Source organism: Myodes glareolus, chromosome 21 (assembly GCF_982192425.1).
Source record: "Myodes glareolus chromosome 21, mMyoGla1.1, whole genome shotgun sequence".
Classification (NCBI taxonomy): domain Eukaryota; kingdom Metazoa; phylum Chordata; class Mammalia; order Rodentia; family Cricetidae; genus Myodes; species Myodes glareolus.
Genome location: NC_142046.1, coordinates 60073412 through 60196213, shown reverse-complemented (window position 1 = coordinate 60196213; position 122802 = coordinate 60073412). Strand labels below are relative to the sequence as shown.

The 122802-nt window shown below is 40.7% G+C and overlaps 1 protein-coding gene and 2 long non-coding RNA genes across 3 annotated transcripts; 1 reads left to right on the top strand and 2 right to left on the bottom strand.

Annotated features, from left to right (window-relative positions):
- Nucleotides 1–15020: 15020 nt before the first annotated feature.
- Itprid2 (ITPR interacting domain containing 2) lies at nucleotides 15021–50649 on the bottom strand. Its single transcript, XM_085680919.2, has 18 exons — nucleotides 50299–50649; nucleotides 49986–50031; nucleotides 46671–46720; nucleotides 45795–45851; nucleotides 43945–43984; nucleotides 43758–43856; nucleotides 42347–42555; nucleotides 40675–41375; nucleotides 35238–35310; nucleotides 31576–31664; nucleotides 28937–30118; nucleotides 27045–27122; nucleotides 26838–26965; nucleotides 26098–26248; nucleotides 24954–25019; nucleotides 23874–24329; nucleotides 17012–17128; nucleotides 15021–16156 (listed from the first exon to the last, which is right to left on the bottom strand). The coding sequence occupies exons 1-17, from the start codon at nucleotides 50507–50509 to the stop codon at nucleotides 17024–17026; spliced, it is 3741 nt and encodes a 1246-aa protein (XP_085537045.2). The 5' UTR covers nucleotides 50510–50649; the 3' UTR covers nucleotides 15021–16156; nucleotides 17012–17023.
- A 515-nt stretch (nucleotides 50650–51164) lies between these two features.
- LOC146890374 (uncharacterized) lies at nucleotides 51165–90105 on the bottom strand. Its single transcript, XR_014998776.2, has 3 exons — nucleotides 89971–90105; nucleotides 56463–56552; nucleotides 51165–51296 (listed from the first exon to the last, which is right to left on the bottom strand). It is a non-coding gene; the product is annotated as an uncharacterized LOC146890374 (long non-coding RNA).
- On the top strand, nucleotides 51278–87134 carry LOC125395024 (uncharacterized). The gene is made up of 3 exons (XR_015735877.1): nucleotides 51278–55050; nucleotides 78356–78511; nucleotides 86770–87134. It is a non-coding gene; the product is annotated as an uncharacterized LOC125395024 (long non-coding RNA).
- Nucleotides 90106–122802: the final 32697 nt, after the last annotated feature.

The following is a 122802-nucleotide window of genomic DNA, read 5'->3' as shown; positions in this document are numbered from 1 at the left end:
GGACTTTCCCACGAAGTTCTTTGTCTCTCCTCTAATTTGGCTTCGGCTCTGCAGCAGTCTGAAGCTGTACATTGCCACATTGGTTAGAAACCCTCTAGCACCCTCGGTAAGGCCCAGAAGACTAACCAATCACCGATCATAAGTGATATAAACAAAACCCTTCTGCTCCTCTAAATGCATCCTGCTCAGAGCTCCCTGTGTGAGGAAGAGTTCCACGGGAAATCAGTCCCGCAAGGCAAAGTTCTCTACTTATGTAACTTTTTGCAGACTCATTTAAACCATTATTTCCTCTACCTGGCATCTTTGTTTACCCTTCTAAGTCTGACTGTCTCACATCAGTATGTATAAACTCTATTTTTTTGGTGTGATTTGGATGAAAGAGAAATCTATTTTATTGTGTTGTTTGATTTTTATTTTTAGTGTTTGTTTATTTGTTTTGCCATGGGTATCTCATGCTGCCCAGACTAGCCTCCAGCTCAGTGTATAACACTGCTGCTATGCCTGTTTTTAGCTGGAGCTAGAGATGAAGCAAGGGGCTTAGTGCACGCTAGGTAAACACGGTCAACCGAAGGACATCTGCAGCCCATGTTCATATTGCTATCGTCAAGGTCGTCGGCAGTGAGTGAGGAAAACAAAGGAGGCCTACTTTACGGAGGACAACGTGGGGGATTGGCGACAACTGGGAGTCTCCTACAGGTGGGGGGGGCTGCAGCCAAATGACGTCATGCCATCGCTGAGTCACAAAATGGCGGCAAGTGCTGCCCAGCTCAAAGCCGGGATCATGATGTCCTCGTGTTATTCTTGTCGCTGATTCACCAGGACAGTCTCTGACCTTTTCCACAGTGACTGTACCGGGGCGTCCCAAGGCCCTCTTGCTGATCTCCAAACTTGGAGAAATGGAAGCGACAGACCTTCCTAACTATGCCAGGAGGCAACAGAGGAGATTAACTAGGGCGGCCAGCATCAGAGCAGGAGTTAGGGTTCAGCCACAGTGATGTCTGACACTCTAGAGTGACACAAGATCTCTTTTCTAAAGAGCTATTATTTTGAGTGAGTATTGAATGCCAGGCCTGCCCCAGGCTTAGGGGATGGGGAAGGGCTCTGTGGAAGAGGAGTCAGGAAGAGGTGACTCACTCCCCACCCCCACTCCCATCCCCACCCCCACTCCCATCCCCACCCCCATCATGACACACCGAGGTAGGCGGGTTTGGTTGCCAAGAACAACAGGAGACTTTGGGGGACTTTGGAATCAGAAATGTGGAAACAATTCACTTTCTTTGCTGCCCTCAATTTGGTCTTTTCAAAACGCGGCTCATGTTCTCTGAGCCCTAATGTTCTGATTTCAACACCGTATGAAGTTCACTTCAAAGTCAGCTGAAGAGCTGCAGCAACAGAAATAGACCTAGGAGTATAAACACTATGTTATCCAGCAAAAAAACAAAGATGACAGATTACGTATTTTAAAATAAGCTCACTCCCTGTGGTTTTTAATTCTCAATTATAACCTTGAACTTTATGAGTATTGATTTCCTAGGATAAGAAAACCTATAAGTGCTTTCCTAACTATCTTTCTATTCATTTTAAATAAGGTCATTAAAACCTCTCTCCTTCTCCTTATCCCTCATCTCCCTCTATATATATCCTTTTCACTTCCCATATCTTTCTCTGTCTCTCTCCATATATAGAGAGATAGATAGATAAAGATAGATAGATAGAGATAGAGATAAATATCTCAGTTTAAATATCCTTTTGCTCTCATCAAAGGGACTTTTCTTTGTCCAACTAAATAACTAAATTTTGGATACACAAAAAATTAAGCACAATGTGTTCTGAGTATTTAAAAAAAAAGATAGCTTGCTTTCCCTAAAGTGAACAAAAAGTTTGTGAAGTACTTCAAACACTGAAGCTGAGTTTTCCTGACACCATAAGACAGGGACAGGGACAGGAACATAGTGTTTCTTATTTGCTTAAGGTCATATTGTAACTGAGTCCAAGGCTAGAGGTTCAACTCAGGGTGTTTTTGAGCAAGCAATGCATTAGATCAGGCCACCCAACTCAGAAATCAACAGAGGTAAAAGGAAGGAAAGGAATTTAAGCAACGGGGAAACACTGGGAAGAGAGACAAAATCAAGCATCTGAGCAGATCTTCAGGACCCTGTCCTGAGCCTTGGCTTTCAACAGGGGAAGAAGTAGGCAGAACATCCTGGATGCACAGAAGTACAAAGCAGCTCTCAGACTCTGGCCAGGTTGGTCATCACTCAGTCCACATCCAAGGTGACTCTGGAGAAATCCCTATGGCCTCAAGGAACAGTGGGAATCCCGTGAGCTGACTGCTTATGCCTTAATATCTGTCTCCATTTCTGTGCTGGGGTAATCGCTTCCATGTAATGGGCCAGTCTCTTCCTGAGGTGATCTGCTGAGACCAATTGCTGGAATCTAAGGTGACTGCAGTTTTATAAAAAAAAAAAAAAAAAAAAAAAAAAACAGCGGGAGACTTTCAGAAGATCTGGAACACAGCATGGTAAAAGCTGTCAGTAAAATACTTCCCTGACTTTACCTCTGTGCCGTCTGCTGTAAAGGGAGACGAGATAAATTAGGCTTGCCTTGAACAGTAAGTATGCCTACATACAGAGTTCAGCAGGAATCTGAGCCATATTAGGACAAAGCAGCCAGGCTAGATGAGGGGAGAAATGCCAACCATAGGCACTTTTGGCTCAGGATTTTTTTTTTTGTCAGTTTGGTTAATTTGGTTCATTTTTCGTTTTAATAATAAAATGTATACTTCGGTAATTTTGTGAATGTATGTAATGTATTCTGATTGTTCTCACTGCTGCCCTATCTTACCCCCTTCCACATGTCAGTATGCCCTGTTTTGGTTTTGGAGACAAGCTTTCACTGTGTTCAGGCTGGTGTTGACTCCTAGTGTCCATCTTTACGTCAGTCTCCCAGGTGCTGGGATTACTGGTGGTCGCCACCATGACCAAGAGGTCTAGTGCTTTCAAGCAAAAGAAATTCCTAAACTGAAGTCATATATTTATAATTTGTCTTCAGCTATCCTTTCCTGCAGGACTGTATTTCCCCACTCTGCAGACAAGGAAATTGACATTTGGAATCCTGTGTTCTAACAACAGCAGCGGATTTGAAACTAGCTCTAACTAGTTTCTCAAAAGCTCTTCTAAGTTTCCTTTTACGTGGGTGGGATTCTAGCAGATACTCATGACTTTCCACAATGCATAGAGAGGATCTCACCATCTTTCCTCAGAGAGCAGGCAGTCATCGTAAAGAAGGATGAAGACAAGAGCAATGCTTCATCCTTAATTTGCCCTTGCATTTCCCCGTGGACCACATTCCATCCCTTCCCAGACTTTACTTGACATATAAATGAGACTACCACCATTCCTGCCCTGGACACTCTGCTGAGACCAGGCTGTGCCTGCTCAGAGTCACTCCACACCCTTTAAAACAGCAGGCCTTTGGGTTGTGCCTTTCCCTAAGGGACTCCATTTTATAAGCAACATTTGAATCATTGTAAGTACAAATACAGAGGCAGGATGACTCCGTGTCTTTTTGTGGATCTAAACATTACCCCTTGTTCAGCAACATGCATTAGGCATAGACCAATAAATAAATTATTCGTAAAACTGCAAAAGTATACCGCCCTATCAACTTGCGGTGATTGGGACCATATAAACACAGGAGCACATTAAAATCCTATCAGGACAAGCAGGCCCAAGAGCTTGTCAGCTAACAACACCAAGGGAAATGTGAAACCCACCTCACTTGGAACCCGTCAGGAAGAGGACACCTAACAGACACGGTGACGGAGAGAGACTGATGATGTGTTGCCTGACCATCTGGTGTGGTGCGTGTCAAGGGACTCATCGGCAGAAAATTTAGGACTGTCTCGGCCCGACTCAAGCTTGCTTCAGCTCTGCTCCATCTGCACTGCTGATGCTGGCTACTCAAATTACTGTGAGCAACCCATTCATCTGTCTGGACCTGGTCCTGCCCTTCAACTTTATGACCTCCACAGTCTCCTGCCTGGTTTTTGTTTCAGCAGCTCAGCCCAGGGATGCTGAAGCTCAAGTCTGTGGCCCTTGGCATCTCGAGTGACTCTCTAGTAGGGTTTGTTATCTAACCCCAGATGAGTCTTTTGGCATTTCTATCAGTCCTTCTGAACACCACAGATGTGTCTGTCTGCATGTCTGACACAGTGAGCTCATAACATCCTCTCAGCCCCAGGTTCCTGGTTCAGTCACTTCTCTCTCGACATTTTCTTTCTCTCTTCTCTGGTTAATGAGCACCTACACATCCTAAAAGTCCATTTTTTATGCTACCTCCATTTCATGAAAACTATTTGTGTACCTACATCCGATAAAAGATTTCCTACTTCAGATTCTCATGTTCTTTGTAGGCTGCCAGGGTAGAGGGCAGGGTGCCGAGCAGGCGTGTTTCAGACATGTTTCCTGTCCTTGTTCTTCTGATGCTTGCTAATGAGAGCCTGGAAACCACCCTCTACGAGGCTCAGGTTCTTCAATTACAGGGTAGAGAATAGCGTATCTACTAATACCTGCCTTGCAGAACTGCTAAAAGGGACTGTGTAATTCCTTGGCCATTGTTGACACACAGCAATGATGTATTCTTTCTAACCCTTGAAATGCTGAACACTTTTATGGATCCATGACCGTTTTAGTCTCTGGTAATGTTCTGGCATGAGCCTCCTGGTCTATTTTAAATAGGTCTAAAGCTAGAGTCTAGCTCCATAAAGAAAACAGCATCCAGGCTCATAGGTGGGGTCAAGGTTTTCTTGCTCTCTGTCTGGAGGAGCAAAACAGAGTGAAGAAAAGCCATGGCTGGTTAGTTCAACAGTATCTCACACTGCCTCCTTCTGTACCAAAGAGACCACAGTCCAGGCCTCTGCAGTGTGCTGCATCACCAGTAATGGTGCCTCACTTCTCCAGAGCTGCGGACACATTTCTGACTCTGTTGACTTTTGTCTGTTTGGGAGCGTCTCTCTGGAAGAGCAAGACAGTTCACCTGCTTTTGCTCAGGTGTTCCTAGGTTCCCTCCATTCTAAGCCTCTGGAAATCCACTGTTGCTTCATATACCATAACTCCCTTTTGAAAGAAATTTATTCTTTTAAGATCATGCCAGATAAACTCATTTATAGAGGAGCATGGAGTGGTAGAGTCGTATTTTGCAACCAGGAACCTATGTAAGCAAACGGAAAGCCCGTTCCAGCAGTTTCTCTCTGCATCCTTTGATTCTAGATTTCTCAGACTGAAGTATGACTGGCATTCCCCTAGCACCTACAACACAGTCATAAAAATCTCATCAGAGTCCTGGCTTGGACTGGGGGTATAGCAAGGTGAAGAAACGTCCAAGCAGATGTCTAGATCTCATACAGACAATTCTCTGTAGTGTGCAGCTTTGCCCCGTTACTCAAAGCTAGGCTACATGGGCACATCAACAGAGGCATTTTCTTGTCTTTTAGCAAATCACACATTGCACAGGTAGTCTAGCTGTCTTCTGAGGCATTGCGTTGGGAAGATGATTTTTCCTTAGACAATGCTATATTGTTCCTTGTTGTTGGGATTTATTTTTAAAACCTACTAACTGAGCCGGGCAGTGGTGGCACTCACCTTTAAAACCAGCACTTGGGAGACAGAGGCAGGTGAACATCTGTGAGTTGGGGGCCAGTCTGATCTACAGAGTGAGTTTCAGGACAGGCTCCAAAGATACACGGAATCCCTGTCTTAAAACCCTCCACCTCCACAAAAACAAAACAAAACCCTACTAACTGATAATGCACCCCACGAGCATCTAAACTATGAATATAAAAGTCATCAAGGACCAAGGTATCTTTTCCTTGCCTTTCCTCTTCTGGGGTCAAATTCTAACCTCACTCTTTTTCTCTCCTCTCCACTTCCAGTTGATTTTGTTAGCTTTTCTCTCCCATGCCTCTTCATTTTTCTACGCACACACGACAAATGTGACTACTGATAGCAGAAAGAGACTGATTAAATCCCAGTTATACACAGAGATCTGCGTTGCTCTCAATTTTTGTCCCAGACGGGTCTTCCTGCCATGGGTTAATGCAGACTTCCTAACTGGTCAAAACACTGTGTATCACCGTGAGCCCTGGGCTGCCGATGAATCATCTATATCAAGTTTGGTCATCTAAGGCTGAGAGGACAGCACAGAAGAGGAGGCAGAAAGAATGTAAGAGCTAGCAAACAGAGAAAGAGCAGAGCTATGAAATTCCGACTTCTGATTATAGCTTGGCTGTTATGCACATTAGCTCAATAGCAGCTTTTGTTACCTTCTTGAGACCTACACAAGCCAGTCAGAATTCCAGCTTGGGCAGGGGAGGGGCCCCTGAGGCCCCCTCCTATGGGGAAGGGGCTCTGGGCAGTTGATGTATGAAGAGGGAGGGTCACTCCCCTGTGAGGACGTGGCTCCTGGTAAGTTGCCCACACCCACAGTGGGTGGTCCCACTACATGTGGGGACAGCACCAACTATACTCATGGGGGGTGTTCCCACGTTCCCACGGCATGTTGGGACACCTTCAGTTATACTCATGGGGAAATTATCAACTTCAACACTGCCATTTTTTTTTGTCCTTGGTTTAGAGCTCCTAACTTCCCGGTACCTAATCGTAAGCAGTTGCTTTAGATCACTTCCTTTTGTCTGTTCATTTTGTTTTGAGATAGAGTCTTGCTAGGCAGTCCAGACTGACTTTGAATTTGCCATCGTTTTATTCCGAGCCTATGAGTGCTGGATTACAGACATACACCCTGTGTCTTTAATCTCAGATAGACGTTTAAGTCACAGAAATCACAAAAGTCGTTCCTCCATCTCAGTGAGGATTACCTAGGCTGAGGTGGTCTTTTACCTACCTGAGATTATTCTTCGTAGTCCCAATTCTATGACAGTATCTTGCATGATTGAGGCAGCAGAATCCCACCTGAGAAGCCTCGTCAGCAGCACACCCACCTCCCCAGAAGCCCTGCGGTTTACAGATGGCTGCTGTCATGTGGGCGTCATTAGCTTCTCACACAGCCTTCAAAAAGTAAGGTTGGAATCGAGTCCTGTGGCATTCAGAGAGCAGAAAAACAACCATCGTTTCCTAAATTGCTCCAACCATTAGCCCAACAACATAAGCCTGAGCTACAGAAATGTCAGCCAGGGCTCTTGTCTTCCTACTGGAGTGAAGAAATGATAAGGAATTCAACATAAAATAATATAAAACCATTATCCTCCGTGGGCCATTAGGACTAAATGTCTGACTGACACTCTCTTGGTTTCACCAGCAAAACAAGAACAAGTGAAATAACGGGAAGATTCCACCCCGATGCAACGTGAGGTCTTGAGAGAATGACAGGGGTAAATACAGTGTGCTTCTTAGGACAAAATCATTTCAGACCCAGAAGAAATGACTGCTTATCGAAGCAGTGGAAAGCCACCTGCACAGAACTTGCACAGAGAAGCCGGCCCACAGCCACGATCCCCATACATGTCCTTCTGAGGCTTGGGGAACACAAACAAGGACGGCTCGTTCGTTTATAGGTTTACATAAACAAGGCTGACAGAGAAAAAGATGAGCTGCTGATATTTTTCCACTTCGTCTTGTGAACACGTCACTCTGGAAATTATCACCCAGGCTCAGGTCTTTGGGATTGCCATAACAAGATTGTTTTACAAGGAATGCAGCTCAGCTGGTACGGGGTGAGATTCTTTAGCCACCACAAAGGCACCCTGCACTAGGAAAGGAATTCTTTACCCAGAGCCTGACACACTCCCAAATATGTAGCGGCAGCAGCAACTTCCACCCCCACCAGCCAACGTATAGGGAGGGAGTTTAGATGTAGTTAGACTACAATACAGCCTTCTCACAGTGAACACCAGTACAATGACTATCGGAAATCACACTGGATCATACTCTATCCCCATTCAGATATGGTGGTTCTGCCAAAACTTAGTTTGGCTTAGTCACATTTGATAAAATATTCACTTCCTACTTTCCCCATCCATGAACTGTTTCTCCTGAGACACAACACTACCATTTCCCTGTTCTGAGACTTATGGCTGAAGGTGCAGTGTTTCAAGAATTCCATGTTTTGTACGACAATCTAATCACCATGTTCCCTGTCGAGGGTGGGGAAGAGTCGGTCATAAGTGATCATCTTAATTCCACAACCCCAGCTATCCAGTGGCTTGTCCTTTCTTTGCTTGATATGACTTCGCTTGTCTTTTCGCTCAAGGACAGAAGTTCTTTAAAAAGTCTTTGTGATTTTTCCTGTATCATTTGATAATCAACACCATTAGACAAAAGTTGGATCCCCAAAGCAGCCCTTCGCTCTGAGGTTTTCCCCATCGCTATGTGGATCTTAGAGAATCCATTATTTCACAGAAACACTGTGGGTGGGGGCTTTCAATGTCCTTACAGAAACCTGGCTGTTTGAAATGGTTTATGAAACACTCGTTTTAACTCTTCTGAGACATTAACAAAAGATCCTCAAGCGTCAACCCGGGTCTTATCTTTTCAGAGCTACTTGTTTCTTTTAATAACTTTAATGAGAATATATGACTCAGTTTCATTTTAAAGGGGGCTTCTAGTCTTATTTAAAGTGTCTTGTCAGTTTGTTTCTTGCTCTTTATATTTCACTGAGAAAAAACAAAAAGGAAAACTGGTCCATTTCTCCTCTTTCTAAAAAATTACTTTGAGATTATAATTACACTGTTTTCCTCTTTGTTTCTTCCCTTTCAACCTGGCCATATAGCACCCCATGCTCTCTTTCAAATCAATGATCTCACTTTCATTAAACGTTGTTACATGCATGTATGCATATATATGCAAGTATATCTAAATACAACCCCTCTGGTCTGTGTAATGTTACTTTCATGGTTTGCTTGAAGGACTGGCAGTTTGGTATTGGATAACCAATTGATGTACTCCTCCATGGGAGGTACTATTTCTCCCATGTTCGGCATTTCTTAGTTGCCTGTATTTCTTTGTGCAGGCTTGAGGGCTTGTGGTCTTTCCTTGTCCACTTTGGCATGCCTACTGCTGTCGTATTTATTCAGGGCCTCAATGTGGTAAGATTTCATTGGTGTAGCTTCTGACACTATTAGGAGACAGTCTCACAGCAAACTCCCTGAGCTTCTGGCCCTTACTAGCTTTCTGCCTCTTTGGAGATGTCCCCTGACGTTTAGATGCGGGATACTTGTAGATGTATCCACTGGCATTGGGCTCCACAGCTCTGTATTCTGATTGGTGTGGTGTGGTATTCTGTAGCAGCCTCCATCTGCTTCAGAGAAGTTTCTGTGGTGAGGGGTGAGAACTGTGTTTATGCCTGAAGATTTGGAGGTAGTAGTCTCTGATGAGAGAGGTACTGGATGTCTGTCTTTCTGAATCTAGCTTTCCCCACGGCCTATCTTTTCTAGATCTCATGTTTTGTACCTCACCTGGAAATCTTAATCAGATTGCTGACTTTAACAGACAGATTTCCTTTTCGCTGTATTGTCTCCAGCACCTATGAGGGCAGACTCCATGTTGTCACCAAATGAGCCATTCCTTTCATCTGCTTTACAGTAATGTCTTCTTCCCTTTCCTGTGAGCCTTTATGGAGGCCCCCTTGAAACCGTTTACATTTCCACCAACTCTATATGAGAACTTCGTGGCTTCCAATAATGTCTTCCCAAAGCCAATGCCAGTGGTTTTGGTTGTGGCAGCATCTCATCAGTTACAAAATTGTAGCTGGTACCAACAGACACATAAACTATCTCCAAAGTTAGTGACCGAAACAACAGTCACTCATACACCTACATTTTGTCAAGGGTTAGCAGTAACCGGCCTCATAGCCATGTGGGCCACCTTCAGATGGGACTCCACTGGAAGCTGGAAAGTATACTCAGGATATCAGACTCCCAGGATTAGCCATTCGGTGTTGTCTATTACACGGGAGTTTATTTAGAGCCAGAAGCCAGAGGCTTCTGTTCTCCATGGCTCATTTTTCCTAGGTTTGTCTTTTTTCCAGGACAGTAGGTGAGATGCAGGCCAAGCATCTAATGAGAATCACATGCAAGTGCATGGCATTAACCTGCCATAGTCTAGATGGCACCATGCTCTCATGTCCACTCTCTCCTCTTATAGATACACAAACAGTCACAGGTGGAAGAGATAGAAACCCCAGTTCCTTTTTTTTTGGGGGGGTGCCAACAAATGCAGAAGAGGACGTCAGTCACCTGGAAATGAAGGTATAAGCAGTTGTAAGCCATCTAGTGTGGGCTCTGGAAACTGAAGCTGGTCTCCTGGAGATGGAGCACGTGTTCTCAAGCACTGAGCAACCTCTCTAGCCCTAAACTCCAGCTCTTAATGAAAGATTAGCTAAGATTCAGAAGAGTAATCGGAACAGGGGTTAACTGTTGGTCTCATCTTCAGGAAATAGTCTGCTACAGAAAGGGGAAAAAAAGACTGTATAAGGACATTGATTTTGTCACACACACACACACACACACACACACATATCATATATATCAAGGAGTACCATGTAATATTTCAATGTAATAATGCTTATATTATACAATGTTTAAGTCAGATTAGATAAATATCCCCCACCATTTGCTTATGTCAAAATATTTAAAATTAAACTTTTTTCTTGCTTATATTTTAATATATTGTACATCACCCCAGCTCTATGGTTCTCAACCTTCCTAATGCTTGGACCCTTTAGTACAGCTCCTCATGTCATGGTGACCCCCAACCATAAAGTTATTTTTGCTGCCACATTTTAACTGTAATGTTGGTACTGTTCAGTGTTTTCTGATGGTCTTTTGTGATCACGACGTACAGGGTGAGGGCCATTGCTCTAGTGTGTCTCAGCTTTCTCATGCTAGTGTGATTGTCACTTGGGGCTCACGTATGGCTGCTCCTTATCCCTGCCTCTTGCCTTTTTTCAGTACCCGAGATGCAGAGCCTTGCGCACGCCAGGTAAGTGCTCAGACATCCCACCCACTTCTGCCTCTCTCCTTTCCCGGTCTCTAGTAGTCACCAGTCTCAATGCTATGAGATCAATGTATTTTCTTTGTAGATTCCAAATGAGTGAGGTCAAGACATATTTATGTAAAAGCTTCTGATAGTCCTTCTCACAGACTAAGAAAATCAACCAGAAATCACTTAGCTTTCACAGCAGTAAGTATACGATTGCAGATAAGCAATGGACGAGCTGTGAGAAGCACTGACTGCGTGTGTGTGTTGGGGGTTACCTAGCATTGTATCACAATGTTTTGGAGATGCTCAAATGATGCTAAAATAAGAAACCAGGAAGTTGGCAGTGGCTACTCCCTCTGAAATGTGCCTCCTCTTTCCACGGTTTGTAAGCGATTTCAAGGTCATGAAATATGGCTGTCCACACTTCCTGATTCTGTCTCTTAGGTAGACACGTTACGGTTAAAATCACTCTGTTAGCAACCTTCTGGCTGGAACTGCACATTTCCTCCTTCCAGAGATACTGCCTAGTCTAAAGGATCGTTTTCATAAACTGTGGTCTGAATTGTTTACAATACCTAGCAGGAGAATATTTATTCCATTAAGACTTGACGTTTTTCAGAACTATATCAAGTTGAAAATCAGTTGGCTACACCAACTAGAATCTAATGTTCTGAACCTCTCAAAAAGCAATTACAATGTACTCTGAATTAAGTATCTTTTGCTTGCATTATCCATGTTGACAGTAAATCAACTCATTTAATTTGGAGTTCACGGTAATAGTAAGAATAAACTGGGGTTGGAAAGATGACTCAGTTGGTAAAGCATTTGCCACCCAAGTATGGAGACCTAAGTTTGATTCCTCACATTCATGTAGAAGCTAGGTGAACTGCTTATGTATGTAATCCCAGAACTCAGAAGACTGGTGGGTCCCTGGCCTTCACTATCCAGCCAGGTTAGCTGAGACTACAAGCTCCAGGTTCAGTGGGAGGCACTATCTCAAAAACCAAGGTGGACAGTGATTGAAGATATTCAGTGTTGACTGCTGACCTCCAATACACATTGCATATACACATAACCACCACATATACATGCACATACACGCACATGTACACACACATACACACCGTCTTAATTCGTTTCATTTTTCAAGTTTTTAAAAACACATATTCCACTTCAATTTTCGCAAGAATTTTATTTAGACACCAAGTCTTGTGCTGTAGACCAGGCTGGCCTGGACCTCATGTCACAGGTTCACCTTGATCTTGTGACATACCTCCTGCCTTAGCTTTTCAAGTGATAAAATTACAGGCACAAGCCACCTCACTCAATCAAGACTTTGAAAGCTGTTTTCTGTAGTTTATATTTCATAAGAGTATTCTTGTATTATAAAATTATGAAATAAGTACCAGTGATGCCTATGTATACCTTCTTCCAGCCTCCATGGGCACCTACTGTATGCTGCATCCTTACATGTACACACTCACATACAGAGACAATAAAAAGATTTAAAGAAAATTTTACTAGTAGGTCTTTTTATTCAATTTTTTACTGGCTGTGGAAGAATGGTTGAATAACTTTAATAAAAGATGAGATTTTAGAATAGAAAGTAGTAAAAAGTACATTGAATGTTCATCATTTATATAATTTTATGATCTTGAAAAATAGGAAACCAGAGCTAGGTGGTTGGCTTATGTCTTAAATCCCAGCACTCAGAAGGCCGAAGCAGGGGATCTCATGAGCTCAAAGCCAGCTTGATCTACAAAAGAACCGCCAGAGCAGTCACACAGAGGAGGAGGAAATCAATCTGTGCCTAACATTGCGTCCATTCTGAGATTCAGCCAAGGAGGATCTGAATTAGTTGATGAGAACAAGGACATGCGGCAGAGGACAAAAGTGACACCTGCGTGGCTGCCTTCCACCCACTACTAACCACACCCAGGGACATGGAGCTGAGAGCAGAAACGGTCCAGTTTCACCAGGGACTCAGGAGAGAAAGCTGAGCTCTGAGTGATGCTGCTTTGCCACCAAGGTACACACTGATAGCACAGTAAAAGAAGGCTCTCCTCTTCATACATCATACCATAATGTCATGCAGTTGACCATGGAAATGTACCGTTTGTCTTCTCATGGAAAGATATGAGGCTTCTTGTTATTAACACCATCTCAACTTACCCTCACATGTAGAGGGCTGAATAAACATTATTTCTATTTGGATGCCCATATTTTTGTATATATTAATAGATAATAATGGTGTAATTTCTGACCAAATATAAATCTAGGAATTCACAACTGAAGTTTAAGTAATGGCCCTAATTATTCTAATGGTGCCCACACACATTGTAATATATGTTTGTGTAACCAGAGACTGTGCGTTGATTTCCCAGCTTCCCAGACCCGAATAATCACACAGAAACTATATTAATTATAACACTGCTTGGCCTATTAGCTCAGGCTTCTTGTTAAGTAACTCTTGTATTTTAAATTAACCCATTTCTATTAATCTATGTATTACCTCAAGGATATGACCTACCAGTAAGTTTCTGGCATCTGTCTCCTTTGGCAGTTACATGGTGTCTCTCTGACTCTCTCTAAATATCTCTCCCAGCCTGGCTATATTCTGTCCTACCATAGGCCAAAGCAGCTTTATTCATTAACCAATAAGAGCAACACATATACAGAAGGACTTCCCACATCATGTTTATGAATCTAATTTAGAATCTTCTTTATAATACTTAAAGGTGTTTTTTGTTTTTTTTTTTAAATAAAGTCTTTGGACTACAGAAATGATAGAAGGAACCATAAATCATCTATATATGGATTTACTAAACAATGAATTCAAGAACACGAGTAACAAACTATAGTGCTTACCATAGATGGCCTTGCTTTTAACTACCAACCCCTTCCTAAAAAGGAACAGTACAGCATCTGCTCTGATCTGTGGCACTGCCTATTGTTGGTGTATCATTCAGTGGCTACAAACTTCAAGAATCTTCTCAGGCAGTCTTCTGTGCCTTCCTTTGTGAGGGCTCTTGGCACAGTATACTGAGCTATGAACAGTGTGCATCTTCAGAAACACTGCTTCCCCAGGCACATGGTCACTTAAACTCGATGCTGGTGTGCTAGATAAACTCTCACTAATGGTCCTCTTGAACAATGAACACTCTCTATTTCTCTGTCTTTAGTCTTGAAACTTCACTCAAACCAGAACACATTTGCAGACTTTTCTTATCACTTTAAGTTATACTCTCTCAAATTCTTTCTTGAAACACTGCTAGGCATACTTTATATTTAAAGATGTATCTGTTTTCAGTCCCCTCCCCCCATCATCCTACATAGCTCAGCACTTTGAACATGTGCTGATTTCCCAAGAAACACAGGAGGAAAAGTATAACAGAGAATGCATGCCAAGTGATCTGTCCGTTGGCACAGTCTGCTGTTTCAACTGTTAGACCACCAATATTAATCATCAAGACATGAGAGTCTTATTCTGTTAGAAACGGACTGAAATTGTCTAGACCTCCACATAGTTGCATTTCTGACTGTTCCTGTGGGATGTCTGATTTACATGTTTGCCATCACTGTCACATCACCTGGTTAAATTCCTGGAAAATTTGACTAAAAATAATATTTTATATGTTATTTTTCATTTATTTTTTGAGGCACAGTGACATGTAGTCCATCCAGGCTGGCTTCGAACTCCTGATGTTTCTGCATCACTTCTACAATACTGAGATTATAGGCATGTATGTCATAACTGGCTTTTTATCTGTTCTTCATAGTTTAACTGTCCATTTTAAAGACAAGGTCAACCTGGCCTTAGATGGGATCATAGCCCTGGGCCTTTATGAGCTGGAGAGTGCTTTGTTACTGCGCCTACTCTTGGTAGTGGAGACTGAACTCCCTGAGCATTGCAGGAGTCTCACCAGCAGAAGGGAGGCTTGGTAAGAAATTCAGACTTATTGGTTGTCATGAAATGTAATCCAGATTCTTCAGGTTGCAGGTCAATAAATAAATGAGAAATTAACATTTTAAGCAAAATAAATACTTTATTGTTTTAACGGGCTTTTTTGTTTCTTAGAGATCAGCCTTTATGTGATATTTCAAATATTTATAAACCTTTTAGATAGTCTTTCAAAGAATGCTAATATTTCAAGCACTTTGACTAAAATTTCTCACATAAAGTAACATATAGGAATTGAAGATTACAAATACTAAAATACTAATTTCTAATAACATTTGGTTGTTACTTTATACATTTATTTGAAACATAAAATACCGGATAGGACACTTTTTTTTTTTTAAAGAAAATCTAAGACTTTCCTGGTTAAAACTGAATTAAAATCATTTAGGCATGAGGAAAACAAATCTAAATCTCATTTTGGAAAAAAAACAAAAACCAGCTTATTCATTTCTATTCTATCCATTCAAGTCATAGATCCCATTATCTTGACAATACTATTTAGTCTAAAAGACAGAGAAGATGTCTTCAAGTAAGACATCTGGACAATGCAGGAATACATAGTGTTCACCATAAGGCACATAGCTATACTAAAATTACATGTGTTTGGGCAAAGCAACAAGGCTTACAGTGTAAGAACATGAAGTATCCGTAGGTAACCTCATGAGATCTACCCTCTTGCTTCTCAGTAGACTCCTCAAGAATTGACAGCAATTTTAACAACAGAACTGTCTGCCTTCTTGGAAGCAACTCAATAAAGAGCAGTGGAGGGAAAAGTCATTGGTTGCTTCAAGCTCTCAGAAGATGAATCTGTTATTGCACAGTAAATACCTCATAGAGGTCAGTGTTGTCGAAGCTAGTCTGAAGAATATGTTACTTATAAGCTGATTATGTCTGGAACTCTTCAAGTTTTACAATTAATTCTATGTAGGACATCAACTGGAAAAATATTGACAAACAAATAAATACTAGACTTTCAAATGGACAGTCTGATAGTTTAGAAATGAGCCAGAAAAGTGCCTAAGTTTCTATGTAGGTTTTTAAATTTTTATGCATAGAAGAACACTGCATACAGAAATGCGTACTGTCCATTGCGTACAGTAGCCCCGTTCAGTAGAAAGTATCTTCCAAGGACGAACAACACCTTCACCAGCAGAAATCACTGATAACACCAGTATTACAGCTAATGGGATCCATCCCAACCCTAAGAAGAAGGAAATGTGAACATTAAACATTCTTCAAATACTATTTTGAAAGTTTTTTAAAAAATATAAGGTTTATTCAAATAAATCCATATATATATACATGCACATATATACGTGTATTTGACTGTCTAACGCTCATCTATCTATCTGCACATACATGCACACACATATGAATACTTGCACACAATCCTCTGGCTGCTGTATATTTTTTGAGAGTTAACTGTTTGATCTTTGGCTTTTGAAAAGAAATCCTCTGAGCTGGTTATGACATAACTTATTAAAATATTCTGTTGTTTCCCACAGCTGGCAGGGACAGAGAACACCCCAGCTGCGGCAGTGCCGTGCAGCGGCTCTTGCTGCCCTGCTCTCCAGCACTGCTCCGCTAGTGATGCAGTTTAGAAGAGCTATCGTGATTCATCTCAGTAAGGAAACCACATAAGATTATTTCATAAATTGTGATTAGAGATGGATCTATGGAATGTTTGTATAAAAGATAAAAATAACAAGGAAAGGTATTACAAGTTTTTGACTAATTTTCAAACTCTTGCCCATAAACTGCATATTTGAGATATAATTTAATTAATATTAAAGTAAGAATTGGGACTAAAGCCCAATTTCAGGATTTATTCACTATAATGAAATTCCAGAGTACACACACATTGTAAGCAGTTCTGTTCTTAAATTGAGCTGTCTATACTTTACATGAGGTTACACGTGGTTTTCATACGGTAGGACAACTAAGAGACATATTATGAAAAGAAAAATTTAACTAGAGACAACAAACTGCACTAAAACAAAGAATTAAATAGGTACCAATTCATATCTAGTTACATGAGGAAATTAATAAACATTACCTAATAACCCACTCAGTGGCCGTCCTGCTTAGAGTTCGACGCTTTACTTGAAGACACCGCCGCCAAAAGGCCACTTACAATTTCTCGCCTAATCTCCCCGACAATAGACTCTTTAATCTATAATGAAAAAAGAAAAGAATACACAACTTAATAACAGCACTAAGATTTTTTTTCTTAGTTTTCAGAAAAAAATACATCCCACTTAATTGCTATAGTTAGTTAACCATAGAGAAGGCAAACACACAGGCACTCGCAGTGCAAGTCCACCCTCAGCTCACACCAGACTCTGCGGGCTGCTGCAGCACAACCCGGCCAAGGATAGTATGAAAAAGATCACAGTTCTTATAGGGCAAGCAAGATAAAAACGTCTCGGAAGTTACTTTACAACGACCTGCAGGACTGAATGTGAGCTCGCACTGTGAAATCAACAGGATTCACGCTTCTAATGCTAAGATAACCTGGAAGTGCAAAGGGAGAGGCAGAAATATTCTGTCCATTTCCACCAACTAAAAACTAAATATCTAGAGAAGTTATATATTGTTTTAATCTAACATACATTTTAAGTGGACAGAAAAAAACTTTCATTTAAAAATAATTATGTTTTAAATATTATAAACACACTCAAAATAACAATCCACTCTAAAATTAATATTATTCTTTAGTTTTATAGTGTGCTTGTCACCTGTCTAGCTTAGGTAAGAACTTTCATCTTGAGTTGGGGAAAGGCCAGTCAGTAAAGTGCTTACCACATAGGCAAGAGGATCTGACTCTGATCCCAGAACCCATGCAAAAAAAAAGTCAGTTGTGGTGATGCATACTTGTAATTCGGGCACCAGGGAGGTAGAGACAGGTGGGTCCCTGGAGATCCCCTGTCTGCCCATCAGTCCAGCCTAATGCATGAACTCAGACTCAGTGAGAGATCTGTCTCACAAAACATGGTAGAAACGTCTTGAACATGACACTTGAGGTTGTCCTCTGGCTTCCACAGGCACATCCACATCCACAATAGACACACACACACACACACACACAGAGAGAGAGAGAGAGAGAGAGAGAGAGAGAGAGACAGAGAGACAGAGAGACAGAGACAGAGAGACAGAGACAGAGAGAGAGACAGAGAGAGAGAGACAGAGAGAGAGAGAGAGACTCATTTTGCTTTTGAGGAGAGCAAACAGACCTGAGGCAATGATCATTCGAATTAGGATTTTCTTGTCTAGATGTCTAAATACAACATAAGACTACTTTTCTTTCCAATGATATAGCCTCACCTCCAAATAGTTCTTTGTAAAGGCTTCAAATGTGCATTTCCTAAAGTAAACTGATAATGCATTCCCAAATTAGTATTACGCTGCTTTCAACTAGCTCTTAAAAAGTCTACATTTCCACAGTTTCCTGTCAGCCTGATCTATTTCCTAACACGTTCCTAAATACATCCTGAAAACATCTCAATTGAAGTCTTTCTAAAAATGGCTCTGCCATGCACAACGGGGACATAATACCGACTTCTATAGACTCTTCATAGGAGCAAAACAGGGCTGGAGTGACGGCTCGGTGCTAAAAGCTAGGCTCGCACCAAAAAGACAACAGAAACAAAAGCTCCTTCACTACCAACCACTCAGTGGCCTGCTACACATGTTAATAAATATAAGTATTTAAATTTATCTTTTACTACCATTTTTAGAATAATAAATAACAAAGTTTTTAAAATTCATAGCATTATAGGTTCATTTTTTTAATAAGTATGAAACATGAGCACCAGATGGTCATAGCCACACTCTATCAGGCAAATACAGTAGGTAAGAAAAGGCCAGTGCAAATCTGTATTTCACAAGATGACAGGCAATTCTTTCTAAGGCAACTGTAGTAAGACAATTTGACTACATCTCCTTCCTGCTCATCATTCAAACACAAACTCGCTAACTAGTTAGCACACGATATACCAATTAAAAAAAATGCTAAGCATTTGGGGTAACACGGATATTACTGGTATAAAGAATGAAAGAATACCTAAGACCCTAGCAGGGTGAAATGCATCTGTAGTCCCAGTCATTCGGGGGCTGGGACAGGAGGATCACCTAAATTCAGGAGCATGAGTATATCTTGAGCAAAATCCATCTCAATAAAAAAGAAAATAAACAAACAAACATGACTGTCTACTGTCAGGCATGTTTTACTATAGATGGGCACACGCAATGATATTGTCTCAAAAACAATAAAAGGAGGTTAAGTGTGGTGGTGCATGCCTTTAATTCCGATGCTTGACAGCTGAGGAAGTTCTAGGACAGCCTGGTCTACAGAGAGAGTTCCAGGACAGCCAGTGCTACATAGTGAAACCCCTGTCTGGAAACAAACAAACAAACAGAAAAGACAGAAAAGTAGCTACATCTAAACTAGCACTGAAAATAACACAATGCCTATAATGTCTATTTCACAACTAATCATGGAGAAATCTAAAAGTTCTAAAGTTCTCCGTCGATCCAGAGACAGGAGGGTTCAGGAAAGACAATTCTAGAGATGGCGGTAAAAGTACCTTTGTGAGCTCAGTCAAAACAGGCTATGCAGACTTTAGATGGACTCCTGACATTTCAAAAGGACTGCTGATCTCAACACAAGTGACTTGCTGGTGTGACACGGGAGGCTGCATCTACACAGTGCCTCAAGCCCCAAAGTCATGACCCTTAAACAGTCTCTAAAAGATTCCCAAGAAATACATGAGAAGCTGTGTTTTTACCAAAACACATTTCAACATGTCAGATGAACTGACAGTTGTAAACCAAGCCTAGAAGCTTAAACAAACACAGAAAGCCTTTACTAAAAGCATGGCAATCTATGTTTATTCTTCAACATTCAATGTTGAATTTGCCTCTGTGAAAATGGCACGTTCACATATCCAAGATATCGTCCTTTTATTCCTACATACATGTAAATTTTCTAAAACGTCTGTAAATAGCTTCAGGCCCCAATCACACATACTATATCACAACGACTCGGGCAAATTTGAAGGCAGTACTGTTTTCCCAACTGTGCCATGCAGACAATCTGAGCAAGGGAGTATCCTCAGTCTGACAAAAGTGTAAGTGCAGACTGTGTATTAAACACTTGTCTGAAAGGGCTTTGTGTTGGCTTTCTCCTTCCACAGTGGGGCTCCCCTGAATTAGCGCACTGTAGTAATGAAGTGCTCAAGACCTCACATGGTGCTATGACGGGAACAAAGGCCTGAGAGTCACCATTGTTTCTGTGCAGGGATTCAGGAAGAAGCCTCCTTGACTGTGCCTGCCAAGTGTGTTTAATCCTCACCTGCAGAACTCTTCTATCCAAGACAAAGCTTGCCATCCTGAATGGAGGTTTTGTTAATGGGGCATAGGGACCACAAGTTTATAAGGAAGATTGAACCTAATTTAATTTTCTTGATAGTAGATATAAGAAAGTAAGAACTTGAAAATTAGTACCATGGACATTTAAATTTAAAAGGTTACCAGTCAGAAATAAATGGAGTATAGACTACTCAGTATTTTAAATATTTTGTAAACAAACTTTTAACATAAAACTACCTAGCTGAGCTATGATAACAACAGAAATTGGTTTTGAATTTTAATGAGCAATGGCCAATGTTATCTATGCATGCATGTTCTCAAAGTATTCCAGAGAGTTTGATTTGCTAAGTATATCAATATTGTTGTGCCTTGTTTATACAGGGTAAGCCCTTTTTGTGGCCAGCAAGGGTAAGTGTTAAGGCAGATTTTCTTCAAATGGTGCCATTCTGAGCTGAATGGCTTCTCCTGAAGGGTTTAGTAACACATTCTGAAAAGTTCATCAAACATTTGCCCAGCATGCCAATTTAAATGTTGACAAAGTATAATATCTTACATATTTAATGGGAGATTCCTATAAATGATTAAGTAATTCTCTAGGACCAAGGTGACATAATGGAAACAAATGACTTCGTCTATGGTCTGTGCTACCGGCCAAAGAAGCAGTGTTCTGGTCTAAAGTGAGCGGTCTCTTCCTAGGAATTACCTGCAACAAGGATCAGTGTTCTGGTCTAAAGTGAGCAGTCTCTTCCTAGGAATTACCTGCAACATGGATCAGGCCAATACACTTTTTAAAATGAGAGCTCGAGCATGCATTAAGGAGCAACCATGCCAAACGAGCAATACGAAGTCATGTTTTCAGACCTTCCTGACCAAATCAGGCTAAGAGGAACAAAAGTATCAAAATTTAGTAAAAGAAAACCAGAGTTAGCAAACGTGCCATGAGCAAATGCATACAGAGTACGTCCTTAATCCCAAGGACCTAGGAACAGATCCCTCCACACAGGCACACCTGACTGTGGAGGCTTAATGTACACTTTGCTAAATGTTAGCCAACTTACAAAACTAACTCCTTTGTAGAACAAATAAACGAGCCGAATTAAAAGCTTCCACTAGTCCATAGTCAAGTCTGGAGAATACACAAGAACCATGCAGCCTGCAGCTACACTGATTTTGAAAATGGGCGTTTGTTCCAACATGTCAAAAATCCTAGGTAACAACATACATGTAACACAAATGTCATGTCTGTTTATTTGCATTTCATCCTCAAGATGTATGAGTGGCCACAGAAAGTAGCTTTCAGCTGAACCCAGGAACTCAGAACACAAAATGCCAACTTACCCATCTACCAACAAGGTCAGCCCTGTGCATAGCCATTCCTACTCACACCTGGCAGTGTAGCTTTGCCGGATTTCAGACCATCTTCTCACCCCACAAGAGGAACCCACCTGTGCAAACCTCAGTTCCACAAGCACAAGTCAAATGTTTCCAAGGCCCAAGGAGCACTTTTACTGTTGTGTGGTCTGCTTTCAGGCTGTGTAGCTATGCATAGTGTTCTGCCTTTTGCCCTTTCTAGTGTCGCTGATGAAGTCTGGAATGTCATCTTTCCAACACTATTCTACCCAGACAAGTCCTGTGGTTTTACTGCACATTTCCACAGCACATACAATTTCAGGATGACATCATCTGTGTGTTCACAGAACTCTGTTTTCTTTAATGAACTTTTTAAGCTACTTGATGTGCAATAAATGATAGTATCATATATGTAGACATTAATCTTTGGCCCTAGGGGCTCAATGGCCCATTTGAGGGAAGATTCTATGCTACAAACTGATTCTAAACGTGCATTTACATTTACATTAGAAATAGTCTGAAAATAGGGAACCGTAGTTTCTCTGGCTTATTTTGCTCCTAAGTTGTTAGTTCTTAGATAACTGAAAGATTAGGAAATCAGCATTCATGAGACAAGAAATGTTGTATAGTGTGTGTGTGTGTGTGTGTGTGTGTGTGTGTAATGTTTTCATATGCTTTAAGATCCCAAAATTCATAAAATAAAAAGGCCTAAAATCATGAAAACTTCTTAGGGATCACTGTAAGTTTTCCATTTTCCTTAGAGTTTGCCTTCATTAGTCCCTGTAGTTTATGTTACTGATTTTGTGGCTTACAGGTACTTTCTACTACCCTAGGTACTTTGTAAACTGTATTGCTGGTTTCTTTTTGTTTTTCCTTTTGAGTAGTCCTGGGGTGAGGAGGGGGGTCATACTCGGAACCACACACATGCCGAAGGCTACCTTTGCTGGGGTCACACTTCAGCCTAAAACTTTTGCTACTAAGCTACAGGTGAAACCACAAAGTGACTTTTAAAATATATAATGTATTCTTTTTAGCTAATGGCAAAAAATAAAAGGTGCTTATATCAGGAATGCTTGGACTGGACGGAAGGAAAAGTACAACTGTTTTTACTCCCTCTTCATGGTCATTCTTAGGAAAACTGAACAGAAAGTATCCCGGGTGTATAACCTCCACAAAGACAGATTAAAAGGCCATCATGAAGCTTGTCCATGGTGCTTTTCTTCTTAAAGATACACACAAGTTTATGTGAATGTAACTCTATAGTAAAAACCAGTGCTGTAACTTAAATCTACAACCCTCCAGAGGCTCAGATGCCAACAGTTTGGCTCCTGTGCAATGAGTCTCAGAGGTCTTTTGAGAGCCACTAGATTAATTCACATGTGGGTTCATAATTCCACAGGTTACAGGAAGTCAAAGAAACTCGCAAGGGGGGACCAGGTATAAAGTAGCCAGGTCCTGGGGCACAGACCTGACGGTGGGTGCTCTTTTCTTTCCTGGCCCCTAGAGCTCCCATCTCTCCTCCCGGCTAACACAGGGCAGGCAGCCCTCTGTGTCCTTTTCCGCCTGCTCTGCTGCAGCACAGCTAAAGAACAACAGAACCACGCACAGGGGCGGAAATCTCTGAGAGCACCAACAGAAACAAACTTCTCCTGTATCAGCCTGTTCTCCAGGGCATCTCGTCATGGCGATGGAAGGGGCACAGCCATTCTGCACATTTTCTCAATTAACTTTTAACCGTATAACCTCCATAGATGTCCGTGATTCCTTTCGTAGCCCAGAACTACGGTGAACACTTTACGAACCCACGCTGTTGTCTTCCAGGGTAAACCCCCTTTTCAAGCTATGTTTCAATCTATGGACAAATCATACAAGTTCTACACTTTTCCAACCATCAAAGGAAAAAGAACAAATTCTTCTCATTCATTAATCTCCTACTTTATCTCATGCCAACTGGAATTTTATAAAATGACGGCTCTAATTCTGGAAGAGGTCTAAAGGGCTTTCCCGCCTTCCACCTTTATGAACAGCTTCTGCACTAGAGTGGGAACACCCTGCAGGACAAAATCCACAGAAACACGAGGAGAGTGGGAAAGTTCCTGCACCCAGTGCAGTCAGCCTCACAAGTAAGTAAGCAGCATCTGAGCAGAGCTACCAGGACACGCATGCGCAATGACTGGCACACGCCCAGACTCACCCACCTCCCTTATGACTTGCTGCAACTCATCCTGCTCCACGTTCCGATGCATTTCCTCAGCAGCTGGCAGCAGCTCCTCTTGCTCCTCCAGGTGAGATGTAAGTCCCACAACCTGCGACGCTTCCTCAGCTGCTCCAGCTTCCTCAGAACTCTCCAGCTCTGGAGGTGTCTGCACAGAGCCTGTTCTGGAGGGGGCTGTTGGCGTCAGGGCCACAGAGGCTCGGAAGATCTTTTTTCTCGCCACTAAGCGGGCTCGGGGTTTGCTTCCCGAGTTGCCAGAAGGCCCTCTGGATCTTCTGGTGTTGTGGGAGGGGCTGGAACAGACGGAAGAAGACTCTGATGTGGCCTGAGAGAAAACGGACTCTGAGCTCTCTCCAGGAGGGATTTCAAACCCCATCTCTCCGAGTCCCAGGCCCAGCTCCGACTTCAGGTACGACTGCTCCCGGATCAGTTCTGTGACCTGGGGGCCAAAACATGGCTCTTTACTCAGAAGACGAAGACTGGTAATTAAGAAGGCTAAATTCCCAGCTATGCTTACTGTCCTGAACTGCATGGGTTTGTAAAGGCATAGTTTTATTTCACTATCTTACTAACTGGCCAATTTCATTTCCAAAACCGAATTTAAGTTCACAGTAATCTCAAGTCATAACTTGGGAATGTAAGAAACACAGTGACGTGAAACTGTACTAGTTACCACACAGGTGTCTGATTACTTCATGGAGGAGTAATGAATGAAAAATAAAACAGCTGCTCAGAAGGCTTTGCCAACGAATCTACAATGTAATGATGACCACATAAGTCATCTTACAGATCCTGTGAGGACCCTTCATCGACAGGAAAGGATCCTTGGAGGGTAAACAAAGTGTTTCTACAGTGCATGCTTCCTTCATGGTATGGAGACAAATCACTATCCCAATGAAGCTGGCTTTCTAGGGGCCCAAAACAGCACTAGATTTCTAAGTGGCAAACCCACTTTCAATAAATTTAACTTCCTGACCCCTGTATTTAAAAGCACCATGCCTTGTATAGGAAGGGGGCAAATGCTCACGCGATGCCCCGGTGCCTGGGGAGGACAGAGACTTACTGGCTCCATGACGTTCAGTGGAGACGGGCAGGACAAGTTGTCAGCACTTCTGCTGCCACACATCCCCTGAGAAGTAAGGACAACACGCAGGCTTACACACGGACACAGGATCTCAAAAGGCCACATCAGAGTCACTGTAGCCAATCAACTGCCATGCATTCCACTGTGTATCACTGTGATCGCTACACAGACATCTGCTGCTCTGCTCCCAACACACTTCTCAGAACAATGGCTCAAAACCATGCATCCGTAATGATTTGGAATATTATTTTATCTATGAGTATATACAGCTTCCTTTCTATATGTCTAAACATACATCCATTTTTAACAAAATCAAACATGAAAAAGTAGGCTAAAATTCAAAATTTCAAATGAACATATTTTATAACTGGAAATATAGTGGCAAAAATCAGACCATAATGGTGAAGCTCAGATTCCATGGGATGGCACATTAGCAATACCGAGGAATGACACCAAATAAGGACAAACACTGTCCCTTTCTTTACTCTTGTTGTATATACGGATCACTTCATGACATCACACTTGGTCCCTTAAGGAGACAGGAAAGGCACCAGAGGCACTGTCAGGGGATAGGGCAGTATTTGGCCTAGGGGAGTCCTCAGGTTCAATCTTCAGCATCAGAACAAAAACATAAAGCAAAAAAAAAAAAAAAAAAAACCCAAAAGGAATAGAAAGGAACTGCACTGAAACAAAGAAAACATTCAAAGGCATAGGCTATTTACTTAAACAAGGCCGGGTGAAAAGGAGTAATATACTATGTTCTTTGGAGTTACAAGCAGGAATACGAACTTAAAGTAGTCATATTTTAATTTGTTAAAATTTTTCCTTCAAAAACAGAAGTTTTATGTTGGTCTTTGCTTTTTCTATTACTGAAAATTATTAAATTTTTAATGTATTTCTAATTATACTAGTTATAAAACTTATCATACTTTGTACATAAAACTAATGTGTATAACATGAAGGTAATTAAGGCAAAATTAAATCTCCAGTGAGTAGGATAAAAAACTACTTGAACATCATGCATGGTTCTAAAGCCATTAAAGCAAATGGTTAAACAAATACCCGGTCCAAAATCACACATTAGGAACAACCCTACTTGGGGCTCTGGACCCCCACAGCGTACCGGAAGCACAGAGGATCGGAAAGGGGAAGGTACCCGGACTGCACGGAGCTGCTCATCCAGGCCCAGCAGACGCTCCTCCAGCTGCATCTCCAGTTCCTGTAGCTCCATTCGGACAGAGTTCCGCAAGCCCTGCAGCTGGTCCACTTCATACCTGCAGATTGTGAGAAACATAACTTTAGAAAAAAGTAGCCAAGTGATTTCCAGTAGTGACTAGAAAAACTAGACACTTTTGAATACTGTGAACTAATGAAACGTTTACAAAAGGTTGCAATTCTATCAATTTGGAAAGAAGCAACTCTGAGGTAATGAATAGGTCTTTTTTAAAAAATAATTTTTTATTTTTATTACATGTGAATTTGTGTTTTGTCTGCATGTATGTCACATGTGAAGGTATTGGATCCCTTGAAATTGGAGTTACAGGCAGTTATGAGCTTCCATGTGGGTGCTGGAAATTAAACTAGGATACCCTGGAAAAGCAGCCACTGCTTTTAACTGCTGAGTCATCTCTCCAGCCCATGACTAGGCCTTTGATCCCCTGCACTGTCACCTCTGTAAGCAGACTACTGAGAGTCTTGCTTGGCACACTGGGGGCACAGATATAACTTCAGTAAACTCCCTGTGCGTATCTCTTACCTACACTGCTTCACTAAAGACAGAGTTCACAGAGTGTTAACCAAGCGATGCTGAAGGCATGCTCTCTAAAGACAAGGCTCTGACTTCAGTAATGAATGAAGCTTTACCTGTCCTCTTCTGTCATATGAGGGTACACCATGGTCTGCTGCCGCAGCATGGCCAACTCCAAGTCCATCATCTGCGTTCTGAACAGATTCAGACTCCGTCTCACGACTTGAAGCTCCTGAAAGGTATTCTAAAATGCAACCGAATAAGATTACACCTCTAAATAACACTAACTGTCCTGCGATGGAAAGGTTTAGGAGGGAACTTACTTCATAAAGAGGTAGAACAGACGACTTCTGAGCACTGTATGGGGCAGCAGCAAGATCAGGTCCTCTCATCAGAGGGAACTTCAAACAGACAAGACAGGATTACAAGTCAGGTCAAAGTGGCTACCGCCAAGTTCTCTAAGGTGCTAAGGCTATTATTGTTAGACATGCATTATCATTTCTCTTTAAGCTAAATCAAACCCAGTAATGATTTATACTATAACCAGCAATGAAAGAAATTACTCTCTAATACTACCTATTATTCTTAAATATTCAGGTCCAAATTACTCTGTTTGGGAAAAGAGGCAAAAATGGTGTGTGTGTGTTCACAGAACTCCCTTCTTGCCTTAAAAAAAATTAAGTAGAAAGCCAACTGAGACTGGCGGTCTGGAAGCAAATGCAATAGCAGACTGCATCACACTGGTGTGGCTGGAGAGAACAGCCGGCGGCCATCACAGACTCTCAGTGGGATATATTCTATTATAGGAAGAGAAGACAGAAAGTTGCCTTGCCCTATATCTCACAATGTAAGGAAGAAAAACAGAGAAAGTTAAAAAAGAATAGTGTAAATTTGTACATGTGAGTATATGTGAGATGAGCATGTATGTGAGTGTTTGTGCTAGTGTATGTGAATATGTTTGCAGTGTGTTTGAGTGTGTGTGGATGTATCAGTGTATGCAGATGCTCAGTATGAATGTGCATGTGAGTGTGTGTGAGAAAGAGAATGTGTATGAGTGTGTGAGTGTGTGTGAGTATGTGATAGGAGGCTATGACGTGAAAATAAGCAGAAATTCAGTGGGTTGAGCTGAACTTCAGACACCATTGAAGCTTTGCAGTCCATGCAGGGAATGGCGAGCCCAGAGCTCTGCAGTTGGAAAACAACAACAAGATCACCTGGCACAACTAAATAAGGGACAGGTGCAGATTATCCAAAAGTCAAGGATACAGAGAACCCTGCATGCCCTGCTGCTCAGTATCACCCAAGCAAGAAGCATACAGAATCATCTGTTTGCTTGGGTGAAGTAGGGAGTGGGGCGATTCCTTGGCTACACTCATGGCCAAAGCCCACAGGTGAAGTCACTGGCCTGGGAAGGCATATCATAGAGGCACAGAGAGAGCGGGCTCTGAGAAGTCTCAGCCTCACAGAAGGACAGCGAAAATGCTGAACAGTGCAGCCGCAGTCAGAACTGTTCCACGGGGAAGGAGAAGTGAGTATATCTGGTCGGACTGCAGACCGTTCGGGACAGTTGTCAGGGACAAGGGTGGTGTTTAACAGGTCTATTCTATTGTTCTTTGAAGAGCTGCAACTCTGATTTTCACCGAAGCGGCTTCCCGTCCACTCTTTCATGGTAACAGACAGCATGCACTGGGCATTCACACTTTACCTGATTCTCCTTGGAGCGGTTCCAGTTTTGAGCCCATGGAAACAGACTAATTCTGTGCCAGGAGGCAGCATCAGAGGTCAGCAGGTGAAGAGGAAAGCCTAGTTACAGAGCTATAAGAACCAGGAGAACATCGTGCCAGTGGAGCCAATGAGAAGACTTTGAAAGTTAGGGATCACACATCCAAATGGCAGAGAGGAGGAGGAAAGGCTGGGGATGCTTTTGACAGGACAGCCTGAGGTTGTGGACAAAGAGAATGAAGGAGAGGCTAAAGGCAGACACCATGAAACAAACAGTCCCTCCTCTCACGGAGGAGGCTGTCGGCACAGAAGTGAACTGTTCGGGGTTAGTTACAGCTTTCCCCCACAGCACGGGGGTTCTGTCTAGAGAGCAGGTACAGATGAGTTCAGGCAAGTAGGAAGGCAGGCTGAGGTGGTTTGTCTGCTCAGTTCTCACTTCCTGGTGACTTAAGAAGAATGTGGAACAGTAAAGTATGAAGCTCTCTTTTCTCACCTGTGAAAGGTTCTGTAGTGAGTTTCTGATATCATGCAACACTCTCCGCAACTGCATCTCTATGGCAGAAGGAGGATTCACAGGGCACGCCCTGTACAGGTGGGCAGCATGTCTATGTGAATAGGGACACCCGAAAGGAGAAGAGAAGCTACTACACGAGGTGCCTGATATGTTGGGGACACTGTGGGCACTCAGAGTTCTCATGTGTTCACACAGGGGCCTGTCCTGCCACTCATGGGCAGAGTGAAGGGAGCAGGTGGACTGGGATATAGGAGCAAACTGTGGACAAGGGGGAAGCCGTCCATGGGGGCATTCCTCTGGCCGTGTCGCCTCACTCTGAGGGGCTTCTTCTTTCTTCACAGAGGACGGGGGGATGAAGATGGTGGATTTAACCACAGACTGACCATCATGCTCAGTCACTTGCTTTTCCAATTCTTGTTCCTCCTCAGGTGTGTACTTGTAGGTGAAGGAAGGCGGGCTGCACCGGGTCTCTTTTCCTGGAGATAATCGCACATTGACAGAAGACACAACCCTCACTGGGCTCAGTAAGGTGGTCGGCAAAGACTGAGACCTTCGTAGGGGATAGCCAGCTTTTGCAAGCAAGTACCTTTGTTTCAGCAGATCCTTTGATTTTATAAGGCTCCGCCCTACTCTTTGAGCAGACAGATTGCACACCTTCATCTGAGCTCTCTGCAGGGCAGTATTCACTCTCTCCACAGAGGAGGGAAACCCAGTTTTCTTTTCAGAGCTCACAGTGCTGCACTGAGCTTCGATGGAAGCCAAGGACTTGAGAATGTGGTGTGTGGTATACTGGGGGAATTCACAGCCACTGCCCCTCTCCACATCGCTGTCTTCACTCCCTTCCCTTGGGAGCTCTCCAGCCTCCTCCACAGCAGCATTCTCAGGGTCACCTGGATCCCTCGGGGACTCTTTGCTCTCAGTATTCTCTGCAGTCTCACCCTGAGGGGAATCCTGGCTGTCTGTGTTCCTTTTGTCAGCAACTACAGCAGCCACCTTTGCTTTTCCTTTCTCAACAGGGGCACGAGACTCCTCCTCTGACTCGTTAAAATAAGGCTGGTCTGGTACTGTAGGTGTCACGTGGTCTTCCCCAAGTGAGGTGACAGTGGTCTCGCTGTCACAGCTGTCAGCACTACTCCCCATGGCTTGCAGGGATTCGTGAACCTGAAATGGAAACCATTTGGGAGGATGGGAATCAGAGACACCACTGACAAAAGACTACACATGAGATATGCCTGGACTCAACTGTCTGCTAATGTGGTTGTTTGGTTCTTACCACCTCCCTCCCCACTTACTCATTGACATTGTTTAAGGTCTATTTTTCTTCAATTTCCTTTCCAACACATGACACTGACTCACAGAATTGGACAAAAATATCTTAATGTTCTCTTCCAGTACCTATAATTTCCCTAGCTCTCACCGCTTTTCTTCATTCTGAAAGGAATCACGTTCTTTTCCCATATCTAACCATGCTGTACTTGTGATCATGTGGTTCCAGACCAGGTGGTCCATCCACAGATTTCACTGGATCAAACCCTTCTCCGGTCTTCAGCTCCTTCCCTAAACTGGACAGCTTCCCTCCCATGCTAAGACATAGAAACTTCTTCAAGGAAGCAGTGGTCCTTACTTGAAAACCTAGCCAAGGGCCTTATCTTTCCTTCCCCATCACTGACGTGTCATGCAAGCTGCCTTTACCTGCTTTAATTCATCACAACCATATGCCTTCTTCCCACTGCCTAATTCTTTTGCAGTCCATTGTTCTTTATTTAAATGTATTTAATATACATAACCTGCCAAGTGTCATATCTTAGCCTATTTTATCTTAAGTATGCTCAAACCGCTTATACTAACTTACAGGTGAGCAAAATTATCTAAATCAGTCTTGAAAACACACTGAGTCTTACACATATGTATGGGGCCAGGGCCACCCACTGAAACATGGACAGTCTAATAGTGGCTGGCCAGAACTCCAAAGGAAAATGACCCCTCCCTAGCTGTTATCAGCTGTCAATAACTCAGGTCAGGGTAGATCAATGGGATCTCCTCTTACTGACTCTTCCTGGGTCTTTTTGGGTGTGTTCTTGCCTGTTTACCCTTCAAATGTCATGTTTCTAGAAAGCTCTTTATTCTTTTTTTTCCTTATCTTAATTTTCAAATTTTATTAAAGACACTTTGAACACCTTTATGAGTATTCTGTGACTATACACACCAACCGACCCGCAGCTCCTCAAGGACAAAGAAGCACCTGCTTCCTGGGCCACCTAACACAGCCTATCTTCACAGACGTCCACAAAACTAGCAGAAATACGAGTTTTCAAATAAACAAGGTATTATAAAATGTTGGCATATACAAATGTAAACAAAAAAAAAAACCATCAGGCCAAGCACTTTAATAACCAAAGTAATTTAGTCACTAATAATACAAAATTAAGATTTTTTTTAATACTCTGAGATCATGAATGAGTAAAACCTGAAATTTATAGTCAAATACTTAGCCAAGATCTATATTCCAGACATTTTATTTCTATTTCCATTTGATGGATCACCCTGCAGTAAGACATGGACAGATCACCGTAAACTGAAGATGTAGTGAGAGTGCCTACTCCAACAGGAAGCAGTACCTGAAGATGATTGAGCGAGAGGCAGTCCGCGGAGTCCTCAGCGAAGCCGCTGCTGTCGGAGTGCTGACTAGCAGTTCTCAGCAGGTGATCTGTCAGCAGAAGCATGCTGGTAAACAAAACTGCATAAGCCTGCATGGCAGCAACACACTCATAGATGCAAGCCCCAATAAAGCAGCACAGACTACCTATGAAAAATCATGGCTTCAAAGCATGGCAAATAAATCAAGTTCAAGTAAAAGCTGGGTCTGGTTTCACATCAGAAACCCACAGTATTCACTTGCTCGTTAGGTCTCAATGGTAATGCATTTGGTAAACCCAATTAATTTTTCTCTTACCATAGAGAAAAACGGGATGAAATAAAAAAATTACATTATGTAAATCTATAAAAGATAGTTAAGTAAAATTAGAACATTATATGTAGAATGCATTTTAAAAGTTTTATATCTTCTTAGTATGAAAGAATAAAATTAAGGGCAATAAACCAAATCATTTGAAATGTGAGGGTATTTAAATATATCTAGTATTTGTAATAATACAAGTATTTGTATTAGGAAATAATTCTTTCATAAGAATTATACCAAAGATTCAATTAATATATAACATTGCTAATATTGTAGAAACATGTTTATTGTTACATCACAAGGCTCTAATTTCTATATATATATAAATATGTACATATGCTTTTAAGAAAGATGCTAAGTACAGCAAGCAAGACAACACCCGTTCCACAGAGGGGACGTCCTAGCTAGTGCATGTGCTAGGATCCGAGAGACAGGAGAGTCTTCAGAGCTTCAGAAACAACAGCCAAATGCAGTATTTACCAAATAATCTGAACCAGATAATATAACTAAATAAAATTAAAAATTAAAGTTCACTTGGCTTTAAAAACATCCCACTGGAGTTTTAGGGTTCATGAAATGTGACTTTGATCCTATTAAAAACAGAATAATTCTACAATAGTAGTTATAATATTAATAAAGCTCTATAATGAGTTATGGAAGTGTTCCATATCCTTAACAAACCTAGAAATGCTGGAATAATTGCCACACTTAATTGTAAGAAACCCTTACCACCAGTTCTAATGGGAATTAATTTATTCAAAAACGAATTAACAATAAATTAACAAGTGACATCAGAGCTCTTGTCAGTGTGCTGGTGGCTCCATGTCTTTGTCATGCTTTGCTTTTTAACTACGAGCCCATGAAACTGGGGGAACTTTATTTTTAATGTTCTGGTATGCAGAACAACAAGGCAATGCTTGCTTAACGCCTCAGTCCTAACTCTGCACACAACAATTGAGCAGTCATATAAATGATCTAGAAGCTAAAGTGCCTATTTGATTGGGAAAAGGGAACTTTGGTGGAGCACAGAGAGGCCAGGAAGAGCTGTTGAACGCACAGCAGAACAAGGTCTGAGCACGGTGTGACTCCCACAGTGTGAATGGAAATGGAGACTATGCAGGCTTCAGAGTGGGCATGGGCAAGTGAGCAGAACAAAGAGCTTAAGTTCTTCTTTGCTTCCCGGGGAAAGGCAGTGACTCCTCTCCTCTGCAGATTGGGCTCATAGTCCTCCATTGCCTGGGACTACTTCAGATGGTAGGAAAATATTCCCTTAGCTGCAAAGCACACAGGACTGCTGTGCTCATCTACAAGCCCAGAGAGTCTGAGCTGCAGAGAAAGGCCTTGCCTACAAGCAGCATTCTAAAAGTCTGAATAGCCCAATTTACGGTCTTTAGGTAGACATTTCTGTTCCATAAAAAGCATAGTTTTCTTAAGCTGAAGAGATGGCTCAGCAGTAAAGAGCATTTGTTTTTGCAGAGGACCTGGGTTCAATTCCCAGCATCCACAGTTATCTGTGGTTCACAAATAACTATAACTCTAGTTCTAGGGGATACAACACCTTCTTCTCGCCCCCATGGGCACCAGGTACACAGACATACATACAAAGAAAATAGTCATAAAATAAAATAAGGAAATCTTATAAAATGAAACCACAGTTCTTCATTAGAGAAATCTAGAAAAAGGATTAATTCTCAGTTCTGAAGACATTGAATATTATTTAAATTTAAAAGTTAAAAGAAGTATTTAAGTGTGAAAACATAAAACAAAACATAGAAACCATCCGCTCAGTATCAAAGAAACTAAATACAATCAGCATATTCTCTTCCAGATGTTTAAAAAAAGTCTGTTACGTCTTCTATCACAAGACCAGTGCTGGACTTCTAAGAATGTGAAGTCACGCAATGAACACAAGGCTGGGACACTGAGCCACTGAGTCTTTCTAAGGTGCAGGAGAGAGGAACAGAGTCCCTGCCCCTGAGATTAGGGAACTTCAATTTGTAAAGTCCTACTAGTGAAGCCAGGCACCATTTCTATTACAGCTGTGAAATGAGGGATCTGCTGTGATTCTAATTCTGAAATTATGGTCAGTCAATGGCATACCTCCTTACCAGAATTCCTTCCCAAATGGATAAAATGTAGCTGTTTCCTGACCCCCTTTCTGCAAATGCATACACAAAGCACTTTTACTGCTAGTTTATAAAAGATTTATTCACAAATATGTTATTAGATTGCTTACGCTGTAACACACGAGAGCCTGAAGACTGTGAGAGGAAGAAACTCAGGTGACCATAAACTGAGTACGTCCCCCATCCCTTAGCTCCCTAAGACAACTTAATGCAATTTCACTCTGTTTTAATACTCCTTTGATGCAGGATGCCCCTGCCTATCCACCCAAGGCAAAGACTGAAGCATCACTTCAGACTTCAGAAGCAGATATATTTATTTATGGACTTAAGAAGGAAGGAAAAGTCAGCGAGGAAGTTCAGCTTGCGCCTGACAAGAGCTGCAGTCCACAGAGCCCCCATTCTTTAATGCCACACTGCAGAGAAAGAGAAGTCACACGCAAACTGTCCCTCAGGAGGAATTTCAGAGATCAGGAGGGCAAACATATAATTTTCTATTCTAGGAACATACATATACATTTTTGTTAAAAAAAAAAAAAACGTGGTGGTTTGGTATGTGTAAAGTTTCAAAAATAAACAGTCCTACCTGCAGTGGCCATTGAACTCTTTCCTCTTTCCCTAAATACCAAAAGTTCTGTGAATCTAAAACCAGACCGCGTTTTCTAGTTGCAAGTCAGAAGTGTGGGGATGAATCCAAAGGTTCTCTGGTCAATAATTAATGATTTAAGAGGAAAGTGCACCTGTGGCCACTCACCTTTGAGCGATACTTTGAATTTATCTAACTTGGTTTAACAATTGAGAGCAAGTTTTTGAAAGTTACACCGCATGTATTATACTTACAAGATGTGTTTGCATAAAGAAAACCCAGCCAGAGAACATAAGAGTTTCCAGTCAGGCCAATGCAAAAGCAGTCTCGATCTGTTTCAGCACATCTGCAGATCTGAGTACTATTCGGAGCACCCAGACATGTTTATGAGGTCATTACAGGATAGACAATCTAATATTAGTTTATAAGTATAAACGTCTGCCCCGCATAAAAATCCCACAGTAATTATATGATAAAATGATAGCACACACCCCCCTCTATCCTAATCTTTGCACACTTACTGCTCCTACAGCACTGATGGAGAAACCCCTTTCCTTCCCAATCCACAACACAGAGTAACCATGAGGAACTTGTGGGCAGTGGTCCACTTACCTCTCTTTGACTTGGCAAGACCTAGCTGGCAAGTGGCTGGCACGTGAGGTGCCTCTCCCTCTGTGCTCTGAACCTAAAAGAGAATCCTATGTAGTTAAGAAAATCTGTGGCAAGAATCGAGTATCTCTTGATGGTAATTCATCAAACAAATCAGTCTAACCAAAGCATACCAAACATCATACAGACATTCTGTCTCAAAGTTGTCAGTGTCCCACAGCCATGTCTTCTGACCTATGTCCCCAGTGACACGCAGCACCCTACTTAGGCAGCTGGGAGAGAATAACACACAAAGTAGCTGCACAGGCAGAAGTGCAAGAAGCACTGCCATACCAGGAAGTGTGCAAATGTTAAACTTTGAAGTAGTTTCAAAGGGAAAACGCTAATCTATGTATCATAGGAAGCAATGACTGAGCCATATTTGATACACAGATTAGCATTTTTCCCTCAGACTGAAACTAAAGTTTAACATCTGGGCAACTTCCTGGAATGGGTAACCTTTCACCTATGATATCTTTTCAGAAATGACGTCATTACACATGGTGCTTTCCTACAGTTATGTGTGTATGTAAGTGGAAAGGAAATCTTAATAAAGCTAAAACCTTGAAAAGTCTTACTCATAAAAATCTCTCTAAAAATTCTATTTAATGGAATCATCAAACCTATAAAAATTGCCTGTCCTTTTCCTATCTGCACAAATATATCCTTGTTATGAAATTCTGATTCTAAATGCCATCCTCACCCTGTGGAGACACTAGCTAGCTATTCTAATTTGACTAACTTGTATCATTAGGAGGAGGCACATGCCAATTTCCCAACACTTTATGACATAAAAGTAAGTGAAATGGCCAAACACAGCTTTTCAAACCTGAACAAATCAAAGAGCAAAGAGCAAACAATGTTTGAATTTGGAGCCTGTTATACTTTGAGCTATGAATTAATTTAAAACTAATAAATATCCCATAGGAATGAATAAAAAGCCAACATGTGCATGCATACACGCATGCACGTACACATACAACACATACACACACCACACATACATACCACCTCCATAAAGTGTAATGCTACTACGGCCCAGATGGGGAATGTCTGCTGTGATGAGATGGCTGTGCTACACAGTGTCAGGAGTCTACTGCTATGGCCTGAAGAACTGGAAGTCATGCCTACAACACTATCCTGATAGGAGACATATAAAGTAAGCTCTACTGTGCTTTGCTACTATTTAAAAATTATATTACTCAAAGCAGCAGATACAAGTTCAACCGGAAAACCATTGTTTTAAGTGCAAGGGAACAGAACACATTTTCTTTTTATATTCAACAAAAGGTCTATTATTAGCTGCTACTCGGGCCCAATCTAATACAGACAGATTTCTAAACAACAATCATTAGCTAGACTGAAAGAGTGCAAAAGAAATCCAGACAACTATTATCTTTTAGGAATCTTAGGTTAGATACAACAAATGACTATTTCTCACTCTGAAATGTAGGATTAGCAAACATTTTATTTCCTTAGAGATAAAGTTAATCACAAAGTAGTGCTGCCTTCTCCAGCAATCTATCCTCCCTGATGCTATTTTAGGGAAAAGAATACTTTGCCTTCTACTACAAAGCCCTGCATCTTCACACCGACAACAGCGAGGGTCGTGTTTACAAAACTGACTTGAGTGAGCCTGCTCTCACTCAGCAAATTTTACAGTGTTAAACAGCGAGCCATAGCTTATTTCTTAGCTCTTCTTAGTCACACTATGCAACAAACAGATCTGAGTGGAGAATTAGGAAGCCAACACAGAATGAAGATCTACATAGCAAGCGTTCCTAGTGCTGTGTGGTAAGCTGGCCATGTGCTGCAGGTAGCCTTTGAGTACATTCTTAAAAATATAATCAAACATAACTGAATTGAATAAGTAATAGGCTTTCATCATTCAATTTTCTGAACTTTATAAGTTCAAAACTTTCCATAATAAAAGGAAAACAAACAAATGAGCAATACATTAAGTTAAAATAATAAATTAGCTTGTTCTTAATGTTTTGGGGACAGCTTTCTGAATCAGTCTCTGTATATCATGGTCTAGAAATAAAGAAATCCAAAAACATCTTGCAAAGAAGCTGTAGGGGCTGTGACAAGAACGTGAGCGCCTGTGCACTGAGCTCACCAATCTCCACCCAACGGTCTAACCCATGGGAAGTGGACGGTGCAGTCAAAAGCAGTCAATCCCAAGCTCAAGCCTTACTAATGGCAGCAATGACACATGACAGCCTTCTGTCACTGACATTCCCCCATCTCTGCCCACCTCCATCTGACATCATAGGGAATATGCCATCCTTCAGCGAGACGTTGGAAGTCCCTGCTGGGAAGTGTTATCTAAGTGTCAGGAAAGCATGTGTGTGTGGGGGGGGGGGGGGGGGATTGCAAACGACCTCTTCGTACTAGCCTACAATTCTGTAATTACTTGTAAGCTTCCTTAAAGAAAGGAAAACAGCTAAGTTTTTAAACACACAACACACAGTTTGTTTCCATTGTTACACAATTTTTTAAAAAAAGACTTTAGATATTTCAGATTAAAAATAAAGCAGGTAACAAACATGGTGATTACTGGGCACATCAGGGCAGACATCAATTGTTAGAATTGACATTCTCATCTCCAAAATTAGAGCTAGGAACAGGCATGCTGGGACATGCCTGCAATCCTAATATTTGGAAGGTTGAAGTAGGAGAATCAATGTGAGTTCAGGGTCAACCTCGGCTGCATAGCAAGACTTTGTCTCAAGAAACACAATTCACAGTCAAATTTGAAGGACCAAAGGAATAGTGTCAGCTGTTCCTCAAATATCTAACTGATTTGGAATTATTTAAATTCAGATGAATAAATAAAATAAACCCTAAAACTTAATGCTAAGAATAATAAACTTCATTAGTTAAAACCAATAATAAGTACAAAGACAGGATTAAATGCTCAAGAATACTATGTATGTACTCAGTAAGGATTATAGTTAAGTAGTTCAACAGCACTGTGAGAGGACCAGCAGGCGCACAGGGCAGATCCCAACACTAATACAGCATATCTGATCCCCAAAACACGAGCAACTCTTCATTCAGTAGGATCACTTTAACTGTGAGTCATTCAGACGTCTGATGTCTAACTCCTCAGAGTTATCATGCTATACTCAAACAAACCAACAAAAACCAACAAACAAAAATTATCATTTAAGCCAAGAATTAAAATCCTCTCCCCACAACCCAACCAAAAAATGAGAAAGTGTTAAGAATTTCTGGATCTTTTGGGCATTCTGAAATGTTTTTTAGAAGGCAAGCTGACTTTTAACTAAAATAGCCTGTGAGCTTTTTCATCTTTTTCTTGTCTTAAATGTAAGAAACAGACACTTCTCCTAGGCCTCATCCGTCTTGTCGTCTGTTTGGCTCTCTCCACAGTTAAACATCTTCCTACTTAGGTCCTGGTTACCGTCACTTCTTACCTCCTGCCTCACCCAAAGAACCACAGCAAGCTGCTGGCCTTGGGACTGCTTGGAGAGCTGGCTTTCTAGAGAAAGAACTCTAACAGGTATCCACCCGCTGTTCACACAGGAACAAACACTCTCTACAGGACTCGGACCCCAGCTGAAGGGCGGCTCCCAGTAAAGCCACGCTAGCTCCTCTGAAGGGGACGGAAGTCGGCCTCGGGAGGACTGCTCTCTTTGCCTGTTAGTACAGTTCCTATCGTGCTTAAGAGGAAATGAAAACAGCACGTTTTCCTGCTTTAGCCATTGTTCTATGTAAGCTTTCTCTAAAGTTCCCAAAGAAGAAATAGAATTCTAGGTTTCTAATCTATTTTTTAAATAGATATGAAAGGGTAAGAATTCATTATCCCTAAAGTTCCTCTATTTACAACAGACGAAGCTAACAAAACAATTTGTTTTTTTGAGAAAATATCTTACTATGTATACCAGGCTACAGCCTAGAACTTGCTACGTAGTTTCATCTTGTCTCAGAACTTACGACCATCCCGCCTCAGTTCTCGGGATGCTAGCATTACACACATACAACACCATTCCTAGTGACAACACACACAAACACACAAATATCTAACTACACTTCACAAAAAGATTCACATTATGTTGTCATTAACTGGTTTTGCCCAGCAGAGGGCGCAAATGAAACAGGTCTATACAGAAAGGAAAGGGCAGCTACCATTTTACAGGTGTTCTAGACTCTTGTGAAAGTATTGGTCCCTTTCAGAGAACTGCCCCTTACACTTCTGCTTAGAAACCATGAATTCTTGAAAACCCTATAAATCACAAAGAAGACACTGCTAAGCTACTGCTGTCCAAACCGAAACAACAGGAATAAATTTTCAGAGAGTGCATGATTTGTATTAATTGTTTTGTGTGATACGGTGCCGAAGTGTAGAAGCTGTGGGGTTGCTCAGCACAGAAGAGTGGGCCCAGGAAAGGCTCGAACCAGACTAAGTAGTTAGACCAAAACAACATGCAACAGGAATCATTAGGACAGGGCCAGAGGTTTGAAAGCATACATCATAATTTTCTCCATCCTCATTGGACTGAGGTACCAACTGCTTAATAATTAAAAAATGGAAATATTAACTATAGGAAAAAGATTTAGGGAAAGCAGCCTACAAGAAAAATGCACAATATGCCCAAGAGCTTCTTCTCTTTCCCCTTTCATTTTACTCTTTAGCCATAATTAACATTTAAACATTCCAAAAACTACACAGAAAAAAAGAAAGAAACCAAAACCATAAACAGTCCAATCAGACCAAGCATCAGTCCCGCCCACAGTGCAGGTGTCCCCGCTGGACCACATAGCTGAATCTCTTGTGCATCAGCCCCTATGGTCTAGAAGGAGGTCTAGGTGAACCTCATGAGGATTTTTCCTCCCTGAATTCAAATTCTACCATTAACGAACAGGAGATTTAATCAGTCAAATAAAAAGTTCCCAAATTTTGATCTGGGCTTACAAAACACCACTTGGCGCCTTCCAGAACCTTCCCTCTTAGGTATAAACCAACCAATACCAGGATCTATTCACAAGCTGCCTTCACCCTCTCCCTAGTCACTGAGACCCTTTCCGACTGGACTGCACATCTGATTGATTTCTGCACTTCCACTGTTACGCAATACTGATTTGGTTTTGCATATACACTCTCAAGGCTCTCTCTGACATCAAAATCTTAGGCTTGAGGGAAAAATGGCTGCAGATAAAATATCATCTGGGGGGAGATGACATGACAGTCTGGCCTGAGGGGTGCCACGACACACAGTTCAGCAACCAACTCCTGGTTTGTGGGGGACAAAACAAGAGAGTCAACACAAGGCCGAGTTTCCATAGCTACGAATGTGCCAGCACCTCCCATCGTATAAACACGTTCTGGAGCCTCTCTTCCGGGCTCGTTACTAGTCCCGGGAAACCATTCACCTACCTCTTCCATCTCGAAGGAGTCCTTCTGCTGCGTCATTATGTTTCTTATGAATGGGATCGACAGGGGTGCACAGGGCTCTTTGTCACCTGTAGACGCATGGGCACTTCTCAGCTCACTGCTGCTCTCAGACTCGCAGTGGCTTGGCACGTTGACATCACAACCTAAGTCAGACCCTGTGACACCAGACTTCGGCAGCAGCTTATCCTCCTGACTCAGAGTTTCTTTGCTTCCTTCGCTTTCCATTTTGTGGCTAATGTTACTATCTGCGTCATCAGAGAGTCTGTCGGTCTCCAAACTGTCTGTGATAGTCGATGAACTACCTGAGACTTCTTCTGTGACCGTAGCCAGTGTAGAAGAGGACTCCTTCTTCTTCATGACTTTCTGCAGCTTGGGGTCATTCTTGCCAGCACTGTCCTCAGCCAGAGAGACGCTCAGAGCCTTTCCTTTCTCGCTGGAAGGGGAGGGGCTCCCTTCCCCTTTCTCTGTCTTATCAACACATAAGTTTAGTTTGGATAGTGTTTTCATCAGACGGTTTGCAGTGTTGCTTCGAGTCAGAGGAGGAGGGGAGTCTGTTGCCTCCTTGGTGGAGGTCACTGAGGACATGCTTCCAATTCTCTGCAGGGGGGTCCCAGAGACTTGGGAATATAGAGAAGAGAATGCATTGGCCACAGTAGTAAGCACTTCAATTTGACGAAAACGGCCTACAGAAAAAAAAGAAAGAAAAGAAAGAAATTATATACTTATGTTATATGTACCTATTGTAAACAAATTCTATGCTTATGAGCACATAAACACATGCTGTTTAAAACTCTAGTAATTGAATTTAGATCTTAAGTATTATGAAATCATATTTTTCCCATGTAAATACTGAAATCTCTACATCCGTAGAATAGGGAAAAAGATTTTTACTGTGAACATTAGAATTTATACTTTAAAAATTAGAAATAAGCACAAAATGGTGATAATACTGAATATGAGAGAACTAGCTACTGTCCTCTAGTTATTGTTTGCTCATGGACTCCACTAAGACTCTTCAAAATGCCTTCCTAAGAGAACACATCAGCATATACTTAACACTGATCCATTGACAACCTTGAAGGAATCATGTTTTTAAACTCTATTTACCAGAGAAAAACTAGAGATGGGGTGAAAACAGCCCAGCAGCCAAGGTAAGTTAGATTACAGAACAGCACCTGAAATGGAATGACTTTTCATTTAAAATTAACAAGCTCCTCCACCTACTTCTTTCTTTCTTGAACAAATGCAATTTGGAGATAAATAAAGGTTCTGCAAATAAATTACGATGAGTTAATAAGGAGGGATGGAATAGCCTCTATAAATAGAATAATTAATTCAGAATGAGTAAAAGAGCTATTTTAGTATTAACCTTATTTTTAAAATGTCAGGTGCTAAAACAAAGGCCATCTGGCTTAGATGCTAATTTTTTTCTTGTGGTTTTTTTTTTGTTTTTGTTTTTGTTTTTTTTTTGAGTCAGGGTTTCTCTGTGTAGCCCTGGCTGTCCTGGAACTCGCTCTGTAGACCAGGCTGGCTTCGAACTCACAGAGATCCACCTGCCTCTGCCTCTTGAGTGCTGGGATTAAAGATGTTCACCACCACTACCCGGCTTGATGCTAAATTTTTAAAACAATACATTAACATCAAAAAATCTTACTTGTCAATGCATAATTTGGGTTCTCTACTTCCATCCGTTGCATTTGTGCACTCAAAAATACTTTAATGTCTATGCCTCTGGCAAAGGATGATGAACTAAAAAATCTGGAAGGAATTTTAGAAGCAATATCTGGTTCATCTCGTCCAAATCCAAGATTGTACAGAATTTCTTCAGGATCTTCTTCGTAGAGCTCCAGCAGTTCTGAGACACTGCAACGAATGAGAATGAGAAGCGTGAGGATGGGAAGTGTAGTTGTGGTCGATTGAACTCTCAAAGACACACAGCTCTGTCTCCATTCCCCGTGGTTTCTGCTCTTCACACCAACATTTCTTTCGCTGTCTTCTGATACTGCGTACTCCTGGGACACACAACCCTTAGGAAGGACACTGAGGTGCATTTTCTCAGGGTACTAGTGTTGGAAAAACAGAAACTGAAGTTCGAACACACAGTCCCTAAGAAAGAGACCTTTAAGGGATTCCTCACCTTATTTTCTTGGTCATTTTTAAGGGATTCTCCAGTAAAGCAATACCGTTAAAACAGAGCATGCATAATAAGGAATGAATGGATGAAGGGGAATGAGCAGGAAAAGTATCTTGGAAGTTGGTACAGCTTGGGTACTGAGGAGCCAGCTGTGGAACACAAGCTTGGCAGACTTTTTTGTCTTTGAAGAGGCAGCTACCTTAGAAGAAGCAATGCAGGAGACAAAGTGGAGTCAGAGAGCAGGGAGGAGCCTCCAGTTCTCTCCCCACATCTGCTCAGGAAGGAGGGATAAGGTGAGGGATAAGGCGTGTATCCTATAGGGGTTCCACAAAGGGAAACTCTCACACTCTGCTGGACACTCAGCAGCATCACACCCTTTCACTCCAGATAATCCAAGCTTTCTGGGGCTCAATAACAACCAAGAACTTGTCAAGAGGATGATTATATCTGCTTCAAAGATAAGTGCCTAGGTTGTGATACAATCATTTGTACAATAATTTAAAAACTGGTTCCACAGGCCCCCGTAGTTGATTTAATGCACATATTAAAGATTGGTTTAACACGCTGAAAACAAATTTAGCCTTGAATAAGAAACTAATTAGGCAGGTTTACGCTGATTTCTATGCCAGTTACTCAAGGCACTCACAGAACAGGGAGTTTTGGTTCTTTCCAAGTAGAAGTCATTCCAGTACGGAGTTTCTCTTTCAGGATGCTCATATAGCTTTAATTACTCGTTACTGTTAGGAACACAGCTACTGATTTCATTTGCTTAGATAGAGGTGCTGTTGGTTTCTGAAGCTCCTGTCAGTTATGACAGTTTAGGAAACACTTTGGGTTCCCTTTGATTCACAGTCTCAGCACCAAAACAAAGACCAGAGGTGACAGACCAGTCCTCTCAGCAGCATATGATCTCAGGCTTACCAGGACTCACCTTGACACTGTACCACTGCTTTTCCCAGACCCAGTAGAATTCATACTTCTCCCTTTCTGATGGAACTGTAGTCTCCTCTCTTTGGCCAGGATATTATTGCTATAAACATAACAAGACTCTTTAAAACCTGATTCTTCTATAACCCCTTTTCACTTTCAGATAGAAGCAGAACCAAATAGGTACATACCAGTTTTCAACTTGAGCATCAGGTTCGTGTAGGTGATTGGCTGCAAATAAAAAATAAGTGAGCTCAATAAAAATCAATAAAAAAATAAGTGAACAGAGAACACAGCCATCAGCAGGACAATGCACAATCATGGAGAACACAGGTTATCCACATTGTCACAGGTGGCCTGTGTAATGTCCCCAGCTGAAACTACTGTACAGAGAGGCAAGCAGTGGGCCAGCAGCTTTCAGAGCCTGCTTGTACTTTCTGGCAACACAAAACTACTCTTATTTGAGTGTTTAAAAATAAAAAGATCTATTAATAATCAGTTAAATTTCTAGACCAGATTGAAGAGTTAATAAGGAAGAAAAACAGCATATACTGGTGTATGTAGTGCTATTAACGTCCAAGCTGTCAATCAAGAACATCTCAAAAGCAAACGTAACTGGGCACCAGCAAGTGGAGCCACAGAGCTCACACATTTCTTATGGTTTTCAAAGCTGCTGTCAGTCTCAAGCACGCAATGTGAAATGCTCTACACCTTTCAGTATAACGTTTCCTCTAAAAACCAAAAACAAATTAATTAATTTAAAAAAGAATCACCTAACATAAAAAACCCAAAACCTTCCTCTCAACTTTATCCTAGATTAACAAGATCAAAGCAAAAAGAAAAAAGCCAATGTTTAGACTTAATTTTATCATTATTTATAGAAAAATGAAACAAATGAGGTTAATAACAAAAATGTCCACTTCAGCAATTGCCTTTTTCATTTCTGATGTACAAATTGGTGAGAATTTTTATTTTGCTTCTCTGTGTATCCCCTAAGAGCATCATTTGACATCATGACCCAGGCAGACTGTTAAAGCTGTCCACAGGGTGCTGACAAGCATCTTAACAAGGTGCCGACAGGTTTGTTAAGGGCAATGACTTGAAAGAAGAAAGCTAAAGTTTTCATTTATTCTTGAAAAATACATTGATAGTGACAATATACATATTCTCAACTTTCTGAGGGTTCTAATGCTAAAATGCTCTAAATAAGTAACTCAGCTGACAAATGACGTTAAAGTACCAAAGGACCAAGGTTACTAAATTCCGTGGAGAAATTCACTCTTCATCAGCTTCTACTTTTTAAGCATTTAACAAAAATCTTTAGTTCTTTGTAAGAGCTACCAAGAGCCTATTCACCTAGTGAAACAAAATAGAATCAATGTGGGTTCAAGCATGGTGGACCACACCTGCAATCAAAACCCAAACAGCCGTGAATTTGAGGCCAGCCTGAGGCTACACAGGGAAATCAAGGCCACTGTGCCTACAGAGGCAAAACCTGTCTCAAAACACAGTAAAAGCCCTACCTTTTATTATATCAACAAAATAGTTTTAAAAAGAGAACCCTAACTTAATGTACTGGGAAGCTTTACTGGGCAGTTACAAAGAACTGAATGACAGGCTTTGGCAGTGCTAGAGCGCCCTGAGAGACACCAGCAAAGTGACCTTCTCTTCGGTCTTTGTGCTTCAGCCTCAACTGCCGGGGAAAAGAGGGAGAGCGCAGGAGACAGACAAACCCCAGCCGAGAGCGCGACTGGAGTCCACTTCCCTAAACCAAAGCTAACTGCAGCTGAGTTTCTCCTGCATAAATATTTAAGCTCCTTTCCTTCTTGGGGACAGTTTTCCCCTCATTTAGATCACCACAGCTCTGTCACAAACAGTTCCTCCAAGTGTTTGAAACAGGTGAGAGGAATCCTACCAGTTAGGACAATGAAAGTGACGCATTGTCAAGACCTTCAAATGATCCCCGCGAGCTGGAGACAGGGCAGTTACTTCTTCCTAAGATAACATAACCACAGGAGGCACAGCCCCTGTGCAAGCATACCTTCAGCTCCCAGGGACAAGTCATCTTCGAAGCTTCCTCCATTTCTCCCAAGCACACCTACAGCAGAGTGTGAAAATTCAGAACCACACCCTCGAGCTCTGCTCTACCCCATGATGCCACTGCCACACAAAGTCATTAATTAAATAAGTCAACAAAGCAAAATATCCCATAAACCACAGGAAACTACCTCAATACACTCAAAATTACTAAGATTGCCATGCCAAGAAGCAAACGAGCTTTTCCTCTGTTGTACAGAAATAATGTCAGTGGCCAGGCAAAACTTCCAGAACTGAGAGAATATACTTTATATTTCTTACGCTTCAGGAGACATTTCATTAGACAAAATACATGACTGGAGAATTTCATAGAAAGCTGGGTCCTGAAGCAGCCATCCCTTCTCCACCTTTAGGCTGTATCGGGCCTGAGCTTTGTTCTCCTGACACTGTGAATTCTCTCTCTTCACCCTGTCATTACCTGCACATTCTTGTTGCACTTTCAACTTGAGAATTCTATCTTTCACAGGTGCTAAAAATTTCAGGTGTGGCAATTTCGGTTAGTGTAAGCAAAGAAATGCTACAGTCAAGTTAGCCTAATTTACTCACGGTGAACTTTCTTGATGTTTACATATCGTAGTCTGTATTTAATCAGTCTTTATAATATCTAACCGGGCAATAAGAATATAAGTATGACATTGTGAAAAGCTTTGGGAAACAAAGTTATTTAAATTTACTATTCTTCCATGACTTATGACAATATTTTTCCCTTTGAACTTCTAGCTCAGAATGGCGCCAGGCCTCACTTGTGTGATTCAAATATACACTCTCACCTAAAAGACGAAAGAAAATTCTCCGTTTGGAAAGAAGAAAGCTCTCTTACCCTTCAGTGCTCCACCACTTTGCTCATCCAGTGAGGCTCCCAACGGGGTGCTGCAATCAGAGACACAGAAGCCTCAGTCCTCTGGAAACCCATCTGGGGAACTGTCACTGCAAAGCCTCACTTTAGAGTTACAGCCAAGCAAGCATCTTAATCAAGTTAGCGCTCCTCCCCAAACACCAGGAATGTGAGTGGCTTACATAAGCAATGTCCTTCTAAGCAAATACGTGTTGTCAAGTCAGTTCACCAGCAATGACTTAATCACAGGTCTGCGCTACAGCAATTAAGAGTAGGAATGGCAGTCGTACATGATATAAATTGTTATTTTCTTTGCAAACACATACACACAGAGAGAGAGAGAGAGAGAGAGAGAGAGAGAGAGAGAGAGACAGGAACAGAGAGACAGAGAGAGAATATAGATAACAAAAGGCAAAGGAATTGTGTTAGTGTCTTCTGCTGAAACAAACCAAAACCAACTAACCAAACAACCAACCAAACCAAACAAGAGGATAACTAGAAAACAGACTGTCAGCGGTAAGCAACTTAATTTAGTAAAACAAAAAGTTCCAAGAGTAAGGAAACAAGACCAAGAGTTCCTCAGTTCTTTCTTACCTGTCAACCAAGCCGGCAGTTCAGAGTACTGCCTCACTCAGCAGCTGCTCCCCACCTCAACCAAAGCCTTTCTCATACACACAGAGAAGATTAACTTTGGAAAGTCCTCAGCTCAGCTTGGGAATCAGGGTTAAGGCTCAGCCAAGGCTGATTTTCTCCCCATTTATAGTTCAAATACAAATGTCTCAGAATTGGTTGCCAAATACAGAGATACCTTTACTTTTCTACAAACAACTTAGTTTTGTGACTTGAATCACAGAAACACCCTTTATTCTGAAGGCTGTATTCTGTGATACAAACGTTAGCTTCTCAGTAACAGTTCCGATCTGCTAAGGGCTACATCAGAAGAGAGATCCATCCTGGGAACCGTTTCAAAGAAGTGCTACAGAGTGTCAGTTAAAAGTGCAAGCACACACACAAGCAAGGTGGGTCTTTGAAACTGATGCTTTTGAGATGTAGAAGAATCAAGAGCAAGTACCATATGGGAACTGATAAAATCTTTAACTAGATTTTTTGCATATATTTCATTTAAGCTCTAACTGATTGTTATTAGGAAACTTTGTTCTTTTCTCCTGATGGCTCTTTTCTTAGTTGGGCCCAAACACTGTATTTCTGTGTCCGTAGCTGCCTGTGCAGCTCCGCACTAACAGAAAATAGAAAATGAGGCAGAATGTAACTGGCCTCCTTCTTCAAAACAAGTTCTTACTCCTAGCTACCCTCCTCCAAGTCCCAGCAGAACCTGCACTGCTTCCTAGACGTTGCTTCAGTCAATTCAGAATAAATAAAGATTCCATCAGGGAAGGGAAAGTATGACATCTTCACTCAGGATATGGATAACAGTGAGAAACAGAGTATTTCAGAATACTCTGAGAAGAATCCCACATTACTCTTAAAAAAAAAAAATGGAAGGAAGGAGAGTGGGGAAATATACAGCTCAATTAAAAACAATAAAGAATAAAGACAAAATACAGTTGCAAATATCCTAGCAGTCAAATCTAAAACAGAATAGCCAACATTAAATAGGATTCCACGTTCTAACTCTCCCTGGCACAAATGAATACTGCTTATGTATTGAGAGGGGTAGCTATCGGACAACAAAGTCGTCTATGAGAGCAGGGACAGAAGGCTGCAGAATCTGTGCACACTGAGTTTAGCAATGAAACTTCTGGAATTTTCTGGTCTGAACTTGTGTCCTGGTCAATGTCAGCATTCTCCTACTGCATTTACCTGAAAGATGCATTTATTTTCTGTCTACTTGATATTTTTATCTTCTTCAACCATGCTTCCTATATATCATTTTTAAAATGTGAATTTTTTTCTCTTCTTCTTACATTAAGAAAAATTCCTTTGACTTGAAATAAAATGCTAGAAATTTTAAGAGCTATTTTAAAGGTTAGCCAATAATATGTTCAGGAATGGATTTTAAATCAGGACCAAGATGCAAACTTGAAAGACTTGAATAAAAGCAAGGGTAGACTACCCTCTTCACTCCATAATGGAGAAATCTCAGAGATACTGCTTTGTGAGTTCTCTCCTAGAAAGTTTTGACGATGTCCATTTAAAATTCCAACCTTTCAGTTTCACACTATTCTGCTGACCAGCCCCTGGCACACGACTGTGCTTTGTAAAGGTCATATTCTCCTCTCTCGGAGGACTGAACTAAGCTGGGTGTTAACCTAAAGACATCTTAAAGCAGTGTATTTGCCTCTGTGCCTCTTTAAGAGGGCCATCTACACATTCCATAATATTTCAGAGCCTTCCATGACACCACTAACCAAAACAAAAAATAAAAATCTGCAGTGAACAATCAGTATGGCTCCAATTACTCAAGCCACCAAAACAAAGACAGCCAGTATTCTATCTTTAGGGGACAAAAATTACTACCATATATAAGAATCGCTTTCCAAAAAAAAAAAAAAAAAACAACAAAATACCCCAGGACAAACACAACTTGAGAGAGCAACAACATGCCCAGAAGCAAACGCCAACAAAAGTTTATAATCTTTACACAGATTTTTTCAAAGAGCAAATAAATTGGAAAAAGATAAAAGTGAAGCACGTTTTATCATCGTCAGATTTACTTGCACTGCCACCCATTCTCGGTATTTTATCAAACAGTTTTGTGTCAGCTGCCAGGGCATGTAACTACACAGACTCAAGCAGCCTGAATGCCTCCAAAGCTTCATTTCCTTCTTAGAATTCCAATGCGATCTGACAAACCCACGTCCAAGGAGTTCAACTTCAAGGACCAAGCTGGCTAGTTTTAATAGCTCCCCAGAGGGACTTAAGGCACACAACCCAAATTAAAGCCCGGTTAGAGGAGTTAAGTAAATTAAATTCGTCTAAAACACATTTGAAAGGAAAAGTGACTTTGTGCCAGTTATGCAGATGCCAAAATAAAACACCGTACGAAACACCAGAATTCTTCCAAGAAATGCCACGACCAGCCGAAGTAGCATCACCGTGACCTGTTTTAGTTTCTGATCTGACGCTGACATCATGCCCGGGCTGCTAAACTTTGCAGTCCTAACTGTAAAGTTAACTCAGTCACAAACAATCAGCGGCCACGACACTTCCACTTCTAATCGCTTCAAGAAGGAAGCTATCGGCCGGCTCACTTTCCGGTTCCTAGCTTACAGCTGACACGGGACCCAGAGACACCGCCGAGTCTCTCGCTTCTCCCCGGACAACCCGAGCAGGACTCACCGGCAGTCTTTGAGCCATATTGCGATCTTCTCATTGGGCACGTTTCCTGCGGAGCGGAGCGAAGGGACAGCTCGTTAGGGACTCCAGAAGAGCTCAGAGGCTGTACCATCCTGACACTCCCTTGCAGAAGAATCCGCCGGGGGTAACCGGCAGCCTCGGGGAGCCTTCCGGGCGCCCGACCCGGCGGAGCCAGCCGGCAGCCAGGTGCACAGGCTGGCGCGAGAGCGCCGATCACGCGCGCGTGTAAAGGTCGGGGGTCGTCCGGTCCCAGCGCCCGTGCCACCTCCCCGCCCGCACGTCCCGGCGAACCGACCTCGCCCCGCGGCCGCCGGCAGCTTCGCGCCGGGGAGGTCCTCCTCGTCGTCCTCGTCCTCGTCCTGTGTCGTCGCCTCTGTGGACAGATCCTCCGTCTCAGACGCCTGCCAGGAGCTGCGGCACTTGGCCCAGGCCTTCCTCCTGCGACTCGCCACTTGCCACTCCAGTTCCTCCTCCGCCTCCGCCGACGCCGTCAGGGGTCGGTTCATGGCCGCACTGGGGGCTTCCGCGGGCCCAGCCCGAGCCTACGCGGGACACGGCGGCGGCTGCGGGGACCCCCGCCGCTGCTGTCAGCGCCCAGCCGGGCAGGGGGCCCGGGGGAGCGGGAGCGAGCGCCGCAGGAGGAGGGGACGGGGAGGGAGGGAGGGAAGGAAGGGAGGGAGGGGCGGAGGGCCGGCGCTTCACGTGAACCCGGCCTGGCGGGGCGCAGCGGCGCGAGTGGCTCCGGAGAGCGCGGTAGGCGCCGAGCGCCCGGCCGACCCGACCCCGCCCACTCCGAGGCCCCGCCCCGTTCCGCCTAGCCCCGCCCCCGCGAGACACGGTCCGGCCCCCTCGCGGCAGAGCGCCCCGCCCACGAAGGCCACCACGCCTCCTTCCGGTGGCGCTCTCTCAGGGAGCCCCAGCGGCGAGTCCGGGCGGGGCTTGGCCTGACGGGCCCGGAGCCGACCCGCCCCTTTGGCAGTTGCGGCAGGAAAGAGCCAGATTTGTTTGTTTGTTTGCTTGCTCTTAGCTTTTCCTTCTCTCAGCTCCCCGCTCAGCCAGCGACGGAGGTAAAGTGCCAAGGCCAAGTCTCGTAACTCGCCCCCGCGTGCGAGCGAGTGGCTGGGCTGCTGAGACCTCTCCTTCGAGGCGCTGCTCCAGTGTGGGATGCCTGCGGGGTTGGTTGGGCGAGGATGAAAGGAGCAGGGGGTTGCACCGAGTGTGAAAGCCTCCCCCGGTGCTGCTTGCACTCCTTGAGAAATGTCCGTCCTGGCTCTTGCGAGTGATGGGAATGTGCTGAGAAAGGAAGGACAATACCACATGGAAGCTGCCGACCGAAGCAAGAAATGGCCCTGGAACTGTAGAGCTAGCTAGCTGCTTGGGATTGGAGGGTTAGGGGAAGCGACAGAAGCAGAGAGTTGCCAAGGTTCTGAAATGAAATGAGCCTCGGCATCCCCCCCCAACACTTTATCACATTTTTATCTCTAATGAGAAAAAAGATTAAGATTCTATCCAGAATGAGACAAAGTGTGACTTACAAACAGCGAACATCAACGCTAGTGTTATTTCTAAACTATCTACACATAATATAGAAGATTTTCAGTATTTTATTGTGCATGGTCTGAACTCCGAAAACAAGGAATATTTCCTGTTTTAGTCTTACCATTGCTAGCAAGAACACTTTTTTAACATAAATAATAAGGAAGAAAATTTCCACTTGAAATAGATATTTACAGTTAATAAAATTTCAGTTCCAGTGTGCATTAGTAAGCAAGGGAAATAATTTTTGGAAATTTTAGGGTGTCAAATGTTCTTGAGGTAGAAAGGTAGTCTTCCATGCATGCGCTTACACCTAACCCATATACTTTTAAAAATAGCTCCTTGGCCTTCTTGTTCTTTCCTGTCCTCTTTCTAGCCTAGTCCATATGTTTGATAGTTCACAACAACTCCTGATGGTTTTATCAATATCGCCAAGATCAAATCCCAAATCCGGGCTGGCTTCCCAGAGCCATCACAGTGTGATCTCTCGCACTTCCGGTGAAATGTAAAGGGGTTAGGATGCTTCCAGCGTCTCAGTGTTGGCCTTTCTCGAGTAAAGAATCTTCTCGTTCTTAATATGTCTAGACATTCAGGAGTTCTGTCCTGAGGGTGAAGCTCACTCCCTAGCGTCCTTCCAAAGCAGCTGTGTGAGGTGAGACAGACGACAAGGAGGTGTCTGTCGTCTGTCATGGGCTTGGTCAGATGCTGCCGAGTTCACGGCCTCATAGTTTAGTCCAGGACCGTGCTGGATCCTGTCCCATCCATCTGCTGTCCCCGGCTTCCATCCTGTCTTGGTCATGTGCTGTGGCTGGCTCGTTTTCCTTGTCCTTTAATTCATTTCTACTCTGCCTAATACCTGAATGGACAGATCAGCTGATCCAGAATTCCTTCACTCTGTGGTTCACCAGTCATGATCAAAACCCGCTAACAGTCCCTTGGTATGTGACAGAATGGGGCACTGATTGTGCAGCAAATAATATGACTGGATCCAGACAATAGGTTTAGTTTACCAGCCACATTGTACAAATGAGAGCTTAGCAAATATGTTTTAATATCTTTCTAGTCATTCTAACACAACACCTATTCTACGTGGAGCACTGACTGCTTGAGCCTAGTTGTCTACTTGTCATTGTTCTTCAAAGGAGACAAATTAGGAATATGTTTTCTTTGTGGTTTTTTTGCAGTGAGTATTTTTTTTAATTAGTTTTGTTTAAATTTTTAGAGAGTGAAGAATTCTGGGGAAAAGCAGTAATGGAGTATAACTTACAGTTACAAGTCATTCAACCACAATCAAAGAAAAAAGGGAGTAACCTCAGGAAATATGAGAAGAGAGTATAGCAATTATTGAATCTGCAGTAGCACAAATATTTTATTTTACATTGCAAAACTTAATGGAGAATGAAAAAAGTATATTTTCTTGAGAAGAAAATTCTCAGAGAGCATGTTATTACCTTAAAAACAAAGGCATTTGTGTGGTCAACTCAGAGGTTATTTTTAATGCCCAGCCAGGGTATTTGATTTGTTCAATAATGAATACTAAACCTGAGGAGAGTCTAGGCATTTGGATGTTTTCCAGGCAAGTACCCTAGGCTAGACCAGTTGCAAAATCTGCATTGTTAAATATTGTTAAATAACAATAATTAAAATATTGTCTAAGTCACTGATGTTTATGGAAAGGAGAAACAGTTATATAAATATGGACAATGTCAGCTGACAATATAGAGTAGAAAGGGGGAGACCTTTGGTATTAGACCAGAGCTGAGTGTTTTCCTTCTGTCTGGGATCACTATCTTCATATGCGAACTCACAGTCATAACTGTTGTTCACATTACGACAAGTTGTGAGGGTTACAGAAAATCAAGTAGATGTTCATTAGTGCTGTTATATTATTGTGTGTCAGGAGACAAAATTAAGTCAATTTCACATAGAGGAAATTTCTCTAATACTAGTGAATAACTCCTGGTTCTATTTTTATAAAGATTTTTTTTAAATTATAGTAACTTCAGAATAGAACAAAAAACAAACTGTGGTTAAATAACTAAATTTAGGTGGAAATGCTTCAATAGTGAGTGATATATGATATCATGTAAATTTTCTTAACACAGGTCTCAAATTAGAATTAGATTCTAATTTGATTTAATAAAGTAGATTTATTTTGGTGTGAGTTACATTGAAGCCTTTAGATTCTAGCTAAGATACTGTTTCATTTATATCTATGAAATCAAAATCTGATCTGAGGATGGCAGAATTGTAGTTATATCGAATATTTTCCCTCTCTTTTGGTGATAACACCACATTCTGTGTTACTGTGGTCTCCACTTTCTTCTATGCCAGCCCAATTCCAGTATTAAATGCTTGGGAAATGCCTAAAGCATATTTTATGTGAGGGTGGCATGGTGCCTACTGAACAAAGGAGGCTCCTTCATGGGTTATTCTAAACAAATATGACAGTTTGGTTTAGCTCAATAATTCTAAAATTCATTTCAGAAGAAAACCTTGTGGGTCCTCAGCATCTGTTAGCATTTCCAGTGACAGCAGGGGAAAGTTTGCAAATAGGGTAGAATTGAGGGAAGAAGTCACTCAGTAAGAATGAACTCTTCAGAAATACCCAATGGCTTATTTATAAAACAGGTATAATAAATGAACTCTGCTGAAACCTACTTAGCCTGACTTTGGTCAGTTCTTTGATCTATTTCAATAAGCTATTATTAATCATTCAAATATATTTTGTTTTAGTATTCTAGTTATTGTACATATTTTAGAATAATAAAATCTTCTCATATATATAACTCAAACCTGTGATTAGACTTTCCAGACCAGTAACAAATCAGTCATTACTGGATTACTTTGTTTTTCTTATTGGAAACACCAGTATAGCACAACCATCTGCTACTTTTGCTTTCCGTTTTTTATCAGGTTGTGCATCAGAGGGAACGGTGTAAATAACTTGAAAACTGCCTTACAGAGTATTAATTCAACAGGCAAGTAGGATATTTTCTGATGTTATACACATTGGAGGACTGCCAGTTTTATTACTTGTTCTTGGGTCACAATTGCGTGTTTGTACAATTCTAGATTTACCCTTTCCACAGTGAATTTGTAGCCAGTTTCCCCCCACCCGCTCCCACCCCCCCACTTACTCAGTTGTCTCCTGTTTCTAAGCAACAGGTTACATGCCATATATTCTTCATCCACAGTGGAGAAGCAAGATTATGTAACAGAATAAATAAACTCCATTTGGTTTGGTTTGTGAATTCAAGAAATCAGTCAAAGGAGGCGTTGGAGCCTCCTCACTAGACATATGGGGAAGTTATATGGGAAAGCCAAAATATTTCTAATTCATCTGTGAAGCCTAGATTCTCAAGTTTGGATTCATCTCTGTTCTTTTCCTTTCTTAGTCCTGCCCTAAAATGTTGCTTTTAAAGATCTCAGACATCTTGAATCATGCAAGATTTTACAGAAGTGCAAGGAACTATATCAAATGCTCGCCCTATGCCAGTACTTGCTGATGGTAAGACTTTTTTCATTATAGAACACAATAGGATAATGTCTTAAGTTCCTAAGAATTAACATCGTCCTGTAATGTGGTCAATTTTTGATACACACTTTCTTCTTAACTTGATTATTTCCAAACATTTGTATTTTTATATATTATTATTTTTCACTTAAACCAACTAGAACTTTAAAATTTTGCTATGTGTAGATTTAGAATTATGTATTCTAATTTACATTCTAATTCTAATTTAGAATATGGATTTATACTATATAAGACTTTCTTTGTGCCTTTTATAAAGGTGAAAGAAAAAATGTTAGTGCCTGTATATGTGGTCTATCCTGGATATGTGGTCTATCCGGATGTGTGGTCTATCCCGGATATGTGGTCTATCCCGGATATGTGGTCTATCCCGGATATGTGATCTATCCCAGATATGTGGTATATCCCGGCACTTTTGATATATCTGAAAAGCTTTGTGAGGACAGTGTTCATAGCAGTTGTTTCACATGTGAGAATGCATGAACATGCGCACGAGCACACGAACACACACGCACACGTGCGTGCACACACACACTTTTTTAAAAACACAGTCATTTCTTTGACATTCACCTGATCCTTAGTAAATACGAACTACACTAGCTTCCCCCACGACATTTCCCATCTCTAATCTCATTTCTGCAGCTACTTCATGCCCACTGAAGAACAAACAAAATCTGCATTCAGAACAGGACCCTTCACAAGTTCAATAGAGTTATTTTGGGGGAGTCATTGAAAACACAGCACAAAAACCTTTCCTCACTCACCAGAAATGCATTTTAAAAATGAAGCCAAAGTGAACAAGGCTTGGCCAGTTTAAGAGTAAAATAAGGAGAAAGCGGTGCCTTTTCCAGCCACAGACAGGATTGGCTGCTTCTTAACTTTCAACTTCTCCATTTCCTTTAATCAGCTCTAAATAAAAAGTGCAAAGTCTATCAGGTAAGACATCAAAATAATGACACTTGGTTTCAACTAGCGCTGTCACAGTGGGTCCCCTGCAGAGCCAGCGCGTCTCTAGCTCAGAACAGTTTTGAGACGCCTTTGCCTCTTTCTTACTTCAGACCTGAAAGGCACACACATTAACTAACTGCTTTCTCGAGCTTTCAGACAAAGAATTAGAAAGCTATATATAGAGTCCATGTTCATTTCTATTTCCAATAGCTTTTAGGTCAGCCAGGTCCCATGAAAGTTAATCCAGAAATGAACTATTAGAGGAAGTAGAACTGTGGAGACAGAAAATAAGCTAGTTCCTAAGAAATTTTTGTGTTGAATTTGATAATAAACAAGTCTGTATAATAGTTTCATGCATTTGAGGTATTTAACATTTAATATAGATGTATTCAAGATTTATAAGCAAGTACAGTCTACTTCCTATTAAACATGTTACTCACCCAATACTGTGAAGAAAACTTCCTATTTTCCACAAGGCACAATATATCACACAGGTGTTCACATCCCATGAGCAAAAAGAAATCCAGAATCTACAAGGAGATATGGTAGGATTTGGGTTTTATTATTTTTTTAATTATGTGTATATGTGCATGCCTGTGTGTGGGTGTGTGCATATGCAAGCAGGTGCCCAAGAAAGCAACCATGGTTGGATCCCAGGGCTGAAGGGTGTCTGTTTCCCTTCTGACATGGGTTTTGGGAACTAAACTCTCATCCTTTGCAAGAGCAGCAAGCTCCCTTAACCACCCACTGATCCATCTCTCCAGCCCCAATGGAGACAGTCTTTAAAAAGAATGCTAACTCAGAACTCTTGCTACAGACTTCTATAATTCCCAAGATCTTCCTTAACGCAGGTTGACCCAGCATGATTACTGTGAGCTAATGACTATACTGTAAAGGATCCTACAGTGAGAAGTGTCCTATTCCCAGACTCCTCTCCCAGAGTTATAGGAAAAGCCAAGGAACACTGAGTTCCTTGTACAGGTGTCATCCCTGGGCGGTGCTTCTACAAGTCAAGGTGACAACTGTCGGTAAATAAATAGATGTCTGTTTGAAATTTAATCTGCCCATGGAAATACTAGGATCAAAATAAATAGGTATCCCTACTCTAGTGAAAAACAAACTGTAGTATTCCATTCCCACATTTAGAGAACCTCTTTCCTTTCACTTCTCTTTGGAGTAATAATTTTTAAATAATAAAATATTATTTTTCCTTTAAAATTTGTCTCTCCTACCTAGGAATGATTTTATGTTGTTTATTTTTATTTAACATAATCTACATTATAATGAAAGTTAAGGGGACTTAACTTTATTATCTTATTATCATTAAGAACTCTAAACCCCTATAGTCTATGTCAAAAGAATAAAAATGTAAAGCGAATTTCATTGAAATCTTATCTCATTGGGCATAAAATTGTTTTAAAGCTGCAAGGTAGCAAGTTTGGCCTAGATTACATTAGTGCAGATCACACAGCTCACGGCATGTAGCATGCTCATTGGTAGATTGTTATTACGTAAAAGAGTCACAAGGTAAAAGTTCTGTACAGATTGTTTGCTTAACTTTCAATATTCTTCTGAGTCTGTGATTTTCCTGTAGGTTTTTAACAAATCCTCTCAGGTTGATACTTTAAACCCTTCAAACACACCTTCTTTCAGATATGTTGATATCTCTTCGTAGACGTTTTAACAGGGCAATTATTTCAGTGAACTTCAGGAAATGGCAATGTTATAAAATGAGTAGTTTTAACTAGGTATTTCCTTTGTGACCAGTCACAATGTTTAGATCTATACTGACACTGTCTCTCTTAATAAAACAAACAAACAAAACTCACCAAATTCTTTAAATACTTATATCGTTCCAGTTTTATGGGTAGAAAAGCTGGATTTTGAGACAGTAACATTCCAGACCACACACTAGTACACTTCTTGAGTGGCTGAGTGGAACCAAGGCTCTCCCTACCACGCTCACACTTTAGCTTACCCTGCACAGCTGCCTCGTGGAACCTGAGCCTGGCTATTGGAGCCAGCAGCTGTGTGAACATCGCAGGCCTCCTCACTTACAGCTGGGCAGAGGAGCAGGGGCACGGAAAGCTCATGGACTCCTGGGGAGAGATTTACGTACTCCAACCCGTGGGTGTTTTTCAGGGCAACAAGACTGAGATAGAAATATTAGGGAGCCTGCCTCAGGCCAGCAGGTAGTCAGTGACAAGAGTCCATATCAGCCTTCCAGGTTGCTTATTTCCCTCTGGGATTCTACCAGGAAGTTTTAGGCAATAGCTGTACATACCTTAACACTTTAACTTGAGCATCCTGAGAAATCATACATTATCACTTCTGGGATTTTTTTTTGAAAATATAAACATTGCTTATAAAATGAATACATTTAGGGTCTCAGCAACCTCATATACTACTCTAGCAGAGGACCCAGTTCAGTTCCCAGGATCCACATACTGAAGTTCCCACAGCTTGTAACTTTAGCCCCTGGGGGGCCTGATGTGGGATTCCCCTCTGTATGCTGTGAACACCATTGGTTAATAAAGAAGCTGTTGTAGGCCTGTGATAGGGTGGGGAAAACTAAACTGAATGCTGGAAGAAAGAAGGCAGAGTCAGGGAGAAGTCATGTAGTCCCACCAGAGACAGACACTGGACAGGAACTTTATCCAGTAAGCCACAGCCACATGGCGATACACAGATTAATGGAGATGGGTTAAATTAATATGTAAGAGTTAGCCAATAAGAAGCTAGGGCTAATAAGACAAGCAGCGATTTAATTAAAACAGTTTCTCTGTGGTTATTTTGGGTTTGAGCTGCTGAGTGGCCTTCCTACAACAGGATCCAAGGCCTCTGGCCTCTGCAAGCACCAGTACATTCGTGAAGCTCATATCCCCAGACAGAAACACAGGCATACCCATGGTAGTAAATAAATAATACAGACTTGGGATATAGATCAGCATTAACTGATCTGAAGGAGCCTTAATTGCTCTTTCAGAGGACACATTTGACTCCCATTGCCCAGTGGCAGCTCACAACCAACCTTCTGTAATTCCAGTTCCCGGGAATCTAATTCCTTGCTTAATCTTTGTTGACTTCTGAAAGCACACAATGCACATACATACACTCAGATACACACAGGTTCATTTTAAATAAGGACACTTACAAGCTTTAATGCTAAGAATATTTACAGTCATCATTTAAGTGGATTTCCAGAATCCTCTGAAACACTGTTGACCTGTAATCAGGAGCGTTCTGGATTGTTTTTCTTTGCATTATCATAAATTATGCTACAACCTTTACCATGTGGCTCATAGAGTAGGAGAACTACCAGTAAGATGTTTGTTTTAGTCTCATTTATACATGAGACTCATAGTCATAACAAGTCTTCTCTATAAAGCATTTCATAACTGGCAGAGAAACATCTCAAGACAGTCTAGCAATAGATACACTTCAGTGCTACTTGGGAAACTTCAAGCTTGTTGTAATATTCCCAGGCCCTCAACTACACAAGTTCAAGTCTGTGTGCTAATAGACTTTGAAGCAGCTACACACAACGTTTAAAACCACAATGGGAAACAGCCCTGTCTGCTGGAGCGTATGTTGTCATTTTAAGGATGGTTAGGCAGGGTGAGGGTAGCATGAGGTGCTGGTGATGCAGAAGGAAGTATCCCAACTCTGATGCAGCCTTTTCGGCTGGTGTCTGGTGGAAGTGAGGGGCAATTTACCACAATTTTTCATAGTCCTTTGAAGCACCACAGACTTCTGTTTGTAAGTGGGCTCTTTTGATAACTTTTTTTTTTAACTTACTATAGGTGTAGAGTTATAGCCATTCAATAGTTAACCAACCATCCCTTCCTTTACTCCTCTGGGAATAATTGGATTGGATTGGATACCATTCAATCTGCCTTTAGAGTCGTACAATGTAGGAACATGTCTAGATAATCTATGTGCCTATTGATTTCAGTACTATATGCAAACATGTAAGATACATTATATCCTATAATAAAAATCTTCCTTTCGTATAAACTATGTATCTCAGGGAGTTTATATTTATTGATAAATGTAAATATGTAAAATGGCTTTTATATTATCAAATCATCAGAACGGCAAGTAATAATTTTAACATCTAAGTTTCTCACTAGCAAGTAATCGTAAAAATCCACAGAAAAATTGATATTATTCAGTTCCCAAACCTATCACTCCCCCCTGCATCAGTATTCACTCTATAGCCCGAGGGTGTTCTTTAACTTATTTTTCAGTCGTGTATGGAAGCATAATATTCTATACTAGAAGCAATAGGCTAAGTCTGTAACATATCTGGTCTAGCTACTTTTTGATCCTCAGAGTATTATCTAAGGGGATAGGTTCATGATAAGAACATGAGGGATTCAGTATCGGAACCTAAATTCTAGCCTTCACAGCGAAACTCAAATGCCAGCTGTGGGTCCTAGTACCTTAATTGTTTACTTATGGGGATGGAGCCGTGGCTGAGCAGCTAAGAGGCTCATCATCCAGAGGACGCGCATCCACTTTGGGCCTCACACGGGCTTTAACTCTAGGTCCAGAGGATTCAATGCCCTCTTCTGGCTTCCATGGATACCACATACCTCTGGTGCACAGACACACATCTAGGCAAAAACGCCCATACATATAAAGTAAATACATCTTTTTAAAAGATTACTTAAGAAATATTTAAAATTGTAACATATATTGAACTAGGTGAATATGTTAACTACCCAGATTTGATCATCACACATTGCCAATAGATACTGTCACACTGTACCCCAGAAATCTATACAATAAATATAATTAAAATAAAACACTAACATGAGGAGAAAAAACATTCAAAGTTTTCTAAAGGATACAAATGCAGCTACTATCCTGACTGTACAATGTCATTATGCATGATTGTGTCAATATATCAATATTTACCCAGGACTGAAGAACAGTCTTGGAGCCAGGCCGCCCCTTTGCTGCTTTGGTAGCATTCAGTGGTTTCCATAAGTATATATTTTACAAGATTACCCTGTAGTTCACACAGTAACACCTGCCAGTCTCAATGCTACATGTGAGCAGTGATATGAAAGCAGAGTGGGAAGCTAATCTATGTCATCCTTCATGTTTGGCGAAGTGCTACATATGTGGAAGGTTCACACAAAGTCCTAGTAGGATTAATCAGAAAGTTGATTAGCAAGAGAGGTTTAAATTCAGTGTTACCAGATTCAGTCAGAAGTAACAAAGCAGCTTTGTACACCTCAAAAACAACAAAACGGTATCTTATCTTAGATTCTCGGTAGAGAACTCCCATAGAAACTCTTTTTACAGTATTTATTGCAAGAACAGTTAAAATTGTCAGGCTTTATGTATTTTCTCACTGGTACTGAACAACCGACCAAGTTTGTGCTGCATTGGCCGCTAGGAAGATGGTGCCAAGTGTGTGGCTCATGTAGGGCAGATGAGTAGGCCGCCATGGTGTGCATCTTAGACCTTGCTCTAGTTTGCCTCCGCCCTGTCCTCATTCTGCCTTCATTTATTCTGCAAAGTGGCGTTTTATTGTTTTTGAACATCCCTTTCTATGCTATAACAAGAAACAGCTAAGTCAAGTATATTGGGAAAGTATAGAAAATTGTGTTTAATCATGGAAATACATATTTTACAGAGGAAACAAGAGAATGAACAAAAAAACTGTTAAATGGCAGCATTATGGCTAAGTCTTTTCCAAACTGTTTAAAATCACATTGACAACTTAGTAGGGGGCAGGAAAACTACTTGAACTTGGAAGGCTATAGCTGTCTAACTAAGTAGGAATAAGGGGAGTATACACATGACCCCACACATTATATTTCAGTATGAATATATTAATGCATGTGAAGAACTATCATAATTGAGGTTAAGATGGTAGGTAGGTTTTGAGTCACTGACCTGAGGGATTCTGTTTTTTTTTTTTCGATTTTTAACTAACATGCGCTATTGAAATAAATAAATAATAACTTTAAAGTTGAAAGAGTTCAGCTGGCCTCAAGCAAGGCAATCAGATAGAAAGTGTATTAATTGGCATTTGGTGCAGATGGTGAACAACTGTGTTAGCGCAGTAACAATAGGGCTACTGACACTGACATCTTAGAAATAGGTGTGTGTGGCAGGGTCGGGGGAAGAACAAGAATGACCTGCCCGACCTTTGTTTTCAATTTTTATTAAAAAGGTGTTTATTGATGCTATTTGATGTGACAGAAAATACTATAAAGATTGAATATTTGATGTTAATTTGTTTATGATTAAGGAGAATCAGGCAGAAAAAAAAGAACTGAGTATATTACTGTACATATTAAATGACAATGTTTATAAGGATCACTGGTTGAGAGGTGTCTCCAAGCTTTCACAAGCAGAGTTCCGGCTAGAACTGTGGAAAGCTGGACTCAGTGCACGTGTATTTCATGGCCTTCCATCGCCATGGTTCTTGTCAGTCTCTGCCTACTCACCAAGGAAGCTGCTGTATACCCAGTGAGGTGACAACCATAAACGGCCTATTTCATAACTAGCCTTTATCTTTTGGAAGAACTCCCTACTCCTTCCATTCCATTGTGTTTCTCGGCCTGTGCAGTTGGATCTGTTCTTCCTTCATATATGCTCCTGTCTTCCCCAAATTCCCATCCTCAGCTCACCAGCCCTCCCTGTGTGAGGTGGGAGAGAGAACTATACCACAGTGCTCTTTAGGCCCCTGAAGTAACATGCTTCTAATTCAGTGAGAGCAGAGGCTAAGCAGAGGGATTGCGTGACCTGACTCGTGTTTTTGAGGACTGATTCTAACTGTTCTTCATGAATGTGACGAATGTGGTGAAGATAGGAATGGAGGAAAAAAAGAAGAGTATGGAATAACAGGGCTGAACCAGGTGATAGATGGTGGGGATGATAGGTGTGTCTTGAGGATAAAGGCAGCTGGACTTGCTATGGGTTAGAAGTGCTGTATAACAAGAATAAGGGTAAGAGTGATTCATTTATTGAGAAACTAAAGATTGTGTTCGGGCTGAGGCAAGGGAGACTTTTAGTGGAACAGTCTTGGAAAAAGTTATTGGTTGTGTTAAGTTGGAAGAACTTTTCAGGTAGTTAGAAAGGTAGAATAAGCATGCAACTATGGAGAATGAGCTCAGGAGAAAAATTGGACTTAAATATAATTTAGGGAGTAATAGATAAATATGTAATATCTAATATCCAAAAGTTAGGTGGGGCCATAAATTGGGAACTGGTAAAGAATGGTGGGAAGAGATACCTAAGGGCAGTATGTTGCGGCACTTCATACCTTAGAGGTCGGTGAATGAAGAAAATTCATCAAAGGAGACTGAGAAAAATAAACCTATGAGACAGAAAAAGAGAAAGTGGAATCAAGAGAACAGGCTTGAAAGGAAGAAATCAACTTTGCTGACTTCCTGATGAGTTCATTAGGATGAAGACAGAACTGAGTGTAGTTTGGCTGCAGAGGTGATTTCTGACCTTCCTAACAATGGTGAAGAATGGAGACTTGATTAGAGGGGAAATCTGTAGCCCAGTTCTTTGAGAAGAAGGAAACAGGAAGTGGTATGGGTATTCACACTGAGACAATTCACTAACCTACAACAAAAAAGCAGGAAAACCATTATACAGATATTTGGCCATAAAAATCGCAAAAGTTTGTGCTAGCTGAAGCAAGTCCTAATTTTGGATTCTTCTGAACTTATTCTTAATATTAACTTCACAATTACCATCATTCCATCATTTTTCAATAATTCAGAAACCACAAGAAGTAGAAAATCGCGCGCATGTGTGTGTGTGTGTGTGTGTGTGTGTGTGTGTGTGTTGCTTTGGATGAGAATGACTCCCTAGGTGCCTGGATGTTTGCACTTGGTCTCCAGTTATTGGTGCTGTCTAGGGAAGTTTAAGGAGGGAGTGAGCTCAGCTAGAGGAAGTATTTCATTGTTTTGAGATTAAGAGTCTTGTGCCACTGCCACTTCACTCTCTGCATGCTGCTTGTGGTTTAAAATGTGGGCACTCAGCTTCCTCTTCCTGACACCATGCCTATCCCTTGCCATTATACTCCCCCATCACCATAGACTTACAACACCGGAACCATCATCTACACAAACTCTTCCTTCTTTATGTTGTTGGCTGTGGTGTTCTGCCACAGCAGCAGAAAAGTAGCACACATTAGCTAGGATAGAATGCAGAGCTGGAATTACAGGTGTATTGCTGCTCTGCTGAAGAACTGGGGTGGTGCCCATGTGGCAAACTGCATGGTATTTGTGTTCCTGTGCCTCCTTTTACTCAACATAATGTCCTCCACACTCATCTGTGTTAACGCAAATGAGAGGCTAGTTTTCTTTCCGTAGCACATGACTACAAATCACATTTTATCCATTTATTTGTACATGGACACAGGTTTCTTCCATATATTTTAAATATTAACATCACTGCAGTAAACACGAGTGCAATTGCCTCTTGAGTGTTCTCGTGCTGACTGATCATTTCCTACAGGAATACAGTTACGAGACTGCTGGATCGTCTAGCAATTCTGTTCTTAAATTTTGAGGAACCTCCATGCCGCTTTCCATAATCACTCCACCAATTTACCTGCTCAAACTGGTTCTCAGGTCTTCCCTCTTCTCATTCTTGCCAACACTGGTGAGCTTTTGTTTTGTTAGAAGTCATTGTAAAGGTGTAAGATTGTATGTCTTTGTTGGTATAATGTGCATTTTTCTGATGGTTAGTAGTGTTGAACAGTTTTCAAATACCTTTTGGTCCTTTGTTTTACTTTGACTCTTTGTGGCCTTCAAATCATGCGCTGTGATCCCACTTCTCTCCCTGTCCCCTTGCATCTGCCCTCTGCCCTTGAAACCTCCCCCAAAACAAAACCAAATTTAAAAGAAAAACCAATAGCCAAACAAAACAAAAAACCAAAACAAAAACAGCAGCAAAAGGAAGAATCTTGTCATGGAGGCTGTAGAGTGTCCTGGGGAGTCACTTTAGTCCATATCTTTACTTGTAAGTGTCCATTGCTCTGAGTCATTGATCTGGTTCGAGGCCTCTGGTTTCTATTATAGCACAGGTAATGGGGCTCTTCTTGGATAGTCTGTTGTTGTCCTTTGTCCATGGAGATCCTGCATTTTGGGTTTGTAGGTTCCTCCTGTCACATGCTCCAATAGTTCATACATTTGGTGGATGTTGGGGTTGGCCAACTCCGCTCTGGTCTGGGCCTGGGTGGTAGCTGCATCAGTCATCTCATTAGCTTCCCTCATTGTCACTACCCAGATGAGCTCTCCAGCACTGCCCAGGCCAGCTCAGCCAGTGCAGCCTACAGCAAGGAGCAGGGCCAGTTCTCCTGCTCTTGGGCCCTCAGATCTGGGTCCCGCCTCAATTATGTTACCAGGGTCAGTTCTACTGTCTTGCCTAGGCAAGATGCAGGGCCCTCTCTCAGATTGCTGCAGAGGCATACAGGGTGGGAGGGGCAGAGTCATCTCTCCTGCTCTCACTCCCTCAGGGCTTGTTGACCTGAGTCCTCACAGCAGGGTCAGCTCTAGTGGACTGCTAAGACAGAAGCAGAAGCCGCTTTCTCCTGCACTGCAGCCAGTGAGGGTCAGGGCTAGCTCACTGCTCCTGTGACCGCAGGGCCATCTCTATCACCTGCCGCAGGTGGTAGTGGGTGTGTTGGTCATTTCTTTAGAGAAATGTGAAATCAGGTCTCTTTCTCATTTTTAAAAACAATTTATTTCTTTTCTTGCTATTGAGTTCTGTTCTTTATATATTTTAAATCTTTACCCTTTATCTGGTACACACCCACACACATACATATATATATACATACACATATTTGCAATTATATTCTCCTTGTAGGGTGTCTCTTCACTTGGTTGCTGTATAGCACCTCTGTAGTTTAATATAACCACATGTATCCATTTTTGCTTTTGTTACCAGTAGATTGGAAATCATATCCAAAACACTCACTGCCTAGATCAGTTTGTCTGCAGAGGTTTGCAGAGAAAGGTAATTTAAATGAGTTGTCATCCATCGTCCTGAACATACCCAGAATCAGATGATCTATAAAAGTAATGGAGCCTGTGTCATGTGGAGATTGGAAAGAAAGATGCGAAATTGTGAACTCTTGTGTGGGAACTCATTCTGCCAAGAGCCTTGGGGTACCAGCCATAGGGCATGTCTTCTTGTCTGCAGACTTGACTACTTATTAGGAGAGAGAGGGGTCCTGTTCTCTCTTGGGTGGTGAAGCTGTGTGTGATTGGTTCCCAGCTCTTTGGGGCTAAATGGAAGAACTCTGCAATACCTTATCTGTTTACCTTATCCTTTATCTGCGAGTCTGTTTCCTCATTGTTCCCAAATCTGAATAGAAAACTAAAGAGATACAAAAACGTGTGTTTGAGTTATATGCCTCTCTAAGCAGCTTATTCATAACATACCTGTGAGACATGCTATCTGCTTCTTGCAGGCAAAGCAAAGAAAGTACAGAATGGCCATGGTATTTTTCCAGGAGCAGGCTCCCAGCTCGCATGGGAGTAGAAAGTAAGGAGAGTGCTACACTCCTTATCACACCCTGTGATGCTTCCTTATTGTAGAGCATCCAGGGGTCCTATTAGGAAAGAAACGGCTGTATTTAGTAGGTTCAGACATACAGGTGTTGAATTTGAAGAGCAATTTTAAGATCTTTAAGATGGGAGTTCCAAGGTTGAAATTTGGTGTGGTAGAAATTGGAGAAATGTTGAGCACTTAGTTGTTTAGCTAAACTAGAGACAGTTGGAAGAAGAAAGTCAGAACAGGAGGAAGTAGGCTAATGGAAGGCTTCAGAGAGATGATCCTGTGTGGTTTTGTAAGGTTTTCGATTCCTTGTGAAGAATGAACTTGTTTGATGAAGTCGGGGAAGAGCTCTGGTTGAAGGAGTAGACACCCAAGATGGTGGTACTGCTGTAATTACACCAGGTGAGGACTCACTGGGGAGGAGTAGGTAGCTCTAGGTCATGTCAATGGTTGTTAACACTGACGCGCAAAGGAAAAAGACTTATGCACCTCAGAAGGTCAAGAAATTATGAGTCTAGTATGTTGGGTGGGGCATCATCATAAATACTGAAGTCATGTATGAATCACTCAGGATGAGACAGGAAGCAGGGTGGAGAAAAGGCCGGCAGAGCCCAAGGCATTGCAGTGTGAGGCCATGAGGAATGAAGACGGAGAAAGTCACAAGACCAAGTTAGCAATGACCAAAGTTCAGACATCTGTCTCTGGAGCGTTGGAAGGAAAGCTGAAGGTGCTCTGTCACTGAGGTGCCAGCCCTGGCTGCGCTGCTGAAAAGCTTTTGAGAGGCTGAACTTATGAAATGATTAAAGCATTAAATTCCCTTAGAGGTCCAATACATTAGTAAAGTAAATATTAACACAGATTAGTCTATCAAGCCTATTTAAAACCATCAGCGCTTTACACACAAACAAGGCTCTGAAGGTGTGGAGCTATTGCAAGTGGGGGAGTGGAAGGAGGAAGGGAGCATAGGAAACAGCCCTAGGCAGAAGGAAACAACTGCCCAGCAAAAGCATGGGGAACTGCCTGTCTACTGCGTGTCCTGGCAATGCTGTGGAGAGAGGGCAGAGTGTCAATGAGCCCTGTTCCTGGGCTCCGTACCCTCATTATTTTCATTATTCAAGTAGAAAGACATTTCCCAGCTCTAACAAGATGGAGGATCTCAAAAGGAAATATTAACATTGACAGATTGAAAAAAGAAAAAGGGAAGGACAGAGGTTCCCACATAAATGTGACAGCTGACCAACTTTCTATCCCTGAATCAGAAAGTAGGGTCAATTATATCCTGTTACAGAACTAAGTGCATATTATTAGAGGAAACTGTGTTAGTCAACAAAAATCCAGACGTGTCTTGATGACACCTATTGTTAGTTACTAAACCACCGCTTCTCCTTCTTAGCAACAGAATCATTTTCATACCATTTGTATAATGGCATGAAACATGACATTAGGAGCCAAAGCAGCTATCTTGTGACCACAAAGGAAGCCACCCTCAGAAGATTATCTGCTGAGAGGGTGCCTGGATTTAAGAAACAGAAATACATAGCACCCAATTAAACTGGAACTTATCATACCAATATTTCATGGCATACAATAAAAATTTATGCATTCTTTAGTTGAAATTCAAATTCTAGGAGATGTTGTATACTTAATTTTGTAAGCCTGGATGCTAAGAATGACAAAACACAAATTTTTCAAAGATCCTACCTCAATAAAAAACCACACAACCTGCTGACCTAATCAGCTCTGGGGAATACCACAGTTGAAAACATTTGATACTAGTGAAATTCCTTTACAAGTAAGTCAGATTTATTTCCGTGTTTTCTGTCACTTTCTGTCAAATGCATCCTAACTAATGAAAGTATACCATCTCTCCCCCCCAGCAAGTTGATAAAATGTATGGTTCAGACCCAACATCAACTTAGAAATTCTAATTAGCATTTTTAAAATTCTTAAAATGAAATATATATTTTTAAAAATTCAGAAACCAATGAATACATAGTATAAAAGATGCAAAGGTGAAGTAGATATTTGTCAAAATACCTAACAATTCTGGCATACAACAGATTTTAATCTGATATTAAGATTATTTATGTAAAAGACCATTTTCATCAGCAATAATTCACTATGAGAAGTAATGCAGCTGTATAGTCATGACAACAATCATCATAGAAGCAATAATTACATGCCTTCTACATGCTTCTGAATTATGAATAAAAGTTAGGCCATGGTCCTATATCCATGTAACTGTACACCCTTGCCTCTCAGTATCACAGAAGAAAGAAGTAACATCACTCTTTTCAGGTGAATTCTCCCAAAGCTCTTTTGTACCATGGTTGTTGCCATAGTGTTTTCATACCATGACTGTGGCCACAGTGGTTCAAGAGTAGAATAAAGTTTTTTGTTTTGTTTTGGTTTGGTTTGGTTTGGTTTTTTGAGATAGGGTTTCTCTGTAGCTTTGGAGCTGATCCTGGAACTCACTCTGTAGACCAGGCTGCCATGAACTCACAGAGATCCGCCTGCCTCTGCCTCACAAGTGCTGGGATTAAAGGCATGTGCCACCACCGCCCAGCTAGAATAAGGTTTTTTAACTGAACTCCCAGGGTCAGCAGTAGCTTACACTGGCAAATAGAAATTCTTTCAATTGGCAATATGCATCTGTGTCCAAATATGCACATACCAGTGAGCATGTGTGTATGCTAATAGCCTGGACTCTACCTGTGTGACCTCCCCTAGGGAAACTTCGCAATACCAGAGCCAGTGAGATCATTTTTCTGGAGATTTTTACCAGATGGAAATGGCAGGAGAATATGACACGGTTCACAGTACAGTGCCACTCCTTGAAATGGCACTTTCTGCTTTGTCATGCCTCTCCTATTGCTCTCCTCACACAGTCTCACTTAAGAGAAATCAAACTTGCTTTCAGGTAAACACATCTTTAAAAAAAATCACTAGTTATAGGAGGCAGTCATTATAACACCCTACTCTCAGCCATAGCTTTAGCAACCTTCCTGTGCATACCCCAAGCTATAAACATGCATAACACTCATCCAGAATTTTTTCTGCCTGGAAATTTTTATTTGCAGTTGATTTCTGAAAAGAAAATTAGAGCACTTGTAAGTTCACTTGACTAAGCCACCTGCTAAATACACTGTGCTGCCCTACACCTCCGAGGACTTTAATGTAGCTGTCAACATCTGTAAAGTTCTTAGAATTCCTGGTTTTTCCATCAGGTCAACCTGACTCAGCTACCAATAAAAAAGTGCTTTGGTTGTTAACTCAGCTCCATCCAAACAATTGCTGATACAACTAAACTTTGCACCAAAGTTTCTCGTTTTTAAGAAACATATTTATAACATGGAAAGTTTAATAAAAATCCAGTTTGTGTATATATGTACTATACATATGTGTATATGTAAACATATATGGGCATATATTTACATACAAATTTAGAAATATTCACTGTAAATTATTTCTGGTGAATTAAGCTTGGCAAATAAATCTTATATAGAGACAATTTAATCATCTTAGTGAAAATGTTCTTTTATCATACCTTATTAGTAAAATGCTAAGTAAAATATGTTAAATATAGACTATTCTATCCATGTACCTTGTCATTCATTCTGTAAATAGTTGTGTTGTATTTTTGCACGAGATGAACTTTTGGGCCTTTTGAAACTCGTAGACAAATGAGGACCATACGGAAGAACTACAGCAGAAAGTAGCAGTTCTCAACCTGTGGATTGTAACCCCTTTGAAGGTTGAGTGTCCCTTTGACAGGGGTCATCTAAAACCATCAGAAAACCCAGATACTTACATTGTCATTCATAACAATAGCAAAACTACAGTGGTAAAGTAGCAACAAAAATAAGTTGATGGTTGGGGGCATCAACCACACATGGGGAACAACTCTTTCAAAGGGTCACAGCATTAGGAAGGTTGAGGGTCACTGATATGAAGTTTATCACCTCAGTGGTCCAAGCAGGCACTTTAACATCAATCACATTTTTAGAGACACTCAGAAGCAAGTGAGATCTGAAACAAATCAAAGAAGGGCCCTTCTCTTTTTCTGTCTGGAGAGCAATGAGAGATTCCTTATTATATTTTCTCTCCCTTCTTCTACAGAGCTTGCATTAACCAGATTTAAAAGCACTGGCTCTTAAGTTTAAAAGCAGTGGAGAGAAGACATTGAGCAAGAAATAGTCTGTAGGTGACAGACAAGCCAGCAAGAGTGGGACCGACTGAAGGGTTCCCTACAGTTTCAAGTTTTTGTTGAAACCAAATACTATTGTTGAAAAAATATATAGTTTTGTTGAAAAAAAAACTATTGTTTTCTCCGTTACAGTTTACAATAGGAAGGTATTAGCTTATAAAATGAGATAGGGATTTTATGTCCAATAATCTCCATAGTTTATTACACAATCAGTGTCACTTCCATATGATAATTAGGAGCAAAACAGGGGATAATAATTAAGGAAGTAACTAACTTTGGAAGAGGCAAGAGTAATGAACGGTTATGCTGATAAATGGAACCACAGTCCTCTGCACACAGGGAAGGAATGCTGAGTAAAAGTGCCCGGTGTCACCTGGCTGAACGAGGCCCTGACTCTGACTGTCCCAAAGATACCATCATTTCTAATATATATGCCACCAGATGAAAATGTTTGATTTAATCATAATAAATCAGGGATTCAGACGACAGATTCACAATGAAACTGTCCTGCTTCAAAGACAAGATATACATCACAGTTCTAGAGATACAGCTTTAGAGTCTCAAAGGAATCTTATCCCCATCAATTATGATATTTGCATAAAGTGTTTTCAGAAATATTGTCATCCTTTAGCTACTGACCTGACTTTTATTTTATTTATGATATGTTACATAACCTAAAAACAATGTATAGTGAAATGGGTGTATATTATACAATTTAGTTTAAAGTCTATATGGGAGATGAGAGTGTTTTTAGAAGAGAAAGGAGCTGGCAATCCTAATAACGTTATCCTTCAGTGGAATGAGAGTCAAGCATTAGACAAGTTAGCACCACCCAGATGTTTACAGAGAGAGTTGTTCCACCCTTATACTTCTAGTTAACAGAGAAAAAGAATTACACGGAATTTCCTAATTGACATGGGGTAGTCCAGCTTGTTCTCTTTCCTGTCTCAGCTCTGATATAAGGAGTGCTTGTATTTCAGCACAATTCATCATAGGAATCAGTTTTGTTTTTATCGACATAAAGTGAAAAGTTTTGTGTGTGTGTGTGTGTGTGTTATAACTAAATTTTGTGGCGTCCCTAGTGTTTAGCACAGTACCTGACACTTGATACACACAGTTGAGTTAAATACCACATAACAGGGTTTCTACTGACTCTGAGATTAGTATTAATGTTGCTCAACTTTCTCGCTCCATACAAGTAATTTGTGTATAAGCCACACATGAAAGAATTTGTGGGGTATCATTTCTACTTTCAAAGAAGTTTTTCATAATTAATAAGATATTTTCCTGAAATTTTATTAAATACCCAAATCATTTAAATTTAATTATCTCAATAAATTTTAAATCATAAATTTACACTGATTACTGAAGTCTTATTAGTCATCAGTCTTCAGATAATCTATCTGATAATCTATCTTTAAGATAGAGTTTACAGTGATTTTTCTGAAGTTTAACTACAGAGTCCTGAGAATTTTGGTTTGTAAATGATCTCCTGCCACAAGAATGGTTAGACCTAAACACTAAAAACAATAGTTTTACACATGAAGTCATGAAGATCGTTTCCCATTAGAAACAAAGACATTTGAACGTATGATCTTAATGTAGATAAGTTTTCTGATGAAAGAATTCCTGGAAGTTGGAAAAGTATTTCAATTGTTAAAAACGTTATTTTCCCTACAGTATACACATTACCTATGGGCATGCTTGACCATGGCAAACCTGTGGCATATATTGTAAAATACACATCTGGGTAAAAGTACACAAGAGGATTTTAACTCATGCTCCAGTATCCTTTTCCCCTGTCTGCACATCTGAGCACAGATGGCCTGGCCGTAGTAAACACATGATTGTGTACACATTCTTGGACTGTTTTTGGTTAAGGAGTTGCATTTATACTGTGCCTTTAAAACCAAATTGTCTCTCATTTGGACTTTACACTCCAGTCAAGGTGACCTGTGCAGTACCCATAACCCCAACCCTATTCTTATATCCTATTTGCCCTAAGTAATTTCTTAATCACAAAAAATAGTTATTAAACTTTTAAAATTTAATACATAATATGTTCTCTACAAAATTGAGAATACTTTCTAAATTTCTGGCAGGTACTGAGACATTTTTTTTTCTAGAAATTTCATACTAAAATATCCCTCAAGGGGCTCAGGGATGTAGCTCAGCAGTGTAGTATTTGCCATGGGCTTGATCCTCACTATTGCAAAACAAAGTTGAATGTGATTTCCGTAATCCTAGTGAGACTGAGCTAGCCCCCACCTAAGATCTCTGAAAAAAAAATAAAAGTTTAAGAATCATCTCTTAAACATTCTATGATGTCCAAAAGAGTCCCATAATAATTTATGCTCTGTCTCAACACAGAAAAGCAAAAGGTGTAGAAATCTGTCATGTACTTAAAGTGTGGAGACGAAAGCCAAGGCTGTGCAGTGGCGTCCAAATGGGAGCAAAGGAACGAAGGCGGCTGCAGAAGATCTAGGAGCAAGTGAGGGAAACTTGCAGGGTTGTGAGCCTGTGGTGGGAAAGTCAGAAGAGTGGGGAAGGCTCAGACTGTGGGCCTTTGGCGTTTGTGCCACATCCACAGCCTCTAACACGGGCTTTTCACAACCACAGGCAAATGCAATCTGCTCTCACTTTCTTCTGAGCTCTGAACATGTGTATACTTTGCTCAAATGTTCGGTGCGACTGATCATGCATCATGGTGCCGATCACAATTTCAGAAACCTTCATTTATTTGCCAGGTATTGTTTGAATGTGAAAAAAATAAAATAAAATGACGCAAGTAGCCTTTCTGTGAGTGCATTGTTTGCCTGGGCTGTGATTGGATATGGTCCAGTAATACCTTTAAGATAGGCCAAGACATAAATAAATATGCAATGTGTATTTTGAAAGAAACTCTAAGAGAAGTCACATGGTTTCATAGTTCTAATTGACCTTAGAAATCAGAGCCCAACCCCTTATTACAAAGAAAAATTCTAAGACTAAAAGAGGTCAAAGGACCAAGCTCACCAGACTAGTTACTGGCAAAGCTACAGCCAGGAAAAAAGTAGAACACTTACTCCTATTGCTCTGATCACTACATGTGTGTTCTGTCTCCCAGAAAACTCAGAACAATCCCAGAGAGCCGTGGTTTGAGCTTCAACAAAAATAAATATTTTCCCCTATATAGACTAACATAGCCATAGTCTGGACATACCTTTGTCATCTGAGAAAGTCTCAAGTTAACATTCTAGAACTTCATTTAATAAGAAAAATTTTAATCAAATATGTCATATCAGTTGTTAAGCAAATTAGTTCAGCTGAACAACTTCCCAGATCTTATCTGCCTGTTGTTTAGTTTCTCATGTTAGAAACCAGAAAACATAGTGACTGCCTTTCTCATAGGTGTTTTGAAATGGAGCCATGAATAATGAAATTCACAGTGAGACTTCAGCTTACGCTTTGGTCAGATTCTGCCAAGTCAACTCTCTGTCTCCTCTCCTCTCTACCACAGTTTTCTACTGAACAGAGGGAGTGCCCACGTGAAAATAGAGCATCTAATAACAGACAGTGTGACTTGGAATAAAGTTAATTTATTTGTTAAGTTTGTGAAAGAATTTCTGAGGTTTCTTGCTTTTTTTTTTCCCTTAAGCAATAAAGAGGTCATAGGGCAAGAACATGTTCACAGGAATCTACCAGGTAGGTAGGTTTGGGATGGCACCAATTTGAAGAATCTCAGAGAGGCAGAGACAGGCCTGGAAAGGACAGAGTTATTACTCTTGAGGGAGGAGCCCAGGGAAGTCAGGCAAGGCCAAATACTAGCTGACAAGGACCACTTCTGTAACCAGAGCCCAGCAAAGCAGAATCAAAAGGAAACCTTCATAACAAAGATAACAGTAAAAGATGATACCATTTGCTTTCCCCCCTGCTGTGGGTCCTTGATCACAGAGTGCTTCCCCAAAGGTTAGAAATTGCCTTCTACCTGTCTGAGACAGAGGATCCAAGGGCACCAAGGGTGGAGACTTTACCATTTAGAACAAAGCTTACTGGCGTCTTTAACAAACTAGCAGTTAGCTCTGAAAGGAACATACTGACTATATTTACCTATGAGACTCTTGACACCCTGCTCAAGCTGCTGAGATATAAACCGTGAGGTTTAAAAATCTTCTGGGGCAGTGGGATGCTAAATGATGATAGCGGTGAGTCTGTGTCATAAGCTGTGTGACTTCAGCTAACAGGTTCACTACCTTCTGTGGAGTAGTAAAATATCTGAAAACCTGTTTGGGCAGTAGAGAAACAAAAAACAAAAGTAGTTCTAGTGGGCATAACCAAGAATATTAAACAATGAAAATAGTAATATCAATCTCATTATAAATTCTGGCCAAACATATCACAATAGATTAAAATCATTATTTAAAGTTCTCTAAAACTACTAAATTCAGTTTTGAATGTGGCTATAAATTTAATGTCTGCTGAAACACTTGACAGTTCACTTTACTAGGAATTATTTTACTTTATATACTTAATAGTTTTTCCTACTACTTATAATCCAGGTTTTGGCTTCTCTACTCCCAAAATAAAGACACTAGCTGAAATATTATCTCAAAAAAATTTATGCTCACACATAAAGTTGTTTCTTATTCATGTTTCATTTTTTTCTGATTATTTTTCCCAATAACACTGCTACAAAAGTAAATACATTTAGAACTTCAGTGGGTTTTGGTCAAACTGAAAATGAAGCCTCGGTGAAACATTGTACATTATAGCCATGATTTCAGCACTTGGCTCACCATTATTTGGAGGCTAACCTGTTCTGCATAGCATATTCCAGGCCAACCTGGGCTGCACAGCGAAACTTAGTCTCAAAAAGAAAAAGATTACCAGCTCTCTCCATTGACAAAGAAATCTGCAGCTCACAGAAGACCATGAATATTCACAGCCCACAGAATGTACAGAATGAAGCGGCCTACAAGAAAGAAGAGATGTGGCTGAAGTGGGCATGCTCAGTTAACCCTTGCTGGTCTCCAGCCAAGGATAGTGGTCCTTACCTGTCCAGTGCATATGTGTGATATGAACCTGTTTCTACAGTGTTTATCTGTAGGAAAACTCAGATTCCCAGGCCTCTTAGAGGGCTACTGTCTCATTATTTGACCATATCACATTATTTTGTTTCAATCATTTACATAGCCTAAGTCAACTAAATATGGTAATGAGTAACCACAAATATGTGTGTTGTAAATTCTGGAAATCATTCACTCACTGTATCCTCTCCTTTAGATGATACAATACAAGATTTTATGTAATATTTTAAAGATATACATAGACAATAGAGTTTGGCATTAGTTCAAGGTTTTGTGTGTGTGTGTATGTGTATGTGTGTGTGTGTGTGTGTGTGTATGTGTGTAACTGTGTACTTGAACATGCAAACACACGTCTGTACAACTCTAAATCTAAACTCAGGCAATGGTGCTCTTCAGAGCTTCATGCTGTAGTGACTCTTTCTGCCTTTCCTTTGATCCAGCCTAAGGATTCTATGACCAAAGGGTTATGCTCATCAAAACAGCGAGCAGACACTCATCGTGTGTTCTTTGCTTTCTGTGCTTACCTGGAATCTCAGAACCCTTGCCCCCAAATTCCTGAGCCTGCTTCAGTTTCTTCCCAAGATCAATCTCGGGCATAGATTTTTCTGTCATATGAAATACGACAAGTCCCGCGTGCTGCCCACCTAGCTCAGTTGCAGGAAGTCTCAGTAGATTCTTTAAAGTGAGCAGGAAGGGGCTCATGCCTACTTTTGAGACTTCCTTCTATTTAGTAAGGGCAGGGAGGGTAGAAAAGGGTGTAGGCGTGGAACAGGCTCTTTGAGCGCCCTTTGAAACATAGCTGCAAAGGTATTGGCAGTTCCAAACTGGAAACTTTTTGGAGCTACATTTTAAAGGTAGACGCTTAAAGAACAGAAAACATTTCATTTAAAGGTATTTATCATGACTAATAATTCCACATATTCTTTGTAATCTCTTTCTGATCCCACAAATGTTAGGGAAAAGACGACATACACCATATAGAAAACTCATTTTCCCTAACGCTATTTCTATATAAACTTCCAGGAAGATAGGAAAAGGCCTCGGATTTTTAAAGGGAACACTAGCTTGTGATTTTATATGGAGTACACATTATTTTGAATTGCTTTCTCAACATGTCTTAGCATAATATTATATAACCTGATTAATCAAAACCTCATTCCCATGCAGCCCCACCTTCCCTACTTGGCACAGCTTTAAGCTGGCAACTCCCTCTTGACACCGGCATTTCAGCAGCATTTAAAGGAAAGGGCCATTAGGACTCAAAACAGCGGGATTTGGTTTTGTTTTTAAATTCTATAATTCATCACAAAGTAGGCAAAACTGAAAAAAAATAAAAATTCGTACAGGAATAGCATGTTTTCACAGCTTTTTTTTCCCCCAAGACTTTCAAACACACAAAATGAAAAAGAAAAACCCCAAACAGAAACACAGTTAAAGCCCTCCTGGGATCATTGTAGTTTTTATCTAAGCCATAGTCATACTCCTTTAGTGCCTGTTTATTGGGAATTAGTTACAGACAATCAAGAGACATACATACAATTCAACGTGGAAAATAAGGCGTAGCAAATACTAAGCAACAGAAAATAGTGGGTGTGTTGTTTGTTTTCTGTGGGGCTGGTGATTTATCTCAGGGTCTCATACATGCTGGGCAAGTACTCTAGCACTGAACAATACCTTTAGCCTATTTTTATTTTAATTCAAATAGAGTTTGCTTAGCTGCCCAGACAGGGTTCAAACTTGTAACCCTCCTGCATCAGTCTCCTTTCAGAAAAACTATGATCACAAACGTACACCACTACAATTGGCTGAAAAAAATATGTCTTATGTCTCAAAGAAAAACTAGCCTATAATTTGCAGTTCCAGAGGAAAAAAAAAAAAAAAACCAACAAAGAAGACCCTAAGAGAGACATACATGGATCTCATGTACATGGGAAGTAGGAAAAGACAAGGTCTCCTGAGTATATAGGGAATGTGGGGTTCATGGGATAGGGGAGAAGGGGAGGGGGAAGAAGGAAGGGGAGTGGAGAAAAATATATAGCTCTATAAAAGCAATTTAAAAGAGAAAGAAAGAAAATAATATTAAATACTCGTCTAAGATAGGAAGAATTATTTTACCTTCATTAGCGAATAGACCAGATACCTGTGCCGAAAAGGTAAGAGGGCAGCTCGAAGGAGATTGGCACTTGAATGCCTTTTTGTTTTGCTTTCTTATGTAGATAGGCTCTCCCTATGGGGCCCAGGCTGGCCTCAAACCTGTGATCCTCCAGTCTTAGCCTCTTGTCATTTCAAAGGTTTATTGTGTACAAGCCTCAGTTAAGGACTCCATTGCCATCAGCCCCACTTGGAAATGGCTAAGCTAATGGATACCTGCATTATTTACCCTAGTACACAAAGCAAATGTCTGTGCATCTCATCTATCTAGGGGTGTCTGGTAAACATGAAGATTTGGGGCATTCTGAAATATTCTAATTCCAAATATGGAAGGAATTATATTATTTTGCTTTCACATATCCAGGCCTCTAGGATTAGACAACTCCCAAGGCCTTCTGAATGAGAGACTGTAGACCTGAGAGAGACTGGACGTTGGTTTCCCAGATGGTGCTTCAGAAAAGCAAGGGCTGTTTACAGAAAAATCAATGTGTAAAATGAATGGCATCTTCAGAGCAAGCAGGTAATTTTAAATGTTAACATTTAGTAGGATCATAGTTCATGGGCAACAGCATCTGACTTTCTGACATTAGCTACAGTGAGTCATTAAATTGACAGCGCTGTGTATGGCATAAATGATGAGCTGACCACACTGTACACACCCAATGTGTCACAACTGATGATGCTCAGCCCTCTGGATTCCTAGCATATCGTTCTCTGAAGTCAAGTCATCTCAGCCACAGTGCTCGCTACATTCTATACGTCAAAATATGGACCTAGCTGTCTTAAGTCACAGGAGTCTATCTTTAGTTACTCAAGTCATTAAATCTCTAGTTTAAATTCTGTACCACAATATGATCTACAGATTTGATTTTAAAAAAATTGTTGAATTGGACCAAAGCTGTAGCATCAGAACACTTATACATCATTATACCTCTATAAGGATTCAGAAATGCAAGGGGAGGAAGATGGCTCAGTGGGTGAAACTATTCAGCAGTGAAGAGGCCCAGAACTCGCCTTCAATCTCAGTGTCAAACCAGAAGAATTGAGGGCTCTCGATGGACCTTAAAAACACCATGGAAGGCAAATCATAATTCCATTTGTGTGAAGAGCACAGAAAAGGGAAACCCAAAGAGCAGAAAATTAGCACACAATTGCAAAATACTGTAAATTTATTTTATTTTATTTTATTTTAATTTGATATATTCTTTGACATGTATATTATATTTTTATATGGACTTTTTAAAAAAATAATTCCCAGTTGCACATTTCTTCTGTTCCACACAATAGCTTTATAGAGGGGAGCATGAAGCCTCTGGAGGAGTTGGACAAAGCCAATGGATTTCTTCTCTCTAAGTGATTCAGAAACCATACAAAAATACACTGCTCACATTTTCATCTCCTTGTTACTTGTTGGAGTCTGAAAAGGCTTTCACAGGCTATCCTGAAACATAAGTCAGGCAGAATCTTAGCCAAATAGGCACACTGTACATGAAAATGCACAGTACATTAACTTCTTAACATTCATATGAATAAGCTTATGAACTTAGCCAGGCATCTCACTGAGGCCCTGAAGGAATGAAATGTTAATTAAAATTTAAGGGAAGAGAAAAAGATTTGGTACTTGGCATACGGCCTAATGCAGCGATTTTTTAGGAGTAAAATCCGAGAAACAGGCACAAATGTGGAACGGCACCACAGGCTACCTTTTGGCGGTCATAATTCACCGGCTTGCTCACCCTTCTCTGTGTGGATCGACATCAGCCACCCGGGCTGCAGTTAGTTATACAGTTTTACCCTTTGGCTCTTTCTGCTTTAGTAGGCAAGCAGTAAATCTAGGATTATCAATCGTAATCCTTGGCAAAGAAAAGCCACTGAAGTGTTTTTAAGGAGGGCAGCGCCATGATCAGCTGCTTGAGAACCGCCTCCCTAGCTGCGGTGTGGAGACAGATGGATGAAGAATGGGCCTCCACGTAAGGGCGATATCTAAAGACCAGCAGTCCCCAACACAGCGTAAAGACTTCAACGTGAGAACAGCACAGTAGACACAGAGGCTTATCTGCACTTCCCTTATCCGACTGAAGCAGCTTTATGAAAGTCATCTGCCACAAATTGCCAGGAAGTCTCCTGTCAGGGAGGCAACTGGCTTTGACTGGGGACATTCCAAGAAACTGTATAAACAAACCTCATTAAAACCTACTTCATTTGGATCCCTGAATTCTTTCTGTTACACAAACCTTTACCCCGGGTTTCCCAGGGAGGCGCTCATTTGATGCTCCGCCATGCTTGTGAGCCAATACTTTAACCCTGCTGAGCCGTTGTTGGCTATTCTGCAGTCTGTTTCCACCCCCAGACAACTGGAAATGGAGCTGGTAGGTTTTCTTTTCTCTCCCAACAATGGATTGGGACGTTTTCAGTCTTTCTATTGGAAAAGCAATGGTGCTTTTCACTAGGGTAGCCTCGGAGGGAAGTATTTGAACTGCGGAGATTGGGGGTTTAATGTGTTAGGGAAGGAATAGAGAGACATCACAATGAATCTAGCTCTTTCAAGGGCCTTTCAAAAGCTAATGTTCTCCTGGCTTATGTAATTGTCAAAATACAAGGTGAACTACAAAATTCTGTGTCTTTAAGAGTGGGGCAGACAAGTTAAAAAGCAAGTGACAAAATTCTTCGTTGAAAAATGCTAGTCTTGGGGCTGGAGAGATGACTCAGAGGTTAAGAGAATTGACTGCTCTTCCAGAGGTCCTGAGTTCAATTCCCAGCACCCACATGGTGGCTCACAAACCATATGTAGTGAGATCAGATGCCCTCTTCTGGTGTGCAGGCATACATGTAGATAGAGCATTTGTCTATGTAAAATAAATAAATCTTAAAAAAAATTTAAAAAGAAAGAAAAATACTGAACTTTTTTGAAAAATAAAAGGAAGATATCTAGTAAGACAACTTTTGCTCTTTTGGTTTTCGGAGAAGAGCTAAAATGCGCTAAATATCAGTACATTGTATACTGCCTGCTAAAAAAGGAGAATGTTTTACTTCTGTTGAATTCCTCGTCCAAGCTCAGGAAAAGTTGATAGGCTAGCAAAAAGCAAAAGGGATAACCCGAGGAGGCGTCTGAGCTACGTCCTAGGCAAAAGTGCTCAGATGGCCAGGACAGCGAGCAGGGATAGGTGCTCTGCTTGCAGCTGAGTCACAAGGCATGTTGTGATAAAAAAAAAAAAAAATGTCCTTTTACTTTGTTTCCAATATCGAATGATTGCTTTCTGACTCTCAGTAAGTATTCAGCTCCTGAAAGTTCCTTTTGGAAAGTAATATACTAAATTGTCTTATCTAAAAAGTTGCCTAATTGTTCAAACTCTTCTGCAGTTGGGCCTCCTTGAATTAAGGTAGTTTAAAATAACAAATGACTGCCTTGAAAACTATCCTCATGAATTAGTAGTTTACGTAGTTGTGTTCTTCGTTCTGATTTCCATAGGCCTGTGGAAATACCATGCTGTTTCCCGAGTCACTAGCTCCGCAGTTATCACACAAACTCAAAGCGCAATCATATTGCTTTGTTTCCCTGCATAAACCAATCAGAACTCTAGTGTCCCCTTAACTTTCAAATAGTATTTATTACAGTGTACCTGGGAAACAATCTGGAAAATGAATGCTTTCAAAGCTGAAAGCCATGGGTGCGTAGTTTGGAGTTACCTCCTTTGTACATCTCTCCAACAGGGGTTGTAAAGCTGTTTACTCTAGAGCTACACTGTGGGTACATTTAAATTTTCACCTGAGTCTAGTTTTCTAGATTTTTTTTTTCTTGGCTCTGTTACTTGTCAAGCACAATTCTCTGCATCGGGTAAAAGTGCTCAGTAGTCCAGTGGACCAAACAAATCATCATCTGCCGTTGTATCAGACAGGTGACAGTTTAAATGAAGAAGGTTTTCTTTACCCTAAACTTTGAAATTTTATCTAAATTATCACCACCGCTGGTTCTTAACCTCACCCAATGGAAAGGCTGTGCGAGGTGCTTCACATCTAACTAGGTCTTCAGAGGAACTTGCATATACAGGGTTAGGCTTTTCTTGGATTTTGAAAACAGAGTCTTGCTGTATACCTTGAACTGGCTAGCTAGTCTAGGCTTGTCTTACGTTTCTAATCCTCCTGCCTCAGCTGCCAAGCAAGGCTACATGAAACTTTTAAGTAAAGTTTATAGTTCTTTTAATTTGGTGATAGAACGTAGGTTTTGCAGTAGCTATACAAAGCAGGAAGTAGACAAAGTATTTCTGCTGGTAGACGTCAAACTTCAGGAAATGAAACATAACTAGCTCTTACTCCTATCTGCTCCTTATCTTGTTAGGAACAGAACTGGGTACTCTATAATCATCAGAGTTCCCCAGCTTATTTTCTCAGAGCTATGGTTTTTGCATAAATATTCCATGACAGAAAAGCCAAAGAACTGCCCCCAAAACTTTTTAGAAAAACGTACTCCAACTCTTAGGCCATCATAAAGAAAAGAGATTTTCACAGAGTGGATTTCATTTACCTGCGTGTGTGGAATGAAGCTACTAAAAGTAAATCTTTAGCCCTTAAGTGTGAACACGTTGAATTTTTTGAGGGGCAGCCAAAACAAAAGAGAGAAACATGATTGTCTTATAATTAAGCACATCAAGCCACAAAAATGAGAAGGAAACTTTATTTTGTTAAGTAGAAGAGTGGGGGAAGTGTTTCTGTTGACTACTGACATGAAGTTAATTGCTCTCCCTTCAGAAACCAACACACAGGAATGCTATTTCTGTTTTCCATTGTAAAACAGAGCAGGGTTCATTCCTTGAAACTGATAAAAGTAGGTAAAATAAGAAATCACAACTCAGAGATTTCCCTTCAGTTTCAAATATATAAGCTTATATGAAATTTTACTGAAATGATTGGCATAACTAATAAAATTTCGGGTCATGGACTTTAGCTGTTTGCTACAATTTCGAGAGTGGGAGAAATGAAAAACTGAAATTCCTGACATGTCTCCCTCCTACTGCCCTTCCTTCATACTAAAGGGCACAGAATTGCTTTACTGTTGCCCTGTGACAGACTGGTTAGGAAGTCCTGCAGACGACAGAGACTCTTGCAGTCACCTAGACAAGTTCATTATCTAACATCCAAAAGCCTGGGATCCAAAGAGCTGAAATTAATTGTTTAAAGACACAGAGCTAAAATTTAGTAGAAAAGAAGTCAGATAATATAGAGCAAAAAGAGGTTTTTCTGTTAAATATTCATTGTGTTAGCATACCACTAGCTCAGGACAAGATTAATTTAGGGAAGCGAACAAGAAATACTTGGGTCTGTTGTTTCAGAATGCAATAAGGACTTGGGGGGTTGGATCAGAAGAGTATTGTCTATTGGCTCACAGAACAAGAAGGACTACATATGGTTTTAGTTCTTAAGTCTCCAGGCCAGAATCAAAATCACAGTTACAACCTTGGTAACCAGAAACAATCCTGTTCCTGGAATACTTGTGAAACCTGAGTTAGTCATAAGCTTCTTAGGAAAGAATTCATTCTTTGTTTGATACTGCAGTGATTCCTGATGAGGAGGGCAAGCAAGACCCATTCATGGTAAAACAGCTAGAGCCATACTGCAATTGCAGGTGTAAGCAGTCCCTTGGAACCTTAAAGAGCGGTTGATTGTGAAGGATTTTACTCTGCATGAAATGTTCTCATATGAGGCCTGTCCTTGCGGGATCGCTATCTGTGGTGCCAGCTGGTGTCAGCACAGCTTTCTGGAACTTAGAGCAGACAGCAGTGATGGGATTTCACAGTATAGATTGTTCAGCTTGGGAATTAACCAAAATTTTTATTCAAAACCTTACCAAAATCATTTCAATTATAAACAAAGAGAACTAAAATATTAATATCCTGAATAAAGCAATTCCACTGCCTTTGGACTATTTGGTCTTTTCAAAGTCACACTTTTGCTTTCTCTTAAGGCTACTCACCTTCCCCCATGCCAATAAATCTGTTGTTACCTATAGCCAAAGGATAAAAATTCCTCTCTACTTTACTTTCATATGTGACTACTGACCAGCACTCTCTTTGGTATTTTATTAAGATTTTGTGAGAAGATTAGAAAAGAAAAAGTTTTATATCCATCTCAACCTCCTATACCTCTTGAATTCTCTAAAACAAATTTAGCTTAGCATTAAAATACAGCACTTGGAATAGAATCTGGACTCTTCATGACATTCCAGAGACATACTAGAAAGAATGCCAAAAGAAGCTAAAAATGGTAAAGGAAATTACAGAAGTGTTTGACTGTCATCCAAAAGATTCTAACAGCTCACTCAAAGGAAAATGCTCCTCCATTCCGCAAGCATCTTGCACTTGGTACCAAGGAATGCTAAAGATTTTAGTGGAGTGGCAAAATTATCCAGAGAGTGGCCAAGTTGCTCTGATTGATAGTAGAACTTTTCCTTTATATGTTCACAATAAAACTGCTTTATAATAAAAAATACACAAAGAAAGGAAGCAAGAATGATTTATGTAAGATAGACTCCATTCCATCAATCTTTTATAGCAAATAGAACCTTTCAACGCTTAAATACTTGATTCTCAGGTCTCCCTTGTGAGCTCCTGTCTCCACTGAAATGCAAGGAACAAGTCGTCGGGTTATGAATGAGCATGAAATCTGACACCCTTTCTTCCCCATTTCAGACATGACTCATTGCTCTTTGCAATCCCCAAGGTTCAGAAGCTCTTCTTTAAAGCACAAAGACAAAAGCAACATCTTTAATTCAAACTGGTTTGAATAGGTCTTATCCCCTGGCTTCTTTATGCATCCTAAAACCAAGTGCTGTGGGTGTCTTGCCTTCACTTTCCCTGGGGAAATGGATGTCTAATAGCTAGACAGGGAGCAAGAGTGGTAGGCCTTGACTAGAGTTTATCAGGTCTTCTTAGCCTCTCATTATCTCTACGATACTATTGAGTGCTAGCTTTGGGAGTATTTTATTTTATTTTCAAGGTTGGGGATCTTTTTTCCTCCAGACTCATCTACCTTTGGATACAAAGAGTAAGTGATCTGAGGTCTTTCTCAAAAGCCAGTCTCATGTAACATCTGACTTTTGCTGGGTAAAAATTACCACTCCAACCCTCAGATTTGAAAAGTTCTACAGTCGATATGGGAATCTTGAAATCCAAGAGTAAATTCTGTGGCCTTTCAAACAATATTCAAAACTCCACTTATCCCATCCTTTAACACACAAAAGAATAAAAGCTAATGTTAGTTTCCAAGAAAAGTTTTGTCCCAAGAGAAACTAGTTCTTCGTTTAGGGATGACAGCGGTGGAAGTGAAACAGTCCTCCTTTTCGAATTTCCAAAGAAAAGAAAAGAAAGACCAATGAGAAGACTAGCCGAGTAGCTAACTGTTCCACTGGAGATTTCATTTCAGCAGATGTTCATTGTCTCAGCGAGGAAAGCACCCCCACTTTACAGCATAGCATATGCGCATTTAGATACTTAAATATTTCTAACTTGAAATGAACCTTATGGTGAGTGAGATGGAAGTAAGAAGTACGAGCAGTTGCATTTTACTATTAAGTACAAAGGAAAAATGTTGTTTGAATTTCATATTATGACATTGTAACGCAACTTGTAGCCTGTTTGAAATCTTCAGCTTCCGTAGATGTTTTTTCCTTTTTAACCACATATAGTGATACCCCAGAGAAGTTAGCAATTTAACAACACTATTAACATTCATAGAATATGTGACAGTTATCCTTGATCTGAGTGACTGTCTTAGTTAGGGTTCCTATTGCTGTGATTAAACACCATGGTAAAAAGCAACTTCAGCAGGTGTCTTAGGGTTTTTATTGCTGTGAAGAAACACCATGGTCACAATAACTCTTATAACGGAAAACATTTAATTAGGGTGGCTCACAGTTCAGAGGTTTAGTCTATTATCATCGTGAAGGCAGCCATGGTGCTGGAGAAGGAGCTGAGAATTCTACATTTTGATCCCAAGGTAACAGGGAGTACACTGTTAACTGGGCATAGCTTGAGCATAAGAGACCTCAAAGCCATCCTTCACAGTGACACACTTCCTCTAACAAGGCTACACATCCCAATAGAGCCACTCTCTGTGAGTTTATGGGGGCCAATCACATTCAAAGAACCACTAGAGGAAAGAAAATATTTCCATATTGCGGTCTACCATCAAAGGAAGTCAGAACAGGAACTCAAACAGGTCAAGAACCTGGAGGCAGGAGCTGATACACAGGCAATGGGGGGGGTGTCTTACTGAATTTGCTCCCTAAATCTTGCTCAGCCTGCTTTCTTATAGAACCCAGGACCACCAGCCCAGGGATGACACCACCCACAGTGGGCTGGGCCCTCCCCCATCAATCACTAATTTAGAAAATTCTCTAGAGCAATATTTTTTCTCTTTTTTCTTTTCTTTTCTTTCTTTCTTTTTAATTTATTTATTTTTATTTATATTTATTTATTTTTCAAGACAGAGCTTGGGACCTCAGGTTTCGATAGTTTCTGAGAAACAGAGGTTTGGTGGGGCTGGGGTGGAGGTGGTGTTATTTTTGTTTGTTTGTTTGTTTGTTTATTGAAAAAGAAAAGGTGTGAAGAACTTTTTAAGCTAATAACTTTTTAAAGCTCTGTCTTGATTATAGTTAATGGTGTTTAGTTTTTATTATGCATCAGAACAGTATAATGTTTGAAGGAAACTGTGTTTTGGGGGATTTTCTGATTTCTACTGGAATGTAATCACCATTAAAATGGGATTTTGTCTTATTCGCTGCAGAATTTCCAACCCAAGTATTCTCTGGAGAATGAGAAATGCTCACCAAGTATCTGTAGAATGAAGAGACGGTTATTAAAGGAAGACTGTGGCCACAGACACCCAGGAGCACAGTGATCAGACAGGTAGAGGTGATTACTGTTCTGCCCCAGTGAATTTTTCCCTATGCACAAGTAGAGGCAGCAAGGGAAATAACCCACAGGTCAGTCAGACAAAGCAGGGCTTAGTAATATGGACATGGCTGGAGCGTGAAGATAATGTGATCATTGTCATTTTTCGTGCCGGTAATGAGCAAGGAAGGGAAAACTGGACAATCCAGTCAGATCATTATTTTTAAATAGACAGGTTCCAGAAGGTTCGATAAGAAAATAGAGACGATTCTGTAGGCCAATATTTGAAATAAAAGGAATGAAGTCACATGAGATTTCGAGCCGTTCTCAAAACAAGATTCTGATCTTTCCCCGTGCATTTAGCTAGAATAAGATGTGTGGGGCCTAATGGGCAGGGTTTCTTATTTTGGGCTTTGGGAATTGGACACTTCTGGTGCCTGGGGGGGGGGGGGAGGGGAGCGGGGAGGCGTACCCTGTGCTCTGTGTGTGTGTGTGTGTGTGTGTGTGTGTGTGTGTGTATCCTTCTGAGCACACACTAGCCAGGATTGCTCCGCTTCGTGTTCTGACAACTGAAAAACATGCCAGGCCTTGTCAGACTAGGACCCACGCAACAGAAAAGCAGCGGGTGAGGAAATTCCAAGGCTTCTGAAGTGCTCATAGAAAGTATGGAGAACGGTAGAGAAGCCATGTAGAATCGGCTCACTGCGCTTTTGACAAGAGACTCCGAAGTCTCAGGGTACCAAGAAACCTGAAGGGGAAAGAGCGCAGTGCCTGGTTTGTGAGAACAGGCGCCGAGAAAGGAATGGGCATGCGCAAACAGCAGGGCAATCTGGTGCCTTACAACTGCCGTACATTTTCTCCATGTAGGCAAATAACCTTCTGTTATAAAGAGAACATTTTAGGGAGGCAGAGAGTAAGAAGGAACTTTATTGCTCGGAAGTTCTAAAGTAGGTAAATTTCATATTGAAAAACATGGGGAAATTAACAAAGGCACAGCCATGTCTTCATAAATCTTTGAACCACTGCCTGAGAGATGTCTCACAGAGCAGTTAGTCAAATTTTCAAAGAACATTTTCTTAAAGAAGTGACATTATAAAAAATGGTGAGCTGCTTGCTGAGGAGACTGGAAAATGCTGAATGCCTGCAGTGGGATCCACCAAAAATTTACCTTCCTCGAGGTCTCTCAGTATAAATAACTCACTAATATTTAACAACAACAAAACCAAAAAATACTACCCAGAAATGGTAATCAAGCCTTTTATAACAGTATTATTCAGTCCCTGTATAATTATGTTTAAAGCACTATAATTATTCTGCTATCCTAAGAAACAATAGCATGATAGCTAGGGACAGTCTTCCACAAAATACCATATCAACCTGATGTCTGCTCTGCTCCACCCACTCCACAGACTCATTTAATAATTACAGAAGTAACGACTAAGCAGTTTACCAGGTAGCTATTTTAATCACCACCACAACAGTAAAGTCACAGTATGGTTTCGGGGCACACAGCACTACTTTAAAGATGAAGAGGGAGTTGTAGACTAGAATGGCATTGTTTCAGCTCCTCTTCACAGACAAGTGTGCGGCTCCGCCGGTACTAACACAGAGTCACACTAAGCATAGACACCCCGAGCCGTGCATCAGCTTCCGGAGCCTGCTTCAGCTCTACACTGAGGAAGGTAGAAATTCAGGGTAACAAGTTCATTCTATGTAGCTGGGGATTGGATCAATGACAGTTTCGGCTAATTAAGAAATGTTTAGGAGTTCAAGAAAGGAGACGAGTTTCATGAATTAAAATTAAATTAATAGGCAGTCATTTCATCAACATTATTTCAGATCATAATTTCCTGATGAAAGTCTTGGTTCATTTGTGGAAAATTCAGATAGCGTTGTTGGGTAAAGGGCATGCTAAAACAATTTCTTTCCAGAATTAACAATGACATGTGCTCACATTGCACATGTGTCACAGTTATACTTTGGTGGCTCCAAACCCTGAACAAATGGAAACTAAGCTAATTTATCTTATGGCAATCTTCCCTTTAAAGGAAATATATTCCTAAGGAAATCTCGCTATATGTGAGAGAGAAGAAAATGTGACAGAGAAAAGATCATTAATAATATTTAACTAAGTTCTTCTTTAAAGTTGGCACTGTCTGTTCTCAAAGTGCAGTCTGTGTGAACTGTAACTTTAAGTGCAAATTCATGAGAGTACAGAGTCCAGCTTGTGCTTAGGAAAGCATGAACTCCTTCACAGTAGAAGTGATCTGATCTAAGGCGTACCACAGTGAGCACTTAGAGTCTGGGACGTACTGACAGGGAATGCTGTTTTGCTTCCTAAGGGTAAAGGTAGAATTTTGTGTTTGTTTGTAATTAGTAAGCTCCTTGTGAGTATAGGACCGTGACTTTATCTTAATCATAAGACAAAAACCATCAAGAAAATATCAAAATGCCTGTCATGCTGGCACTAAGAGCTTGAAGTCAATCTGGCCTGTAATAGTCTCCCAAAATGATACCAGCTAACCAACCCACAGAGAACTGGTAAACATTGCTCACTCCAGAATGGTTGCCTATGTGCTTAGGGCCTCCAGTACCAAAATAAAAAAAATAAAGAGTTCCCAGACATAAGAAAGTGGAAAATTCTATAGATTGTTTTGGGTGTATGTGAGAGAGGAAGACATTATATAGCCAGTTATACGTATGTAAAAATCAACATGTCTATTTGAAGTTCATAAAATATAAAGCTCATGTCACAGAACCAGCCAAATAGAATTTGAAATTTTTCTTCCTTAACAATAATGTTAACACTTCAGTCCTACCCATACTCAAAACCTGTTGCTTTGCCTGAATTTTCTACTCTGAAACCAAGAGGAATCACACTTTAGAGAGTCCCAATGATATCAGCTCAACTTTTTTTTTAAAATCTCAGAATCTTCAAGTATATAAAAAGATGAATTTAGCATGATTTCCCAAGTGTTTCCCTTAAGTAAGCCCGTTATTTTAGAACTGCCTGTTTGCAGAATAGAAAAGCATTTAAGTAGCTTAGGAAAAGTTGAGCGAATACAGAAGGTAGCTCTTTTCAGCCAGGTCTTACCTGAAGAATTGAAATGGAACAAGACCCTCTTAAGCTCCCCGGGTCTGTGCCACTCTCCTCGAGGGACAGCTGAGTCACTGCAGCCTATATTCCCAAACTCTGAAAGAAAATCAGGAAGCTCCATCTGTGCACATAATGGCCTGCATAGTGTAAGAAAGTACCGTTTCTTGGCAACTAGAAAACAATCCTTTCAATTAACTCACAGCAACTGCCCCACATTTGTTGTTACACAGAGTGAAGAAAATGTCTTAAGAGCTGAAAAGAGGCCAGCCACAGCTCAAGTCTGAGCGGTCTGTTCACTCAGAAAGCATTTTCAATTAGAAGACTCCCCATTCCAGTAGCCTCCCTCCTAAGAGCATCTATGAACGTACCTATTTAACTTTGTTGATGCATACTCGTTAGCGAAAGCCCTAATCCTGAATGTTGCATGTTAACTAAATGAAGAGAAGCCGATGAACGGTTCTAGCTAACCAAAGGTCTGTTGTGTTATCCTGGTCTTGGTTATTCCCATGTTCCTCCCTAAAATATCAACATGAGTGTCATCCCGATGTTCATTAGGATACACAGGCCTAACTGCTACATGTCATGTCCTCTTAGCCGCTGAAGACGGCTTAGCTCCGACACGGATTTAGCTGATAGGAAGCAAGGCCAGCTGTATGAGATCAGTCTCACTCTAATTTGACAGTTGTGGAGAATTCACAGATACTTGTGAGAATCTGACGAGTGTGGAGGTTCTTAAGATGTCTTGTAGTGCCCATAGGAGAACTTCGACTTAAAAAAATTTAGAGGGAAGATATAAATCATCTAATTTATTTTTAAAATATAATATAAATTGTCTAATATTTTCAAAATCACTAAATCTCTCCTAATTGTCATATTAAATTATACTTAAAAAATGAACAGACAATAAGGATAATTTTTATATTCAAGCAGAGTCAAATGTGACATTTTTTTCTTCATTGCCCCTCCATTTTACCAGGATTGGGTGAAAGTGTTCTTTTACCTCCATCAGCTCTCTTCAAAATTCTCCTTTATAATGTGAATTTCTCTCAAAGATGTCAACCTTGATTTCGTAGCCTTGACAGGTCAGTATCTTAGCACAAAGCCTTCTCTTTGTTAGTGGGAACTTGAGGCGGTATTGTGAGCTGGTGAAGGTGATGTATTTGAGTAGACCGTCTGGCACCTTCAGCTCAGACTCTAGACAGCTGTGTACACTTTCCATGGGCAGATCTGGCTGGGATAATTTTACAAGTGTTTCCTCAGTCTTACTACGGACTCTTCACTGGCTCTATGACCTTGGGCAGATTTGTTAAACGTTTTGTGTCCAGGTCTCTTATCTGTCAAGTGAAGGTAATAACATGTACATCATAGGAGAGTTGTGAGGGTTGACTAAGGCCACATGTGCACAGCTTTTTAGAGTAAGGTCCAGAGATGGTAAGTGTTTAAAGTCAAGGCATATAATTAATACTGTGCTGTTACTAGTATTCCTGAACTTGATGAATACTCAATACATTTATTATAAGACTCACAACTTTCCTTCTTATATTCTTAAAATGTATGGCCATTGACTTCTTCACCGAATGCATTTAAACAGCACCAGCAAAGCCTAGCATTTAAGAGGAATCACATAGAAGTCCAGTTTTCATAAATTGTGATCATTATGCTCATATCTTCTCCATTGTAGAAGGTGGGTTTAATCTTTCTCCAAGCTTCAAGCCCAATCCATGATGTAATTGTCTCAGTTAAAATTTTATACCCTATCTCTTCTCGGAAATAATGGAATCATTAGAAACCGTTAAATAAACATATCTGGTCGGGAGGGATTTGGCTCCATGTCTAATGACTTTGCACAGGGCAGTGGTCCTTTGTTCATTATTTTCCATAGTGTTAATTTGCCTCAGTATCTTAAAGTAGAAAATATGGCAGGAGAAACTAAGCAGTGAAATCTGTAAATGGAAAAACAATCCAATAGGACAAGTTTTGTAAAGATGCTGACGTCTGTAAGTTGTAACAGATACACCCTCCAGCAAGTCAACTGGGTAGGTTGGTGTCTTCTAGAGGCTTGGCTGTAATGTGGACATAGGGTTGCGTGAACTGTGGGGAAACGACTCCTGATCATGAGCAGCGTCACAGCCCTACCAGTCCTCTTAGAACCACGACTCTGGGTAGCCTAACTGGACAGCAAAGAAAGAATAACGTGATAAACGGGATATGGTGCAACTTCTGGGCAGCTTTATTTATAATTCAGTTACAATGTTGTGAAATAATTTTATGGGAAGACATAAGCATACAGACAAAATCTAAATCGATACTACTATACAAAAACATAGATTTACTACAGATAATCCTTCCATAACTCATAAAAGAGGTATTCAGATGCATGTAGTTGGCTTTCTTGGACTGCCAGTTCCTAGATAATAATATAGAGACTTAATATTAGTTATGAATGCTTGGCCTTATCTCATGCTAGCCCCACTAGCTCTTATAACTTAACTTAACTTGTTTCCTGTCATCTCCATTTTGCCTTAGGGCTTTTTGATCTTTTTTTCATTCTTTAACTCCTACTTTCCTGTTTCCTTCCTGTCTGCCTTGTTGATGACTGTCTGGCTGACCCCAGACATATTCCTCTCTTTTTCACTCAGTCTTCTCTCAAGCATGGATTCCTCCTCCTACTTATTCTGTCTACCAGTCACACCTTTTACTGCCTCACTATTGGTTATTCAGCTTTTTATTAGACCAATCAAGTGCCTTAGGCAAGAAAGGTGAAACAGCAACACATTTTTACATAATTAAACAAATGCAGCAGAAATAAAAGCATTATATCTTTACACACTTAAATAAATATTCTTCCCCACAACAGATGTATGTCATAGAAATTGATGTAGGCTGCAATTTAATCTCTGTGGAGAGTCTAATGATGAAATACTTCTTGCAATAAAATATTTTATAAAAACCGAGTTTATTTATTCTAAAACAGAAGATTGTAGTGTGAAGGTCAAATATTTTTAAGTTCATTTGGAAGCAAAGGAAGAAAAACTGAAATTAGGAAACAGCTTGGTTGTTATTAGAATTAAGTTATTTCTACTTTCTAAGATTTTAATCTTCAAACTCAGAGAGAGAGAGAGAGAGAGAGAGAGAGAGAGAGAGAGAAGTGACCAGGGAAACTTTTTAAACATGCAAATTTCTTAAGATCCAAACCCAAAGAAATTAATATCCTCAGGAAAACCAAAAAATATACATCGCAGAAGCCTCTGGTGCTGATGTCTTGGAGTACCACACTTGAGGACTGGAGATGCAGGAAAACACGGGTAGATAGGAGTCTTGGTCTGTCTAAGGAATCTACAGGATTTCAGACAGAGTAAAGTGGTCAAGAGGATGGAAGGGGGATGTGCACCCAGCTGACAAGACCCAGAGAATAGAATGGAGAAGAGAATAACTTCTTTTTTATATTTTAATTGATTTTTTATTGAGCTCTACATTTTTCTCTGCTCCTGTCCCTGTTCCTCCCCTCCCCTTCAGCCCTCTTCCAAGGTCACCATGCTCCCAATTTACTCAGGAGATCTTGTCTTTTTCTACTTCCCATGTAGATTAGAGCCATGAATGTCTCTCTTAAGGTCCTCATTGTTGTCTAGGTTCTCTGGGGTTGTGAATTGTAGGCTAGTTTTCTTTGCTTTATGTTTAAAAACCACTTATGAGTGAGTACATATGATAATGTCTTTCTGGGTCTGGGTTACCTCACTCAAAATGATGTTTTTAGGTCCATCCATTTGCTGCAAATTTCAAGACTTTTTTTCTGCTGTGTAGTATTCCATTTCATAAATGTACCACATTTTCCTTATTCATTCTTCAGTCGAGGGGCATTTAGGTCGTTTCCAGGTTCTAGCTATGACACACAATGCTGCTATGAACATAGCTGAGCACATGTCCTTGTGGCACGATTGAGAATCCTTTGAATATATAACCAAAAGTGGTATTACTGGGTCTTGAGGAAAGCTGTTTCCTAATTTTCTGAGAAATCACCACACTGATATACAAAGGGGCTGTACCAGCTTGCACTTCCACCAGCAATGCAGAAGTGTTCCTTTTACCCCACATCCTCTTCAGCATAAACTGTCATCAGTGTTTTTGATCTTGGCCATTCTTACAGGTATAAGATGAAATCTCAGAGTTGTTTTAATTTTCATTTCTCTGATGACTAAAGATGTTAAGCATTTCCTTAAGTGTCTTTCAGCCATTGGAGATTCCTCTGTTTAGAGTTCTCTGTTTAGGTCTATACTCCATTTTTTAAAATTGGATTATGTGATCTTTTGGTGTCCAGTTTCTTGAGTTCGTTGTATATTTTGGAGATCAGAACTTCATCTGATGTGGGGTTACTAAAGATCTTTTCCCATTCTGTAGGCTGTCGTTTTGTCTTGCTGACCATGTCCTTTGCTTTACAGAAGCTTTTCAGTTTTAGAAGGTCCCATTTATTGTTTCTCTCAGTGTCTGTGCTACTGGGGTTATAATAGGAAGTGGTATGCTGTGCCAATGCGTTCAAGTGTACTTCCCACTTTCTCTTCTATGAGGTTCAGTATGTCTGGCTTTATGTTGAGGTCTTTGATTCATTTGGACTTGATTTTTGTGCATGGTGATAGATATGGATCTATTTTTTAGAAAAATAAATCTTTACAAAAGGATAGTCAGTCTCTAAAAAGTGTTATGGGAACAACTTGTTGAAAGACACATATTGCAAACACAACTGCAATGCCTTCTGATTTAAAAGAAATACCATTTACAGTGTGGTGTTAAAGCCCGAGTCCTTGCAGCAGACACCCAGGCCGCTACTCTCATCATCCCATTCCTCACTTGGCTTTACTTGCTGACCTTACTTAGCCTGTTGGTTGTCCCTTAAGCACAATGGCTTCTACTTCCTACACTCTCCATAACTTTTAACAACTACCTTCTCAAAACCTTTAGGAGGTGGCTCCAAAAATTCAACTTCTGCCCACTCCCATTGATACTGTTTTTCTTTCCTTTCTATTTTCTTTTCATTTATTAATTAATGCCCTTTATATTGGCATTGCTCACTTTTCTGTCTCCCCTACTACACTGTGAGATTCACATGGAGGGGTGTTGGTCTGTCTTATTTAATGATGTCCCTCCCATATAGAATGGTGCCTGGCTTATGTAGCTGTTATTGCACAGAATTAGAAATACAAAGTTTGACATGGACACATAGCTCCATGGTAGAACACTTGCCTAGGGAATGTGAGGTCTTGGGTTATAGTCTAGTCCCAAAGCTACAACAAGGGAACCAAGTACCATATGCTAAACATAGGAATAAAGAAGAATTATTCAGTATTAGAAATAAAAGCACAACCCTTAAGAATTTTTAAAAATTCCTGTTTGTCCTTCTGGGGAAAGGTCAGAGTAAGGGAACCCCATCCAGTGCTATAATGTTTCCAGGGACATTGTGTTCACGTCTTCACAGAGGTAAGCGTGGAGAGTTATTGTTTAACCCCACTGAAAGCCGCTAATTGTGTCACATTTACCTTGGGGGATGAAAAACAGGAAGCATTTATCAAGGTACATAGATTTCATAAGTAATATTTTAAACGGCAATGTGCATAGTATTAAAAGAATTGCTTTCAAGTACAACAGAATTAAGGCAAAATAAAAATCAGTCTTTGTGAAAGCCTTTCAAAGAACACTGAGATTTTTCATTTGTGACCCATTTTTTTTTACAGATACAACTAAACTATATTACTGTTGCTTGAACAAAACTATGATAGAAACTAGTCTTTAGTAATAGAAATAATTGTTCTACTTAATAACGGTGAGAGTATTGAACCTTTAGGGAGGCTCAAAAATCAAATATTTTTCCTACAAATGCCATGCATGAAAGTGTTAAAGAGTCCCTAAGAGAGCAACTCAGACAGCCAAGGGCTGCTGTGTGATCAGAGGACCTGAGCTTGACCTCCTGAACCCATGCAGCACAGCCAGGCACGACAGCACACCTGCAACCGCAGCGCAGACAAATGCAGACAGATTCCTGGAGCACAGGAACCAGCCAACCCGGCCTAACTGAGTGGGCGCCAGACCAGCGGAACACCTGTCTCAAATAGCAGGGTGACTAGAACCTGAGGAGGAACAAGATTCATGGTTGTCTTCTGCTGTATGCCTGCACACACATACACACACATACATGCACATACACACTCGCACATGCACACACGCACTTACACACACACGCACACACACACACACACACACACACACACACTGCACAGATTGAGTTGGAACCAGAGGGTAAAGCCTGTTTCTGACTTTCTGCTATGTTGCTGTGTACTGTGTGCCAGCAATATGACTTTACTAAAATGATAATTACCTACACATGCCTCCTATCATTGCACTCTGGCTTCATCCTGCTTTCACTCTTCAAAGACAAGGATCAGCATCGAGAAATCATAACCATCACTTCTATGCTTGAATTCCAATAATATTCTCTATATGCTTAGAAACATTCTCTCCTTCATTCCCTTTTCTCTCTCTCTCTCTCTCACACACACAAAATACACAGAACCATTAAAATGTGTGTTCACTCTTACTTCACTTTTGAACTGTGAATTTATATCAAGATCTGACAGGCGAACTGCATGAGCTGTCTTATTTAACCCTTGAAGCAACCATATGTGGTCAATATTATTTTAGCCTTTGCTACAAATGAGGACAGCATGCTCAATAGACAGGTGAAGTAAATTTCCTAAGGTCAAAGTTATTCACCAGAGAGATTTAAACTAGATTTTAATTCACTCTGAAATCCACATTTTTCAACGACCGTTCCTCAATCCCTGGCATATCCAACAAACAATTCTTTCTGAACCCACGCTGCTTTACATCTGTGTGTGGTAAACACATAGTCTCATAAGCTAAAATACTTTTAAAAAGCTATTGCTTGTGACCCTTTGAATTTCATTAGTACAAGTAATGGACGGGGTGTTTAAACAGCATCAAGTGCTTAAGGACAAAAAAAGCAAACATTTTTATGCACAGTCTTTCGTAATGATGTTCAATTTAGGCCTAATCCTTTTAGCCCCGAGATGGAAGAGTGACATTCTAAACAAATCTCATTGTGTTGTGTTTGCTGCCATAACAAGGTATTTAAAGGGAATTCTTTCTGGCAGATGGACTTCTTGGCTTCACTATACATGCACCACAGAAGGTTTTTGTTTCAGAAGTTTAAACATGAAGCCAGAAGCTTCTCAGTAGATATTTCCACATAGAAATATAGCAACCAGCTGGGTACGAGAGTTAAGAAACAATAATAAAGCCTTTTTTAACCAGCATTTGTTTAGTTTCTGACTTTGAATGATAATTTTAACATACACTTGGGGAAATGTATGCTTGCTTAGAGTCTAGGCCATTAGTCCTAGACTAAAAATATTCCTATTGTTCTTCATCACATTATTTTTTATACTCAATACAGAATAAAGAAATATATCCACCTGGTTATTTGTGGCTGATGCTGATTCCTACAGATTTATCCTTGATGCTTTAGGATCACTTACGTATCATGAAGCTTCTCCAAGGTTATAATACCATGTATTTGAGTTTAGGAATCTGTTATTTTGTAATATAAACAAAATATCTAATAATGGGATACTAAACCTTGATCATAGCATTTAAAATGTACCAAGAAAACACCAGGGTTGGGTATATAAGGTTGCCATAGTTGAAAATGGTGGTGTGATCTGTCTTCTGGATCTCAAAGATACGAGACCTCAGTGCTTCCTAGTTTATCATGATCCATAGACTTCCTTTTTTCCCTACCCAAATTCATGGCTTCCACAAGTATCTGTGGGACATCTTCTACGGGTTGGCACTGTCACAAGAGTGACTTTATAACTATGTTGACCACAGAGGGTAAGAAGAACATATGATTCTCTAGAACTTCTCAACTGCAAGCAAAGGAGATAACACAGGGTCCTGAGTAGTCATGTAAAAGTACAGGTACCAGAAGCTGTTATGACCTGAGGAACTAAGCTCGGCATAGAGATCATGATGGGTGATCTTGGCTGACAACGAGATGAATTTCTAGAACACTAGCCATGAGAGTAAACTGTGGACATGGAGTCTTGCAGACTCTCCTCTGGCTGGAGCTTTGGGCAATATTGATTACAACTAAGGGTTCCCGAAGGATTTGCTCATTTGAGTCATTCCAATAACCGAAGCAAAACAGATTCTGAGCAAAGACAGCTGAATGTTGTTTTATGTGAGCAGATTCTAGATGGATTTGCTAAATACTTACAAAATTTTGTTGCCTGGAATTAAGGAATTAAGGTCTTACCAGAACCAGAAAGTCTCACAGACACTATCACTCAAGGCTGAAAGCAGCCTGAAATGTTATCAACGTCTGGAACATAGGAGGAGTTGGGTATGTAATGTCTGGGAGGTTGAAGAATCATTTATCCCTAGGAAGTAGAAATTTACCTAGTAAACTAGTTGATCAGTCTAATGATTCTTTGGGTGTAAATGTTGGAAATGAATTTCCTTTAGCAGTACAACATCATAGAGTGAAGGCAAATAGGGGACAAAGACAAAGTTGTCCAATCTTATCAGTGTTAGAACAAATAGAAGTGGGTCAGGGTTCGCTGTGTTTCAAAATAAGATTGTTTCTTATCTCTAGTCTCCTGTAGGAGAAAACTCTGAAACAAAAATAAAAGTACTGGGGTAACAGTTGAGACTAGAGAGCCGTCCAAAAGTAAGTCAGAGGAAGTATCAATTATGTGATGATGAAACCTTTTTTAATACATTAGTATGATTTAAGGTGAGTTCTCGGAGACTCTCAAAACTTTCAGCTGGTTTTCAGGATGTCCTTCAAAGAGCATCTACTTAAAATGATGGCATTTTTAGAATTTTAAAGAAAAAATTTCCATACATAACATATAAGCGTACCCACCCCAGAAATCGTTGGCATCAGCTTTATTGTTTTACACAGGGGCACATCGTTCAAACAGAAACTACCTTGAACACTTTAAGCTAAACACATGCTTGTTTAAACACATTGTTTTTCCTCAGCAATTTAATTTTTCCAACACCCATGTATTCTGGAAAATAAAATCAACCATACTTTTCATAACCCAGGTAAGGACTGCTTTTACCTGTTTCCCTCTGTGCATGTTGAAGAACAGCTTTGTTTGTAGGAGGAATGTGCTTTTCAGATGCTGGACACAGTCAGCTACCAGGTACATAGTGGAACTCTCAGAAGAAGCTGTTCCACTCACTATCAACTGTAAATTAGCCTCGGTTCTGGGAAATCCAGTTTGAAGAACAAATAAAATGATTCTCACTTTGAAGGGCACAGTTTAAGACACAGTAGTGATCAGTTTCTGGGGCAGAGATGTGAAGAAAATTGGCAGAAGGTTTACAGGGTTTGACCTCAGCCCCTTTGACTTCATTTGCATGATGAAACTCTTGTCTGCACTGAAAAGTGCCCTCGGTATGGTGGAGTGCTGTTGGGACTCATACATCTACTTGCCCACCATGTACGAACAAGAAGGAGGAAAGCTCTCTAGAAATGTGTTGATATGATAGTCTTTGCAATCATCCACACGGTGAGGAACTGCTAACAGTTGGAAAATCAGGTTCAGTCAGAGCATGTCATTACAAGTGCAATGCACAGGGCAGCATCCTTGCGGAAGCTTCAGAGCTCGTGGGAAACTCGAGTTCTTCTCGTTAGAAAGAATTTATCCAGAAAGCAGAGAGAAAGGAGCTGGAGGCGTAGGAGAACTGGGGTATTAGAGATATGAGTTAATAGCTTTTCCAGTTGGTAAATTCATTGGCCAGCAGGGAGTAACTTTTAGCTCTCAGCTCTGAACTGAAACCAATAAAAAATGAGAGCCCTGGGGACCAACTAAGTCTCCTAATTTACTTTTATTGTACGAGAAATAATTACAAAGCAATTAGCTGTGGCTATCTAAGTACAAACTACCTTTAATTTAGGAAGCTTCCAGAGCTATCAAAAAAACATATTCCTTCTACTTTTCAAATTTTAAAATTTCAAATATTGTACTTTCTAGCAAAGTACACTTGCGTTGGGAGTCTTTTTTTAACCATCTAGAACCAAGGTCAGAAAATAAGGAAGAGTCAAGGAGATAATTGATCCTGACAATCAAAATTGCTTTGTGGATAAGCTGGATTGTTCCTCTTATTGAAGGCTGGAAACAAAGGAGCCATCCAGAAGCTGGTAGTTTTGGCCAGCATAAAGATGTCATCAGCCCAGAAGGAAGCCTTTATTCAAAGTAGAAAAGGTGACCAAATGACTCCTGGGAAGTTTACCTCTTTGGACCCTATGTTCTCTTACGCTGGGATTGCTAAACTACAGACCCCAGATGTCCATATGTCGGAAGAAATGATGGTGTAGGGACACTGTGATGGTTTGAGTATAGATGGCTTGCCATCGGCAGGCTCATGTTCTGGAGGCTTGGGATCTGTCATGGCTAAGATGAAGATACTTGTGAGCAAAATTAGGTCATAGAGCTTCTTGAGAAGTGATTGATACCAGCCTCTCGAGAGTGGATTTGGTTTCACGAGACTACATTAGTACCTAACATTCCTGAGCTTTTCTGCTCTTGCACAAGCTCTCATTCTGTAATTCTGGTCACCATATTTTGGCCCATGATACAGCTGTTTGACTTGACTATTATAGCTTCCAAAGCCATGAGTCAAAATAGATGCCCTTTGTTTGTAAATATGCGCCCAACATATCCTTGTTATAGCAGTATATAAGAGACCGTGCTTTAGGCTGGGGCGGTATTACTTCTGGCAGGGATGACTAGCATGCGTAGGGAGGACGAGATGGTTCCAGAATCCAAGTTGTAGGGTAGGTCCAGAAGAAATACCTCAAGACCAATCCAAATCATCAATGAGTCGGCTGTCTGTCGGGCTCAGGAGAGGGTGAGGCTGAGCAGTACCGTCAACTCCATTTTGTCTTTGTATCTATACCCAAAGGAGCGAGCAAGTAGATGCATTATCTCTTCTCAACATTCAGTGTTACTGTGTACCAGCCAGGACCCCTGGTGTCTCCTACATGGCATCTTTTCTAATGGACTTGAATCTTAGATTCAGTGGATTCACAGTGTGTCCCCCTTCAGGAGTGTCCCTTAGTACAAAGAAGCTGTCTTCTCCAAAGCTGTGCCCTTTTCTTATGACTCATGGTGTATTAAGCAATAAAGGGTTTCCCCCACCCGTACAAATCAGAACACCTGCGGATGGCTAACACACCTCCAGAAGTACCTGTGGGATGGTCTAGGGCTGTACTCCCTTATCTCACGGGCCAGTCTTCCATCTGCTAGATGATATTCAGAATTAAAATAGTGACCTCATTCTCTATGAGATTTTAACTTAGAGAGAGAAAAATAAAAACCTCCAACTTATATTGAAATACAACCAGTATTCCCAATTTTGCCCTATTTTATTTCAGTACCATTTATTAATTTGCAATATACTATATATTTTACCTTTTAGGTATGGTTTCCTTTGCCACCTACTGTTAGAATATGAGTTGCAGACATCAGCTTTAGTGTCCGTTTTATTCTGTGTCTCCCTTCCCTCCCTCCTCTTCCGTCTACTCCAGCATGTCAGAAATATCCAGTGTGGTCCTTTGTATGTAGTGGATATAAAGTTCATACTTATGGGCTTTTAAAGAAAGAAGACAAATGTGTAACATATAGGATGAAGGGATACAGGAAGGTCAGTGAGGAGAGAAGCATCCGATTTAACGCTGCTAATGTTTAAAGTTTAAACTTTTGCTGTGTTTAAAGTCCTGCCGTGGTAAACTCCATGGTGTTTTAGTTTCAGAACATGTAACTGCTCTAAAAAATTCATTGTCTCAGCATTTTTCTCTCGCATGTTTATCTCTGTGGTGAGCCCTTCAGAAATGCTTTACTGTAATTTTCATATTTCTGTTTTTTCTACATTACATTATAGAATGTCCTGTCCTTTTCTGGCTGTTGTTACATGGTGCATATGGGACTCACAGCCGGGGCTGGGATGGGCAGTATTTATATCCACGTGCATCCCTGGAAATAATATATCAAAGTTCAGGTTTGAATGGCCTCTGGAGGGGATTCACCTCTTCATATCCTAAAATGAGTACGTAGCTCAAAAACATTAAAACACTCTTTGATTGTATTCATAAGGTAATTCGGGATTAAGGATGCATACCTGAATTTCAGGCTATAGGATACAACCCCTTGGTCTTCCTGTTACTAGCTGTATGGTTTTCAGCATGAGTTAGCAGTCTGGGCTTCTGACCTCATTGTATCTTTGTGAGAACAAAATGATAATGATGGCCAGGACTTATCAAGGATTCAATAATAATAGCAATAACAGCTATTGCTATTATTAGTGTCTGTAAGATCCCATTTTAAAATCAGTTATTGAAACTTCAAGTAATTCCTTTTGCAACTTTCTGTACTATATTTCTAGACTACATGACATAGAAGGGTGGACCTGGATTGACCATGTGAAGTTATCCTAAGTTAAGAGGACTTAACTCCCATGGGAAATCCATCACTGCTAACTCATTTGTTCACAGATAAGTGCTTTCACTTGTCTCTTGCACACACACACACACACACACACACAAGAGGGAAAGAGGGTGCGTGGGAGATACACACATACACCAACTCCAGTGATTATCTCCTTTGAGGAAGTATATTCAGAATTATAAATTTTGTCACACTGAAGCACTAATTTGGAGACTAGGGCACCCCATCCCCTAAGTGTTCACAGCAGCATGGGTCTCCTCTACGATTGCTATTGGACATGGGTCCATGGCTTTGAAAGACTGACACCCAAGGTGTTTCTCAGATGTAAGCTGATCTCCCACTCTTGTCTCCTATCAACCCACCTTTCTGCTACAAATGTCCTCCTGTCTCCACCTCGCTTCACAAAGAGTTCAGCTTCTCTAGCATCAGAGTCTTCACTGGAAGACCTCGACCACGATTATCGTAACAGGCCATGTGCTTCCTATTAATGATCAGCTTGACAGAACCAAAAATCATTAGGAAAGGTGATACTGGGTGTGCTAAGGTGACCACCCTAAGTGCTGGACTGAATAAGGAGAGCTGAGGTGACCAGCAGCATGGATCTCTCCCCACTTCCTGACTGGATGCAATGTGACCAGCCACCACAAGCTCTTGCTTTCATGGCTCCCCAAAGATAGCAGACTCTACCCTGGAACTGTGAGCAGTGTTGTTTAGGTCTGGAATTTTATGACAAAAAGAAAACAACTAAGCAGCATATGGTAGTAGCTTCTCTACTCCCTGCAACAGGGTAAAAGCAGAGATGACATCAAGCAGAGAGAATGCTCCAAATTCCCTTTAAGCTGTAGGAACCCACAAAGGTGACTAATAAGAGTGGCAGGAGGGGATCTGTGTCCTGAAATGCATTGTTCTTCTTTGATTTTGACTATAGTTGTATTTTTTCTTATGATTTCTCCATAGTGTAGGTGAGAGCCTCTATGTTTTAAGGTTTGCCCATACACAGTTCAGTTTTTAAACCTACTAAAAAAGATTGACTTGGAGATAAATTTAGGTTTGAATTTCTTTAAAAGAGTCAAATTGGCAAGTTTTTCACAGGCATCATTTTCCAGACAATAATAACCTCACACACTATCTAAGTCTGCCTCACAAAATGGGATGCCGTCAGCAAGTGTGGTGTCAGCGCGGGAAGGGCCTTTGCTTCTGTGGATGGTCTAGAGTGCGCTGAAGTCCTTCCGGAATGCTTTGTGGATGGTCTAGAGTGCACTGAAGTTCTTCTGGAATGCTTCTGTGGATGGTCTGGAGTGTGCTGAAGTTCTTCCGGAATGCTTTGTGGTGCTCACCAACAGCCTGTGCCCTCCTGATGGTTCCTGTATACAGGGCTTTCGCCTCTCAGAGTTTGAAAATGCAGTACTTAATCCCTCACTGACTCTGTTATCTTTCCTTTCTTTGGGATTCTTGAGACACTGTGGGAATGAAAACAATCGAATTTTCCTTCGGGGATGATTTCTTTCACAAATCAGTGTTTCTCAAAACTATAGAATAACAAAATGACACGGACATTCTAGACAGAGGAACAGCTACATCCAGAATTACGCTAAAGCTCTGAAAGAGACCAGGCGCTCTTTGTCCTCCAGATGATGAAACCAGGGCTGAGTTGTTGAGGAATGCATGCTGTGTAACTGATAGTGGGTCCTAATTAAGAAAAGATGCACAGAAAGTTGGATGGTTGCAAGGTACAAAGACTGAATTTGTCGGAGTTGTTCAAATTTTGCCTGAAAGCACTTCTGAGAAAGTGGAAGCAACTGCCTCCTTCACACTGTAGATTTCGCTCCTTTTATTATCTGTTTCCCTTCATAACATTAACACGATATGACCAGAGATTTATCTTTGTATGGAACTGACAAAATCAACAGACATGACTTACTCACCAGATATGTTTTTAATATGTCACGAGTTAGCTAAGACTAGAAAATATGACATAACCTTTATCAATTAGTTCATTTTAATTTATTTATTTTTATCCACTTTACATTCCAACCACAGTTCTTCCTCCCTCCACCCTCCTTCCCCCTTTTAGCTCTCCCTAGCCTACCTTCCGTCCACTCCTCCCAAAGGGTAAGGCCTCAGAAGTCAACAAAAACAGGCACATTAAGTTAAGGCAGGACCAAGCCCCCTTCCCTTTGCATCAAGGCTGAGCAATGCGTACCATCATAGGGAATAGGCTCAAAAAAGCTAGTTCATGCACCAGGGATAGGTCCTAGTCCCATTGCCAGGGGCCCCTCAAATAGACTAAGCTACGCAACTGTCTTCCACATGCAGAGGGCCTAGTTCGGTCCCGTGCAGGCTTCACAGTTGTTGGACTAGAGTCTGAGTTGCCATGAGCTTGGTTCAACTGTCTCTGTAGTTTTCCCTTATCAAGTAGTTTTTAAGTACATAGGAGACACACGTTATTATGTTACAAGGAAAAAATGCTGCCTAGTGCTCCAGCAATATTCAAGGTACTCCACAGACTCTTTACTATCACTTGGTTTCAGCTGGTTCTTTCCCATATCCTGTGCTTTTCCACCAACCCCTGTGAATACATATATGCACAAAGCCTGGGGAATTGTATTCCTGGTGGCATATGCTTTTGAATTTAAACACAGGTGTCTTCTCAGAAAGTCCTATCATGCTAAGCATAAAAGAAATTGTATGAACTTAGAAACAAATCTCATTATAAACTCAGAAACAAAGTTCTAGTATCATTTAACCTTAGCAATAGGGCACCAGTGGAGATTATGTTCATAGGAAGCAGACACGTGGAGGCTGTTACCCAGCCTTTCAGATCATCCAGTAATTATGGGACTGGAAAAAACCAAAACACAAAAAGCAACAACAACAAAAAACTGCTCTAATCAAGTGAATTAGGCTTTATTTTGTAATTGTAAAGAACAAAATTGTCAGAGCGTAGAGTCAAGAGAGACACTTTTTTGCCTCCTCTGAGTTCCAGCTGCTCCAAAGTGAGCCGGCAGTGATGAAAAACTCTACACCCTCATCTTAGTATCAACAGGGAACACAAATATGTACTGCAGAGTCCAGTGACATGTAAAGTCTGACTATCTGCCTGTCTCTATGTATATGAAAAGCAGTATACACAAAACACAGACCCATGCTCAAATCTCAGAGAACATCACTTTCACCAAAAGCACTATTTTCTTTCAGCTCTAAGCCCGGCTCTCATTCCTCACTAAGACCCCGTCTTTCTTTCCTGCTTTGTCCTCCTCAGCGGCTTCTTTACTCTTACCTCCAGATGCTTCTTTGTGTTGTAGCCCTTATCGAGTGAGCCCGGAGCAGGAAGGGTGCTGAGGGACTTTTCAGTGTTAGAACACAAGCTGCCCTTTCAGATTTTGTTGACTTTTCACATCCTATGTGCACTCTCGGGAAGGGCAACCATTTCCTGAGTCTATCAATCAACCAGAAACAATATATCAAAGTTCTTGCTACGTTCCAGGAACTGTCTAGCACATCATCTCTTTAATGCGGACAGAAAACATACAATGCACCTCTTCCCACACTTTATACAGATAGTCTTCTCTTTTGATTTGTTACTTTATTCTTTTTAGTTATTCTTTACAATACATACAACTCTATTTAAGTAAATAAAAGGGGGAAAGTACAACTCAAGCAAGCTAACGCATATAACTGTAAACATTCATAGACTATTAATAAAACAGATGTGGTATTAGCTTGAACAATACTTTCTATAAGTTATCCTAACAGACAACAGTGTTTAAGATGCTGTCTTCTCAAGAGATCATAAAGTGAATACAGACATTCAGTTCCAGGATAGCTAAAGGCTATTTGTTGTCAAAAACCCCCACTGATATTGATAACTTCAAAACTCTCACAATAAAGATGTTACCATTTAATATCTGCTTTCCCTAGCTATAAATTCAGAAGACAAATACAAGCAACAGCATCATATGTCATGTAACTATAAAGGTGACTTCATGTTAAGCCTGATTATAGACTACTTATTGCCCAAAATACAGAAGTTATTCAGACTTCTTCATTAAACAGCAAAAGCAAAAGTCAAACTTAAGTGTCTGTTCTGGTTCATGTAATGTTCACTACATGAAATCAAACACGGATACACACACACACACACACACACGAGAGAAAGAAAGAGAGAGAAAAGAAACAGAAGGATGCTGATTGCTGACATCTTCTCTCATATGATAGTCTTCAATATTGCAAGGAATTTGTCTTCAAGAAAAGTAAGGCTTAATTGTCAGAACAGGACCTAAAATTCTTATACTTTTGTTCTAATTCTTTTGATACATTCCTTGTATCAGTTCATTTTAGTTTCAAAACTCTGGTCTTATAACATAGATACCAGTAGCGGTTAACTGGGAATGTTTCCAAAAATAGAGCAAGTCCTTTTTCCTGAGAGCAGTATTTTGTCAGGACTCAAAAAGACCAAATGTCACTCTTGCCACCTCTAAGACAGAACTGGAATTAATTTTGAAATTTGAGAAGGATGAAGAACAAGTCAAACTATGCACTGTGTTCCAGTTTATTCCTTGCCCGACACACAAATGATATGCCTCCCCTCATTGGTGTTTCCTTGGGCAATAATGTTAGTCACTACAGATCAATTGAAAAGTTTATGAAATTCTATTACTTCAGTAAGTATTCAAAAACTGGCACATGACGTGCTTGTATGTAACACCAGCTATTATCCAATGATCCAAACCCATCATGAGTTGGGGCAGGTAGCAAACAATCTCCATTGATTTGCTCTTCAAATAAGGAAATGAAAAAATGAAATGTTTTGTATAAATCGTAGTCACATATGGAGTCAAAAATCTTCCTTTTAGGCATATATACCTTAAAGTCACAATGTGCTGAAAACAAAAAAAAATTGACTAATTTCACAGTAACCATATCCTTACAAGCCTTCATCAGTGGAAATAGCTGTTAAGACATCCAAGTCTCCATCGTTGACCCCTCTCCTCTTTTCTCGTTCATGCACTTCCCAGAAAATTGTACTATGAATCCTGAGATGATTTTCCTTCCTTCTTTGAATGTTTAACTGTCTGGTCTAGTAGATCTCAACCTTCCTAATGCTGGGACTGTTTATTACAGTTCCTCATGGTGTGGTGACTCCCAACCTTAAAATTATTTCTGTTGCTACTTTATACTTGTAATCTTGCTATTGTTATAAATAATAATGTAAATATCTGTGTTTTCTGACAATCTTTTGGGAACTGTGACCCACAGGTTGAGAACTGCTGGTCTTGTCTATACCACATAATATAACAATTCAACTTCTACAAAGACCTTGTGGGCTTACTTTCTCCAGCTAGACTGAAAGTGCCTTAAAGGCAAAATGTCCATCTTACTGTTATCATGCTTCAAGTGCTGGTCCTATATATGGAGACAAATAATGCCTTGCACTTCACTGTAAAATTCTCACTTCTGACATTTTCTGCTTCACTCCTGGTTCCTTCCTTGTCTTCAGAGCTCAAATTGCAAGTAGCTTTTTATAATACCAACTATTCATGTCATGGTGCTTCAACATCCTTAACTCATGACAAAGCTTCCGTTTATCTAATCTGATAATGTCTAAAGATTAATGTTAGCATCTTCCCCAGTTCTTGAAGGTGCTATGTATGGTCCTGGAGGAGAAAAGTAAACACCAATCTTACCTGGTTGTGAACCCTGCTAGCTAAGCAATGACCAGCTGAGCCAGATGAGCTCATCACGGCAATGATGATACAGATGCCATGGGAGTAACCAATCACTTTATGCTGATTGGAGTTACGGTGTGCTCCGCAAATTAAAACCAATACCTGACATCAAGATCTGGGCACGAATCTGTGGTTAGTCGGGTCACAGGTCCTGGAGGAGGATGTAAATCTGTTATTGTGTAAAGTGAACATGGTATTAAATTGATTTCTCATGACTTGTTACACCTCTGTCAACCCTCGTCAGAGAAATGACTTTTTGTAGTAAATAACAATTAACACTGGGAGAAGGAGAGCCGCAAGTGGTCAATGTGCAGAGAATATGAACACTCAGCCCTCAACATGGCATTTACATCACACACCCTTCTCCCAAGGCTCATGAGTATTCATGGAATGGGGCCAGAAAGGTTGGAAGAGTCAGGGGCTATGGATGAATATATTGGAAAATGTTTTCTAGACACAAGGAAATTGCCCATATGAATTCATAGCAGTTAAGACAAAATTAAGACTTGCAAAAATCCAACCAGTAAAAATCCCAGCATAGACAGGGGAAGCAGGCACAACGTCCCACCCCTATCTAAGGAGTTATTGACACTTGATAGCTTCTGGGAGATGGAGAATTGGATTTTCTTTAAGAGTTCAGCATCTACTAGGTTGTCCATTGGAAGTCCACACATCCTGTAATAGATGGGCAGCGTTGCTTATACTTAATGGGTTAAAAAAATAGATGTACATATAGTATATTTATGTGTGAAATTCTCAAAAAATTAAGATAAAACTTAAGACATCTTTATTTCAAAAAATCTAGAGATTTATGAAGCTTAAGAATCCCAGATAGATGCATGCTTATATTTATCCCTCCATCTTGATACAATGAGTTGTATATTCTGGTTATTTTCCTGTACATCTGAAAAGGCTACTAGAATAAACACTGATCAAGAAGAAGGGCCCTAAAAATACAAGCAAGATGCTATCTTTAAGAGAAGCTACTGAATTTGACAGGCATGAAAATGGAACTCTGGAAAGCGTTTAGAAGAGACGGGGGAATGGCCCCAGCGTTTTTAAACACAGCGTAAATCAAGTAAACCCTAAGGAGAAATAGTAAGTCGAGTTTACAACAACGAAGAAAAGTTCACATTGCTTTAGAAACCCTGCAAATCCTAATCAATCCTTCTAGACCTTGACCGGCACCTCTTCCGCAGTGAAAACACCATGGTGCCTGAATGTGTGAGCGGCATAGGCTGAAGAGAGCGGAGGGAACAAAAGCCAGATTTTAGGGTGTTTGACTAGAGCCAGGCTGCCACTTGCTGTTCATTAGCTTGATGAAGAGGGGGTGGCTCAGATTGGACATTTGCCTTCTTGCTGTGTGGTGAATACTTTTGCTTTGTCAGTTGGCCCAAAATCTAATTTCTTCATTTCAGCATTGCTTCTCACTACAGTCATGCACATGCAAACCAAAGGAAGGTGGATGGCAGCATGCTTAGGACAAAGTAAGGCCTGCATTTTCTGACATTCACTTAACGTTGAGCTGTTAGAACTTACCGCATACCTGACTCATTTTCTCACCAGGAAACAAAGGTCACACCATACTCCTTCTACTTGATGGATGTGTGGTGAGGGCTCAAGGGCAGACGGCATGTAAAGTGCTGCCTGTCAATCGGCTGCAAAACAAGCATTTGATTAATATTTGATTAATTCCCATTATAGTGATGATGCAAATACTAACTCCTAAGTCATGACTCATCAAAAATGTCTTAGGGAACTATTTTAGAATTCATCAAATAGTCCTAAGGACTCATTGAAACCTCAGAGGTTATGTGACTTAGAAATTCATTTTGAGTCTTTAACAAAGAGGTAGAAGTGGATTTTAGTTACTCAGACTTCACATTTTGTCTCTAAAGTGTTTGTGCGTATGTAATATCAGAGTTTACCATAGTTTCCCCCAGTTCTTTTCTGTGGATATTCTAGACATCATTCAGAAGTCCTACTTAGGAATCAGCATTCTTGGGGATCAGCATTTCCTGGTGTTTCTCCCCAAATTTATTCATTGGTTGACACCATCTTTGTAGGAATGACCATGATTGTTGAACTAAGTTTCCCTATAGAATGCACCTCTGATATATCAGCCTTCTGCATAAAACTTCTCATGGCTTGACTTCCTAGTATAATTGGTATGACTAATTGATGTTTACTCTGGATATAAGTATTATTTAAATGTACAGCAGCATCCTAACAGCCCATGTTTCTCCCTCCCCCCCCACAAATATGCAAAGACCCAAGGAGAAAGAATATGAATTAGAAGCTGTCTTTGAGATATTATCAGGTCTAGCATGCTTTGACTGACTATGATTCAGGCTAGAAAAACACAGGAAAAGAGGAACATCTGTTTAAATGCTATGTACAACTGAAGGTTTTTATCAAGATCATTAATGTTATCCCTTAACGTTTGTGAGTATTTGAGAAAAGTGAGACTTCAAATACTACTTATGGTATTTCTGCCTTTTTAATTTTAGCTCATGGCTAGGGTAAGCAGATTCTCCATTTCCCAACTACTATGATTATAAAATTTCCCTTTTCTATATACAATGAGACAGAAAAGCATCTAAAAATGTAAAAGCAGTCTTCAGATTGTTCAGCCTGGCATGTAAGCAGGGCTGAGCATCCTGCAAACAACATCACAGAAGAAGGAAGGGAAAGACAAAGAAACAGCAAAATAATCTGTGAGACGGTCCAGGTACCTCAAAAGATGTTTGTCTTGGGGTGGAATCTAGCGTTAAAAGCGTCTGTAGAGAGTCACTGACAGTCTAACCCCATCCATCACATCAGGTCTTTCATTGTATCACAGTCAGAAGGTGGGCACATGCTTCACTGAAAAGTTTTTGAAAGTATGAAGAGAGGCAAGAGCAGCCCTCTTCTCCCTTCATAACAGAAATAAAGTCCCGAGGACTTCATTTTCATTTTAAAATAATTGTCATGCCTTAGGAGTCTCTCCTTGACTCTTACTCTCTCCATTTGCTGTAACACACTGAGGGCTTCACATCTATAAACCTATTTCACGAAGCCATTCCCAGTTTTTGGCTCAGGCAGCCAACTTTCTCTTTGAAATCTACATCTGACCATATCAAGGCCGTTTCAATTCAGTTTGTTTAGAAATGGAAGTCAGACATCACCACCATCCAAGGTAACTTCTTTTTCTTGAATGTTATCTATATATCACTTAGGAGCTCTACTGCCTATAGACTTAAATCTTGATGTCCTTGAATCCTTCCTAAACTTAGCTGTTACCAATGACACATCTTTGTAGGAACTTCCGTGAATTCTGAGCTTAACTAGTGTGTCATTCTTTATCTGATTTTCTTTGATCAGCTAATTCCTGGTGGAATGTAATTCTGATCATGTCGATCTACGCAGAAAATCTTTTCATGGATTGTTTCTCTAGCTTAAAAGTAATTTATTTGGCCTCCTACTATGACTCAAAGCCTTCATGATTTGACCCTTGTTCTCCTCACCAGCCTCATGGTGACGGCTTGTTCTGATGTTAGTCATGTTCATCTATTTTTAAAGCGTCACACCAACCTCTCTCTTCCTGTCGCTCACATTATCTGTCCTGCTTAGGACTTTATTTCCATTCTAAAATAACTGGCATTATTCATCTTACTCAGTTTAAGCTGTGCCTCTCAGAAAATTCTCCGTCTCCTAGATGACTGGGTGCCAAAGTGCCGTAAGCATCCTCTGTCATTAATCTCAGCTTTGTCTTATAGCAGTTATTGATATCCCTGCTGTCTTTCTCCCTGGACTTTGAGCCTGTATAAATCCCCAGCATCTAACCTAAAACAAGGACCCTTACTAGGAGGGAAGCAAATCCCGTGGGATGCATGCACGTGGACAAAGGAACTGCTCCCGTGTAGGTTTAAGACTTGCCAGGCGCCAGTGAAGCAGCACCAATTTATGAACCGAAGGTCAGATGTTAACTTCTTCTAGACCTTTCTTAAAACGCAGATAGCAGGGCTAGTCAGTTACTTGGCTGGGGCTCAGATAGCCTGCTTTAAGGTGCAGGAGCTGTGTGGTAGATGTATTACTTGGGAATGGACTCCATGGCTATGCATTTTGATGGGTTTTTGTCTTCTGCAATGGTCTCCATTTGTTGCAAAGATGAAGCTTCCTCGATGAGGGGTGAGGACTGCATTTACCTGTGGATGAAAGGACAAGTGTTTAGAATGTAGTCAGGGATTATCCTGATTTAGTAAAGTGGTGGTTGTAGGTTCTCCTCCAAGATCCATGACTTCACCAGCCCCGGGTAGTTGGCTAGGTTCCCTCTTGTTGAGTGGGTCCTACGTCTAATTAGGGAGTGTTGATTCCAAACTCCTACACCTAAGACTCAGGGATCATTGCAGAAAAGGGAGCGAAAAGATCGTAGGAACCAGAAGAACAGGAAGTTTGCTGTGCCTTTATGTGTCCTGGTAATGTAAAAACACATATGAAGTCTCACCAGCGTGACTGCTTAAGCAGGAGCTGAACAGGGATGACCCCAGTGCATATGCTAATGAGGAAGGGGGAAGGCCTACAGGCAGCCAAGGGATGCAGGGAGCTGGAGAAATAGTCTTCCCTGGGGAAGAGAACATTATCCAGTACTAAATGGTCAGCCCTGAAAACATACCACTAACAATGACATACCAGTAACATTGGAGAGACTGAGCAGGCCGTTTTATGTAGTTAGGAATATATACATGTAGGAATACATGTACACATAGATGTAACAACAAGATGAGTGATACATGGGAGGGTTTGGAGAAAGGAAAAAAGGGAAATGACCTGATTCATCATAATCTCATTTTTTAAATTTTTTTAAGTTAGGAACACACATTTATTGAGCTATATATTTTTCTCCTTTCCCCTCCCTGCTTGTCCCTCCCCTTTAATCCTCTCTCAGAGTACCTATGCTCCCAATTTACTCAGGAAAGCTTGCCTTTTTCTACTTCCCATGTACTTTAGATCCATGAATGTCTCTCTTAGGGTCCACCTCAGAAATGTTTTTAAAAGTTTTCACATAAATTTCAGAAAAACCTGCCTTGGATTTTTTTTTTTAAGTCGAGATTAACAGGAAAGGTTAAGACAGTTTGGGATCAGTCTTAATAAAATAAAACTAGAAAAGATAGGCAGGGTCACACCTTTCATGTGTCCGTTTTACATATTGTATCTTCTACCATGTATCAAATTTTGTAAATGTAAAAAGATTTTAGAGCTGATACTTGTCCTTGCCCCTGCTTTATTTCCATCATACATTCAGGTAATATTTTCCCATATAAAACAGAGAAATAAATCATGATACAGAAATATCCTTACTCACCTTAAAATCTTTGTTGTATTGAAAGGCATCAAATGAATCATGAGAGAAAAATTATGTTTTGGATTAAATAACAGCCTAGAAGGAAGAAATGCTGTCTGGATCGTGATCTGGAATTGTCGACTCTAAAGCAAGCCTGCTTGAAGCCTCCTCCCTTTAACCAACTAACCCTGGGTTCACATCTGTAACGTTTGGAGTAGATAGTGATTTTGTGGGTTCTAAGCACTAACAGCTCTCTTCAGACAAGAGGTAAACTTAGCTCAAGGGGCAAATGATACATATGAGGGAGAAGAAGAGCAAGCCAGGACTCTCGCCTCCTCTATTGTGTCCCATAGTCTACACTGTGTGCGTTGTCTGGTGGTAGCCATGACGTGGTGACTCCTCTATGGTGTCCCATAGTCTACATTGTGTGCGTTGTCTGGTGGTAGCCATGACGTGGTGACTCCTCTATGGTGTCCCATAGTCTACACTGTGTGTGTTGTCTGGTGGTAGCCATGACGTGAGGACTCCTTGAGCCTTTCATGGTAACGCCAGTAGGAAGTCTAAGTGATTGCGCAATTGTGATTTCAAAAGTAATTCTGACTCTTCCTTTTAGACCCAATAGTGGAACAGCATGGCTATAATTAAAGTGAGCATGCCTTCAGATTTGCTCACACAATCCTTGTCTGACCTGTGTCCTTAGCTGGGTCACCATTCGTAGGGCCTTTTTCCACTCCCCCTCAAAAATGTAAACTTTGAGGGCATTGGAATATAAGCAGTATTTACCATGATATCAATTCACTAGTATTTTTTCTTATTTTTCCATGTGTATGTATGTTGTGAGTATGTGTGTGTTTGTGTGTGTGTGGTATGCACATATGTGTGTTCACACATTTGTGGGTACATACATATGTGTGTGTATGTGTGTGTGTGTGTAGCTCTACATACACATGTATGCATGTGTGTATAGAGCAGAGGTGGTGATGGGTGTCCTCCTCATTGTTATCCATTTATTTACTAAGGCTGGGTCTCTTATTTGAAGCCAGAGCCAGTCCGATACTTACATGGGTGCTGAGATTTGAACTCAATTCTTCATGATTGCACAGCAGGCATTTTATACAGTGAGCAATCTCCCAAAAGCCCTTTTCTGAGGGGTTTGTTTATTCATGTTTGTGTTTGTTTTTAATTCTTCATTTTCTTTTGAGAGGACCTGCGATGGTTCTTTTCCATTTGCAGCATAATTAATTCTTCCCCAAACACCCCCAAATAGATAATATCACTGTTTTAAAACACAGGAAGCTGTTTGAAAACTGTTAAGGCATTGCTCAATGCCACAGGATTACATGAGTACAGGGCAAGACTTGAACCTTTCTGGGCCACAGGAAAACCATTCTCTCTCAATTGTATTTTTTGATTCAAAATAGAGCCTCATACACCCCTGACCACCACAAATAAATAGAACAGACTGGAGGAGCAAGTACTCTCTAGCGGCTGTGTGCAAGTCAGAGGCAAGTTTACACCCACTGTAAAGTATGGCTGACTCAAACAGATACCGGGGGAGATTATTAATGCTCACACCACTGCTTCTATGGTCTCAAGTATGTTTGCAGGTCACTGTACCATTCTCCATGAGTAAAAAAAAAAAAACAAAAAACTGCTTCAGGAGAACTTGAACTACGTACTTCTCACTCTGTGAGTTCTGGAAACTGAGCGGAAGTCCTCCCCTGCCTGCTGCCCAGTGCTACCAGTCTTTCCCACACCCTAGATATGAAGGCAGATAACAAAGCCCTCAAATAGAAGTTTCCAGATTGTGAGTCATGGCTTACTCAGCCTTTGTTACAGAGAACCTGGGAGCCTTTGAAATGGACTGTTGATTTTGGCGTCCGTAGCTCCCTTACTGCTATCAAGAAATAAGTTACATGACTAATTAACTTGAGAAATTACCTCTGTGATGAGTATATTGAGAATATCCAATGTTAGAGGATCTGGTGTTTAATTTATGTTTTTTAATGCCTGTCTGTATAAATAAGTACTTGTTTCTTTGAACAATGCTTCACTATTTAGTAGTTCCTCAATAAATATCTGCTACATTGAATTAAACATAAATATCAATAAAAGTTAATATTATCATCAGGTACTATGAATCAAACATTATATTAAGAGCCTTGGGGATATTATTTTCTCTTTCTTATGTGTGTGCATGCATGTATATATGCATATGTAAAAGAAATTCATAAACATATATGAATGATTTTATGCATGATATATGAGGTCTTATACACAGTGAGCAGTTAAGTATAGGCTTGATGGAAAAAACCATACGTGAAAGCAACCGTAAATGTCAACATGCCTCACTAGCATTAATTATTATTTTGTATGTATACTTCATAGAGACAATACATGCCTCACTAGCATTAATTATTATTTTGTATATATACTTCATAGAGACAATTTCTGAAGCAAATTAATATCATGAGTTAGACTAAGACATATATCTTGTATTTGTCAAGAAAATATATTGTTATAGTTACTTAAATTAGATAATATGCACTGCTATATAAGATCTTAGCATGAGTACTATATGATCCTTATTTGTATGTAACACAAATAGTAATATGGCTCAATATTAGGGCTGACAACTGTGTAGAAGTAGATAATGCTTCTGAGGTATTATAATTCCTACTAATCTAAGTTATCCTATATATTAATGATAACAGCTACGACTACAAGATGTCAGTCTGGCCTGGGATGTAACTAAGTGGGATGGCACTTGTCAGTGTGTACAAGGCACTAAGTCCAGTCTCCACTACTGAGAAATGAACAGATCTAGGCAGTTACCTGTCCTTTTCAGGAGAAGAGGAATTCCTTGGGGTTACTGGCACTGTGTGAAGGTATGCACTTGCAAGGCACAGAGATCATTCAGTGGATAACGGTGTTTGCTGCCAAATCTGACCTCTTGAGCTCAATCCCTGGAACCCATGTGATGGAAAGAGAAAACCCAATTCCACACGCTGTCCTCTGACCTCTGCATGCCACATGAATATACACACGTGTACACATACACACGAAAAATAAATGTAAAGCAAATATTTAAAAAATGTATTTGTTTATTCATGAAGAATGTTGTAACAGCATCATTATTAGTAACCTTAAAATCTTATCTTTAAAGTTGGTTTGGGGGGGTGAAATTTATAGTGTGCTGTTTTTCAAATGTAGATTCTGAAGCATTCTCCAGAATGAAGAAATGCTTTCTTTTCTTCTTTATTCATTTAAAAATGTGCTTTGTGCCAAAATTCTAGAAAGGATGATTAAACAGCAGAGACCTCTCTCCATTTTAGTATGGACTGCTCCTAGTCTCTGACAAGTCAAGAATCACTGGTCTAGAACTTTCTTACGGGGGCACCAGAGACTGGGCGGGGTTGAGCAACACTTGCTTTGAGATGGGCTTTGGGTGACTCTGATATAGACTGAATTTGGGAGTTACTAATCTAGTTTGAGTCATATTTTCTCTTAGTCTTCCAAAATATCTTAAATGTAACAATAACATTTGTAAGTAAATACAATGATATAATTAATGAGAAAAATCATATCAAATACTCAAATTGACTAATGATATTTAAAAATGAAAAATCAAGAGAGAGGAAATCATGGTGCAAAGTGGCCTGTTTAAATACAATAGAGACACCCAAGGTTCTTATTCTATTTTCTTCACATAACTCTGGAGAAAGTCATTTTAGTTTCTTCTTACCTGACATATGGCAGTAAATAGTGCATGAACTAAGCAACTGAGTGGAGAGTAACTAGAACTTTCCCCAGTAACATCTGAATTATTCAGTAAATCAGTGATATGACAGTGATTATTATCTATAGGCAAAACATTCACTTCATCAGAGAGGTCAAAGGAATGAACCACACCTGACTAAGCTGACCATGTTAAGAGTTTCTCAATGAGTGTAAATGTTGGTGCCAAGTTACTCTCACAAAGGTATTGTATTCAAAGTTATTTTATTATGAAATTTATGACTCATTAAATGGCTTAGTTAAAAGATACAGCAATAATAATTTTATGTAAACATAAACATACCCTTCTCTATTAAGACTAGAAAACAACAGGCTAGATGTTTGCAACATAACCCAGTGGCATGTATGCATTTCATACAATGAAATTATAGTTTATTTTTCTTATATCCCATATCTTTTATAAAACAATCTCCATTAAAGAAAGTTATCATACATAAAAATTTAGAGATCTAGACAACTTTAAGGTATTCATGTTTCATGTCTCACCCATGATATAGTGGCAATGGCAATCCATCCTGCATCATAGAGCCTTCAGGTCCAAGACTGTAGGTTTGCTTTGTTCCTTTTGACAGGTTCATGTAAGAGGTGGCTGCCTGAATTTAGAATAAGCTTGTATCCACCCCCAGACTTGAAGGGCAGAACCCTGTTGTGGGTACTTCAGGGAAGAACCTACACTCACAAACCTTGAATCCATGGTCACGTGCATAGTGAGCCAGCTCTTCCCGCCCCTGATCAACGACCTGAGTTCTAAGAGCTTTGGAGCAGAGAGAAAGGGAACTGATCAAATGTTTGCCATTACAGATCCCAGGAAGGGTCTTGACCTGGAACCAGCCTGAGAGTTCTCTTCACACTGGGATTGTCAGAAGTTAATCTCTCCTGCCTAGGCTGAGCAGCATTAGGCAGTCATGCCGTCAGGAGCCACGGCGGCGAGCAATCACAATCCAGGACTTTAGCAAACAGCCATTTATTGTCGATAAACAGAAGATACACTCCCTCTAATCACTATTCATTCACTGATTCACAGTTGCTCGCCTTCCTCTCTAGTCCAGTCTTTAACTAGAAGGGAGAGGGAGACTATGGAGGCCAACATAGCACAGTTGCTAAGATCTTCACTCTTGACTTTCAGCCCCATGCTAAGGTGACTTTCAGCCTTCAGGGCCACAGAACGCTGTTGTGAAGTCTTCTAGGCGTCACAGTCATACATGACCCTATGCTAACACAATTGTACACATACAGTCCTAACCTCAGCGTGTAATGCAGAGAAAACACTAAGCAAAGGCAAACCTCTAATGCTCACTTTCCTAAGATGTTCTTCTACCCACTTCTCTACCAGTACATCATGAAATCTAAACCACAAATGCCATGGGTGCCCCAAGTCCTCCAAATGAAAGTGCTTTCTAATCCCTTCGGTGAGGAGAGACAGGAACATAAAGATGTTTATTTCCAGACAGTGACATTTTAGTTATTTCAGAAATGTGGGGCTCCTAGGGAACAAATAGTGAAGGGAAATTAGTTTATTTAGCAAATATGTTACTTAGTAGCCAGCAGTTGAAGCCTTGTTTGGGCAAGCTAACAGGAGGCAAGGGTTTGAGAGAGTGGAGACAGCCCTGAACTCTGCAACTTCCTGATACTACCAACGAAACTTCTTAAAGACTCGGACACATACTGAGTTGACTTCAAGACCTACTTACATAATCTACTTACATAACCTATAAAGGAATCACCCTAGGCAAATGTTCCAACCAAGTTCAAGCTGTTTTTTCTTTATCCCAAAGTCTGTGTCAAAAGCAGGTAGTCCATCTTTGGACTGAGACTGGAGTAGGTCACCAGTCTTTGTGCATCAGGGATAGACTCGGCTTCATGTGCATGTCTCCAGTATTCAGTTCTCTTGGTCTTCTGGGCTAGCCTTCAGCCTCTCCACAGTTCAAAAGCTAGGAGAAAGGGAAGTCCAGGTAACATTGTCAGATACTCTTACTTCACATGCTCTTCCCCTATTCAGAACCTCCAACAGAAATTTTAGCCTTTATCGAGACTGCTTTGGTATATATTACTGAAAAAAGGCACCTAAATACTAAATGATGTCTTATAAAAATAGAAATGAAAAAGATTTGCCAATAACAAATGCCTAAGGATCAACATGCATCTGTGTGTCTTGACTAGACTCACAGGGAGGGTAAAATATGCAAAGCCCTGAAGCCAGCTTTGGTATTACATCAAATTAGAAAACAGAAGCTATCTGAACAAATGGTCCATTATACTGAGAGAAACCTCACAGGATTGGAGAGGACAATTAATACAAAGGTTAATTAGGGTCTTCTTTCCTCTGCCAGAATACCTTGTCAGGAAATCCTCAGTCATGCTGAACGTCTAGAGCAAGACTGATCAGTCCATACTCTATGAGCTTGAGAGACTAGCAAGATCCTCACTCTTCTGTCAGTGAGAGAGAGTGTAGGATTCTGAGTTGGATGTGAGGTTTGAAAACTGAAATGCATTAGGGCTGGAGAGATGGCTCAGTAGCTGAAAACTGTTTCTGCTCTTGGAGAGGACCCTGCTTCTCTTTCTAGTACCACATCAGGTAGCTCCCGACCACCAGTCCCATGAGGTTCTTAGGACTTGATGCCGTCTTCTGCCATCTTCAAATACACTTATGCACAGTACACACAAGCTCATGTAGGCACCCACATAAATAATGAATCTATCTTTAAACATGTAATGCATTATTCACTTCCTAGTTAGTCTCTACTTACTTTTCTAAAAATGTCTTTTCCTTTAGTTGTGTGTTCATTGTCATTGTTAATAATAAGAATCAAAAGAGGGAACATTATGTAGATTCTTTTTAAAATAAAGTAAACATGGAACAATTAAATATATACAATATATGATTTAGATTCAATTTGCAGTGCTTGAACAAATAATCATTGGAATAATCTTTAAATTTTTTTTTCTGAAACTACTTGAATTGTATGTGCCCAAGTTTTAAGAAATATAAAGATGCTTCAAGGATTGAAGGATCATATTTTTAAAAAGACAATTCAGCCTGGGGTGGTGGCACACATCTTTCATCCCAGCCCATAGGAGGCAGAGGCAGGTGGGTTCTTGAGTCCCAGCACAGCCAGGATTATCTAAATATATTTCAAAAGCGTTTACTTCCCATAAAATCCCCATTTGTCTGGATGTTTTCCCTTCCTCGTGGACGTCCACAGGACTGAAGGGGAAGGAGGACTTTAAGAAGTCCTCTGGGCTGTGTGCTGACAGAACCAGGAGCTCTACTGCAGGAAGACGGCGTGCATGTCGATAATTTTGATAAACAAAATGAGATTTCTAGAAAGACAATTAACACTGGGAACTATTTACAATGAATCCGCTCCAGATCGATGCCATTGTTTTTATTTCAACATGCTCTTGTTCAGAACACTGGTCCGATTATTTCATGGTTCAAAAAGGAAGTCTCTCAGCAGAGACCCGCCAACCAGTAGAGCAGCTCCTCCCACGGCCACGGGCCAAGTCTCTGTACAGAGTTTGTTGATCCTGTGGGTTGAATTTTGTCCTTCAAAATTTCACACCCTGGAATCCTAAGCCTGTCATCTCTCAGAGTGTGACCTTATTTGAACAAAAGGTTGTTGCAGATGTAAACAGTAAAGCAGGGGCTCTCCTGAGCAGAGCAAGCCCTGACCCAATGGAGTTAGTCGTACGAAAAAGGAGAGCTTGGACATAGATAGGGCCTGACACTGAGGCACAGCGTGTGATCAGCGACACCACCATAAACGGGGGAACTAGGTGGCATTTGGAGGCAGTCCAAGAACAGAGCCTTCCTTAGAGGGCTCAGAGGGAGCATGGGCCTGGCAACACCCTGGTTTCAGATTCAGACGGGCAGCCTCTCCAACTGAGACAATAAAGCTTTTCTAAAACTGCTTTTCTAAGAATCCCGGCTTGTGGTACTTTGTCACCAGAGCCCTGGTAATACGGCAGTCTTACAAACTCTTTTCCTATTATTCGTTTTAATGTTATGGCTCTGTTATATAACACAAAGGTGTCACACCAAGGGAAGAATTGTGAAGCAGAGGAATGGCCGTGTACACCTCTCATTTGGTGCACCTCTGTTGCCCTGCCCTCCAAACCTCTATTGTATTCAGATCCACATTTTGTGGAGGGACTTTCCATAGGAGAAATAACTGAGAAAAAATTTCCTGACCTGTGAAGTCATGCCTACCCTTTCGTGAGGGCCCTCTGACAACCTATCAAGAAACCAACCAAAAGAAAAAGTGTACTTTTTCTCGTCTGAATGAGTTAAGAAGTTAATCTTGACCCATATTCCTTACTCAAAAACTTTCCAGCCCCCTGCACAGAACAGCTGAATTCTTAAAACAAAGGTTAAGAGACCATCCTTGCTTCTGACCTAGGAAGTCAACTGTTCCTTGCACACACACACAGGCATGTGCATGCACACAGATACCTCCCACACCCACACACACTACACATACACTGCAGCTTGTTTCTCATGTCACTGAAACATGTTTAGCTGTCGGGTAAGATGTTGGAAAAGTGAGATGTGAGCAGGTTAGCCCAAATGTTTGAAGGATACTCTTGAAGACTGGCATATTAAATATATGATTATAACAGAAGAACAGAGAGTCATGAGAATGTCTTGTGTCGTGTCCCAGAAGAGTTTCAGAAGTGATTGTGAGATAGTTTCTCCATTGCATTGGTCTGTTTTCCCCATGATTTAATTGGAGTTATTTGTCGGGAGGAAAACCAGATATGAATAATCCCTTCTAGTCATCTGTCAGGAGGATCAGCTAGCAATGCAATTGGATGTGACCATCTCTGTTGACGTCAGTCTTCATCACCTTGCTGACACCGTTTGTACCCTGTCTCTGTTCTCAAACTACTTTCTACCCTTCCTACCAGATTTGCTTAGTTCACTATGGCACACACTTAAGAGAACTTAATATTTTATATCTTGGGGCACAGAGTATCTGAACAAATTATTTGGAATATTTCTCCAAGGGGTCATTTCTTCTCCCTCATTTGTTTGTTTGATCATTTTTTTTTATCCGTATAGACTCATGGGGATTAGTTAGTGCTGTGGATTGTAATCCAGTTACTTCATTTGTTTTGCTGCTCCAGTCCAGTTTGCACTCTTTCAGCTGCCTCCCTCATGCACCCTTTGACTTAACTCCATCACTGTGCTTTGTCTGTTCTCAGGAGCACATCCTCATTTCATGGCACTACAAGATGTAATCCTACATGATTTCTCACTCCAGGTCCAGAATCACACATTTCTCCAAGAATCCTTTACTCCTTACGTTCCTGGCTGCCCCCCCCCCCCCATTGCCGTGCTCCTAGGCCATTTGAGATGAGAACAGAGGATAGGCACAGGTCTATAAATGCTTGCGTCTCGATCTTATTGAGATTAAAGTTAGTGAATTCTCCCATCCCAACCCACTGCCGC

Coding starts and splice junctions, on each gene's coding strand:
- Itprid2 (XM_085680919.2), bottom strand. CDS start 50,509: ATGAACCGACCCCTGACGGCGTCGGCGGAGGCGGAGGAGGAACTGGAG. Junction 50,032..50,298: donor GCCGGCGGCCGCGGGGCGAG/GTCGGTTCGCCG, acceptor TCCGCTCCGCAG/GAAACGTGCCCAATGAGAAG. Junction 35,311..40,674: donor ACTCCTTCGAGATGGAAGAG/GTAGGTGAATGG, acceptor ATTCTCTTTTAG/GTTCAGAGCACAGAGGGAGA.